At 40.1% G+C, this 144,179-nt stretch overlaps 2 protein-coding genes across 2 annotated transcripts; both read right to left on the bottom strand.

Annotated features, from left to right (window-relative positions):
- Window positions 61,526-115,913, bottom strand: QRFPR (pyroglutamylated RFamide peptide receptor). Its single transcript, XM_005681259.3, has 6 exons — window positions 115,110-115,913; window positions 76,079-76,237; window positions 70,296-70,357; window positions 64,836-65,071; window positions 62,670-62,767; window positions 61,526-61,926 (listed from the first exon to the last, which is right to left on the bottom strand). The coding sequence occupies exons 1-6, from the start codon at window positions 115,447-115,449 to the stop codon at window positions 61,526-61,528; spliced, it is 1,296 nt and encodes a 431-aa protein (XP_005681316.2). The 5' UTR covers window positions 115,450-115,913.
- Window positions 115,463-119,812, bottom strand: LOC108636256 (putative uncharacterized protein encoded by MAPKAPK5-AS1). Its single transcript, XM_018049901.1, has 2 exons — window positions 119,752-119,812; window positions 115,463-115,899 (listed from the first exon to the last, which is right to left on the bottom strand). Exons 1-2 carry the CDS (start codon window positions 119,810-119,812, stop codon window positions 115,463-115,465), a joined length of 498 nt encoding a protein of 165 aa, XP_017905390.1.

The following is a 144,179-nucleotide window of genomic DNA, read 5'->3' as shown; positions in this document are numbered from 1 at the left end:
TCATTTAGTCTTTAATGCAACACTAAAGCAAGAGAATTAGAAGAGTTTATAAAATGCTAAAAAGCAACACATAAAATCCTGTTAGGACAAGCTGGACCTGGCGGGGAATTCTAGCTTTAACAGTGTGAAGTTAAAATGTAGTTTTACTTCAATTCTGGGTTTTCAATTAGTCATGATGTATACAAATGAGTATTTGGGGGAAAACATGCAAAGCAAGGAGTCTGCCTCAAGCAGCTTCTCATCTGAGAGGGTCAGTGCCATCTTCCACCAAGAAAAGATCCTGAACTACATTCACTCTGTTCACTTAGGAGAATTGAAATCATCATTATTATCTGTATACCACTCACCTTTCTCAAGAGGAGAGCATGGCAACCCACTTGAGTGTCCAAGTCTGGAGAATTCCATGCCTGGTGGGCTATAGTGCACGGGGTCGCAGAGTCGGCCACAGCTGAAGTGACTGAGCGTGCACACATGCACCTCTCTCAAACTGCACCGAAGAAATGAGTTTACAATATCATGTTCTAGATTTGATGACAGAGGGAAGAAAAGCATGGGAAGGCTGTTTGCTATTTCTACTTGCATGAAAGAAAAAGCAGGAATTTTCCCTCCTAGAGAAAGAAGGGCTTATAAGACGATGCTGTGTGTATGGCTTTCTCCTTGTTAGTCATGGTTAAGATGGTTCTGAGCTTGTCTTTGGAAAACCACATCATCATTTATTTTTCCCACTCATGTGCTTATCTCCTCACTCCTCGTATTAAAGTTGAAGTCAGGTGTTACGGTGTGGGTGCGCATCTAGGCCCCATGAGGAAGCCAGAAAAAGAGGAAGGGGATGGTCTGTGAACTGGTAGAGAGCCTGGCTGGGCCTGGGTACTGAAAGAGGACCCAGAAGAGACCTGGGTAGTTACTTCCTACTCTTAGAGCAGGATAGTATTTTTAGAAAAATAGAATGATGTATTTTATTTCTGCCTAGGAATCCTGCTCTGCTGAAGCCTGTAGGCTGAATTCTGAGGCTCTGTAGGAAAGGAGAGAACAGACCCCTCCAAGAACAGAAGGTTTCCCATCAAATCAACCTTGCTTCTTAAAGGTGGATTCTTTTTGGCTAGAGCAAGACAATAGCACTGAAGCACAGACTTTATCAAAATGCAAAGAAATATTGTAATTTACTGTAATTTAGTCTAATCCTGGCCTCGTAGAGCTGATCCTCCAGTTTTAAGAAAGGGAATTCTTTACCTGAGAGGAAGAGTGGGAAAGTCTGGCTTATGGGAGAAAGATGAGCAGAGAAGACTAGAAATAGGTAAGGTGACACCCTTTCTAGGTGTCCTGTCTCTGAGCAAAAGCCCTGGATGTAGAAAGCATGCTGAATAATTTAAAGGCAGTGCAACACAAACATGTACACACGTCACCACCACCGACAAGAGCGACAGGAGAGCCTTTGCACCTCTCTTCTTTGAGGGTCCACAGACTGTGGGCATATGGTCTCAGTGGAGGGTCTGTGTCTCCATCTAACTCACGGCATGAATGTGTTCAAGTCACCTTGAGTTTGTAGGTAGGGGTGTGGAGAGCAGGCAATGGTCCTGGTCAACCAGCTCAGGTGAAGGAGCGGTGTCACTGAAGCACAGGAGAAATGCTGGGGGACCTAAGGCCACAAGCTTGTACTCAAGTCGGAGTTATTGCCTGACCCCAGGAAGAGCAATGGAGCCAGTAGTAGTTGAGGTAGGGCTGAGTGAGAAGGGAGGGTCCCTGAGAAAGCTGAGTTCATTGCCTGAAGAATTCAGCTTCATATTCCGATATGTGGCACAGTAATCAGGTAGAAGGGAGACTGTGTGAAAGCTGGAAGAGCTGCAGGCCCTGCTAGGGTCTGTGCCGAGACCCCTTACCACCTCCCTCATCTGCTGCTATAAGGCTATGCAAACTCTCCACTCCCCACTGTACATGGCTGGTGAGTCTGTCTGGTGGAGTCTATCTGTCTAGAGCACTGGGGTGGGGGAGGAGGCAATTTCTGGAAGACAGTTACATTAGAAAATACTTGTATTATTAGATCAAATTTGGTTTTCCAAGTGGGGTTAAATGGTTTTCGCTACAGCTCAGATAAGTAGGAGGTCATGAGAAGGATCAGATGCATTCTGGAAAAGGAAGACTGTATTTTTGTTTGAACATCTGAATTAATCTGCACCTCTGCTACACCCTTGTGGCTCACCTGGTAAAGAATCTGCCTGCACTGTGGGAGACCTGGGTTTGATTCCTGGGTTGGGAAGATCCCCTGGAGAAGGGAAAGGCCACCCACTCTAGTATTCTGGCCTGGAGAATTCCATGGACTGTATAGTCTGCGGGGTCACAAAGAGTCGGACACGACTGAGCGGCTTTCACTTTCACTTTTCTGCTACACATCTCTAAAAATGCCCAGAAGGCTGTTCATGTGATCTCTTAAAGCTACTGACTCTCTGCAAGTAACTGAATTTGCCTCCAAAAATGTCAGCTGGTGGATTGGTGTGCTGACTTTCCTCCAGAGAAGGTAACTTCCCGACTGGCTGCTGTTTGCTTCACATGTTCCAAGCTTCCTTCCCTCTCAGGTGCACCCTGTTGGCAAAGGAGTTAGCTGAATTAAGGAGAAAAGGACTGTTACTAGAACCACTGTTTCTTCAGTTAGAACAGTGCAAAATCTTTAGGAAAAAATCTTTAGCCCCTTATCTGGTGGGAGCTGAACTGACAGCTCTCACTGGTGAGGCTGATCCTACACAGGGGTGAGGCAGGCGTGGAGGGGGCTGGGGGTCTCAGTGGGGCAGGGGTGGGGCAGCCGGGGCAGGTCAGTCCACACTGGCTGGAGCCCGGCCCACCTTCGGGCAACTTGAGGACCCTGACTGATTCCTCCTTTAGTGCCTCATGCTTCCTGCTGCTGCCAATTTTAACTTCTGCAGTGTGGAAATAGAAATTTTGAGAGCCATTCAGATACATTGGCCGGGGTGGGCTTTCCTTTTAGACTTTTATCTAAAAGATTTTGGTTTATTAAGACTCAGCTCCCCCATCAGTTTTTGTTTGACTTTGGCTGGTCAAGCAGTGAAAGAAGGTCAAGGGAATAGACTAAATATAGACTTCCAAGGGCTTCATTTCTGAATTTGGTTTTTACAAAGTATAGAGGGGTTGAGTCATAAAAAAAGCTCACATATTTGGAAAATTATTTGCTGGGAGGACATGCCCCAGTAATTGCTTTGCTTTGTTATCACACTTTATCAGGGCTTGTCGTATGTGTCAAACTGTGTGTGTAAAATTCACAAGCCATTTTCCTTTCCTGTCTTGTCCCAATAGCAAATAACGAGTTCTCCTTTGAATATTTACTGAGCATCCACTATGTTCCAGGGATGTCATAAGTAATGGACTTGCAGAGGTCAGCAAAATCTAGTTCTAGGCTTCAAACAGTTCACAGTCTCATTAAGGAGAAAAATCTTCCAGAATGGAAAATGAATATTGTGCATAACTCATTATAACCAAATGGTGAGACATATGTATGCAATATGGCAGCCTGCAGTGGATGCCATCTGCGTCTGTGAGCCAGAAATTTTCATTCTGAAAAACTACAAAAAGTCCAGAGGCCATATCTGAATCCATGTCATAATCAGTTCAGTTCAGTTCAGTCTCTCAGTCATGTCCGACTCTTTGCAACCCCATGAACCACAGCACTCCAGGCCTCCCTGTCCATCACCAACTCCCGGAGTCTACCCAAACCCATGTCCATTGAGTCGGTGATGCCATCCAACCATCTTATCCTCTGTCATCCCCTTCTCTTCCTGCCCTCAATCTTTCCCAGCATTAGGGTCTTTTCAAATAAGTCAGCTCTTTGCATCAGGTGGCCAAAGTATTGGAGTTTCAGCTTCAACATCAGTCCTACCAATGAACACCCAGGACTGAGCTCCTTTAGGATGGACTGGTTGGATCTCCTTGCAGTCCAAGGGACTCTCAAGAGTCTTCTCCAGCACCACTGTTCAAAAGCATCAATTCTCTGGTGCTCAGCTTTCTTGATAGTCCAACTCTCACATCCATACATGACCATGGAAAAACCATAGCCTTGACTAGATGAAACTTTGTTGACAAAGTAATATCTCTGCTTTTCAATACACTATCTAGGTTGGTCATAACTTTCCTTCCAAGGAGTGTCTCTTAATTTCCTGGCTGCAATCACCATCTGCAGTGATTTTGGAGCTCAAAAAAATAAAGTCAGCCACTGTTTCCATTGTTTCCACACCTATTTGCCATAAAGTGTTGGGACCAGATGCCATGATCTTAGTTTTCTGAATGTCAAGCTTTAAGCCAACTTTTTCTCTCTCCTCTTTCACTTTCATCAAGAGGCTTTTTAGTTCCTCTTCACTTTCTGCCATAAGGGTGGTGTCATCTGCATATCTGAGGTTATTGATATTTCTCCTGGCAATCTTGATTCCAGCTTGTGCTTCTTCCAGCCCAGCGTTTCTCATGATGTACTCAGCAAAGAAGTTAAATAAGCAGGGTGACAATATACAGCCTTGACGTACTCCTTTTCCTATTTGGAACCCTGTCATAATGCCACTCCCCAATTTACCCATACCTGAACAAACCTTTTTGACTAATCCACAAGATATTTTAGATTACACCCAAAAAAGTTGTAGGTGTTGGGGAACAATTTCCTCTAAAATATCATTGGCATAAGAACAATCCAGGTGTCCATGAGGCATGGCCAGAATGACCCTAGTTTTGGTGACAAGTGACATGTATATGCTTCCTTTAAAGCTTCTTCTCAATTTGCTCCTCCTATTCCCCACTGCTGTCTGCCCCTTCCTTCCTATCTGTCCTTATTTTCCATTTTACTGTCCATTTTAATGACATGCTTTCTTCTTCCACTTCCTAAGTTTTCATCTAACTCCATTTTCCAAATTTGGAAGTTCTTTTTTATCTACCTCACTATCTCCCACTTTTGAAATCTCAGATTAATTTTCCCGCTAAGCACTCCTCCCTTAGCCTCCGTCCACTGCCTTGAATAGGGAGTCAGGTGAACAAAGTTTTCATACCAGTTCTGCTGCTGCCTAGCTGTGCAACAGCTTTGGATAACTCCCTAACCTCATGGGGTCTCATTAACTCCATCTGTCAAGGGAGTGACCTGCATCACTGTTCTACAGGCTCTTTTCTAGTACTATGATCTACTATGAAATTTCCTAGAAAGGTCAAGTCTCAGATGCTTTGTTAACGTTTTTATAGCCATCTTCTGAAGTTCCTAAGCCCTTCTTCCTCTCATTGTTTGGGTGAAACTCGCAAACACAGAACTACATGGGTAGCTATGATCCTTTATCTTTTGGGAATGTTGACACCCCGGAGCTAAGAAAGAGGAATGAGAGGTTTCCTAGATATTCTCAGACACATGGACATATTGCATTCCAAAGCCTATGTTTCTTTCACTATCATAGTTACTGCCATTCTCCTTGGCATTTTCATACTTTCAGAAATAACAGGGCCCACCACATGCCAAGAACTATTTACAGATGCGGCCATGCTCTTTCACAGTGGCTTTGAGGAAAGGGCTCAAGTGGCTGTGTCTGCTTGAGAGTTCTTTTCTTCCCAGATTCCTATCTTGGTTTTATCCTGCATTTTGGTCTCATTAAACAAAAGTGCCACCCAGGCCAGGGCTCCTTTGAGGCTCAAACTGTCCCTTTAGATGTATAATCCATAGTAATCCAAGTCAGAGTCTTTCAGTTTAAAAACTGTTTCTGCATATTTGAATGTTGAGTCCATCAACCCAGGGTCTCCTGAGGATCTTCCTGACATCTGACTATTCTGTTTCAACTTCTGCCCACATGGCCCTGCCAGACCTAGCTCATACTCCTGTGATGGTAGATACTCAGATGGGCCTGTGACTGAGGTGAGAACCCTGAAACATCCGGCATAAGCTGAGCCCCAGGTAGGCTCAGATGTTCCAATACAGTCCTGAGGAGTGTCCTCCTAGGTCCTATTGGTAAGTTCACTCACTTCCTCTGAAAGTTTGTCTTCCATAATAGATTGTTCTTGTCCACCTAATGTGAAATGTTATCATCTAACTACTTTTAAAAATCATGTATTTATTTGGCTGTGCCGGGTCCTTGTCGCTGTATGGGCCTTTCTCCAGTTGCAGTGAGCAGGGGCTACTCTAGTTGCGGTGCGTCGGCTTCTCAAGGTGGTAACTTCCCTTGTTGTGGAGGACAAGCTTTAGAGTTTTTGAGCTCCAGCAGTTGTCGTGTGCAGGGTTTGTTGCCCTGTGGGATTTTGCGTCTTCCAGACCAGGGATCAGTCTGTGTCTCCTGCATTGGCATGAGTGCTGCTTAGTCTCTGAGTCACGTCAAATTCTTTGAGACCCCATGAATTATAGCTCACCAGGCTCATTTGCCCACGTGGTTTCCCAGGCAAGAATACTGGAGCAGGTTTCTATTTCCTTCTCCAGGGAATTTTCCTGATCCAGGGACTGAACTTGCATCTCTTGCATTGCAGGTAGATTCTTTACCACTGAGCCACCAGGGAAAGCCACCACCTAACTATTAGCACTATAGTTTGGTCCATCCTTGTATAGGTCTTTGGGATAGTTTGCAATGAAACAAAAGACATTCCATACGTTCCAGTATTTTTGCCAAGCTTTTAGGGGGATTATAGCTAAATTGTCTTATATCCCAGTTAACTGGGGATGAAACTAAGGATAGTCATCAGTCAGAACCACGAAAATGTAACTTGGTTAATAATGAACTGCAACCCATCTTCCCTGATCAAATTTGTTTCATTTGTTTTTACAAAGCTTGCATATCCTCCAAGGGTCACCTAGCCTAAACAGTAAGATGTTTGTCCAAGTTGTTTCCCAGAAATTTGGAGTCACCTGAGTCTAGTTTGAGTTCCAGCCTTTTAAGACTGATTAGCACCACCAACCCTCCCTCTGGGCCAGCATGAGTATCTTTGGTGGCCTTTTGATGGCAGAAGGCCAAAAACTCTACCTTCAGGACATGTTAATATGGCTGCCATTTTCTGAACGTGGGTTTGATGAAGCGGCCTGCAGCTTACTTGCAAGTGCCCAGACAATAATTACTTCACCTTTTCTTGTTTCCAGTCACCTTTCCCCATCCTCTCCACACCCTGGCATTATTCCATGAATATCCCTAGCCCCTTGCCTTCTGAGAGGAAGATTTTGGATTCATTCTCCTGTCTCCTTGCTTGGCTGCCTCATGAATAAACCCCTTCTCTGCTGCCAATCTTGGCATCTCAGGGTTTGGTTTGCTGTGCAATTGGTAAGTAAACCTGGTTTGGTAGTAGGGACAGCCCCAGTTTGTGCCTGTTCTCACTTTGTCTTCATGAATAGAGCCCCCTTTCACTCTCTTAAAGTATCCAAGTTTAATTTGTCCATGCCCCATGGCATGTAGGAGTTCTCCAACCAGGGGTCAATCAAACCCATGGCCCCAGCATTGTAAGCTCAAAGTCCTAACCACTGGACCACCAGAGAAGTCCCCCTAAAGTGTCCCAGTTTAGATAATACAGATACAGTTTTCCTAGTCTGGGCACTGAGTGGGTGTTCTGTACATGTGTGGCTAAAATCCTGACTCCCCATCTCCATGCTGTTGTCAAGTGGCCCACTGAATTACATGCTGAAGCTAAAGAATGACATGGTCACTTGTGTTTCTGCAGCATATCTGACCTACGATAGAAAGAAAATCAATGAAATGGGCCTTGTTAAATTTATTTGATTCTTTACAGTAAAAACAATGGTAGAACTTCCAACAGTATGGAATTAGTTAAAAAGAAGAGACCGGTTGAATCTATTCATGATAAAATTACAAAGAAAGCTTTCAAAGAGAATGCAAGCATGACCTGCTGTGTTTCCCACCCTCCGTCACAATCTCATACACACCCCCACCCAACCCCAGGCAGGTTGTCTATTGATACATTGCGTGCTGATAGATAACTCTCCATGGATTCATGGTCCATAAGTGAGCTGCACATTCATTCAGTCTTGGCATATTTCCACATCATGATGAGGTCAGGAGCCAGTTCCACCTTTGTCAACAAAGCGAGCCATTCCACTAAAAAGAAAAGACCAATTTAAGAATGTTGTTTCAACAAACAATGCATCAAACATTCAGGAGAGGATAGATATTGTTTAACTGAGATAATCGAGTTATCATGTGCAGTTTACTTATGCTTTGGAGAAAGATGGCTTTTAATTAATGTCTCATGTTTTATCTGCAAAAGAGCACATCAATGTCCCGAGAGATACAGCCATATGGATAAAGCACTGCCATCATGTTTATAATGAAAACAATAAAGCTAAAGTTGATCAAGTTTCCTGAATGTAAAAAACATCACACAAAACAGTTTGTGTGCCCTTCTTCAATTAATCCCATAGCAACCTGCATCAGAAGTGCAAGAGGGGACTGCCCTGGTGGCACAGTGGCCAATGCAGGGAACATGGGTTCAATCCCTGGTTCAGGAAGATTCCACGTGCCACAGAACAACTACTGAGGCTGCTTGTTGCAACTCCTGAAGCCCAGGCACCGAGAGCCTGTGCTCCAGGAGAGAAGCCACTGCGATGAGAAACCCACACCGCGATGGAGAGTAGCTCCGGTTCACTGCTGCCAGAGACAGTCTGTGCAGAGCAAACAAAAATAAAAATAAATAAATAAAAGACTTAGACCCCAAAAATAAAATTATTAAAATAAAGTGCTAGAGGGACATTGTATCATCATACTTGTGGGAGGTCTCAATCTATCTACCAGGGATATGTTCTAATGATTTTTTCATGAATTTTCCAGTGATATACTTGAATGAGTCTCTGTTTCAGGGCTGGAAAAATATTCTTATGAATGTGAATGACTGTACATGGAGATTTTAAATTATTTGTATCAGTCAGAAGGTAGATAGATGAAGTAATAATAGGCAGGCTATATTAAAGTCTCTCTAATCTCTGAAAGATAATATCATAAAGTTTGCTAATTAAAATTTTTGTGAATCTTAATCTGATGACTGAAATATTAATCAGAGGAAAATTGTGTGTAGTATTAAATTAGAATTATATGTCAAGGTGTTGTAACCACACGTTCTGGGAAATAAACTCACTCGGAAGGACAATGCAGATAGCAAAGTGCAGTTTATTACACGGGTGGGCCCAGGGCAGAGTCTCCTCTTCGCCAAGGACCCCGACCAGTTTTTGTGAAAACCTTATATACCCCAAGTGTACGTGCCCAAACCCACCTCCCCAAATTCCCTGAAACCAGTCTGAACAAAGGAAAAGAAAGATACAATCAAAGGTAATCAGTGATTCATATACCTTAAGCCAACGTATTTACAGTAGACAATTATCAGTAAGCCTGTGGTCATACCCCACTAAGCATAATAGAATTTGTGATTCTATTCGGCTACGCAGATAATTAGGGTATTCTTCTAGGTGATGGAGAGTCTAGGTATGAGCCCTGGGGTTCTTCCTTCCGTGGGGGGAGGTGGTGGTCTGGTTTTCCAGTTGATATGTCGTTTCCACAGGTACTGGGCATATAGCTCAAAGTCCGCTGTCCGGCCCAAGATGGAGTCCTGCTTTAAAGATGGAGCCTGTTCTGTCTGTTTCCTCCTTCAAAGGTAGGGAACCAGCGTTTAAGAAGGTGAGTGGGTATTACTGGGAACCCTTAGAAAAATCCCTTACATGGGTCTGAGGCCCTCTTGACACTCCAATGTCCAATTTTTCCTTCTAAAATAACAAGTTAGTTTAAGTAGACAATGATTTTTATCTATTATTAAATAAGATGTGCCAAAGGTATGTTTTTCAAGAGCAAGGTTAAACCAAATCAATCTTTTATTACATGTAATTTTATATTTACATATATTTCCCCCCATATAGTCCAAATATGACAAAAAATTGTTTGAATATAATTATGGGTTCGTAATGTAGCAAGTTAATAAAGAGGGTCAGAAGATTATCAGCTCCAACCATTTGCAGGAACAGACCCCAGTTACTCTAACAGTCGATTGGCCTTAGTCTCTGTTAGGGTCAAGGATCCATCCAGATTCACACTGACCGATAAGTGTGAGGGAGGACCCAGAAATGTAAGCATCAAAAAAGAATCATCTCCATTTGTATAGCACTGCATACAAGGGAATAATGTAAAAATAAAAGAGAGCTCAACCTTTTAAAGAGCCCATACTCCTTGGTATCTTTTATTTTCTAATATATAGCAATAAAATAGCCCATAGGATGGAGGCAGCTTAATTTTGGAGCTGCAACAGTGGGCAGCTCCACAGCCCAGACAAAAAGGCAGGACTCTCTTCTTAGCCTAAGAGTCAAGCCCTGGAGATGCAAGGTAGATAATTTAAACTAACACTGTTCTACAATCTGATCACTCCCAATTGTGGGACTAAAGGTTTTCTGTAGCACCTCACATGGGAAGCATCCAATTACAACTCTGTCTTGAAATCCTGTGAATTTTCTCTTCATCTACTCATTCATGGGGCACAGAGATAACCATAGACTCATCTCTCACCAAATCAGGATGGCCCTCTCCCTCCTCTCCACCTTTTGTTCTCTGGGTTCAAGTGACACAGAAGGAATGGACTCAAGAGGATGGATGAAGTCACTTAGAAAATGAAAAACCCCAGCCCATTTTTTTTTTAGTTTTTCTCCTTCACTAAGTTCTAGGTAAAAATCAAAATTAAGGGGAAAATTTAGGGAAATGTTATTAGTTGTCTAAAGCTCTATTCAAATTCAAAGTATAAAAAAGAGTATCATTCCTATTTTAGATATGAGAAATCTGAAGCTTATAGTTAAGTGGACTTGCTAAACCAGACTTTTACCCAAGTCTGCATTTATTCTAAAGTGAGTCCTGCAAAGCACTCAAATTTTTGGCTCTTTCTGGGTACATTTATCACTTCAGACTTGATGGTGATTTTGGTGCAGAGAAAACGTGGCAAATACTCTCTCACTGCCTCATCTACAGAATCAGGATAATTCTCCATGTACAAGCTAAAGGCTGGGATTGGCAAGTCCTTTCCTTGAGCACAAAGGCTAATATCATGAAGGACACCTTTTCCAGCATTTAGCTCCTAGTTGCTAATAATCTAAAAGGCTCACATAATGTAAAACAAATTTATATTAATATATATGACCTAAAGGGTATAAAGAATAAGTAAATCTAGGACTATCATCTCCTGGAATTATAGAAGAGAGGGTGCCTTATAGTGAAGGCATATTCCTGTATGAGATATTCTTGATAGTACAGCTTCATAAAATCTGATGGAAACAAAAGAAAATGAGTCTATTTAAAAATGTATGAGGCTGGTTTAAAATGGGTTCAGGGATTGCACTCTCTTGAATTTTCAGATTTATTCCCCTTTCTGCCTTAGAATTAACATCACTTCAGACAATGTTTGATTGAGGCTCTTCAAGTACAAAGCACATGCAACATTCACATTTCAGCAGAAATTCAGCTCATAGCTAAATAAAGCATTCTGGCTTCAGTCTATAAATAAAGAATGTTTGTGTAGTTCATATGGCTTTGAAGTATCTTAAGTAATAAAAAGTTATAGCTAGAACAGAAGACATGGACTTGATAAGTTAGGAAAGGAAAAGGATTGTATGTGAGCTATAATTTTTGAAAGAAAGAGATAATCTTTTTCATGTTGGAACAAATCTAGAAGATTTTCCTCCCATTTTTGAAAGTAAACAGTAAAATAAACACTTTTCTTGCCACTAGTAATAATAATGTCACAGAGAGAAATGTAGGCACAGATAAATGAAGCTCCTCCTGACTAGTAAGTGGCAGACAGCATTTTGCTGGGTATATTTAGCAAGCATGATCCTTAGGTTCCAGCATTTCATCTTCCATGCAGTGGCCAGACATAGAAATATAGTGCTTAAAAAAATATTCTTAAGTGTGACTTTTCATCATCTTTGAAATACAAAGAACTTAGAATTCTCTGCAATTGGTATTGAAAGCTATGTTACAAAAAAGTTCTTTTTCCAACACAGACGTCATTAGAAACAAATGGTGTAGGAAGCAGAAGAGAACTTGAAATACTACAAAAACACAAAATAAAGTGGAGGATATCAAGAGACATGAGAGAAAGTAGACAGTAGACATAAGCTTTAAGATTAAGATAATCTAGAAGTTGTAGTTAGCAGGTAGCACCTTAAATAAACATGATTAATAATTGCTTATTTTAAATTTATGCATAAAATTAAACAAATTATATTGTTAGAAGCATATTGTTTAGAGTTATAGAATCTTAATAGCAAATAGCTCAACTGTTGTTAAATTTTAACAAAATATATATAAAAATACTTTTTTTTTTTTTACAAAGAAAAAACAAGTTAAAGAACAGAATGTAGAGGGAAACATGGACAACATGGACGAAAAGATGGAGGGTTACAATAGAGAATTAGAATCCATAAAAAAAGAACCCCAGAATTCTAGAAATGCAAACTGCAGAGCAGGCTGAATTAGAAGTCAGTAGTTATATTGTCAAAATTGGTTAACAGAAAACATTCAAGAAGTACAAACAGCAAATAAAGGAAGGAACAAAATAAACCACAGAGGAGATGTAAGATCTGACTAAAATGCCTAACCAGCATGTAACTGGAGTCTCTAAAGGAGAGGAGAAAGATTGAGACTGAAAAACTATTTGAAGAAATTTTGGCTGAAAGCTTTTCAAATCTGATGAAAAATAAATCACAGATTCAACTTCAGTGGACTGCAAGCAAGATATATAACAAAGAAAATTTTAGCTCTTATTATTCTAAAAATTAAGAGAAAAATCTTTAAAACAGAAAAAAACACATCACCTTCATAAAAATAACAGTAAGAAATACCACTGACCAAATCTATATACTAGAAGACATGATTAAAGAACTGAATGTGGAAAACAGCACAAAATGATACCTTCTAATCTAGGATTCTATACAGAGTAAAAATACCCTTCAAAAACTGAGGAAGAAATTTTTCAGATAACCAAAACTGAGAGAATTGTTGCTAGCAGATCTACAATAGAAGAAATACCGAAGACATATTTTCATGTCAAAGGATAGTGTTTCCAGATAATGTTATAGAAGTTCAAGAGTTTATAATTTATGCACAAGGAAAAATGTGACAGCTATGGCAAAAATGATAGTAAGGGGATAAACGGAATTAAACTATTATAATCTCCTTGAAATATTTAGGAAATAGGACAAGTAGGTGGCTTCACTGTTAAAGAATCTGCCTGCCAATGCAGGAGATGTGAGTGCGATTCCTGGGTCAGGAAGACCCCCTGGAGAAGGAGATGGCAACCCACTCCAGTACCTTGCCTGGGAAATTTCATGGAGAGAGGAGCCTGACAGGTTACAGTCCATGGGTCCCAAAGAGTCAGACGTCACTTAGCAACTAAACAGCAACAAAAGTAGACTTACGTTTTGTAATTTTAGGCTAACTTCCAAAACAGTATTACAAAAATGTTTAACAAAAAAAACTAATGAAGAAGATAAAATCTAATAATAAAATAAATTTATTAATATAAAAAGTAGCACCCCTAGTCATAAAGAATAAAATAATCATATGACTCTGACTCTTTTTAAGGACAAAGCTGAAATATTTAAATTCTACTTTGGGTTTTTCATATTATTTTAAAACACTGATAGAAGCAACACTTACCTTATTGCAGTCTTTATCTTCTGTCCCACTCCATATCGGTATGCACACAATCTAGGTCTATGTAAGTTTAAATTATACACTTGTGTGCCTTAGCTTCCACCACTTTCTCAATTCCAATTTTTAACACTAAGATGAATAAGATAAAAGTGCAGCCAGAGACACAAGCTTATTAAGAATCTGGCCAGCACGAAATTTACTATATTTTTTACCAAAATTAATCTTATTCCTCTACTAGATATCAGAAAGTATTTTTCTACTCTTAGCATATTAAAAAGAACTTGAGAGAAATAACAATGTTGATCAAGGGGCCGTTGGAAAAGTCAGAGTAAAAGGATTTAAATTCCAGAGTTTTGAAATCCAAATCTCCACTTCTCACCTTCAGCCCTTCCTTTTATTCATTTCCAAATTTTGTAGTGCAGAGTGGTTTTTTTTTAGTATTGTATCACAAATAATGTGAGTGTAGCCATGCTGCTCCTGGTGTTCACCATCAATTTTCTTATTCCTTTTGTACAGGCCAAGATTTATAAAATTTTTGGAGTGATTTATAGAGCATTTATGAATATAGGTTTTCAAGTATTGCCTTAGAGCTAACCGCATCATAATCTTCATGGGTAGGGTTCACTTCCTACCACACCAATGTATTTGTGCTGTATAAACTATTTTCTTTGAAGCACATAGCAGATCAATGTGTAGGAAAGATGGGAAAGATGGTAGACTTCCCTCAAAAGAGCTGACACAGCGTCATCATTGGGTGGATCTTTACTGAGTGTTTTTATTTTTGATAGGGCTAGCTATCAACCTAAGTATGTTATTAATGTGACTTCATACTTTCACAAATATGTGACTCAAACTTATTTCTAAGTTACTGAGGTTTTCTAGGTATTATTGTTCTTGCACCTATTGTCAAATTTGCTGGAGGATTTCAAGAGTTGAAGGGAAGGCAGTTACATCGTCTGGCTCCCTGAATAGGTCACTGAGCCTCAGAATTTATTTTTATTTGGGCTTTATTACTCACATTCATATTCTACATTATTATTTCTCCCAAAAATAAAGTTTGGAGGGGATAATTTATTCCATAAAGCAAAAGTCAGAAAGAGACCCAATGTTTTGTTACTAAGATAAGAAAGGGCATTTGGACAAGAGGAAGAAAAAGGAGGAGTTTGCATGAAAATGAAGGTATCTCCACTGTCATGTCTTCCTTTTCCAGGCAGCTGTCCTTGCCCACCTTCCCGCAAGCGAAGATGGACTCAAGCAGGGTGGCATGCTTTTATTCCAGCCCAGGTGAGCCCTGAAAGGAGCGAAACAAGACATGAACTGGGCTGTCAAGAGCATCCCTCTGAATTGCACCTTCTCTTTTGCTGACAAACTCAAGCTTGTTTTAACCTTTAATTCCCAGAGCGTAGAGGCACCCCACCAACATCTCAGCACAGATAAAACTCGAAAATACTTAGTTCTGACCCAACTACAAGCCGGAGTTCCAGAGGGATCCTTCAAATTAACCTGTTTCCAGTCCTCTTAAAGGCCAGTTCTTTTGCAGATGACCTGGTGCTGCGCAGCAATGGCGCCACCTACAGAACAATGTGTGAAAAAAAGGACAAAGCATTGAAAATCTCCTTTAGGGCGAGGGAGAGAAATAATGGAGAAGGAAATGGCAACCCACTCCAGTGTTCTTGCCTGAAGAATCCCAGGGACGGGGGAGCCTGGTGGGCTGCCGTCTGTGGGGTCGCACAGAGTAGGACACGACTGAAGCGACGCAGCAGCAGTAGCAGCTGAGGAATAATACAATTTTTGTCAAATGTAGCACTTTACAGTATATTTTACATATGCATTTGGTAGGCTAGTGTTATGGTTACATTTAAAGGGAAGCTCTGTGTTTTTCATCACTGATTATTTTAATATGTGAAAAAGAGGGACACAAAAATTAAAGAAAATAATGAAGTTGGAATGAATATATCACTATCATTTAGGGCATGCAAGCTTGCTAATTCACTTCAGTCGTGTCTGATTCTTTGCAACCCTATGCACTGTAGTCTACCAGGCTCCTCTGTCCATGGGATTCTCCAGGCAAGAATACTGGAGGGGATTGCCATGCCCTCCTCCAGGGGATCTTCCTGACCCAGGGATCAAACTTGTGTCTTTGATGTCTCCTGCATTGGCAGGTGGGTTCTTTATCACTAGCGCCACCTGGCAAGCCATAGTGCATCAGTTTCAGTTTCAGTTCAGTCGCTCAGTCGTGTCTGACTCTTTGTGACCCCATGAACTGCAGCACACCAGGTCTCCCTGTCCATCACCAACTTCTGGAGTTTACCCAAACTCATGTCCGTTGAGTTGGTGATGCCATCCAGCCATCTCATCCTCTGTCGTTCCCTTCTCCTCCCACCCTCAATCTTTCCCAGCATCAGGGTCTTTTCAAATGAGTCAGCTCTTCATATCAGGCGGCCAAAGTATATGGTGCATGGATCATGGTAAATGAAATGAATCTTAAGCCAACAATGATGATGTTGATCTTCTGATTCGTCATCTCCCAGACTGTAACAGAGGAAACAGCTTCTGGTCAGGCCATTTATATCTTCTGAGAGTAATCCCTGCCAAGCCAGCCTACAGCCTCTTCCTCCAGTCCTTTCAAAATTGTTACCTCAAAACTGCTAATTAACTTCTTTTCTACATAGCCCACCAGAGGTGTTCTCTTCCTTCAACCCTAACTCTATGTGATGAGGTACATAGGGGTGAAATAGGTTACTGATGGAAGTGAGGGTGGAGTCAGGGAGCTCAGCTGCAGCTACCACAGAAAACCAAATGCTCCCGTGAGCCAGGTTCCCCACAGAGGCGGCACAAGCAGCAGAAATGGGGTGTCCTCTTTGATCTCATGTATGCTCTTAAATGATTATGACGGGACAGTCAGGAAGGTGATAAATAGGTGTGATTGCTGTCTCTCCCATGTCCCGGGCTGATGAGAGATCATGGTAGAGCCTGACTGTGTCGGTGTGTGGGAAATGCAGTCTTTAGCTTCTAGACTATGGTGTACAGTAAGGTCCATCCATGCCCGTGGGCATACAGGTAGTGAGGGAGTACTGGTCTCACATGCTTTCAGCCTAGAACTTCTTAGGATTGACCAAACTCTTCTTTGTTCTCATTTGACAGGCAGTTTTGTTTAGTAAGGGCAGCTGGTGATGCACCATGTTTTCCAAACTTCGCTCATCCTCGCACCATGCCCAAGCCTAATATTTGTTTAATATTTTTAGAAGTCTTTGAATATTTTAACAGAAGTGTTTTCCTGTGCAAGGATGCCTGAGAAATCACAAGCTTGATATAACCATTATATTTTTCTAGGACACATTGTGATAAACCACCCCAAATTCATTTGTGTGCCACTGCTGAGCACATCTAATGCATGGAAAGAGTGCAGGCTTTGAAGCTAGGTCTGTTCCTGCTCTACTTCTAATAACCTCCCTAAGCTTCCACCTCCGCCTTTCCGGGAGGATCTGGTCAGAACACTTGTAAATACTTGCCAGATCAGTTAGCCACTGGCTCTGGAATTAATACTGCTAGGTATTTTTGAAATTTTTAAAGGTTCTAATATAGTAATTGATCTCTCTGGAAATTAAAAATAGTCAAGTTTTGAGTTATTTAAATATATACTATTGACAGTAACTTTCTATATGATATGCCAGGATTTCACTCAGTAAGAAAGCATGGGGCATAGTTTATAATAAAACCAACATGGTGTCAGCATGCTACTGCTACTGCTGCTAAGTCACGTCAGTTGTGTCCGACTCTGTGTGACCCCATAGACAGCAGCCCACCAGGCTCCCATACCTGGGATTCTCCAGGCAAGAACACTGGAGTGGGTTGCCATTTCCTTCTCCAATGCATGAAAGTGAAAAGTGAAAGTGAAGTCTCTCAATCGTGTCTGACTCTTAGCGACCCCATGGACTGCAGCCCACCAGGCTCCTCCGCCCATGGGATTTTCCAGGCAAGGGTACTGGAGTGGGTCACCAGTGCCTTCTCCAGGTGTCAGCATAAAGCATGTAAAATCACTTTCGTTCATCTTGCTTCATGCTTAAAGCAACTTGTGCATGCTTCTCTATGTACACCAGAGACGGAAAAGAGTTTATAATGAAAAGAGAGAACTGCCAAGACATTTCATTCAAATAAACTTGGACATAGGTGGATTAAGCTAGAGAAAGAACATTTTTTTTTTTTTTTACTAAGAATGCATAATGAATGCAGAGTAGATACCTAGGTAGAATGAAGAGAACAAGCAAAAGAATTTATACAATTGTGTTCTGCCAATCGTACCAGATGTTATTTTTCAAATCCAAGGGCCTTTTATTTCATACCATAATACAAATGAATTTAAGTCAAAAGAGAACAAATAATTGAAAATTACTCTTCATTCAAGGCTCTAGGTTGGCAATTTTCCCCACTGATTTAAGAAAAGATTATAGTTTGTTATTACAGATTTCCTCTTGTCATATTTTTTTTTTCCTTTTCTTTTGGCTTTGAGTAAATATTTGTTTCTCTAGCATTATGCAATCATAGTCACAGACATTTTAAAGGTACATAGATAGTCTTCTTTCAAATACTAGGTACTTTCCATCTCAGAAATGTGTAGAGAGTGAATTGAAGTAAACTTTAATTCAAGAAACAAAATATGCAAACATTAGCAGTTATGTAAAGAGTTACATGAAGAGTACCATAGAAATCCTCTAATATGTGAAAGCAGAAAGAGACAAAGGTACCCCTGGAGAGAGATATTTCCATCTAAAGAGAAAATTACTCTTAAGGTGTGTTTATATTTTTAAGTGGCTCAGGCTGTGACTAAAATAAATTACAGTAAAACCAGTAAGAAACCAAAGTGTGTCCTGGCAGTATCATCTTGAGGATGAATAGGGTGGGCCCAAACCTGGATCCTGCTGGCAAAGATAATCACAGAGGGATTTGACTTTTTGAAGCAGCTCTTGCAGGGGTCCTAAAGCAGAGTTCCTCATTCTCCAATGTTAAACAGAACACGGACATCCATTTTCATGGAATGGATCATGGTGGAAGTGACATGGTCCTGGAGCCAGCCCAGTTCCCTGTCCATCCATGTTGGGTGCCAAATAGCTGACTTTAAAAAAAGATTTGCTTTGCTCAAACACATTAAGCTAGAGTCTATGTGTTATGTATTGGTAACTAAATCCCAACAAATACAGGAAGACAGTGCAATAAGTCAGATTAATAATAGAAAATATAATTATAAAAAGATGTGAGGAAGAATTGTGATTCATTTGCAGAAAATTTAGAATAAGATCAGTAATGATGTACTTTTATATTTCAGTGGATTCTTGCCTATGGCTGAGAAACAAGAAAATGTTAGTGTACTTAGTTCTATAGGTTTATACAGTAGCATGGAAGATGGGATATTACTATGAATTTACAGAAATGAAAAGAATCATAAGGGCATACTATAGAAAGTATATACCTGAAAATCAGCTAACAGTCAGAATTAACAAATTTCTAAAAAGACACAAACTACAGAAACTGACTTCAGAAGAAACAGCATCTGAGCAGACCTATAGTAAGCGAACAGATCAAATTAGTAATCAAAGTCCAGGCACAGATGGCTTCATTGATGAATTCTACTAAACGTTTAAAGAGAAATTAATGTATTTGTTAATGCTCCCCAAAATAAAATAAAAAATAAACAGGAAGAAGAGCAACTTCCCAATACATTTAATGAGGCCATTATTGCCCTGACACCAAAACCAGATAGAAACATACAAGAAAATAAAATTACAGACCAATGTCTCTTATGAATATATATGCAAAAATCATCAATAAAACACTAACAAACTAAAGCATATAAGAATTATTTACTGCTGGAGACCAGCTCCAGCAGCCAGGGAATCAGCCTGAAGGGATGGGCAGTGTCGGCGAGTTACGATGCAGCCTCTCACTTAATTTTCTTGGACGGCATGTTTATTTCAAGCTTTAGATTCTCTTTTATGCTTTGACAAAAGCATTAGGTCAGAAGTTTGACATTTTCAATTTCCCCTCCCCCAGATTTATTGTCTCCATAAATCATTGTTGTCCTTCAAGCAGAGTTTCTGCCTCAGTGGTTCTCTCAGAATTGTGTTTACTTTAACTTGTGATTACATTGTAACTCATGCTTATGTCTAGGCTGCTTACCACAAACCTCAGTTTATTTCTTATCTTTCTAAATCCTGTTTGCTCCTAGTATCCTGAGCTCACTATCTCTTAAAAAGGCCTCTAGCTATTAATATCTCTAAGATTCCTAATCTCTATAAGCTATAGTAAAATATGCTAACATTACAACATTCCTTAAATCTTTAGCTTCTAACTATTTTTAATTATTCCTAAGCCCTAAATTCAGCAAACTCCTTTGCCATAAACATTTCCCTGGCAAATAAGTTTCAGATAACAGTCCTTCCCATGGCCTCAAGCTGCGGCCTACGTGCTCACCCTGGAACACTCTTTTGTAAAGATTCTTGAACAAATGCCAATGATTAACTTTGTGAATTATTCTCTGAGCACAACTGCAGAAGGCTTTGTGCCTTCTCATGCTCCTCTCAAGAACAATAAGCACCTTAATGTTCTTTTCAGTCAACTCAGCCGAGGAAAGGAAAAAGCAAGTCAGAATCATAAGACCTAGCTCCTTCATCCTGGGTCCGTGCCTGTGGGACAAGGAGAGGGAGTTGGGGCCGTGCCTCCATTCTGTCAGTAATGCCTAACGTAGCTCCCAACAATTTACTTATAGCTTAGTGAGATATATTCCAGGAATGCAAGATTAGTTCAACATATGGACATCAATGTACAGCTTCATAAAATTGAAAAAAGGACAAAAACCATATGAATATCTTAAAGATGTTATAAGAATAAAAGAGAACTTATCCAATTTGATAAAGAACATAAATGAAAAACCTATGATTAATATCATACTTCATGATGAAATACTGAAAGCTTTCTCCCCAAATCAGGAACAAGTCAAGATGCCTATTCTTATCATGTCTTTTCAACATTATTCCAGAGATTCTATCCAGGGAAATTAGACAAGAAAAAGAAATAAAAGGCATCTAGATAGGAAAGGAAAAAAGTAAAATTACTTCTATTTCAATCTTATACATAAAATATCCTAGGAATCCACAAAAAATTCTCAAGCTAATAATTCAACAAGATGGCAGGGTTCAAGATCAGTATGCAAAAATCAGTTGAATTTCTATACAGCAGCAATGGCCAATCAGAAAAGAAAATTTTAAAACATTCCATTTATAATCACATCAAAGTGCAAAATACTTGGAAAAACTTAATTTAAAAAGTATAAGTCTAATACACTGAAAACTATAAAACATTGTTTATCAATTAATCTGTTGCTGCTGCTGCTATGAACATTCATGTATAAGTTTTTTAATATATAAAGTAATTTTTTAATTGAAGGATAATTGCTTTACAGAATTTTGTTGTTTTCTGTCCAATCTCAACATGAATCACCCATCAGTTCGTTCAGTCACTTAGTCGTGTCTGAGTCTTTGTGACCCTATGAACCACAGCACACCAGGTCTTCCTGTCCATCACCAACTCCCAGAGTTTATGCAAACCCATGTCCACTGAGTCAGTGATGCCATCCAACCATCTCATCCTCTGTTAGGTCTTGCAAGATTGAACTTTACTAAGAATCTGTTCATTTCTTCTAGGTTATCCATTTTATTGACATATAGTTGTTCATAATAGTCCCTCATAATCCTTTGCATTTCTGCATTGTCTGTTGTAGCCTCTCCTTTTTTATTTCTAATTCTGTTGATTTGATTATTCTCTCTCTCCTCTTTTTTTTCTTAATGAGTCTGGCTAAGAGAGAGAAGAGAGAAGTTGCTCAGTTGTGTCTGACTCTTTGTGACCCTGTGGACTGTATGTAGCCTACCAGGTTTCTAGGTCCATGAGATTTTCCAGGCAAGAGTACTGGGGTGGGAGTCTGGCTAAAGGTTTGTCAATTTTGTTAATCTTCTCAAAGAACCAGCTTTTAGTTTTATTAAAGTTTACTATTGTTTCTTTAATTTCTTTTTCATTTATTTCTGCTCTGATCTTTATGATTTATTTCCATCTGATAATTTTGGGAGTTTTTTGCTCTTTCTTTTTCCAGTTGTTTTAGGTGTAAAGTTAGGTTGTCTAATCAATATTTTTCTTGTTTCTTGAGGTGGGATTGTACTTCTATAAACCCCTCTCAGAACTGCTTTTGTTGCATTCCATAGGTTTTTGAGTTGCGTTTTCATTTTCATTTGGTTTTAAAATTTTTTTGATTTCCTTTTTGATTTCTTGTTGGTTATTTAGAAACGTATTGTTGAATCTCCATGTGTTAGTGTTTTTTATTTTTTTTCTTATAATTGATATCTAGTCTCATAGTGCTGTGGTTAGAGAAGATGCTTGATACGATTTCAATATTCTTAAATTTACTGAGGTTTGATTTGTGACCTAAGATGTTGCCTATCCTGGAGAATATTCCAGTTGCACTTGAGAAGAAGGTGTATTCTGCATTTGGATGGAATGTCCTGAAGATGTCAGTGAGCTCTATCTCATCTAATGTATCGTTGAAGAGTTGTGTTTCCTTACTGTTTTCTGGACGTGAGTCTGAGTGAACTCCGGGAGATGGTGATGAACAGGGAGGCCTGGTGTGCTGTGATTCATGGGGTCGCAAAGAGTCGGACATGACTGAGCGACTGAACTGAACTGAACTAATCTGTCCATTGGTGTTAAAGTCTTCTACTATTATTGTGTTACTGTCAATTTCTCCTTACGTAGTTAGTGTTTGTCTATATATCGAGGTGCTCCTATGTTGGGTTCATAGATATTTACAATTGTTGTGTCTTTCTCTTGGATTGATCCCTTGATCATTATGTATTGTCTTTCCTTATTTCTTGTAATATTCTTTATTTTTAGGTCTATTTTGTCTGATATGAGGTTTGCTACTCCAGCTTTCTTTTGCTTCCCATTTGCATGGAATATATTTTTCCATCTTCTCACTTTCAGTCTATATGTGTCTTTAGGTCTGAAGTGGGTTTCTTGTAGGCAGGATATATATGAGTTTTGTTTTTGTATCCATCCTGCCAGTCTGTGTATTTTGGTTGGAGCATTAAATCCATTTACATTTAAAGTAATTATTGATATATATGTTCTTATTGCCATTTTCTTAATTGTTCAGGGTTTGATTTTGTAGATATTATTCTTCTCTTGTATTTCTTGACTATATAAGTCCTTTTAACATTTATTATAATGCTGGTTTGGTGGTACTGAATTCTCTTAACTTTTGCTTGTCTGAAAAGCTTTTGATTTTTCCATCAATTTTGAATGAGATCCTTGCCAGGTACAGTAATCTTTGTTGTAGATTTTTCCCTTTCAGTACTTAAAAATATCCTGCCATTCTCTTCTGGCCTGCAGAGTTTCTGCTGAAAGATCAGCTGTTAAATGTATGGGATTTCCCTTGCATGTTACTTGTTGCTTTTCCCTTGCTACTTTTAATATTCTTTCTTTGGGTTTAATCTTTGTTAATTTGATTAGTATGTGTCTTGGTGTGTTTCTCCTTTGGTTTATCCTGTATAGGACTCTTTGGCCCTATTGGAGTTGATTGACTATTTCCTTTTCCATGTTGGGGGAATTAACAACTATAATCTCTTCAAAAACTTTCTTATACCTTTTCTGTTCCTCTTCTTCTTCTGGGACCCCTATAATTCAAATGTTGGTGTGTTTGATATTATCCCAGAGGTTTCAGAGACTATCCTCAGTTCTTTACATTCTTTTTACTTTATTCTGCTCTTCAGAAGTTATTTCCACCATTTTATCTTCCAGCTCACTGATTCGTTCTTCTGCTTCAGGTAGTCTGTTACTGATTCCTTCTAGACTATTTTTAATTTCACTAATTTTGTTGTTTGTCTCTGTATATTTATTCTTTAATTCTTCTGGGTCTTTGTTAACTGATTCTTGCAATTCTTCATTCTGTTTTCAAGGCTTTTTAAAAAATCATCTTTGCTATCATTATTCTGAATTCTTTTCCAGGTAGTTTGCCAATTTCCTCTTCATTTATTTGGACTTCTGTGTTTCTAGTTTGTTCCTTCATTTGTGTAGTGTGTCCTCTGTCTTTTCTTTTCTTTTTCTTTCTTTCTGTTTTTTTTTTTTTTTAACTTATTATGTTTGAGGTTTTCTTTTCCCAGGCTTCAAGGTTGAATTCTTTCTTCCTTTTGGTTTCTACCCTCCTAAGGGTGACCCAGTGGTTTGTGTAAGCTTTGTGTAGAGTGAGATTTGTGCTGAGTTTTTGTTCGTTTGTTTGTTTATTTTTCCTCTGATGGGTAAGGCTGAATGAGGTGGTGATCCTGTCTGCTGATGGTTGGGTTTGTACTTTTGTTTTGTTTGTTGTTTGGATGAGGCATCCTGCACAGGGTGCTACTGGTGGTTGGGTGGTGCTGGGGCTTGTGTTAAGTGATTTTCTTTGTGTGAGTTCTCACTATTTGATACTCCCTAGGGACAGTTCTCTGGTAGTCTAGGGTCTTGGACTCAGTGCTCCCTCTCCAAAGGCTCAGGGCTTGATCTCTGAATATGATGGTCAAATGTTTGCCTTGACAGGCTCAGGGCTCCTCTTACGGCTTTATTTGCATGGGGATGTTTTTCTGGGGCGAACATGCTAACAGGAGGTGGTAGGAGTTGTCCTTCAGAAAGAGTTCCTTTTTATCTTGAAACAGCTCTCTAATGTGTGGCTTCAAAATCAGACCCAAGTAATGGCTCCTGAAAGCCTAGACTCACCTCACTGTTATTACTGACCATTCTAGAAGAAAAGAGCCTCTGCCTGTTGCTCTAACAGGTGCAACTGCCCATGTATAAGTTTTTGTTTGAACATATATTTTCCATTCTCTTGGATATGTATTCATAGGATGGAATTGCTGGGTCATAAGGTAACTTTATGTTTAACTTTTTGAAGAACTGCCAAACTATTTCTCCCCATTTTACATTTCCATCATCAAAGTTCCATTCAATGGAATGTTATTTATCCATGAAAAGGAATAAACTAATGTTAATGAGACCACATGATAATCTTCATAAACATTATACTGCATGGAAGAAGCCAGACAGAAATGTCACATGTTATATGACTTCATTTATATGAAATTCCCAGAAAAGACAAAGCTATTGAAACAGAACATTAATTAGGGGTTTCCAGAAACTAGAAAAAAGTTCAAGTGAAGAATGGCTGCTTAACAAGTACAGGATTTCAATTTAGGGTCATGAAAATATTCTGAAACTAGTTAGTGGCAATGATTGTACAACTTTGTGACTATACTGAAAGCTATCAGATTTCATATTTTTAAATGGCAAACTTTATGGCATGTGAAATACATTGCAATAAAAATATTTAGGTCCTCTTTAGAAACAAAGGCAAATACTTTTTGCTAAGCATTAAGAAAAATAGTTTTAAACCAAATCTAACTCTTTATATGCCCTTTTAGAGATATTCTTCCCCTTTTCAGCCAGAAAGGCGTTAAATATTTCAAATTTTTCAGTTCCCAGAAATAATCTTTTGGAATAAGTGAGTTCTTAGAAAAATTCAGAGGTAGAATTCTGAAGAAAAGAAACTAGTATCAGTGGAATAGCCAAGTGCTTTCATATGGATCATAACTTTGGTGTATTCACATAAATGCTTTCTTAATTTTCACAACAGCATGATATACTGCATTTATTTATTTACATATTATATTACCATCATTATATAATTATTTATAAATATTTATCATATTTATTATATTCATTGAGAATATAAGAAAAAGGCTACACAGTAACATACAATCAGGAGATTTAATGAAGTAATCCCAATTGGAAAAGTCTCATTCTTAATTGAAGGTTGGATAATGATTCTTATGAATAAAACATAAAGAAAAAATTCTTCAGAAAAGCCATGAGACAGAATAAATAGGAAAGTAATAGAAATTGCAGGAAGACAGGAATAAAACACATCTGGAGACATTTTTAGGGCATAGAAATTCAATATTTCATAAATCAGCTTCTGACCAAAAGTATTAAGTACTTTTAGAAAATACATCTAGTCATTCAATGCCTTATTCTTTCCATTTATGGTCAATTCTATCACAGGCTTATGCTTGATTGCTATTTATTACCATCTCCAGCATAGCTTCTCTTCTGATTCCAAACCAGCTGGCTTCTTTGTAGCTCTGTATTGTTCTCTTAACTTGCCCATTTTACCTGAAGTTTCTCTCCCTTTCTTACACCAATACCGATTATAAGCTCTCAGGGTGGGCACTTATTTTGTGTTGCATGCCCCATGATTAGCCACCATTGGCACTTAATAAACACATTAAACAAACGGCTACATAAAGGGTAACTCCCCTGCTTTGATAAACTAATGAAAACCCCAACATTATCACAATCACAACACCAAGTACAATTGTGATTTAAATGCACTTGCATTCTACTACTGAGTATACGTGGGTTTATCTATTTACCCTTTCCACCCTACCTTTCCAAATGTGTGGCAATAAAGACCTATCATCTAGAAAAAGTAGTACTTCAGTTTCAGTGGACCAAATAAGAATATCTGGGAATTCCCTGGTGGTGCAATGGTTAGGACTTGTCCCTCTTACTGAGGAGGGCCCCAGTTCTATCTCTGGTCTGGGAACAAAACTCCCACAAGCTGCATGGCAAAAAAAAAAAAAAAAAAAAAAATCCTCTTTCTTTTTGGGTATTGACTTTTATATTCTCAATGATCTGTAAAAGTAAAAACAGTTAGCAGATAAATGACTCTGAACGGCTACTGGAGATTCCTCACATCTCTATTCTTTTTACTAAAATGAAGTTTATAGTCTGCCTCTTTTTTTTGTAATTATGTGCCTACTTTGTCTTTTTTTTTTTTTCAATCATGTTCCTGGAAAAACTGAATAGGCATTTAAATTCAACCTATACAATATGACCAGTTGATGGACATGAACTTGAGCAAACTCTGAGAGAGAGAGGGACAGGGAGACCTGGTGTGTTACAGTTCATGGGATCTTAAACAGTTGGACACAACTTAATGACTGGACAACAACAACAACAAGATACAAATTTCTGTAACAGCAAAATATTAATAAATTATTACTTGCAGAAAGAGTTCCCAGTGACTCAATGTTTAAACTAAATTTCTCACCAACCTGGTAAAAAAGAGACTGTGATGAGATTTAATTTTATTAATTTTTACATGTATTTACTTTTATTTAAAGATGATAGATTAATAACCACATAATCTTGCTGAATCATCATAATTTAACCTCAATCTATAAATAAGAAAGGTGAGAGCCAAAGATATCATGTGACTGACCCACGTCAATTCAGCAAATAAGTGGCAAAGTGGGATTTGAACTCAAGTATATCACATTAGCCCATGTTCCTTCACTATTCCATAGATGACTAACTAGGAAAGAAGCAGGGATGGGGTGCAGGGAAGGTATTTCAGGCCACCATGAATGTTCCTCCTCTGAGATTAAAAGCTTTTTTCCTCCTCTTGGAATGAGCAGAAGACCCCAGGTATTATCAACCCTGGATAAAGTCTTCATGATGATCAGTGAATTAACCAAGACTTCTCCATCCTCCAACTCTTCCTATATACCACCTTTGGCAAGAGAATCTACACTCTGGCCCAGAACTTATATTCATCTTCTACTTTTTTATGTTCAGCTTCTTAGTTTGACTAGCACAGGTTTCATTATTGGAAAATCAGAGACCTCCCACTAAAATTTTCAAGGATTTCATAACCAAGAAACAGAAAATGTTAGGTAAATTGAGAGCTTTACTGCATCAACACTGCAGATGGTGACTTCAGCCATGAAATTAAAAGATACTTGCTCCTTGGAAGAAAAGCAATGACAAACCTAGACAGCATATTAAAAAGCAGAGGCATTACTTTGCTGACAAAGCTCCATCTAGTTAAAGCTATGGTTTTTTCAGTAGTCATGTATGGATGTAAGAGTTTTACCATAAAGAAAGCTGAGCATCAAAGAACTGATGCTTTTGAACTGGGGTGTTTGGACTGCAAGATTAAACCCAGTCAATCCTAAAGGAAATCAGTCCTGAATATTCATTGGAAAGACTGATACTGAAGCTGAAACAGCAATACTTTGGACACCTGATGCAAAGAACTGACTCCTTGGAAAAGACTCTGATTCTGGGAAAGACTGAAGGCAGGAGGAGAAGGGGATGACAGAGGATGAGATGGTTGGATGGCATCACTAACTCAGTGGACAGGAGTTTGAGCAGGCTCCAGGGGATGGTGAAGGACGGGTAAGTCTGCGTGCTGCAGTCCATGGGGTCGCAAAGAGTCAGACACGACTCAGAAACTGAACAGAACTGAACCAAAATTGAGAGCTTATTATAAAGTTCTCAAAAGCAATGATTCAGTATCAGGTTTTATGTACTTGCAATTTTATGTAGAAGAATGCAATTCTCCTACACTGCATTCTTATCTTTAGTAGGGCATTAATATGTATCACATGCATTTTAAAACTGCTACATTTCCTCTGTGCCATATGGATCAGGTTGTTGATAAACACAGAATGAAAATAAACTCATGTGATCTATGCAGGAAAAAAAAGGATGCATATCCATTAAAATAATATTTCATCACTGTGAGGTACAAAGCATTGTGCTTTGTGTATGAAATACATGTGTGTATATGTGTATATATAATATACATGTCCATACATATGTGTGCATGTAATACACACATAGACATATGTGTTTTATATATGTATAAAATGTATATGTGTGTATACATTAAATGTGTATACATATATATTCCCTTGAAAGGAGTCTATAAAATAAGGCATAAATGCAACTCATACAGTACTGAGCATGAAATAATTAAACAGCAATTTCTTAAGCCTTTGGCAAAGAAAATATTTAGTACTTTTATCAATATATTCAACTGGCTTTTTATGATTTCTTGGAAGCTTCCAAAACAACTCAAAATGTCTTAGAGAGGATTTCCATGCTCTTCTCCAGGGTCTTACATCTCATTAAATGATACCACCATCTACCCTTACATTACGTGGGAACCTGAGATCCATCCCCCATACCTACTCCCCATAACCAATGCACCAATAAATCATGTCTATTCAGCCCACAAAGTCTCTCTTCAGTTCTTTAATTCTTCACATCTTTATTTGATGTGTGTCTCTCTTCAATAATGTCTGGCCTCCCCACTGACAGTAAGCTCTACTAATCAGGAACCACATCTTATTTTGCTCACCAGTTTATTCTCAGAATCCAGCAAAATACCTGATGCTGATTATGACCTCACTAGATGTATTGAATAAATTAATAAGTAAACACATAGAAAATATCAAAGCATTAGTAAGTCAGGGATCCATTTTCATTTTGAACTCCAAGCAGTCAGTAATATATTCATTAAATGGTTTTTGAAAATGTATATCTACACAGACACCTTCAAATGGATATTTAAAGCAGCTTTCACCATCCATGGCTTGTATTTTTTCAGTTGTAAGTGACAAAAAAATGCAAGTAGCTTAAGCAAAATTGAATTTATTGAGACATGTATTTGAGCATTCCAGGGGCTGATCTTTCAGTGAGTCTTCATCCAGGTCTAGTTTCTCCTTTTTTTGTTTGTGCCTTCACTTCCTCAGTGAACATTTTATTCTTAAGTCACCATTTATCTTATTCACAGGATGACTGCGCAAGCACTTGTCCTGAATCCAGCAAGAAAGTCAAAGCTTTTTCTGTTTCACAGTCAGTGAAACTTCCAGTCCTAGGACTGACTCTCATTGGCCAGAATGGGACTGTATGCCCATCCCTAAACTCATCATTGTGGTTAACAGTAGTCACAGAACGTTACTGGAGTTGTGAGTAGGAACAGTTCCAGTCAAATACCATAATCTAAGCTGGAGAAAGAGTGATTTGCCAAAGAAAATTTTTTTTGCCATAAAAAAGAATGAATGTTTTCAATATGGCAAAACCTACAAACAATGAATGCCCACCTCAGGGTTTTTATATTTTTCAATTACTGCTGTCATAAGGAAAGAAACATACTGATATCCATAATATTTCTATATTATAGAAATAATTAATATACTCAGGTGGGAGGTGGGAGAGAAAGAACTGTAGCATACACCACAACTCTTCAGCAGTATAGGTGGCAGGGTAGGGCAGGAGTATTAAAATATGGAACTCAGTATTTGGAAAAAATGAAACAAAACAAATCCCGTAAATATGGGCCTCATAATCAGACTGGGAAAGCCCTCATCAGACCCAACCACGAGAACAGAGCACAGGGCAGAGAGTAGGACTCGCCTCTTTATCCCCCACAGGCAGGGTTCCTACTGGCCAACTGAAGATTTAATAACTTACTGGAAAAAAAAAAAAAAGCTCTAATACTTTGGCCAGCTGATGCAGAGCTGACTCATTGGAAAAAAACCCGGATGCTGGGAAAGATTAAGGGCAAGATGATAAGGGGGCGGCGCAGGATGAGGTGGGCAGATGGCATCACTGACTCAATGGACATGAGTTTGAGCAACCTACAGGAGATAGCGAAGGACCGGGAAGCCTGGTGAGCTGCAGCCCACGAGGTCACGAAGAGTTGGACACAACTTAGCGACTGAACCACAGCAACTAAAAAATACTGTCACGTTTACTTACATATTTATGGTCATTTAGGTTCTGGTATCCAGAGTGGGCAAAACCAGGTAAACAACCCACCCGCTCCTTACTTTGACAGAAATCTGTCCATATGTACCCATGTTACAGGAGGATGCAGAAACTAAGTCCTGAGTCAGCAACAGAAGGCAGAGCAGGACAAATTGCCAGATAAATGTGCTACAGGCAAAGATGCTTTTAGAGTTGGGAGAGAAATCAATTCAAGCTGAGCTCTTCGGAAAGAAATACAACCAATTTTGTCCTTCCCGTAATGAAGATGACACAGGAAAAATAAAAATATGTGCTTTCACTTTCTTCTTCCACTGGTAAACAGTTACATGAAGGGACTCAGCCACATATTTTTACTTGTCTCTCTTGTGAAACAGGCATGTACTGATGAAAGGACACGTATGTCATCTATAATCATGGAAGCGCAAAGCTTTAATCAGTTCCCTGGCACTCTTAAGAGGTAACATTTCTTCTACCCAGTTCTGTAAGCCTCAGTGAGATTTCATTCTCAGAAGACCTTATTATGAGCAAGGCCAGAGCCCAAAGGGGAGAAGCATCTTTCCCCGTCTACCCCAAGGCAGGTGGCGAGGGAAAGAGGCTGTCTGGAAGCTCAGCTACATCGAATTGTCAGCTGCAACCCTGATGTCAAACAACCCTAATCTCACCTGTTCTCAAAAATCTGTCTTACCAATGTTTTCTGGGCCACAACTAACACTTCTTAACCGCTAACCTCTAACCTCCTCTTGTATCCACTCTGTACTTGATGACAGAGGGGTAACGTTTCATACCTACTCATTCCTTTATACACCTTTATTAGTTCTCTGCCTCCTTCCTATCTGTTTTCTTCTGCTTTCTCATCATTTTTTCCGTTATTAAAAATAGAACACCTGTTACATTTTCAGGAAAACCCCTCTTAATTTATTGTTCTTTTTGTTCACCTTCTCTGCTGATCTGAATTTCCCAGACAGCGCTATTTACTCTTTGACCTGGTTAGAAAATGTTACTAGATCCTGCTGCCTCTGTTGACCACTAAAACTTGTGAGGCTTTGCTTTAATCTGGCCCACTTTGTCACACAGAAACTCTTTCAATCATTTCCTATTGACACATTCCCCATAGGTGACTGTTCTAGACAATTTCTACACAGTCCATCCATCCAAGCACTATTTGTTACTCATAGTAGAGGCCTTTCCTTTAAAACCATCTTATTAGAATTTCTACAAAGTTCTCCCTCATCAACTGCAGGAACCTAAATTTGCACTTCTTTCCTTATGTACATACAGCGTTCTTTCTTCCCCTGGTCATTCCACCCCACATCTGCTCTAAATACTTCAGATGTGAGCTACCGTTTCTCTCCTGTCTCCTTGATTACTCTAAGACCGTCTACAAATTTCTGTATTAATATTCTATCTCTCATTTAACACATCCTTTGCTATCTAGTGTCTAAACCTCCAGACAGGAATCCTAACTCTTACTGCCGTATCTTACAGTTTACACTTAACTGGGCTGTATCTTAAAGTATAAATTATTTTTTACAGATATAAATATTTTAGTTTTGGCAAATTTTATAAATTATGGTTTTATCACATTCCTGAAAATTTAGAAAATGGCCACTAGTAAAGTTATGAGCATGTACTTATATTCAAGATGATAAGTTAGTTTTTTTTTTCCTTTGAAGACCTAGACTATTTTGTGGACAGAGTCAGCAATAACTAGAATTAACTATCTTGCATATGCAAATTTGGCATATAGAAGTCATTCAGCAAGTAGATATTGGATAGATACATAAATGGATAAGGTAAAAATGTGTGTGGGTTTATCCTCACTGAAAAAAGGAATTCAGCTGACATCATAGTGAGATGGCCAGGTTTGGCTGAGAATAAAAGGAACAACCCAGGATGGCATGTCTCAACTGGGGCACTTATCTGCCCCTGTAGCACATTCTTTCTGCAAACTCACCAACAGGGCAGTATTCAGGTCTTTTAGGTTCTCTGCATATTACTAACCAAAATCTCTGATACTTTAACAGGGAAATAAACTCAAAGGGTAAATTAAGGAGACATCTAAAAAACACAGCTACTATTAGAGGAAGATAATAGACTGAACAATCTATGCAGTAATACAAAATAAATGGAATGAGGAGATCAAGAATTTAAAATACAGCATCGTAAGTATCCTTCAAGAAATGTTAAGGAAGATTTTGGTGACATGAAAAGGAAATCTAGTAGTTGCAATGAAAAGTCAAGTGGATACACTGCAAATAAAAAATATAAAATTTGAAATAAAAGTATTGTAAAGTAGAGTAGATTTAGAGCAAGAATGAATTAAGGAGCAGGAATATTAAGAAACTCTCTGAGAAGGACATCAAGGAAGTTTTAATGATTGAAAAAAATCATTAATTGAAGCTTCAATGATATGGAGAATAGAAGTGTCAAATACATACAGTAGAAATCCCAGATGGAAAAATAAATAGAGGAAAGGAAATACTTGAAGAAATAGTAACTGGAACTTTTCAAAAATATAAATTAGAAACCTCAGACTGAAAGTACTCCAATGGTACAAAACAAACAAACAAACAAACAAACAAACAAAAAACCACATGTAAACACATGATAGTGAAATTTCATAGGATCAAAGGGTTGAAGAACTAGCCTTAAAATACCAAAGAGAAAGAGGGTATGTCAGACTTAATCAGAATTCTGAACAGTCATACTGGAATCAGAGCCAAAACATTATAGGCTTAAATGTATTGACGGAAATGAACTTAGACCTTAGACCTTTTACATCCAGCAAAACACCGTTTAAATATGAAAGTGTGACTATCAAATGTTCAAGGACACATGTACTGGATATCTTGTTTGCCCACTCTGAATCATCTACTCTGCATCACTTTGCCCAATGCTTGGATCAAGGGGCTCCCTAGGCATTTGATTCTGTTGAGAAACAGAGACCACTTATAGATCAAAGAGAGGGAGAATCAGGTCGCTTATAAAGAGTCACAGGACCTCCCATGAGGGCAGCATGGGCTTCATGCTTCTGCCCAAAGTCATAGCTCCAATTCGGTTTTTATTCCCACATAGCTTTCTCCCTCTCTATCTCTCAGTTTCTTCTTTTCCTTCTTTTGCTACTTTTTCTCCCTCCTCTTCTTTGTTTTTCTTTTGCTTCTTGTCATCCCTCCAGGCCCAGGGATGGGAAGAGAGCCTTGCTTTTAGCAGCTGGTACTGCACTAATCCCTCTGTTTTTATGTAGCCCGTTCACTCCTTTGTGAATGGTCCCTTTGTTAATCCCACCTTAAGATACTTGGTTTGAATGTGCCATCTGTCTCCAAATAGCACTCCAAATGATAAATATATGCTCACTGAGGTTGCCATACAAACATCCTTTAGAAAACACTTTTGCAGAAAGTTTTGCAGAAGCTCTTATTAAATATATGGGAAATAAGGATGAGTAAATTATCTGTTTTTAATCTCAGCAATCTATTTCTTAATTTCCCAATGTTTTATTAATCCAATTGTTTTTTTCACAGCATGCTTGTTTTTTATTTTATAAAAGCAATATTTTCTTAAATCTCTATGAGAATAGTAATTAATTAAATTTATGTCCAAGTTCTCTTTTGTTACGTTGTATTTATTTGATTATTCTAGAGTTAGTTTTCTACTTATCTGAACCTTATTCTTTTACTTTTCAGTTTTTTTTAGAATGTTTAACAATCCTTTAAGAATGCAGAAATGTGAACTGACCAAGAGCTCTGTGGAACATGGATGGTAATTGGGTGTGGATTCAGTCATTATGGTTGGCCATTCTAGCATTCCAGAACACTGCAGTTTCTGTCAATATTAACACTAAATGCTGTGGTTCACCTCTAATTTCTCTCAAGAGAAAACCTGTGCATCTGTGCGTGTGTGCGTGTGTGTTTGTGGAGGGAGGAAGTGTCGAGGCTTGAGGGGTAAATAACTTCCTGACTGCAGCCAGGAAATTAAAAGATGCTTACTCCTTGGAAGAAAACTTATGACCAACCTAGATAGCATATTCAAAAGCAGAGACATTACTTTGCCGACTAAGGTCCGTCTAGTCAAGGCTATAGTTTTTCCAGTGGTCATGTATGGATATGAGAGTTGGACTGTGAAGAAGGCTGAGCGCCAAAGAATTGATACTTTTGAACTGTGGTGTTGGAGAAGACTCTTGAGAGCCCCTTGGACAGCAAGGAGATCCAACCAGTCCATTCTGAAGGAGATCAACCCTGGGATTTCTTTGGAAAGAATAATGCTAAAGCTGAAACTCCAGTACTTTGGCCACCTCATGCAAAGAGTTGACTCATTGGAAAAGACTCTGATGCTGGGAGGCATTGAGGGCAGGAGGAGAAGGGGACGACAGAGGATGAGATGGCTGGATGGCATCACGGACTCAATGGAAGTGAGTCTGAGTAAACTCCGGGAGTTGGTGATGGACAGGGAGGCCTGGCGTGCTGTGATTCATGGGGTCGCAAAGTCTCTGACACGACTGAGCGACTGAACTGAACTGAACTGAACTGATGCCCATTCTGTCCATGGTGAGTGCTAGAGTGGACTGGGGTGGCTAACTGTTCTGTAGACAAGCCATCAGTGAATCTGCCCTCTTCACCCATTCTTTCTCTCACTCTCCAATTCAGATACTAGCTAAAATTTCCCGAGTCTCTCGAGGATTCTGCTGAAGAGACTAATTCTTGCTCCTGTGGTCTTCTCCGAGTTTATCCTGATCTTTGACTTCCACTGTTTCTCTTCATACTGATGTTATTGACCCAGGTTCATTTGCTGGATGTGCAGCGAGCCAGACTCCGAGACACTGAGATTTGCAGCAGTGTATGCTTGCGTGCTCAGTTCCTTCACTCATGTCTGACACATTGCGACCCCTGGGATTTCTCAGGCAAGAATCCTGGAGTGGGTTGCCATACCCTCCTCCAGAGGATCTTCTCGACCTAGGGATCAAATCCACTTCTCCTGCTTCGCCTACATTTCAGGCATATTCTTTACCACTGAGCCACCAGGGAAGCCTGAAGTTTGCAGCAGAGAAAGGGTTTATACACAAAGCAGATGAGTGAGGAGACAGGAGAACAACTCTCAAATCTACCTCCCTGAAGGTGAGAGACTTAGAACATTCATGGGTAAAGCTGAGGAGTGAGAAGTGTGGGGAAAGCTGACTAGAAACAAGAAAAAGGAAAGGTGATCATCCTTCTATGCAGGAGCAACTAAGCTAAATGCTTCTCTATAGAGTGCACGTTCAGAAAAATGTCCTGAAGATGGAGTTTTTGGCCCTCTGATGTTAAAAGGTCACCGAGGACACTCACACATGCCCAGATGGAGGGCTAGTGGCCCAGTCTTAAATGGCTGGAGCTCAAACTAGACATAGCTGACTCCAGGTCCCTGGAAAATAAATCAGGCGAACATCTTACTGTTTAGGCTAGGGGGCATTTGGAGGATATGCAAGCTTTATAAAAACATACAGCAAGCTTATCAGGGAAGACAGTTACAGTTTGTTATTAATTAAGCAAGTTACAGTAAATGGATCTAACTGATGACTATTCTTGGCTTCAGCATGATGTTCATAATCAGCAGCCTATTTTTGTTTTCAAGAAATGTGTTGACAATTCTCATTCACAGTGACTATTCTCTTTTTCTTTATTGTTGTGGATTTACACACTTTGTTTTCTTTCATTGTCACTCTGGTAGGATCTTGGGAGAAAAAATAAATATGTTTGGACAGTCTACTATCTTAAGAAATTATTCCTTAATTAGTTTTTAAACCACTAATGTTGGTGGAGTCTAGAGTCTGTCACACTTAAATGCCCACTCCCTACAGAGAATGAACATAAATTGAAGGTTTCTTGGATGCTCTTTTCCCTTGTGATCTCCCCCTTTTAATTGCCTTTGCCAATTCATTAAAAGTTAATTTTAAAAATCGCTTCTTCATATCTATTTTCTAGGTTTCGCCAAGCTAACATCATTTTATAAGCATGTCAGGAGTCAAGAGATCTGGCAGAGTGACCAGAAGCCAAAGGAGTCGGAATAGTAGCATTTCCCCATACCATCTCATGGGGTGCTGCATTCATATAGCAGCATTTTGATCTTATTTTATCTCATTTCTCTCTGATTTTCTTCTTGTGTAGAGAACTCATATTCTTGGTTCTGGAAAATGAGGTTTTGCTGAGCAAGAGGAAAAGGAATTTGAGATCTAAGCTAGTAAAACTCTGTATGTTTTAAAAATATATAGATTCAACTGATTTTTATGACTCTCCCTACCCACCCCACCCCCCATTCTCTAACTTGCCACCCAACTCTTTTAAGCCTCATCTGATTCAGAATAGCAATGCTTTTGCTGATCCCAAATGGAAAGAAGGTGTCTAGGTCTGACACACAGTAAGAGCTCTAAAAATATTTGTTGACTCAATTTTCTGGTGGTGAACAACACTTTTTAATAGGTGGGTCTGTTTTTGTTTCAGCACTTCGAGTCATAGCCTTCAGTGTCAGACTCTTGATCTCTGAAGAAGACTTAGCTTTGGGACCAAGGACCAGGTTTGATCACTCAAGAGCTTTCGTGTGGCAGAGTTTTATTAAGGTATGAAAAGGGAGAGGGAGAGGTTCTGACATGGACATCAGAAGGGGGATGGAAAGTGCTCCCCTCTGCAGTGTTGGCAAGGGAGTTATAGACTTTTTTAATTAGTTATTACAATCAATCAAAAGAATGTCTCAAGGTTGTGAAGACCTTACTACACTCACTCCCATAATTTACATTCTAGTGAAGTCGCTCAGTCGTGTCCGACTCTTTGCAACCCCAGAGATGGTAGCCTACCAGGCTCTTCCGTCCATGGGATTTTCCAGACAAGAGTACTGGAGTGGGTTGCCATTTCCTTCTCCAGAGAATCTCCCCAACCCAGGGATCAAACTCGGGTCTCCACATTGTAGGCAGACGCTTTACCGTCTGAGCCACTAGGGAAGCCTAATTTACATTCTAAGATAACAGGATTAGCCAGAAGGTTTTCAGGAAGGAGAAACTGTCTTCAAGCAGGATACATTGCTGTTATATAATCCTTAGTACAGAGTCTAAACTGAGTTGTTTGCTGTGTAATCAGCAGTTCTGGGCTTAAAGAAAAAAATGTTTTATGTGACTAAGACTAAGGTATGTAGAGAAAAAAAGACGTTTGTCCTTTTCACCTCCTTGAGAATTCCAGACCCTCATCTCTGCTTTGAGAGCCCCAGACCCCTTTCTCCTCCTCAAGGACCCTGGACTTCTTATCAACCTGCCTAGGAATTGACTCTCTCATCCACCCCCCTCCCCCTGCCCCAACCCTTTTCTTTAGGAGAATTACGTTGCCAAGGAAAAGGGGCATTGTTTTCATTCCATAACTACTTCCTGCTGTTGAGGGGCATTGTCCCTAAATTGCTGAGGCCACATATTCTCCTCACCCTCATATAGGGGGTCTCTGATCCAGGGGCCACAAATAATAGTTGGAGGAGTCTGTGGCAGTCGTGGGAGCCTGGACAACCCTTTGTAACTTAAAAGCTTTCAAACAGTTAGAAACAAACCGAGCTACACAGCTTGGAGCAAAGAGTAAAAACAGCACAATTAGAACTGTTACGATTAAGATAGTTTTTCACCATGGGGAGCTAGTTAACATTTCCCAAAGTGAGGTGACTGAGGCTTCAGGAGAATCCATAGCATGAATCATCTTGCTATGTGTTTAGTAAAGTGAGTAACATTAGTACTCCTATCTGGTAGATATGTACAGCATTGGGTATGAATAATAGCACAAGTTCCTTCTTATGTGGCTGTTAGAACATTTAAGGCTAATCTGTTTTGTAAAACCACCCTTCTAATTTGCATTTGTTTACCAGTAAGGGCCTAATTTTGAAAATCTTGTGAAGTCTGATAAGTAAACTTAGAGCATCAACTCGTAGCATAAAGTCTGTAGTTCCCAGAGAGGGAATGAATATTGCTGCCAGATAATCATACCAGTGAAATACAGACCCTGTCCAGTGAGTTTTAAGGTGTGGCAGATTAGCAGGCTTCTCTGAAAGCTCTGGAAATGTGAAGCCATGAGTAAAAGGTAAACCTAGGGGGCATCTCCCTATCCAGGCAGAGGGGAAGCCATGCCCATAGGTAAGAGCCACATTTGGAGCAGACCAGCATGACTGAAGGATCCAGTCCCAATCCAATCAGTGCCTGGCCAGGCAAAAGGAGGACCTGAACTGGGATTGGAAAACACAGGAATGATTACATTGAATATTTCTTGAGGCAAGAACCCCAGTTGTTTCCAATCATTATAATTGTCAGCTAACTTCTGGGTATGGCTCTGTTGTTCCCAGCATATGGGAGCATTAGATAGTAGGCATCCATTTTCAGGAGTTAGCCATATGATCTCATCCCATATCTCATAAACATCAGGCAGGAAACCAGCAGATCTAGACCCATTTACCTTCTTATGTGCAGCAAAACAGTCATTAAACCAAGATAATGTGTATAATCAAAGTTGAAATTCACATTATGTCCATCGTTAAGGTACAAAGTGTTACACCAGTCCTTCTTAGGACTGCTAGATGTCACCAGATTAAAGTGATTTTTGTTGGTGAAGATATTGACAGAGTTGAAGAGGGTCTTTTCCTCAAAGTGGAGGAACCCACCATGGGAAGTCTTCAATTGATGAGGAGAGGGAGAACTCTGCAGACCCAGCAATTATATGATTATGGAATGCAGTGTAAGAATGAGCCCAGGACAAGAAGGCGTTGTCTTGAGGGTCAAACGGCAGGCTCAGGACTTTTGGGGTCAGCAGAAGCAAGCCCACATAGATTCTCAGGGCCAACTCAGTTCCTGGCTCAAACACTAGCTGTTTGACTCAAAGGCTGGGTCAGGAGCTAACCTCCTGGTAATGTCTTTTTGAAAAGGCTGAAAGCTGAGTCACATAGTTAATTCTAAGATTTCAAGGTCTATAACAATGTCTGTGCACAAAACAATCTGTCAGACTGTTCTGGGGGGTTAGTTTGAGCCCTCACTAAAGCTATGGGTAGAACTGTCAACCAATTGTCTTGTGTTTCCTGAGTTAGCTTGCATGGATGTCTTTTCATAACGTCTTTAGCCTTTTCAACTTTTTTTTGAAGATTGGTGTCTCCAGGAACAGTATAAGTGATATTTTATTCCTAGAGCTTTTGACACCCCTTGAGTTACAGCAGCTTTAAAGATGGAGCCATTGTTACTCTGAAATTTAGAGTTTAAGATCCCACTTACATCATGAGAAGTCAGCACAGTAAGATTTTGTCCATTAGCAAACTTATGAGCTTTCAGTTCAGTTCAGTTCAGTTCAGTTCAGTTGCTCAGTCATGTCTGACTCTTTGCGACCCCATGAATCACAGCACGCCAGGCCTCCCTGTCCGTCACCAACTCCCAGAGTTCACTCAGACTCACATCCATCGAGTCAGAGATGCCATCCAGCCATCTCATCCTCTGTCGTCCCCTTCTCCTCCTGCCCCCAATCTCTCCCAGCATCAGAGTCTTTTCCAATGAGTCAACTCTTTGCATGAAGTGGCCAAAGTACTGGAGTTCCAGCTTTAACATCATTCCCTCCAAAGAAATTCCAGGGCTGATCTCCTTCAGAATGGACTGGTTGGATCTCCTTTATGAGCTTTAGACATTAGCAAAACAACAGTAGCAATTACCCTTACGGAAAGTGGCTATAGCCTTTTTTTCAGTAAGGAACCAAACGCGGATCCTGTGGGCAAGCTCAAAGTTGGAGCCCTCAGGAGAGCAGTATGAAGAGCCTTAAAAGTTTTTGAGTCTCTGAGGACCAAACCAGTTTGTTGGTTTGGGCCTGCTGAGTCCCAGTTATAAGTTTATATAAAGGCTGGCAATTTCCCCATAACCTAGAATTCAAATGTGATTCTTGGCCTATAATGCCCAAGAATCCTCTCAATTGTCTTAAAATCATAGAAGGAGGATGATTTAGTATAGGTTTAACTCTAGAAAGCATTCGTCCATTTATCATTTGACATTTTTATACCCAAAATAGCAGTGTTGCATAGACTGTTATAGGGAATTAATAGCCCTTGTTTCTTTAAATCTTCAATGATGGGTTTTAACCCTTCCTTAACCTCAGGTTTTAATGGATACTGCTTTTGATGTGGAAATAGGTGAGAGTCTTTGAGTCTGATAATGACAGGAACAACATTTTGTGCTTGACCCACAGTTTTTCCATCAGCCACACTTTAGGATTTGCATTTTGTTCCATTAGAAAGAGCAAGTTCCATATTCATGAAAACAGAGGCCTGGACCTTGCTCATTATATCCCTCCCCAGAAGGAGTGTGGGAGACTGACAGAATCATAAACTTGTGAGAAAACAGCACAGAGTCCCAGGTGCAGCTTAAAGGATGCCTGAAATAACAGCACTGGGCTCGTCCAGACAGCCCCATTTCAGTAGTGGATTGGGAGGAAAGCAGACCAGGGGCTTTAGTGAGCAGAAAGTTGCCCCAGTGTCCAAAAGAGATCAACGGATTGGCCCCCCAGAGTTATTAATACCTGGGGCTTCTCAGGTGTTATTAGGATGGGAGCTTGTCTGGGGATCCCGAGGCACGTTCAGTCCTAATTGTCCTGAGAGCCTGACCCCTGGGGCCTACACCTCTGGGGGCAGTCTCTCCTCCAGTGAGGTCCTTTATGGAGCTGGGGGTGGCTTAGATGTCAAGGGCAATCCCGCTTGAGGTGCCCCTCCTTTCCGCAGTAATAACAAGTCCGTCTCATTTCGCCTGGGTTTCTCTGAGTATTTTTCCTCAGGCTATTTCAGAACAGATCTAACAGCCATGCTGGGGCTTCAGTCTTTCCCTGGTCTTTTTTGCCTCTGATTTTCCTCCTTGTATTGTCTACCATACTATACCATATGAGCCACTTGCCACAGATTATCTAAAGACTGATTTGGTCCATACATTTGTTTTTGTAACTTATGGCAGATATCTGGAGCTAACTGAGTGAGCTATCTATCTTTTAAGGTTATTTCTCCTCTGAACTTTGGGAACCAACATCAGTAAACTTGTAGAGAGCCTCCTGTATTATCTAGAAATTTACCAGGAGTTTCCTGGTAAATTATGTCAACCAACTTAGCATAGTCTAAAGCCTTAGTGTGCACTTGCTTAAGTCCTTCAAGAATACATCCGGCAGTGTGGCTCTGTTATGGGAACTGCTTGATTCCCAGTCGGGAGGAGGGCTATTTCGTGTTCCCTCTTTCCCCTTGCCCTGTGTTCAAGCCATTCATCTCCAAAAGTAATAGTTACCCCCAAAACTTGAGCTCTTGAGTCAGGAGTCAGCATCTGTCCCAAGACATGCATTATATCTCTTCAAGTAAGCTAAAAGAGTAGTCAGTCCTGTAAAGGCTTCTATGTACCTTTTGGAACCACTTAATAGTCTCAACCACAATTGGTACTGTTTGAATTTCTACCTACGCTGAGGCAACCCCACCCTGATTCTCAGCCTGTTCAGTTGGGAACCCCAGATAAAGGGGCAAAGAACAAGAACAGGAGGCAGCTGAAGGTTTCACACTCAAATCTGTACCCTTAGGACATAAGTCTGGCATGTCTCACAGAGAGATAAACAGCAACACATATGTCACTTCTTCCATTTTCCCTTATTTTCTACAGAACTGATCTAGTTTTTTAGACTAATAATTGAGATCCTTCAACAGGTCAGCGTTCCCCGTCTTCCAAAATATAGCATGGCCATTCTGTATCACAGAAGAAGATCAGGAATGTCTTTTTTTAAATTCTGGGGATCAAACTTGTCCCAGTATTTAAAATACATTGTAAAGGAATGGTTCTGGAAATGCTAGCTCCCCTCTGTAAGAGAGAAAAAAGTGGCATCCACAGCCATGGCTCTTTTCTACTGGAAGCACCCGTCCCTGCTCTAGATGGGAGTGTAGACAGACTTTCCACTGAAGCTTTCCTTCCCTGCTCAGACTTAGTCTGTCCTTTACTGATGCAGGCATCTTACTCATCCCTCCTGGTTCTATCACTGAGGAGAGGTGGAGATACAGCAGGGGTAGACCTAATGGCACCCCAGATTGATTTAGTTCCATACCACAAACACCTTTGTTTGATTTGCCCTTTTCTCTGATACCACCTGAGGTGGAGCAGAGTAGCTTTTCGGCATGTTTCCCAAGCTAGTACTACCAGGGGGAGCATCCATCTTATCTGTGCCCATGCATGTTCCTGAGCACAGTCCTGACTGCAGTAGAAATGGTGAGTTATAAAGAGACAAACAACAGCCAAGATGTCTCTTCTGAGTGTCACCAATCCAGTAAATGTGACCGCAAAAGAGGTGGTGGAGGGTTGGCCAGTGAGGAAAAAGTGATTTTTGTCCTTGAGCTATTAGGGCCAATCCTTCCAGATCATTTCCACAGATTCCACAAAAGGACTATTTCAGGAGTTGAAACAGAAACCACTGGAGAGTTTCCTCTGGTCCACTAAGAGCTAGTGCTACCAAAGGAAGAAGCCTATTGCACTTCCAGTCTGACCAGATCCTGCAACTCCCACTCTGTTCCTCATGGTCACCAGCAGTACTTCTATCCACATAGATAGGAGACACAGCCATGACAAAGACTCAGTTTCAGGCCGCTGGCCCCTGAGACAGGCAGCCAAGACTTCTAGCCTGAGAGACGTTCCTGGAGCTAGCGTTCTGCCTTGCTCTCAAACGTGCTCCTATAACTTTCAGCTCCTAGCAAGGCTAGGCACTTGCACACTTGGGGTCTAAGTAAAAGAACACAGTAACAGCATGGATCACAAGTCCCTTGAAAGTCTATGATTCAACAGATTATCTTAGTAGTTTTAATTCCCCAGGCAACTACAAAATGGTCAAAGAGACCAGGAAAAGGTGACCGAGAAGGGAAAGTTCAGGCCACATGCTTTGCCCATCTCTGGCCGCTCCCCTCGCAGGGACACTGGGTGTCTCTTGGCATTGGCAGGTCAGTATAAAGTCCCGACAAGGCGCCCATTTTGGGGGCTGCCTTCAGTCATTTCAAGGCACTGAGAAACCACACAACGCACTTCGCACGGGGCACATCATCCATTCAAACAAGCACACTGTAGAGTTAGTAAAGTAAAGAAGAAAACGTGTGTATTGAGAAAGCAAAGACGCTATAGCTCTGAGTGTTCTTACCTTGTCCTGAAGATCCTGGACAAGCCCCCGAAATGATAGTTTACAGTCAGCAGTGTCAGATTCTTGATCTCTGAAGATTTAGCTTTGGGACCAGGGACCAGGTTTGATTACTCAAGGACTTTTGTGTAGCAGAGTTTTATTAAAGAGTGAAAGGGAGAAAGAAAGGTTCTGACATGGACATCAGAAGGGGGATGGAGAGTGCCCCCCTCTGTAGTGTTAGTAAGGGAGTTTTATACTTTTTTCATTAGTTATTACAATCAATCAAAAGAATGTCTCATGGTTGTGAAGACCTTACTACACCCACTCCCATAATTTACATTTTAAGATAACAGAATTAGCCAGAAGGTTTTTAGGAAGGAGAAACTGTCTTCAAGCAGGGTACATCTTGTTGCATAATCCTTAGTAGAGTTTAAACTGAGTTGTTTGTTGTGTAATCATCAATTCTGGGCTTAAAGAAAAAAAAAAAACGTTTTATGTGATCAAGACTAAGGAATGTAGAGAAAAAAAAAGACGCTTGTCCTTTTCTCCTCCTTGAGAATTCCAGACCTTTATCTCCGCTTTGAGGGCCCCAGACCTCTTTCTCCTCCTTGGGGACCCCAGACTTCTCATCAACCTGCCTAGGAACTGACTCTCTCACAAGGACTCCTGTATTCCCAATAAAACCTATAAATACTACATTTGAAAGGTAGCTAAACTTCTTGTTTACCTCTACTCATAGTAATAACCTCTCAATATTGTATTTAAATTGCCCGCTAGCCTTACAGATAATTAAATTAAATGACTCCAGGTTGAATTTTAGAGCAGTAAAGCAGAAAAACACATTAAGGCTACTCAATGAGCTGGGAATGTAAAAAGAACTCTTTATGGAATGACAAAGAAAGGAATTTTAGTCTTACAGACTGCATGGGGAGTAGAGAGGGCCAGATTGAGTATTAGGAGGAAATTCCTGAATGTGCACTTTTTTTTTTAGCATTACTTCACCTGCCACACAGGACAATAAACATTCTTTGAAAATATAGGTTTGTGGATGTTACAATTTATCTGGCCATTCCCGTATTGTTAGGCACTAAGGCTTTTTCCTGTCTCTGAACTGTTCTTATTGATAAACACCAGTACATGTCATTTTATTAAATATATTTAAAGGTGTACCTAGAGATTGTCATACAGAGTGAAGTAAGTCAGAAAGAGAAAAACAAATACATATTAACATATATATGTGGAATCTAGAAAAATGGTACAAATGAACCTATTTGCAAAGCAGAAATGGAGACCCACAGAGAGAACAAACATATGGACACCAAGAGGGGAAAGAGGGGTGGGGTGAACTGAGCGATTGGGGTTGGCATCTATACACTACTGTGTATAAAACAGATAAGCAATGAGAACTTACTGTACAGCTCAGGGAGCTCTACTCAATGCTCTGTGGTGACCTAAATGGGAAGGAAATCAAAATAAGAGGGGAAACATGCATACATATAACTGATTCACTTTGCTGTTCAGTAGGAACTAACACAACATTGTAAAGCAGCTATAAAGATTTTCTTTAATGAAAATGAAATTAAAAAAAAATTTTTTTTTGTTTCTCTTTGAAAACTTCCTTGTTGCTACTGGAGATAGAAAGGAACATTTCATAATGATTAAATAGCCAATCATAATGACATATGAATCCTAAATGTCCGTGTACTTGACAACATAACCTAAACCGATTAGCCAAAGCTGGCTAATGTAAAAGAGGAAATAGATAAATATAACACCGGAGTGGTCGAATTTGGGACATCTCTCTCAGTAACTGATACTGTGACAAACAGGAGAACATTCATGTGAGCTAAGGAAGAGACCTTGGTGCAGGACTGTTGAGGGATATGGAAGGTGTGCCTGCCACCTCTTTGTGCCCTCTGGGCACAAAAAATGAACTTGGATCATGATCAATGATCAATGATCTTGGATCCATTAGATCAATTGATCCAGTGATCAATGATCTTGGATGTACTACTTTCCTCTTATTATGCATTGTTTATGGGACTGCCCAATCTATGACTTAGTAGATGAGACTGCCCAGCTCATGATGGGCAGTTTTGGTCACGTGGTGACTGGATGATATGACGCTTGGTCTGGAGTGACATTTTGACGGTGAATAGATGACAGAGCTTTGCTCCAGAAATTCAAGGGTATGCAGCAACTCTTTAACTGCAGTTTGCTAGAGGCTCTACATGACATCTGTATCTCACAAAGATACCTTTCTATGGGATTTTGTGGGGGATATGATCCAGGTGACCACATTTCTCATACTGCAACCTAGGCTATTGGATCTTCTAGGTCATCTGGTCCAAGTGACAGGTCTGCTTGGATGTAACCTAGATCAGTTACAGAGCCCCTTCTGGCTCTGAGACCCACTCAAAATTAGCAATCTACCATATTACCAATAAATGGGTCAAAACTAGAGGAGAATATAATGCCTCTGAAACTTAGGAAAGGTCTCTTAAGTACTGTACTTTGTTAGTGGTAGGATGTTCAAGGTACAAAAACCTATAAATTACTTTGAAAGCTATATCCTAAAACTCCTCAGAACATAAGACACCCTAAAAACTTCACCAAGGTGGCAGCCTTTAAATGTTTTAAAGTTTTATCACTATTATTTTCTTCTCTCTGGAGCACATGGGATTATGGAAGCAGAGTCCTTGCCAATTTTTTCCATATCAGATCTAAGTAATGTGATAAATATAATGGACCAAAATGATCTTCTGAGGAATATCCAGACTGTTAATTTCCTTTTGGATTATATTGTGAATAAGCAGGAAAGGTAACATAATCTTGGTTAATGCAGTGGAATGTACATTATTGTCTATCTCACATGAATGTAAACTGCTGATTCTCCTTATAAGTGGGCACTGAAAACAATGGAAATGGACCAGAGGATGTGATAATCTGCTCTATGAAAGATACTTCACCCAGCACAGCAGCAGCACTTTGGATTATGACCTAAATTTTGTTAACCCACTGTCATTCGTTAAGATCTGACCAGCTTTGGGGGGTTTTCCTGGTAGTCCAGTGGTTAAGAATCTGCCTGCCAGTGCAGCGGACATGGGTTCAGTCCCTGGTTTGGGAAGATTCCATGTGCCACAGAGCAACTGGGCCCATGTGCCACAACTACTGGAGATAGTGTGCCCTAGAGCCTGTGCTCCCCAACCAGAGGCCATGCAATGAGAAACACGAGCACCGCAGTAAGAGATTAGCCCCTGCTCTCCGCACCTATAGAAAGCCTGTGGGCAGCAAGGAAGACCCAGTGCAGCCAAAAATAATTAAATAAATTAGTTAAAAAAATTAAACTAATTAGTTTTAAAGACCAGCTTTTTCAGGGGTCTGATTGGTGAGTTAAATGGGGATATGATGGCTACTTACATGCATCATTTAAACTTTGAGAGTGGCACTAATCTTTGTTCATCCTGGGAAGCATTATTGTTTTTGGTTTACTCTCTTGGTTGCTGGAAGTGGGGAAAGGCAGTTTCAAAAACTTTCCTACTATGGCAAATCTTGTGCTACCAGTCAAGGAACCAATATAAGGATTTGACATTTTTGCATTGCAAAATGAAATTCCCTTATGTATTTTAAAAAATTGAGGTATAATTTTCATACAATAAATTCATTCTTTTAAAGTATACAATTCAAAAAATTTTGACAAATGTATAAAGTCAACAAACCATTATCAGAATCAGGATATGGAACATTTCTATCATTCAAAAACACCCCTCATGACCTTCTCATTCAGTTGTCTAGATTTAGCTAGCCCCTGGGGCTTCCCAGGTGGCATTAGTGGTAAGGAACCTGCCTACCAATGCAGGAGACGTAAAAGATGTGGATTCCATCCTTGGGTTGGGAAGATCCCCTGGAGAAGGGCATGGCAACCCAGGCCAGTATTCTTGCCTGGAGAATCTCCATGGATAGAGGAGCCTGGCAGGCTGCATACAGTCCACAGGGTTGGAAAGAGCTGGATATGACTGAAGCAACTTAGCACACATGCAAATATCCCCTAGCAACCACTTGCTTGTTTTCTATCCCTACCTACTTGCCTTTTCTGGAATCTTACATAAATGGAATCATAGAGTATATATTCCTTGCTGCATCACCTTTTTCATTTAGCAAAATACTTTCGAAATTGATTCTTGTTGTGACATGTATTAATAGTTAACCCTTTTTATTGCTGAGCTATATTCATTGGGATAACATTACCAAAATTTGTTTATTCATTCACTAGTTGACAAATATTGGGGTTGTTTCCAGGTTTTGATTATTTTGAATTAAGTTCCTATGAACACTCCTGCACAGATTTTTTTCAAAATTTAATTTATTTATTTTAATTGGAGGCTTATTACTTTACAATATTGTAGTGGTTTTGCCAAACATTGACATGAATCAGCAATGGGTGTACCTGAGCCCCCCATTCTGAAAGTCCCTTTCATATCCCTCCCCATCCCATCCCTCAGGGTTGTCTGAGTGCACTGGCTTTGAGTGCTCTGTTTCATGCATTGAACTTGGACTGGTTATCTATTTCACATATGGTAATATACGTGTTTCAATGATATTCTCTCAAATCATCTCACCCTCACTTTCTCCTATAGAGTCCAAAAGTCTGTTCTTTATAGTCCAAAAGTCTCTTTTGCTGTCTTGCATATAGGGTCATCATTACCATCTTTCTAAATTCCATATATATGTTTTAATATACTATATTGATGTTTTTCTTTCTGACTTAATTCACTCTGTAGAATAGGCTCCATTTTCATCCACTTCATTAGAACTGATTCAAATGCATTATTTTTAATAGCTGAGTAATATTCCATTGTGTATATGTACCACAGCTTTCTTACCCATTCGTCTGCCAATGGACATCTAGGTTGCTTCCATGTCCTAGCTATTGTAAACAGTGCCGCGATGAACACTGGGGTAAACGTGTCTCTTTCAATTCTGGTTTCCTCGATGTGTATGCCCAGCAGTGGGATTGCTGGGTCATAAGGCAGTTCTATTTCCAGTCTTTTAAAAAATCTCCACACTGTTCTCCATAGTGGCTGTACTAGTTTACATTCCCATCAACAGTGTAAGAGGGTTCCCTTTTCTTCACACCTTCTCCAGTATTTATTGTTTGTAGACTTTTTGATAGCAGCTATTCAGACTGGTGTGAGATGGTACCTCATTGTGGTTTTTATTTGCATTTCTGATAATGAGTGATGTTGAGCATGTTTTCATGTGTTTGTTAGCCATTTGTATGTCTTCTTTGGAGAAATCTCTGTTTAATTCATTGGCCCATTGTTTTGATTGGGTCATTTATTTTTCTGGTATTGAGCTGCAGAAGTTGCTTGTATATTTTTGACATCAATTCTTTGTCAGTTGCTTTTTTTGTTATTATTTTCTCCCATTCTGACAGCTGTCTTTTCACCTTGCATATTGTTTTCTTTTTGTACAAAAGTTTGTAAGTTTAATTAGGTCCTGTTTGTTTATTAGATAGGGAAACAGTGGCTGATTTTATTTTTCTGGGCTCCAAAATCACTGCAGATGGTAATTGCAGCCATGAAATTAAAAGATGCTTACTCCTTGGAAGGAAAGTTATGACCAACCTAGATAGCGTATTAAAAAACAGAGACATTACTTTGTCAACAAAGGTCCTTCTAGTCAAGGCTAGTCTTTTCCAGTGGTCATGTATGGCTGTGAGAGTTGGACTATAAAGAACTCTGAGTGCCAAAGAATTGATATTTTTGAACTGTGGTGTTGGAGAAGACTCTTGAGAGTCCCTTGGACTGCAAGTAGATCCAACCAGTCCATCCTAAAGGAGCTCAGTCCTGGGTGTTCATTGGAAGGACTGATGTTGAAGCTAAAACTCCAATAATTTGGCCACCTGGTGCAAAGAGCTGACTCATTTGAAAAGACCCCAATTTTGGGAAAGATTGAGGGCAGGAGGAGAAGGGGTTGACAGAGGATAAGATGGTTGGAAGGCATCACCAACTCAATGGACATGGGTTTGGGGGAACTCCGGGAGTTGGTGATGGACAGGGAGGCCTGGAGTGCTGCAATTCACAGGGTCGCAAAGAGTTGGACACGACTGACTGGCTGAACTGAACTGACTCTTTATTTTTGCTTTTATTTCCATTACTCTGGGAAGTGAGTCATAGAGGATCCTTCTGTGAATTATGTCAGAGAGTGTTTTGCCTATGTTTTCCTCTAGGACTTTTATAGTTTCTTGTCTTACATTTTGATCTTTAATCTATTTTGAGTTTATTTTTTTGTATGAGCACTGAAGAATTGATGCTTTTGAGCTGTGGTGTTGGAGAAGACTCTTGAGAGTCCCTTGGACTGCAAGGAGATCCAACCAGTCCATTCTGAAGGAGATCAACCCTGGGATTTCTTTGGAAGGAATGTTGCTAAAGCTGAAATTCCAGTACTTTGGCCACCTCATGCGAAGAGTTGACTCATTGGAAAAGACTCTGATGCTGGGAGGGATTGGGGGCAGGAGGAGAAGTGGACGACCGAGGATGAGATGGCTGGATGGCATCACTGACTCGATGGACGTGAGTCTGAGTGAACTCCGGGAGTTGGTGATGGACAGGGAGGCCTGGCGTGCTGTGATTCATGGGGTAGCAAAGAGTTGGACACAACTGAGCGACTGAACTATACTGAACTGATGGTGTTAGAAAGTGTTCTAGTTTCATTCTTTTACAAGTGGTTGACCAGTTTTCCCAGCACAACTTGTTAAAGAGATTGTCTTTTTTCCATTGTATATTCTTGACTCCTTTGTCAAGATAAGGTGTCCATAGGTGTGTGGATTTACCTCTGGGCTTCCCATTTTATTCCACAGATCTATATTTCTGTCTTTGTGCCAGTACCATACTGTCTTGATGACTATAGTATAGACTGAAGTCAGGCAGTTGATTCCTTCAGTTCCATTCTTCTTTCTCAAGATTTATTTGGCCATTTGAGTTTTTTTTTTTTGTATTTCCATACAAATTGTGAATTTATTTTTTCTAGCTCTGTGAAAAATACCGTTAGTAGCTTGATAGGGATTGCATTGAATCTATAGATTGCTGTGGGTAGTATACTCATTTTAACTATATTGATTCTTCCAAACCATGAACATGCTATATTTCTCCATCTATTTGTGTCATCTTTGATTTCTTTCATCAGTGATTTATAGCTTTCTATATATAGGTCTTTTGTTTCTTTAGGTAGATTTATTCCCAAGTATTTTATTCTTTTCATTGCAATGGTGAATGGAATTGTTTCCTTAATTTCTATTTCTGTTTTCTCACTGCTAGTGTATAGGAATGCAAGGGATTTCTCTGTGTTAATTTTATATCCTGCAACTTTTACTATATTCATTAATTAGCTCTAGTAATTTTCTGGTGGTGTCTTTAGGGTTTTCTATGTAGAGAGAGGATCATGTCATCTGCAAACAGTGAGAGTTTTACTTCTTTTCCAGTTTGAATTCCTTTTATTTCTTTTTCTTTTCTGATTGCTGTGGCTAAAAATTCCAAAACTATGTTGAATAGTAGTGGTGAGAGTGGGAACCCTTATCTTGTTCCTGACTTTAGGGGAAATGCTTTCAATTTTTCACCATTGAGTAATGTTTGCTGTGGGTTTATCATATATGGCTTTTATTATGTTGAGGTATGTTCCTTCTATGCCTGCTTTATGGAGGTTTTTTTTTTTTTTTTTAATCATAAATGAATGTTGACTTTTTTCAAAGGCTTTCTCTGCATCTATTAAGATAATCATATGGTTTTTATCTTTCCGTTAGTTAATTTGGTGTATCATATTGATTGATTTGCAAATATTGAAGAATCCTTGCATCCCTGGGATAAAGCCCACATGGTCATGATGTATGATCGTTTAAACATGTTGTTGGATTGTGTTTGCTAGAATTTTGTTGAGGATTTTTTCATCTATGCTCATCAGTGATATTGGCCTGTAGTTTTCTTTTTTGTGGCATCTTTGTCTGGTTTTGGTTGGTGTTAGGATGATGGTGGCCTCAGAGAATGAGTTTGACAGTTTTACCTTCCTCTACAATTTTCTGGAAGACTTTGAGTAGGATAGGAAGGATAGTATGAGAGCTCTTCTCTAAATTTTTAGTAGAATTCATCTGTGAAGCCATCTGGTCCTGGGCTTTTGTTTGTTCGAAGATTTTTTATTACAACTTTGATTTCCATGCTTGTGATGGGTCTGTTAAGATTTTCTATTTCTTCCTGGTTCAGATTTGGAAGGTTCTACTTTTCTAAGAATTCGTCAATTTCTTCCAAGTTGTCCATTTTATCGTCATATTGTTGCTTATAGGGAGAAAGAAATGGTAACCCTCTCTGGTACTCTTGCCTGGAAAATCTCATGGATGGAGGAGCCTGATAGACTGCAGTCCATGGGGTCGCGAAGAGTCGGACACGACTGAGAGACTTCACTTTCACTTTTTACTTTCACCCATTGGAGAAGGAAATGTCAACCCACTCCAGTGTTCTTGCCTGGAGAATCCCAAGGACAGCAGAGCCTGGTGGGCTGCCGTCTATGGGGTCGCACAGAGTTGGACACAACTGAAGTGACTTAGCAGCATCAACAGCGGTTGGTTATAGTAGTCTCTTATGATCCTTTGAATTTCTGTATTGTCTGTTGTGATTTCTCCATTTTCATTTCTAATTTTTTTGATTTGATTCTTCTCACTTTTTCCCTTGATGAGTCTGGCTAATGGTTTGTCTAAAATAAATTTATCTTCTCAAACAACCAGCTTTTACTTTTGTTGATTTTTGCTATAGTCTCCTTTGTTTCTTTTTCATTTATTTCTGCTGTAATTTTTATGATTTCTTTCCTTCTACTAACCCTGGAGTTCTTCATTTCTTCTTTTACTAGTTGCTTTAGGTGTAAAGTTGGGTTATTTATTTGATTTTTCTCTTGTTTCTTGAGGTAAGCTTGTATGGCTATGAACCATCCCCTTAGCATTGCTTTTACTGAATCCCATAGGTTTGGGGTTGTTGTGTTTTCATTTTCATTCATTTCTATGCAAATTTTCTTTTTTTATTTCTCCTGTGATTTGTTGGTTATTCAGAAGCATGTTGTTTAGCCTCCATAAGTTTGTATTTTTAATAGTTTTTTTTCCCCCTGTAGTTGACATCTAATCTTACCACACTGTGATCAGAAAAGACGCTTGAAATGATTTCAATTTTTTTTGAATTTACCAAGACTAGATTTATGGCGCAGGATGTGATCTACCCTGGAGAATGTTCTGTGTGCACTTGAGAAAAAGATGAAATTCATTGTTTTGTGGTGAAATGTTCTATAGATATCAATTAGGTCTAACTGGTCCATTGTGTTTCCTTGCTAATTTTCTGTTTGGTTGATTTATCCATAAAAGTGTGAGAGGGGTGTTAAAGTCTCTCACTATTATTATGTTACTGTTAATTTCTCCTTTCATACTTGTTAGTATTTGCCTTACATATTGTGGTGCTCCTATGCTGGATGCATATATGTTTATAATTGTTATATCTTCTTCCTGGATTGATCCTTTGATCATTATGTAGTGTCCTTCTTTGTCTCTTTCCAAGGCCTTTATTTCAAAGTCTATTTTATCTGATATGAGTATTGCTATTCCTGCTTTCTTTTGGTCTCCTTTTGCATGAAATATCCTTTTCCAGTCTCTCACTTTCAGCCCGTATATGTCCCTTATTTTGAGGTGGGTCTCTTGTAGACAACATATACAGAGGTCTTGTTTTTTTATCCATTCAGTCAGTCTTTGTCTTTTGGCTGGGGCATTCAGCCCATTTACATTTAAGGTAATTATTGATAAGTATGATCCTGTTGCCATTTACTTTATTGTTTTGGGTTCTAGTTTATACACCCTTTCTGTATTTCCTGTCTAGAGAATATCCTTTAGCATTTGTTGGAGAGCTTGTTTGGCGGTGCTGAATTCTCTCAGCTTTTGCTTGTCTGTAAAGCTTTTTATTTCTCCTTCATATTTGAATGAGATCCTTGCTGGGTACAGTAATCTGTGCTGTAGGTTATTTTCTTTCATCACTTTAAGTATGTCCTGCCATGCCCTCCTGGGCTGAAGAGTTTCTTTTGAAAGATCAGCTGTTATCCTTATGTGAATCCCCTTGTGTGTTTTTCCCTTGCTGCTTTTAATATTTGTTCTCTGTGTTTGATCTTTGTTAATTTGATTAATATATGTCTTGGGGTGTTTCCCCTTGGTTTATCCTGTTTGGGACTCTGGTTTTCTTGGACTTGCGTGGCTATTTCCTTCCCCATTTTAGGGCAGTTTTCAACTATCATCTCCTCAAATATTTTCTCATGCCTTTTCTTTTTGTCTTCTTCTTCTGGGACTCCTATGATTCGAATGTTGGGGCATTTAACATTGTCCCAGAGGTCTCTGAGGTTGTCTTCATTTCTTCTAATTATTTTTTCCTCTCTGCTTCATTTATTTCCACCATTCTATTTTCCACATCACTTATCTTCTGCCTCAGCTATTTTACTGTTGGTTCCCTCCAGAGTGCTTTTGATCTCAGATATTGCATTATTCATTATTGATTGACTCTCTTATTTCTTCTATGTCCTTGTTAAACATTTCTTGCATCTTCTCAATCCTTGTCTCTAGTCTACTTACCTGTAACTCCATTTGTTTTCAAAATTTTGGATCATCTTGACTATCATCCTTCTGAATTTTTTTTCAGGTAGACTCCCTGTTTTCTCCTCTTTTGTTTGGTTTGGTGGACATATATCATGTTCCTTTTCCTGCTGACTATTTCTCTGCCTTTTCATTTTGTTTAGATTGCTGCATTTGAGGTGCCTTTCTGTAGGCTGAATGTTTGTGGTTCCTCTTTTTTGTGGAGGTTGCTTCCTGTGGGTGGGGTTGGATTAATGACTTCTCAAGGTTTTCTGGTTAGGGAAGCGTGCATCTGTGTTCTGGTGGGTGGAGCTGGATCTCTCCTCTCTGGAGTGCAATGAATGTCCAGTAGTGAGTTTTGGGGTAGATTTAAGGGCCTAGATCTGATAGATAGAGTGCCTGATGAACTATGGAATGAGGTTCCTGACATTGTACAAGAGACAGGGATCAAGACCATCCCCATCGAAAAGAAATGCAAAAAAAGCAAAATGGCTCTCTGGGGAGGCCTTACAAATAGCTGTGAAAACAAGAGAGGCAAAAAGCAAAGGAGAAAAGGAAAGATATAAGCAGCTGAATGCAGAATTCCAAAGAATAGCAAGAAGAGACAGGAAAGCCTTCTTCAGCAATCAATACAAAGAAATAGAGGAAAACAACAGAATGGGAAAGACTAGAGATCTCTTCAAAAAAATTAGAGATACCAAGGGAACATTTCATGCACAGATGGGCTCGATAAAGGACAGAAATGGTCTGGACCTAACAGAAGCAGAAGATATCAAGAAGAGGTGGCAAGAGTGGCAAGAATACACAGAAAAACTGTACAAAAAAGATCTTCACGACCTGGATAATCACAATGTTGTGATCACTCATCTAGAGCCAGACATCCTGGAATGTGAAGTAAAGTGGGCCTTAGAAAGCATCACTACGAACAAAGCTAGTGGAAGTGATGGCATTCCAGTTGAGCTATTTCAAATCCTGAAAGATGATGCTGTGAAAGTGTTGCACTCAATATGCCAGCAAATTTGGAAAACTCAGCAGTGGCCACAGGGTTGGAAAAGGTCAGTTTTCATTCCAGTCTCAAAGAAAGGCAATGCCAAAGAATGCTCAAACTACCACACAATTGCACTCATCTCACATGCTAGTAAAGTAATGCTCAAAATTCTCCAAGCCAGGCTTCAGCAATACGTGAACCATGAACTTCCTGATGTTCAAGCTGGTTTTAGAAAAGTCAGAGGAACCAGAGATCAAATTGTCAACATCTGCCGGATCATCGAAAAAGCAAGAGAGTTCCAGAAAAACATCTATTTCTGCTTTCTTGACTATGCCAAAGCCTTTGACTGTGTGGATCACAATAAACTGTGGAAAATTCTGAAAGAGATGGGAATACCAGACCACCTGACCTGCCTCTTGAGAAATCTGTATGCAGGTCAGGAAGCAGCAGTTAGTACTGGACATGGAACAACAGACTGGTTCCAAATAGGAAAACGGCTAAGGTCTGTCTAGTCAAGGCTTTGGTTTTTCCAGCAGACATGTCTGGATGTGAGAGTTGGACTGTGAAGAAGGCTGAGCACCGAAGAATTGATGGTTTTGAACTGTGGTGTTGGAGAAGACTCTTGAGAGTCCCTTGGACTGCAAGGAGATCCAACCAGTCCATTCTGAAGGAGATCAGCCCTGGGATTTCTTTGGAAAGAATGATGCTAAAGCTGAAACTCCAGTACTTTGGCCACCTCATGCGAAGAGTTGACTCATTGGAAAAGACTCTGATGCTGGGAGGGATTGGGGGCAGGAGGAGAAGGGGACGACAGAAGATGAGATGGCTGGATGGCATCACTGAGTCAATGGATGGGAGTCTGAGTGAACTTTAGGCCTGGGCGTGCTGTGATTCATAGGGTTGCAAAGAGTCAGACAGGACTGAGGGACTGAACTGAACTGATGGATTTGGCATGACTTTGGGAAGCCTGTATATTAATGCTTATGGCTATGTTCCCAAATTGCTGGAGAATTAGTGTGGTATGTCTTTCTCTGGAACTTGTTGGCTCTTGGGTGGAGCTTGGTTTCAGTGTAGGTGTGGAGGCTTTTGGATGAGCTCTTGTTGATTAATGTTCCCTGGAGTCAGGAGTTTTCTGGTGTTCTCAAGTTTTAGATGTAAGTATCTTGCCTCTGGCTTTCAGCCTTATTCTTACAGTAGCCTCAAGACTTTTCCATCCATACAGCACAGATGATAAAACATCTATGTTAATGGTGAAAAGATTCTCCACAGTGAGGGACACCTGGAGAGGTTCACAGAGTTACATGGAGAAGAGAAGATGGAGGAGAGAGATAGAAGTGACCAGGTGGAGAAGAGGAGGAGTCAAAAGAGGAGAGATCAATCTAGCCAGTAGTCAGTTCCCCAAGTATTCTCCACAGCCCAGAACAACCAGAGTGATTCACAGAATTACATAGAGAAGAGTAGGGGGAGAGAGAAGATTGAGGTGACCTGGGGAGAAAAGGGAGAGTCAAAAGGGGAGAGAGCAATCAAGCCAGTATTCACACCCCTAAGCAAAAATGGGTACTGAAGATTAGATTCTTAAAGGTACAAGATTTATAACGAATACCAAAAAGCAAAAATTAAAAATCTAGAGTAGAGGTTAGACTCTCAAAAATACAATATTAAGACTAGAAAATGAAATCAATCACAAAAATCATAAAAAATATAAAATTTGCATTAAAAATAGGATCTCTTTTTTTGTAAGATAATAGTAGGTTATAAAAATGAAAATTAAAGGACTAATAAAAAACTTAAAAAAATGATAATAGTAAAAATATATCTAGGAAATTCCCTGGAGCTGTTGAGGGCAGTATGGTCAGTTCAGTTTCAGATAGTTCCTTGCTCCAGCTTATACTTGTACTGTGACTGCAGCCATGAAATTAAAAGACGATTACTCCTTGGAAGAAAAGTTATGACCAACCTAGACAGCATATTCAAAAGCAGAGATATTACTTTGCCGACTAAGGTCCATCTAGTCAAGGCTATGGTTTTTCCAGTAGTCATATATGGATGTGAGAGTTGGACTGTGAAGAAGGCTGAGCACCGAAGAATTGATGCATTTGAACTGTGGTGTTGGAGAAGACTCTTGAGAGTCCCTCGGACAGCAAGGAGATCCAACCAGTCCATTCTGAAGGAGATCAGCCCTGGGATTTCTTTGGAAGGAATGATGCTAAAGCTGAAACTCCAGTACTTTGGCCACCTCATGTGAAGAGTTGACTCATTGGCAAAGACTCTGATGCTGGGAGGGATTGGGGGCAGGAGGAGAAGGGGACGACAGAGGATGATATGGCTGGATGGCATCACTGACTCAATGGACATGAGTCTGAGTGAACTCCAGGAGTTGGTGATGGACAGGGAGGCCTGGCGTGCTGCGATTCATGGGGTCACAAAGAATCGGTCACGACTGAGCACTGAACTGAACTGATACTTTTTCTCAAGCTCTATAGGCCCTTTCCAATGCTAAGTGAATGTTAATCACAGGGTTTTAATCTGTTGCACCTGTCACTTCCAGAGCAGTTCCCTCTTTTTTGTTTATTTTGGCTTCTACTGTTCGCAAGTCTCTTCAGTGTCTAATTTCCACGCTGACACAAGGGGGCAAAGGTGGTCACTTATTTAGGCTCACTTGTTCAGTTCTGTTGTAAGGAGGGAGGAACACTGCAAACACATATCACTGGTGTGTGCAGAGAGTGCTTGCATTGTATATGCACCACACTGGGCTTGTCCCAGTTCATGGCAGCGTGTACTTTCCTGGTCTACACTGCTCAAGCTCCAGGTTGCTGAAGCCTGCTCTGCAGGGGTGCTCTCCAAATCAGGCCCTGCGTTTCATGCACTTCCCAGGTCTACGCTGCTCAGGTTCAGCTTCTCAGGTACTCCACAAAGGCACAGACATGGCTGGGCCTGTGTTTTGTGCCCTACCCAGTTCGGAGCAGCTCAGGCAACCAGGTGTTTGGCAAGTGCAACTTCCCAGGTGGGCTGTGAGTCTTAATCACCACCTCACCCTGGCCACTTGGTTTCGTGGGTGCACCGTGAGAGTGCCGTCTCAGGTGCCGTGTGTCTCCTCTGGGGAGCTGATCTAAGGCTGCAACCCTCCTGGCAGATGTCAACTGTCTAGGATTCCAGGAAGACATGGTTAGCAACTGGGAGCCTGCTCACAGTTTGGTGGAGGATGCCAGTCTCTGGGGTCTAAATTGCCCCTTGCTTTCCAGCTCTGGCTGTTGCTCACCTGCCTCTCTGCCCGCGGTGGGGGGATGGGCTGGTCTGCAGCCGGCTAGCGCTCCTTTGGTGTTTGTGCAATCCTTTGTTTTTGTGAGTGGACCAGTCTGCGCCTTAGGTTAGAGCTTTTCGTGGGAAAGTCCTCTCTCTGTCTCTCTTTTTTTTCTCTCTCTGGCTATCCCACAGTTTGGGTTTCTGTCTCACGTTAGCTCCCTCAGATTGTCCTCAGGGCATTCTGGCCCGGTCCTTACCCTAAGCAATGCAGCCTGCGCCTCCCTGTCCAGCCCCCGCTCGCTGGTGGTGGATGAGAGTGTCTGGGCTACTTCTCCACTGGGAGTTGTGGTTAGGCGCATATTCTGTGGGTTTCTTTCTTTCTTTTTTCCCCTCCCAGTTGTGTTGCCTTCTGAGATTCCAAAACTCTGCACAGGCCTGCCAGTGAGAGGGTTTCCTGCTGTTCGGAAACTTCTCCTCCGTCACGACTCCCTCCCCAGGACGGGTCTCCTTCCCTGACTCTTTTGTCTCTCTTTTTGTCTTTTCTATTTTGCCCTACCTCCTTTTGAAGAGAATGGGCTGCCTTTCCGTGTGCCTGGTGTCCTCCGCCAGAGTCCAGAAGTTGTTTTGTAGAAGTTTCTCAGCATTCACATGATCTTCTGATGAATTTGTGGGGGAGAAAGTGGTCCCCCCATCCTATTCCTCTGCCGTCTTAGGACCAGCTCCCAGAATTTTGTTTTTGATGGAGTTCATTTTATCAGTTCTTTCTTTTAGCCTTTCTCCTTTTAGTGCTCTATTTATGAAATTCTGACTTTCCCTAATCTAGGTTGTAAAGATTATCTTTTATATTTTATTCTAGTATTATAGACTTAGCTTCTATATTTAAGTATATCGTGCATTATGATTTAATTTTTATGTGTGATATAAAGATCAAGGTCCTATTTTTGGTACTTGGGTATTCAGTTGGTTTGGAAGCATTTGTTTGAAAGATTGTCGTCTCCCTTTTTAATTATGTTGCCACATTGGTCAATACACAGAGCTCTTTCTGGCACAGTGTTCCAGAGTGAAACAAAAGACTTAAGCATCTGAACAGGGGTACAGATCTTTTCACTGATTTCATAGACATTTTACCCAAAGACTAGTAAATGGAAGAATAGTTTTCTTTACCCCTCCTTAACCATGGGCTTCCCAAGTGGCTCAGTGGTAAAGAATCACTGAGCAACCAGACTTTGTGTGGCTGCCATTTCTCTCTTACTTACCAGCTCTTTCTCTTCATCATGGTGATTAATAATCAACCTTTGGGAATTGGGCTTCCCTGCTGGCCCAGATGGTAAAGAATCTGCCTGCCAATACAGGAGACACAGGTTCAATCCCCGGGTCAAGAAGATTCCCCTGGAGATGGGAATGGCAACCCAGTCCAGTATTCTTGCCTAGGAAATCCCACAGACAGAGGAGCCTGGCAGGCCTCAGTCATTGGGGTCCAAAGGAATTGATATGACTTAGCAATTAAATAACAACAGTCTTGATAATTAAACGGTCAGGAATAGTATTATTTGTTCTTCATTGACATATTAGGAGCATGTGTAACATCACATTTAGGAAAAGCCATATGGATATTGGCCAAACAGCTATAACCAAAAGTCAGTGAATATGATTTATTTTTGATGGCATAATGATAATCACTGTTTTGCTACAGGGTAACTATGGAAAACAGGAGAATAGCATACATAAATAACCCATGGTGAGGCCATTTTAACACAACCAAATCATCAGTTTTCCCTCTTGACTATTAATTTTCTTCTGTCATATTAACATTTCCCTCGGTGCCACACACTGTTTCGTATTTTTTTTTAACCATGCTCACATTAACATACATATAAAATTAAATGTCTGTATCTTGAAAGATATCAGTGGCCTGCATTCATTGGTTCCCAAACCTGAAAGTTCTACAAGTGAAATACCTTAAGAATTTTTGAGCTTCCCTTCCTTTCTAATACCTGGCTGGAAGAAGAAGTGTTGGAGGCAGAAGAAACACATTGGCCATGAGGTTGTGACTAATGGGCTTTGGGAAGCTCAGATAATGAAGGGGAAGCAACAGAGTATGGGGAGGATGACCACTGGAACCATGGCATTTGGGAGCAAGAGGAAAAGACAAAAGGAGAGGGGTTGCGTTCAAGGGAGAATTAGGTCAGGAATATAGGTGAGGAACTCTATTGTTCTTCCTGACCCAGCTCTCTTGGGGGTCAGTTTGGGGCATGATAAAATGTCGTGGACTTGCAGCTGATTCTCACCAACTACACCTAAAAGCCCTTAAACATGAGAAAAAGTCTTTCATCCCACTAGTGAAAATAAAAGTTTTAAAAATATAAATATTTGATATAGCTAGATTGGCCTAAATATATTATGTGCTTAGTCACTCAGTTGTGTCCAATTCTTTGTGACCCTATGAGCTGGAGTCCACTAGACTTCTCTGCCCATGGGATTTTCCTGGCAAGAATACTGGAGGGGCTTGCCTTTTTCTTCTCAAAATATATTATAGTCAACTTATGAATGAGGATCCCAGGAATATTCTTCTTTTGATGAAAGAAACTAGCTACAAAACAGGGACATGTGAAAAGTTGAATAGGGTTGAGGTCAAGTCTCAGAAAGGAAAAGAGAACAGATATGGGGCGGGGCGGTACCGAGACATGAAGAACTACAATAATGCTTCAGAACTTGGGTGCTTCAGAATGCAAAGTGCATTCCCACTGCGATCTCATTTTGTTCTGGCAGCAACTTCCTGGAGTTGGAGGAACCACCCCAGTTTATGCAAGAAGGAAAGGAGACTTCAGGAAGTTGAGTGGCTGGTCAGTCATTACAACCACGGTGACGGGTGAGAAGCTGAAACCCAGGCATCTGCCTCGAAACCTACGCTGTCACTCTGCTGTGTCTTCACTGTCTTTGGCTTGACGATTATTGGACAGACTTCATTTGCAAGAGACTATCACCAACCTTCAATCATACACTAAAAATTACATTATAGTGTTCAATGATTAAACGTAAGAAAAACAATACAAGGGTTAAGCTATATCATCCAACTTAGCAATAGATGGAAAGCCACATTACACTGAATGTGTAAAAAGCAAGTCTTTAACTTTTGCTCAAAATAATTTTCAGATTCAGCTATGAATAGCATGAATTATGAAGACAGTTATAATTAATGCCCACTGCCTAGACCAGAATTCTCAGAAAGTTCAGAATTGAAGAGGGTAAGGTGTCGTTTGAGATGTTTCTTCTCTTCAGGTTGTTCAAACAACTTGACTTCAATGTTGCCATCACTGAAGGCTTCTGCTTTGGTCTCCTCAACTGGGTTCTCTTTCCGGGAAAATATTGCTTTCTTCTGCATCATTGTAATCCCTGAATTTCCATGCCTTCGTGCTGGGGATAAGGTTTCTTTTACAATGCAATAACAAACTGCAGATAAAAAATTCTTTTTGAAGTTTTCATTCATAAATGCATAAACAATTGGATTACAGATGGAATTGGAGAATCCAATTACTTGCACTATAGCAAAAATCATCTTGATTGTAACATCATCATATTCCTTCTCAAAGTTGCCTGAAATAAAAAAGTAATGCTTTAGAATGGATATTTGTTTGAATGAACATAAGACAACATTTTTGTTTATCTTCCATCTTTATGAAACAGTTACACTTGTACAACTATGTAAAATTCTCTGTGAAAAATTCTCTAAGACTTTGGGGAGAGCCATCTGATGTCTGAAGGAGACCCACTTTTGTGATGTGTCCTCCTTGCTAGAGAATCTAGGCTTACCAGCCCAGCGCATGTTAAAGGGCTTATTGCATTTCAACATGATTTCAAGCTCCACATAAACTGGAAGATTCAGTCACCCTTCAAATGTCCACTTGTCTTATAGAAACACGAACATCTGAGAACCATGTTAAGGTTCAGATTATCAGAGATGATATATTAAGGGTCTAGCTGAAATCCTAGGTGTTATTAAATTCATGTGGCTCAAGTGAGGGTTCCAAATAGGGAACGCTCACAGGATGTCACACCTCTCCCAGGGTTTAAATGGCTTAGGGAGACCAGACGGCATAGCATGGGAGATGCATCTCAAACATTTTTCTTCATCTTCTATAATTACTAAAGCTTTGATAATACTCATATATAATTACCCATCACATAATGATCTGGTTATCTTGAAAACTTGAAAGAAACCTAGTAAATGTTTGCGATTTGATTACCCAAGTGAATGGCTAAACATTTCAATGATTCACTGTCCATTGTAGCAGGGAATGAACCAGAGCTTCCGTCAAATGAGAAGGACAGTCACTCACTGTATTCCATCATCATGTGAACAATGTGGAAAGGTGCCCAGCACACGGCAAAGAGAGACACCACTGTCACCATCATAACAACAGCTCGCTTCTTCTTCCTGGGTCCACAAGGATACACTGTATCAGTTAACTTTCCCTTGGCAGATGTGTCAAGTCTAGACCTCTCAGTGATAATTTTCACATGTAAATGAAGCTCGTGCATGCTCAGTCTCTTCAGTTGTGTCTGACTCCTTGTGACCCTAAGGACTGTAGCCCGCCAGGCTCCTCTGTCCATGGGATTCTGCAGGCAAGAATGCTGGAGTGGGTTATCATGCCCTTCTTCAGGGCATCTTCCCGACCTAGGGATCAAACCTCTCTCTCTTGTATCTCCTGTATTGCAGGTGAATTCTCTACCACTGAGCCATGAGGGAAGCCTCTAATGAAGCTCATGACAGGCTAACTGTGAACGGTTTATCGTCTTTCCCCATTGTTATTACCCTCATCCCTATATTTCTCATATTACAAATATCCTTAAGATACGTGCTCGTTATGAGCCTAGCAGCATGCTACATGCTTGGCACAGATTAATCTTCCTGACAAGCCATTGGACAGATGCAGGAACTGAGGCACAGAGGAGGTTAAGTAACTTGCAAAGTCAGATGGCTTTGCAGATCAGAAAGTTGAGAATTTAAACTATAAAGTTTAGTTTGGATTTAAACATAGGCAGTCTAACTTCAGTGCCAAAACTCTTATTCATTTTATATCGAAGAACACTCATGCCTGTGATAGAAAAATATGGGAAGTCCTGAGGACAGAATTAAAATGTAATCTTAATGTAACCAGGGATTCAGTTTTCTCTATTAGTCACGTAAAGGAGATTAACGTCTGCAAAAGATCTGCACATTTTCAAATTTTAACGAGTCGCATTCATCATTATCTCAACGTGTTAGCCTTTTCTTCGGAGGAAAAGAGAGAGCTAAATCAGCAATAAGTCCCAAGATGCTGAACAGTCTAGTACCCTGTTCATGGAGCCGAAGTACGTCTTTATACAAATTGGGCACTAGAGGTCGCTGCACACTTGAAATGATAAACTTCGTCCACCCCTAGACTTTTAAGCTGGTGTCATGCAGTGTAGGTTATAAAATAAACCAAATGGCCCACAAGTACCATAGCAGTAACTGTGTTTTTAAATTTCTGTTAGTCCATATGATCAGAAAGTAAAGCCCTTAGGTAAAAATAAAATATAAAATAATAATTAAAAATAAATACCATACTCTCACTTCCAAAGAACTTTCATACGTATCATCTCAGTCTTTTTAGCATCATTCTTTGGGTGTGTATGTGTGCATTAGTTGCTCAATCGCGTCGACTCTTTGCGACCCCATGGACTGTAGCCTGCCAGGCTCTTCTGTCCATGAGATTCTCCAGGCAAGAATACTGGAGTGGGTTGCCATTCCCTTCCCTAGGGATCTTCCCAACCCAGGGATTGAACCCAAGTCTCCCGCATTGCAGGCAGATTCTTTACCAACTGAGCCAGCCATCAGGGAAGCCCCAAAATAAAATATAAGAAAACAATTTAAAATAAATAACATACTCTGGTTTCCAGAGTATTTTTATACATATCATCTCACATCGTTTAGCATCATTCCTTGTGTAGGAGGAAGTATGGATGGATATTTTGATGCTTTCTGGTTGGAGAAGGAAATGGCAACCCACTCCGGTACTCTTGCCTGGAAACTCTCATGGATGGAGGAGCCTGGTGGGCTACCATCTATGGGGTCGCACAGAGTCAGGCACGACTGAAGCGACTTAGCAGCAGCAGCAGCAGTACATATGAGGAAAGTTGGGGGCTTGGGAGTAAGGAGATTTATCCACATCAAGTGGCTGGGAAGCAGCAGAAAGAGGAGAAAGTCACAGCAATTTGTATCAACGTGCAGATGAAACTATAACAATTAAAAAAAATTCAGGCAACTATCTGTAACAGTGACCTTCCCCTCTGACTTGGGAGCTGGCGATCTTGCTGTTTCTTTCTGTCATATGTAAAATCAAAAGTTCAAAGTCAGCGCATGTGCTCAACATAAATTACCAGTGATACTTTGATTACATTACCCAGGCATCTGAAATCTCTGGCTACTGTCTCTAAAACAGGTGAATGTTTTAAACAGGTGAATGTTCCATGCAACACACCTGGCTATTTTTGACATTTCTTTTCCATGAATAGTTCGAAGCACAGAGCCATCTCCAACTCTTTTCTTTATCCAAAGTTCATAGCCAATCTTACTGTACAGGATAAGCATCACCATGAGAGGCAGGAGGAAGAGGATGACAAGGATGAAGGTGGTGTAGATTTTCTGGTGCACAGGGCTGCTCCACTCTTCCAAGCAGCACACATGTTCTTTCTCATATAAGAAGTCATACTTAATCTTTAAAACAAGTGTAATTCAGTTAGAAGAGCCAGAGGCAACATCAAAGCACGCAAAGCAACCAAGACTATTGCTAGGCAGGCTTCTGACAATGTTCACTGTGGGTGGATATTTCAAATGAGATACAATTTTGCTGCTTCTTTTGTTGTGAAGTGTGTTTTCTCGCCTTCACTGCTTAGATTCTTGACAGTTTGATATTTTCTTTTCTATTTTAAATGGAATCGAGGTCCATAGCCTGTTCATTAAAAAAAAATCTTTTCCACCTTTTTACATGATAGTCCAGGAAATGGCAACCCACTCCAGTGTTCTTGCCTGGAGAATCCCAGGGACGGAGGAGCCTGGTGGGCTGCTGTCTATGGGGTCACACAGAGTCGGACATGACTGACACGACTTAGCAGCAGCAGCAGCATTAAATTTTCAGTTGAGTGAAAGAAAGAACACTAGAATGACCAAAGTATGCAAGAAAAAAATAGTTTATTTTAGCATGCCAGCTAGTTATGCTGCATGTGTGCTCCATCATTTAGACCCAGCCGACTCTTTGCGACCCCCCCCGGTGGACTGTAGCCCACCAGGATCCTGTGTTTATGGGATTTCTCAGGCAAGAGTCTTGGAGTGGGTTGCCATTTCCTTCTCTAGGGGATCTTTCCAACCCAGGGATCAAACCCTGTCTCTTGCATCTCCTGCACTGGCAGGCAGATACTTTACCACTGAGCCACATGGGAAAGCAACCAGCTAGTTTGCTGGTACATGAGTTTACTTCCTCAATTGTTGATGAGATCAGTTTTGACAAGGCATCAGACTTCTTCCAGTTGAACAAGTACCGACAGTCTGCATTTTGTTTCTGAACTGGAAATCTGTATTTCGCTACTGCTGTTTCAGATGGTAGTGATCGTGCTGTTCGCAAAGATTTTAGAGAGGAAACTTGTAGCTTTTAGATTTTGAGATGAATGAGAAATTAGGATTCGAACTATTGCCAGTGTACTAATATTCAGACCCAACTATAAGCCTTTGAGGTATATATTATACAGAAAGGCAATTTCTATTTATAAATACTATTTCTAAGAGACTGACTTATGAGTTCAAAAATTAATAAAAACAATTAGAATTTGTTGCTGTTGTTTAGTCGCTCAGTCACGTCCAACTCTTTTGCCACCCCATGTACTATGGCCTGCCAGGCTCCTCTGTCCATGGGATTTCCCAGGCAAGAATACTGTACTGGAGTGGGTTGCCATTTCCTTCTCCAGGGGATTTTCTTGATCCAGGGATCAAACTCGTGTCTCCTGCATTGGCAAGTGGATTGCTTACAACCAAGCCACCAGGGAAACCATAGAAAATGCTAATATGAGAAAAACTAAACATTTAAAGTACATTCAAAAGTCATATATCTGGATAGTAGGAATTAAAGTTAGAGAACTGATCAAAATTCTTATCATCTGAGTCACTCTGGAGCTTTACAGATGAGGAATACTTAAGCCTTAACACATATTTCTGCCTCCATTCCCAGAGTATTATCACCAGTCTTCAAAGTCAACTGAATGGTGGTGGGGGCAGGATGGGGGGAGGTGGGAAGCTTTCTGGTATTGTTATCAAAAGTATGACAATTCAAGTTTTGATCTAGATATTATTTTTCAAATGTAATGAGGAATGAAAGAATTAAACAATAACTGCAAGGTCTGTACTCCCTGGGAAGAGGATATGAAGGTGAAACTTATTCTGACTCATGAAAGCATAGCCCACAGTGGGGGTCACATGCTGATGCATTCTAAAGCACAAGGAGAGGCTGCCAGCCTCTGAACTCTGCACGTTCCCCTGGGGACAAGCAGAGACCTTCCGAGGGTGTGCTCAGATGGTTTCATGGGAACCAATTTCAGACCTTCTATGTCCAAACTCACAATTCTCCAAAAATCTCACTGCCTAAGAGAATGTGTGGGGTGGGGTTGAAGTGTCATGTATTCCAGTTCCTTTTTCATAATCCTCCTTCTTTCAATCTTCACAAGTCCTATCTCTCACCCAACTGCAATCTCACTATGGACCACCAAAATAAGAGGTGGTCCAAACTATGGATGTCAGTGAAGCTCCCGTGATGCAAGGCACCATAAATCCAGGACAGGGTTTTGTGCCTTTCCCTGTATTAAATGGATTTCTATTCAGGGGAAACGACATTAGGAAAAAAAAAAGGTGTTTTGACAGGTGATGAGATGTTGTGAATTCCCATTATCCGCATAGTAAAGGGGAGAAGTGATGATAACTTTAACTTGACCACCCTGTTGCTTCCAGCCCCTGGAAGCTGTCAGATACATCACTCCTGGGAGAGAGGGCAGTAGGAGGAAAGCAAAGAGAACATCAGTGCAAATGCCGACATCACTGGTGCTTCATTTCAGCCGGAGGAGCAATTAAACCGTCTTGCATGCTTGCAGTCTTGCTAATAAATTTAGGAGTGAGAAGGTGGCCGTGGGAGAGCATATTAATACATTTACTTGACTTGAAAAATGAAATCATACTTGACAGAAAGCAAATCTGATTTGGCTGGTCCATCTGACAGAGAGAACTGGTTTTGCCAATTAGATTTAATTAATTTTCTACAAATTAAATGAGTTATATTTTAAAATATATTTAGAGCATATGATAAAATAATTTTATTTTTTAAAATGGACACATCTCCTTGTGTTCTATGAGCCAGAATTAGACTCCCTATGGGAACTGGGTTGGGTTATTTTTAAAGGTATGGGCTTCCTGCTGGAGATAAGGGCAGCCTCAGAGAAAGGAGTTGGCCATGTCCAACTGTGTGTGGAAGCTTAAAGAAGGGAGTAGCCATTGGAAGCCCCAGGGATATTATTTGCGAGGAACCCATGAAATCAAGAATCAGTCATGAGAAACAGTAATATGCAGAATAAAGGGATCAAAGCTCCTCTCCATACCCTAGGATTCTAGGCCTAAAATGGCTCAAACTGGGGAAAGGAAGACATCTCAAGTTTATTTGAAAGTATGGACTTGAGGGATTGTGGCACTGGACTGGATATTTTGATAAGGGAACTAATAATATTCAGTGACCAGTTACTGTTCTTGTGACTGAAAGTGACCAGAGGTATTTTATTCTCTGAATGACCACAAGAGTTCCAGGACCCATTCAAGGCTTCATCCATCACATTTTTAGAGGTGGTAAGAGACAGAATAAAACTGCCTTCTGTTGTTACCTGTGCAGTCAAGCTCATTTATATACAGGTTGCATCGAACATCAAAGTGAAAAGTGAAAGTGTCAGTCGCTCAGTCGTATCCGACTCTATGCGATCCCATGGACTGTAGCCTGCCAGTCTCCTCTGTTCATGGAATTCTCCAGGCAAGAATACTGGAGTGGGTAGCTATTCCCTTCTCCATGGGATCTTCCCAATACAGGAATCAAACTTGAGTCTCCTGCACTGCAGGCAGGTTCTTTACCACCTGAGCCATGAGGGAAGCCCTAAGTCACGTGTTACAATGCACTCTTGCCTGAGGGCTCATTTGATATCCTTGCCAGGGGAACACTGAATATCCAGCAGTTTCTGTTTACCTACACTAATTTAAAAAGGTACAAAATATAAGTAATTTAAAAAATTATCTTAGAGGCCATGTGAGCAACCCCCCTAGTGTCTTTGAAGACCACTGTCTACACTAGCCCTCCCAGGGAGGACACATCCAACTAGGCCCCAGTAAAGAGACCAGGTCACCAAAAATGGTGCAGTGTTTTCTTCACCGTGAATCACCACTGCAGGCTGGGCCCAGCTGACAGAGGTGTGAGGGGAACAGAAAGGTTTATCTTTATTATAAAGACACACACAGACACCACCTATAGAAAGTTATTAAGAATCAAAGATTTAAGATCATTCTCAGGTCACAAATTAATGGCTTACATGTTCCAGTTCAACTATTTGTCAGTGACTAAGAGGCAGTGGAAGTGCTTATGAAGGAGAATCAACCAATAAGTAGATAAATGGTTAACATTAGAAATGCAATTCAAGACTACAATGAGGTACCATTTCACACCAGTCAGAATGGCTGAGATCCAAAAGTCTGCAAGCAATAAATGCTGGAGAGGGTGTGGAGAAAAGGGAACCCTCCTACACTGTTGGTGGGAATGCAAACTAGTATAGACACTATGGAGAACAGTGTGGAGATTCCTTAAACAACTGCAAATAGAACTGCCTTATGACCCAGCAACCCCACTGCTGGGCATACACACCAAAGAAACCAGAATTGAAAGAGACACGTGTACCCCAATGTTCATCGCAGCACTGTTTATAATAGCCAGGACATGGAAGCAACCCAGATGTCCATCAGCAGATGAATGGATAAGAAAGCTGTGGTACATATACACAATGGAGTATTACTCAGCCATTAAAAAGAATACATTTGAATCAGTTCTAATGAGGTGGTTGAAACTGGAGCCTGTTATACATAGTGAAGTAAGCCGGAAAGAAAAACACCAATACAGTATACTAACGCATATATATGGAATTTAGAAAGATGGTAATGATAACCCTGTATGAGAGACAGCAAAAGAAACACAGATGTATAGAACAGTCTTTTGGACTCTGTGGGAGAGGGCGAGGGTGGGATGATTTGGGAGAATGGCATTGAAACATGTATAATATCATATATGAAATGAATTGCCAATCCAGGTTCAATGAATGATACTGGATGCTTGGGGCTGGTGCAGTGGGACGATCCAGAGGGATGGTACGGGGAAGGAAGAGGGAGGGGGGTTCAGGATGGGGAACACGTGTATACCTGTGGCGGATTCACGTTGATGTATGGCAAAACCAATACAATATTGTAAAGTAATTAACCTCCAATTAAAATAAATAAATTTATATTTTTTATAAAAAAGAACTTAAAAAAAAAAAAAAAGAAAAATCTAGAGCGAGCATCAAACTCTTACGATGAAACAAGACACTGAACACCACCAGGAAAGGCATGTTTCTGCTGGCAGGCAAATGTAGAAAGTGACCCTGGAACATTTTATTTTAAGCATTAAAGTCTTAACAATATAAGTTCAAGGAAGAGCTGAAAAAAGCAGAGAAAACTATCTTGAAGCAAATTATTTTATTCCACTTGAAAAACCTCCAGTGAAAAAATTGAGATCACACAAATTCGCTGTGATGTGCTTGCAGGGAGGAGAATGATCGCAAGTAAGAGGGGTGGAAAAACATTCCAACAGTGTGAGTACCAATCCCAGCCCCCAGTCTACCTCAAGTCGTTGCACATGCCACATGGGCGCTCCCACGATGACAGCCACCAGCCAGACCAGCCCTGCAAAACGTTAAGATCATTAGAATGCAACTCAGCAAAGCAAAATCCACCTGCACTTAATTCTCTAACCATAAAGACTCCTTATGTTCAAGGGACAGCATAATTTTTTCCCTGGCGCAGGGCAATGTTCTCCTCACATTTTCCACTCTACTCTCCAAATCCTCACTGGAGCATAAAGAACAGACTTTTGGACACATTGGGAGAAGGAGATGGAGGGATGATTTGCGAGAATAGCCAGTGGGAGTTTGATATATGCATGACACAGGGAACCCAACCTGGAGGGAAGGAGCGGGGCGGGAGGTGAAAGGGGGGTTCAGGAGGGAGGGGACACGTGTATGCCTATGGCCAATCCATGCTGATGTGCGGCAAAAACCATCATAATATAAATTATCCTCCAATTAAAAGTAATTAAGTAACTAATTTAAAGAATAAAAAGCTGTTGCTGGATAAAGCTCAAATTCCTTAAAAGGGTCCCGGAGGTTCTCTACAATGTTGCCTGCCTCTCTGTGTCCTGTGACATTTCTGTCCACTTTCTTCACGCCCGAGTCCTTTCATGAGGAATTTACAGAATTGGTCTCAGCTCCCATTTCCCTTGGCAGGAACAGATTGGGCACCTACTGTTTGTTTGTTTGTTGAATGGATGAATAACATAAACATGATAGAGTGAATCCTCTAGAGCTTCTTAAAGTTGAAATTATATTTATTTTAGGCATAATTATATGAGCATTATTTTCTTGTTTACAAAACAAACATGTATAACAAAAAACCAGAGTACTTCTTCCAAATTTCCCGTTTTCCATGAGTTTGTTGAGGGGATTACTTCAATGATGCATTCCTTAGCAAAGAACAAAAGAGAATCTTAACGTACCAGGGCAAGGCCAGAACCAAGAGCACGGTTTTTGAAGAAAGTTTCCCAGCTCAAACTCTGCTTGCTCTTTCTGTATTGAGTGGGGGCATTTAAAAAAAACACTGCATTGCTGTAGATCTCAAGGAACTGAGACCCACTTAAACTGTGATTGGAATTTATTATAAAGATACACACGGACTGACACCACCTACAGAAAGTTATCAAGAATCAGTGATTCCAGGTTGCCCTCAGGCTCACAAATCATTGTCTCTATTTCTGTCCCCCACTCTCTCTTCATTGCAACACACAGCCATTCTGTCTTAGTCCAATCATTATTTTATTATGTTAGCTCGTATCCAATCATTTTTCCAGTCTTTAGTAGAAATTCTGGAGGCATTGAGCCTACCTGGCTTAGCTCATTACCAGTTCTCTTGACTCCACTGTCTACTCAGGGATAGAAGGGCAATAACTGGTATAATCTACGCAAGTAAGCCTAGCAGGTTCTGCCAGCTGAGGAATGGGAGTGGGGGATTCATCTAGAGGGCGGACTCAGTGAGGGGGCGGACCCAGTGAGGGGGCGGACCCAGTGAGAGGACAAGGCTGGTTTCCCGAGTGACAGAGACAGAGGAAGACGTCAGTCAGCGCTGCAGGAAAGCCTCCTGGGGAGATGAATCTTCTTGATTTAAACGTTTTCTGTCTCCTATGACTTTTTTGAGTAGGAACTGACTTGGCTGCCTATTATCAACTTTGCCTACAAATGTCAAAACTCTCTTTCCTTCTCTGTCTTTTTAAAAATAACTTCCGCCCTCCAAGTATTTCTTTCCTAACCCTCTTTCCCCACCCACATGCTGTTTTCAGATGTTCTGATGGTGGAAACATGTCAATTATTAAAAGCCAAGAGGTCTTTGAATTCTTTTTCAGGGAGAATGTGACATAAATTTGAAAATAACTAACAATTTTTCCCTCTATGGGCTTATCTATTCAGTTCAAACTATTTCAAAGACTTTAGTGTAGCAAAACCTTCAGGAGTTCTTTCTGTAACTCTACTATCCCATGCTGGCTAAATTCTTACAGCAGAAATAAATGTTTACTCATTCCTCTCAAGTGAGATATTAGTAAAAATTGCTGTCTTTGATTATCATATTAGTTGTTCTGAAACCTCTGGTTATTCAGCTATAGTGCATTCAAATCACTGAGAACCACACTGAAGTTTTAAATGGCTCAATTATAATTACCAAATAAAGAAATTTTTCCATTTCACTGTGCTACGCTTTAGGACATTGCTTTTGGTTTACATACATCACAGGATACACGGTGATTCAGAAATGGTTACAGCAAGCTGGGGATTCAGGAGTGCCTGAAGCACAATTAGGATGTGAATGAAATCCATCTTTGTCAGGCTTCTCCAGCACTCGGGACCCAGTGTCCTCACAGGTCCTGCCGCCTTCTGCTGCTGTGTACTCCACTCTGAGACCCGTCTAGGCAGCACCTGTGTTCCCCACTCTTCTAAACACACCTTCCTGGCCTCTGTCAAAAACTACCTGTTAACACATTAAAAAGATCATACACCATGACCAAGTGGGCTTTAGCCCAGGGATGCAAGGATTCTTCAATATCCGCAAATCAATCAATGTAATTCACCACATTAACAAATTGAAAAATAAAAACCATATGATTATCTCAATAGATGCAGAGAAGGCCTTTGACAAAATTCAACATCCATTTATGATAAAAACTCTCCAGAAAGCAGGAATAGAAGGAACATACCTCAACATAATAAAAGCTATATATGACAAACCCACAGCAAACATTATTCTCAATGTTGAAAAATTGAAAGCATTTCCCCTAAAGTCAGGAACAAGACAAGGGTGCCCACTTTCACCGCTACTATTCAACATAGTTCTGGAAGTTTTGGCCACAGCAATCAGAGCAGAAAAAGAAATCAAAGGAATCCAAATTGGAAAAGAAGAAGTCAAACTCTCACTGTTTGCAGATGACATGATCCTCTACATAGAAAACCCTAAAGACTCCACCAGAAAATTACTAGAGCTAATCAATGAATATAGTAAAGTTGCAGGATATAAAATCGACACACAGAAATCCCTTGCATTCCTATACACGAATAATGAGAAAGTAGAAAAAGAAATTAAAGAAACAATTCTATTCACCATTGCAACGAAAAGAATAAAATACTTAGGAATATATCTACCTAAAGAAACTAAAGACCTATATATAGAAAACTATAAAACACTGATGAAAGAAATCAAAGAGGACACTAATAGATGGAGAAATATACCATGTTCATGGATCAGAAGAATCAATATAGTGAAAATGAGTATACTACCCAAAGCAATTTTACAAATTCAATGCAATCCCTATCAAGCTACCAGCAATATTTTTCACAGAACTAGAACAAATAATTTCAAGATTTGTATGGAAATACAAAAAACCTCGAACTGCCAAAGCAATCTTGAGAAATAAGAATGGAACTGGAGGAATCAACTTGCCTGACTTCAGGCTCTACTACAAAGCCACAGTCATCAAAACAGTATGGTACTGGCACAAAGACAGACATATAGATCAATGGAACAAAATAGAAAGCCCAGAGATAAATCCACACACATATGGACACCTTATCTTTGACAAAGGAGGCAAGAATATACAATGGAGTAAAGACAATCTCTTTAACAAGTGGTGCTGGGAAAACTGGTCAACCACTTGTAAAAGAATGAAACTAGATCACTTTCTAACACCGCACACAAAAATAAACTCAAAATGGATTAAAGATCTAAATGTAAGACCAGAAACTATAAAACTCCTAGAGGAGAACATAGGCAAAACACTCTCCGACATAAATCACAGCAGGATCCTCTATGATCCACCTCCCAGAATTCTGGAAATAAAAGCAAAAATAAACAAATGGATCTAATTAAAATTAAAAGCTTCTGCACAACAAAGGAAACTATAAGCAAGGTGAAAAGACAGCCTTCTGAATGGGAGAAAATAATAGCAAATGAAGCAACTGACAAACAACTAATCTCAAAAATATACAAGCAACTTCTGCAGCTCAATTCCAGAAAAATAAACGACCCAATCAAAAAATGGGCCAAAGAACTAAATAGACATTTCTCCAAAGAAGACATACAGATGGCTAACAAATACATGAAAAGATGCTCAACATCACTCATTATTAGAGAAATGCAAATCAAAACCACAATGTGGTACCACTTCACACCAGTCAGAATGTCTGTGATCCAAAAATCTGCAAGCAATAAATGCTGGAGAGGGTGTGGAGAAAAGGGAACCCTCCTACACTGTTGGTGGGAATGCAAACTAGTACAGCCACTATGGAGAACAGTGTGGAGATTCCTTAAAAAATTGCAAATAGAACTGCCTTATGACCCAGCAATCCCACTGCTGGGCATACACACTGAGGAAACCAGAATTGAAAGAGACACATGTACCCCAATGTTCATCGCAGCACTGTTTATAATAGCCAGGACATGGAAACAACCTAGATGCCCATCAGCAGATGAATGGATAAGAAAGCTGTGGTACATATACACAATGGAGTATTACTCAGCCATTAAAAAGAATTCATTTGAATCAGTTCTGATGAGATGGATGAAACTGGAACCGATTATACAGAGTGAAGTAAGCCAGAAAGAAAAACACCAATACAGTATACTAACACATATATATGGAATTTAGAAAGATGGCAATGATGACCCTGTATGCAAGACAGGAAAAAAGACACAGATGTGTATAACGGACTTTTGGACTCAGAGGGAGAGGGAGAGGGTGGGATGATTTGGGAGAATGGCATTGAAACATATATACTATCATGTAAGAATCGAATCTCCAGTCTATGTCTGACGCAGGATACAGCATGCTTGGGGCTGGTGCATGGGGATGACCCAGAGAGATGTTATGGGGAGGGAGGTGGGAGGGGGCTTCATGTTTGGGAACGCATGTAAGAATTCAAGATTTTAAAATTAAAAAAAAAAATAAAGTGGAAGAGAATGAGAAAAACAAAAACAAAAACAAAAACAAAAACTACCTGTTGAAATCTACTTGCTTCTTACCTCAGGATGACAGCTGACTAATCTAATGAATATTAATATGGAGATGACACTGACCGATTTTAGATCAGCTGTGTGCCTGTGTGCGTTAAGTCGTTTCAGTCATATCCCACTCTTTGCAACCCTATGGATGGTCGCCCACCAGGCTCCTCTGTCCATGGGATTCTCCAGGTGAGAACACTGGAGTGGGTTGATGTGCTCTCCTCCAGGGTATTTTCCTGACCCAGGGATTGAACCCGCATCTCTTATGCCTACCTGCACTAGTAGGTGGGTTCTTTACCACTGCTGCTGCTGCTGCTAAGTCGCTTCAGTCGTGTCCGACTCTGCGCGACCCCACAGACGGCAGCCCACCAGGCTCCCCCCGTCCCTGGGATTCTCCAGGCAAGAACACTGGAGTGGGTTGCCATTTCCTTCTCCAATGCATGAAAGTAAAAAATGAAAGTGAAGTCGCTCATTCGTGTCCAACTCTTAGCGACCCCATGGACTGCAGCCTACCAGGCTCCTCCGTCCATGGATTCTCCAGGCAAGAGTACTAGCACCACCTTAAAAAGTTAGGAACAGCAACTCAGGGAAATCTGAGAGGAGAGATTTTCAGTGCTGAGCTAAGCCTCAAGAAGAGAGGGGAGGGGAGCAGTAAGTTCGGAGATGACTGAAACCGTGAAATGACACCCCAATGCCTACAAGACAGACAGGAGTTTCCTCCTCTAGTTCATAAACATGGTTCACGTTACAGAAATTCTCTTTGTTCTGTAATGAAGCACAGCTTTAATGCTGCCAGGGGCATGTCCTCACCCAGCATTGTGAAAGCCCTTCGGTTGGTGTACTGCCACTTCATTTTAAAAGGATGCACCAGCCCCTGGTGTCTCTCCACAGCAATGCAGGTCATCGTGAGGATTTCTGTCACGACAGCGGTGGACTGGACAAATGGCACCATCTTGCAAATGAAGGCACCTGCAGCAAGGAACCAGGACAAGTTAAGCGGCAACAGGAATAGAAGTGTTATCTCTCTTTGTCATTATCACAGTGAATTCATTCTGAGCCTCTGTTTAAAAGTTTTATGACTATAATTACACAGTAGATACAAAATAATTGCGAAAGTTTGTACTGGATGATATTTTCTTTCCTTAAGTGGATTTCAAGTTACTAAATGATGTGTAATTATGTATAGTGGGGTGATGAAAGGACAAGTAAATATCTGGCCATTGACAATAAGCAGAAGAAAATCAGTGTGACCCTTCCTTGAGAAAAAGCAAAGTTGGTATTAACTGGTTTCTTGGGGTCTAAACCACAAAGTGGTTCTTGATTCTTTCTTCCTTTTTGGTTCCCTGTCAAATCATAACAAAGGGAGAATTTTCACCAAAGTCTCTCTGATTTCTTCTTTTATCTTTTACTGTCCTTTGACCTCCTGTCCAAGACTTAATATGCAGATTATACCATTATGCTCTTCACTGATTTCACATTCTCTAATGCAAAGGTCTCCAAGTCTGCGAGCATACTTCATTTGATATACATAATATTTTAAATAAAAATATCTGGATGCATTGCCCACATTTATAAATTTCTTACACTGTGTGTCCAGCCCCCTCACCACTGGTATTTGTAAGATACAGTCTGACATTTCTGCTCTTGAATCCACCCTGCTCATCAATACCAAATTAATTACTTTGAACTATCTGAAAGGCAGAAGCTCAGGGAGTATAAAAAGTTGGAAGAGACTTCAGTCCACTTGCTCAAACCAGAGTTCTTCTTTTCACCTCCTCTCCCAAATGCTCTGCCTGGCTCTGCTTAGAGACCTAAGGAAGCCCTCCTCGCTGGCACATCCTCACTTCAGGTCTTCACATATCTTTTCCTTCTGCTTGGAATGTTCTTCCCCAGGAGATTATTCCTCACACCTTTCACCGAAGTCTTTGCTCAGATGTCACCCTCTCAATGAGGCTGACCTACTTGGATAAACCTGTTGTCACGACAGCATGTCCCTTGCCACCTCCTCTCATTCTACACTTTCCCCATAACTCTTCCAATTCCAACGTGCTATGTAATTTACTGACTTGCTTTATTGTTTATTGAAAGTTTCCCCAGCCCTGTGCATGCATGCTTAGTTGCTTCAGTTCATGTCCGACTCTTTGTGACCCTATGGACCTTAACCCACCAGGCTCCTCTGTCCATGGGATTCTCCAGGCAAGAATACTGGAGTGGGTTGCCGTGCCCTCCTCCAGGGGACCTTCCTGACCCTGTGTCTTCTCCTCCTCCTGTGTCTCCTGCATTGGCAAGTGGGTTCTTTACTACTAGTGGCACCTGGGAGAACCTTCCCCACCTGTACTAGGATGCAAACACTCTGAGAGTAAGGGTTTTTGTCTCTTTTTGCACTGACATGTTCTAAGCACTGAGAATGGTACACAGAAGGCTCTCAACTGACATTCACTGAGCTAAAGAGGATGAGTGACTAGCAAGCTCTTAACCTTGTTAAACTGACATCATTCAACTTTGGAGAGGCTCTCGCTGGGAAAAGGATCTTTCAATAATTTCATCCACTTCTTTAATTTTTCTTTCTGAGAGTTTTAGAATTAACCAACTACCTTTCCCAAAGAGCAACTCTTCATATATATAAGAGATACTTTTATGTCACACTTAAACATCTTTTCCAGTTGCCCCAGCTACTCCTCATGACATGCTCTTCAGATCTTTCAACTCCCTGGACACCTTCCATTGAACTTTCTCAGTTTGTGACTACGTGGCCCAAAAGGGAACCCGCCATGCTCAGGATGTGGTCTGGACAAGGCAGAAACTGTAGGGCTGTCCTGCTTCCCTGGGTCTGAACATCTTCTTCTGTGCATGTAACTGAAATACACATCAGCTAGAATTTTCAAATGGTTGGTGTCTGTTGAACTTGAAGTCAATTTGAAATTAATTGGGTCCATTTAACAGAAAATTTCTGTTAACTTAAGATTTCCTTAATTTCCATCCTGTGATTTAGTTTAAAAAAAAAAAAAAGGCCTAATATCGCTAGAGATACTTCCATTCTAATCCTTTTTGGAAGCTCCACGTGGCAACCTAAGAGCCTGTCCCACACACTCCCAATCTCTGTTCCAGATCCTCAAATTCCAACCCTGTTCAAAGTTAAGGCCCTTCCTTTCCAGCAAGATAGTTTTGAGTTAAATGCAGTAATTTATCAATACTTTCAGTACCCATATATTTCACTGCTTGAACACTGACCATATTGTGAATGAAATAGCTTACCTCAAATCCTGTTTTGGATGTGACATTTGAAAAAATGAATACATGACCAAATTATTCATCTGGGTATTTCTCCTTTTTTTTTTTGAAAATTTGATCAGAATTTCCTTGATTCTTTCAGCCAAATTGATTCTTTCAGAACAAAAGTTGGACAAACTAAAGCTAAAGAAATACCAGAAGAGACTTCCCATGAAATGGACATGGATCCATTATCAATACATTTTAGGTATAACTACCCAAACAAAAATGATTGTTGTAGTGTTATCTCATTGTAATGCTTCCATCCTAAATCTACTCAACACGTCCATCACAATGGTATGGAAAATTGGTCAGCTAATTGCCTGATACTAGGATACACTCTGATCTTGATTCATCTAACCTATTAGTTCAGTTCAGTTCTGTCGCTCAGTCGGCTATTCTAAACTTCCATTTCATGCTTTTTGTAAAAAAGAATTAATAATACCTATGTGTTACAGGACCAATGTTTCTACTTCATAAAATGACATAAATATCCAATAAAAGAATAAATGGCAGCCCGATTAAAAGAATACTGGTAAATTCAGTACACGTGGAACTGATAGATTCTTTGTGGCTAAATGTCCCATTAAAGAACATATACTTCAATAGTCTATTTTGCAGATAAATATATTGCAGCTCAAAGGAGTTGTGATTTGCTCATGTCCAGAAAGCTGTTTATTGACAAAATGAAGGCATGAATCCAGGTCGTCTCTCTCCAGCTCTTTCCACTATGTCGTCTTCACTTATCTGAACACATCCATGTTATATGGCTGTTTTCTTGTCTACATGCTCAAAATTCATCTGTTTAATGATCCACTTGAAAATTTTGTACCAAGAGGAGTTCTGTAATCTGTCATTGTAACGGTTTTATGAATCTAGATAGCATTTGCCCAACTCATTACTTCTGAAATTTCTCCAATCAACTTTCTAAGAAATTACTGAGAAGTTTTTTTGATCACACCTCCAACTGTCTTCAGTGTTGTGGCATATAATTTATCTGCATGGAAGATATGAGTTGCTTTAAAAATAGGTAGATGCTTTTGAACTGTGGTGTTGGAGAAGACTGTTGAGAATCCCTTGGACTGCAAGGAGATCCAACCAGTCCATCCTAAAGGAGATCAGTCCTAGGTGTTCTTTGGAAGGACTGATGCTAAGGCTGAAATTCCAATATTTTGGCCACCTCATGCAAAGAGCTGACTCATTGGAAAAGACCCTGATGCTGGCAGAGATTGTGGGCAGGAGGAGAAGGGGATGACAGAAGATGAGATGGCTGGATGGCATCACCGACTCGATGTTCTGAGATGCTCTTTTGCTATTTATTCACTTATACTGGATCTTTATTTTAGTTCTAGTCATTTTTGTTTTGCCCTTTTTAATTTGAAGGTCACTTTTCAAGATCTAGAAGACTGAAGCAAAAACAGGCATTGAAGAGCTTGGTTTTATCCCTCTGCCTTTCATTAAATTTCTATCAATGACCTTCCCTTTTGTTTTTAGCTCCTTGTTCTAATGATGAATGTTTCTGATGACTCTACAGTCAGCCTGATCTACACTGCAGCCTTCCCAATGTGAACTAAATAGGTCTGGTATTCTGTGAGAATGCGTCCCTTATGACATTTCTTCCCACAAATGGCAATTTTAAACTGGGATAATAACCCTAGAATTTCCTATAGAGGGCATTGTTTTCTTGGGATGTCCTTCCCTCTTCTTCTTAAGGGATTATCTGACGTTACTATAAGAGCTATGTTTCTTAGAGCTTGCCTGAATGGCTACTTCTCTTATTTTTTAAATGTGAATTATGACTATATTTATTTATTTAGCTATGTCTTGTGGCTTGTGTCCAGTTCTAACTGTTGCTTCCTGACCTGCATACAGGTTTCTCAAGAAGGAGGTCAGGTGGTCTGGTATTCCCATCTCTTTCAGAATTTTCCATAGTTTATTGTGATCCACACAGTCAAAGGCTTTGGCATAGTCAGTAATGCAGAAATAACAACAGACTGGTTCCAAATAGGAAAAGGAGTACATCAAGGCTGTATATGGTCACTCTGCTTATTTAACTTATATGCAGAGTACATTATGAGAAACGCTGGGATGGAGGAAGCACAAGCTGGAATTAAGATTGTCAGGAGAAATATCAATAACCTCGGATATGCAGATGACACCACCCTTATGGCAGAAAGTGAAGAAGAACTAAAAAGCCTCTTGATGAAAGTGAAAGAGGAGAGTGAAAAAGTTGGCTGAAAGCTCAACATTCAGAAAACTAAGATCATGACATCTGGACCCATCACTTCATGGCAAATAGATGGGGAAACAATGGGAACAGTGGCTAACTTTATCTTTCTGGGCTCCAAAATCACTGCAGATGGTGACTGCAGCCATGAAATTAAAAGATGCTTACTCCTTGGAAGGAAAGTTATGACAAACTTAGACAGCATATTCAAAAGCAGAGACATTACTTCATCAACAAAGGTCCATCTAGTCAAGGCTATGGTTTTTCCTGTGGTCATGTATGGATGTGAGAGTTGGACTATAAAGAAAGCTGGGCACTGAAGAATTGATGGTTTTGAACTGTGGTGTTGGAGAAGACTCTTGAGAATCCCTTAGACTGCAAGGAGATCCAACCAGTCCATCCTAAAGGAGATCAGTCTTGGGTGTTCATTGGAAGGACTGATGCTGAGGCTGAAATTCCAATATTTCGGCCACCTCGTGTGAAGAGCTGACTCATTTGAAAAGACCCTGATGCTGGGAAAGATTGAGGACAGGAGGAGAAGGGGATGACAGAGGATGAGATGGTTGGATGGCATCACCGACTCAATGGACACGCGTTTGGGTGGACTCCAGGAGCTGGTGATGGACAGAGAGGCCTGGTGTGCTGCAGTTCATGGGGTCGCAGAGTTGGACACGACTGAGTGACTGAACTGGACTGTGGCTTGTGGGTCAGTTTCCAGACCAGGGATCAAAACCTGGGTCCTGACAGTGAAAGTTCTAAGTACAAACCTCTAGACTGCCAAGAAATTCTCTATTTTTCACATTTTGATGGTTTGCCATCTACCTTCACTTTCTGATAGAAGCACCATTTCCTCTGGTGCATGAACTCTCCTCTATGCAGGAAGGTTAGGGAAGAGGCCCTACTAGAGAAGACAAGGCAAACACAGGATGGAGTCTCTCAAAGAATCTATCGGCTCCAAATGTGCCAAATTTATCTCAGTTTTTTTAACTTGCTGAGAGAGTGCAGTGAAGATGAAAGGGAGATTTGAAGTGGTGGGCCCTGTGCTCACCAGATCATGAGCATGAACAGAACACTGTTTAGTTGTGGCTGCTCACCTCTGTGCACCCTTGGTCCCTGCCTGTTGCAGGTCCTTCCTACAGATTCATGATCTTGTGAGCCTCCAACATCTTTCTGGTATATCCCCTTCTCTTAAGCTACTTAGCTATCAACTGCAGACCAAGTAAACCTTTTTTGGCTACTTCTCTTTCGTCACTTTTTCTCTGGAAGGTAGATTTCCTAAAATGTAGAATACTCCAGTTAGCACTCCTCCTCTGTGCATTGCTAAGGCTTATATAACAGTTCAAATCCTACTATTATAGTTTGCTTCCATTGTTGTTCTATTTCTACTACATCAAATTCTTTCCCAAGAATTTACAATAATTCTCCTTTGCCTACTGGATTAGGAACAAATGCTTTGATTAAATATTTATTTCCTTCTTTATTTATTGCCTTTTTCCTGGTGGATCCCACCTGCAATGCGGGAGTCCTGGGTTCAGTCCCTGGGTTGAAAAGATCCCCTGGAGGAGGGCATGGCAACTCACTCCAGTGTTCTTGCCTGGAGAATCCCCATGGCCAGAAGAGCCTGGTGGGCTACAGTCCATGGGGCCGCAAAGAGCTGGACATGACTGAGCGACTAAGCACAGAAAACCTTCTTTTTACCACCTTTTTATACAACTTAATTTTCCAGAAAATGAACTCTTTGCTCTGCATATGAATGATATCCACTCTTCTACCTACCCATACTGGTCCTCACCTCCTATTGTATGCAGTGTAGGTCTCAGTGATTCGAATCAAAACAAGATCTCATTATTTCTAAAAATGATACTTGGAAATTGAAAACAACTTGGCCAGTATTAGTGACTTTAAAAAGGATCCAAGTGGAAAGGACAGAGTGAAAAACAACCAGAGTTTTCATACTTAGAAAAGATTAAAAACATTCCTTTATTAATTCAGAAAATGGTAGAATGAGCTATGATTGCAAGAAATGATGATAACTATGATGATGTCTATGAATAATTTGTTCCAAGGTTGGTAATAAACAAAATGAATAGATATTTGCAGTTTTAAAGGAAAGATTACTTTATAGAACCACTATTTGAAACAATAGTCTAACAAACTACAAAACAATCTGGGATTTAATTTCTTGTACAAAAAAATTAAGCCATATTCAAACAATTGATGCATCCTGTCCCATTATGGCTGTTAGTTTCTAGTTTTTTTTCTACAGCATTTCTTAAGCAGCTGCTGCTGCTGCTGCTAAGTCGCTTCAGTCGTGTCCGACTCTGTGCGACCCCATAGACTGCAGCCCACCAGGTTCTCTGGCTCCCAGCGAAGGGGAAGGCTCAGAGGAGGCAGAAGGCACCTTGACTCCTGCAGAATAGAGGGGCAAGGAGAAAAGTCTTACAGTTCCCAGGTGCCAAGAAGAGAGAGTCTCTATTGAGAGACACTGGGAGGAAACTGACAGCAAGGGAGATAAGCCACTTTATTTTATTTTTTTTTCCAGAATTCTTGTTATACTTAGGGAAGGAGACAGAAGGCCCCCAGCTGGCTCTGAGAGGAAGCATGTCCATTTGGGATGCTATAAGAACATCCCATGGATGGGATGACTTATAAAGACAGAGATTTACTTCTCACAGCTGTGGAGGTTGGAAGCCTGAGGTCAAAGTGAACAAGCATGGTTCAGGGAGGACCCTTCAGGGTTGCAGACCTCACACAGTGTCCTCACCTGGCAGAAAGGGCCAGAGAGCTCCATGGGATCTCTCTTACAAGAGCACAAATCCTATTCATGAGGGCTCTGCTCTTCTGACCTCTTATTTCTTCTTTCTTTTTATTAATTGAAAATGTCATGAGATAATTGTAGAGTCACATGCAGTTGTAAGAAGTAAGAGAGACCCCTTGTACACTTTGCCCAGTTTTCCCCAATGGTAACATGTTGTAAAACTACACAAATATCACAACCAAGACATTGACATTAATATAATCCACTGATCTTATTCAGATTTTGTCTGTACTCATTTGTGGCCTATGGATTTTTATTAATAGGTTCATGTATCTGCCACCACGGTTAAGATACTGAATAGTTCCTCCCGTTGCCCTTTTATAATCACACTCATGTTCCTCCTGTCTCTGCCCCTCCCTGTCCCTAACCACTGGCAACTATTAGTCTGTTTTCCACTCCTAAAACTTTTCATTTCAAAAATATTATATAAATATAGTAACATAGCAAATAACATTTTGGGATTGGGTTTTTTCTTTTAGCACAAACCCCTGAACACACATCCAAGTTGCTGCATTTATCAACAGTTGGTTCCTCTGTATGCTAATCCTCCACAGAATATTTGTGCTACAGTTTGCTTAATTCATCCACTGAGGATCATCTGGGGTATTCCCGTTTTTGACTATTACAAAAAAGCAGTTATGAATATTCATGCAAAAGTTTTGGTATGAACAAAACTTCATTTTTTGGGGATAAATACCCAAGAGTTTAATTCTCTGATGGCATGGTAATTGCATATTTAATTTCATAATAAATCGCAAAATTACTTTCCAGAATGGCTGTGTCATTTGACATTCCTGCTGGCAATGTATATATAAGGGATTCAGTTTCTCCATATCCTTGCCAACAGTCAATGTTGTCACTATATTTTATTTTAGCCATTGTGTGTATTGATATTATTTCAATTCTCAATTCCCTGATTTTTATAAGGCTGAACATCTTTTCACGTATTCATTTGCCACCTGTATATCCTCTCTGATGAAATTTCTCATGTGTTTTGCCCATTTTCTGATTACACTGTCTTTTCACTGCTGAATTTTGAGAGTTCTTTATATATTCTAGATACGAGTATTTTGTAAGATATACATTTTGTACATATTCTTTCTCCATCTGTAGCTTGTCCTTCCATCTTCCCACATGGACTTTAACAGAAGTATTTAATTTTGATGAGGTCCAAATTATCAGTTTTTCCTTTTACGCACTGAGCTTTTGGTGTCGGTTAAGAATCCCAAGAATTCCGTGCTCACCCGTGATCATTTTCTATGGTTTTCCCCAAAGTTTCATAGCCTTACATTTACGTTTAGGTCTATCACACATTTTGAGTAGGCTTTTGTATAAAGGGTCAGATTTAAGATGAGTAGTTTTTGTTTGTTTCGTTGGTTCATTTTTGCCTACAAATGTCAACTGCTCCAGCACTGTTTGTGAAACAGGCATTCCTTCCTCCATTGAGTCACACCTTTGTTAAAAATCAGTTGAGCATATTTGTGTAGGTCTATTTCTAAGTTCTCCGTTCTGCTCCATTCATGTGTGTTTATCCCTCTGCCAATACCACACTGTTTTGATTACTTTATCTGCATAAAAAGTTTGACAACAGGCAGAGGAATTCCTCCCACTTCATTCTTCTTTGTCAAGATTATTTTAGCTCTTCTAGTCTCTGTGCCTATTATAAATTTCTGAACAAACGCATCTATGTTTTAAAAAAAATCCTTGCTAAGATTTTGATAGGAATTACTTTAAACCTACGATCACTTTTGGGAAAACAGACATCATTAATATGTTGAGTATTCTAAACCATTAACACAGTATGTATACCATTTATTTATGTATTCTTTGATTTTCTTCCCCTGCATTTTGTCATTTTCAGGTACATAGAATGGAAAACTGTGCTGTGTTTACTGTATACCTAAGTATTTAATTTTCTTGGAGTAGTTGGAAGCAGTGTGGTATTTTTCATTTCATTTCCTGCATTTTACTTGTTAATATAGAAATGCCATTGAGTTTTGTGTGTTGATCTTGTATACTTTGACATTGCTGAATTCCCTTAATTCTCAGAGATTTTGGTAGATTCCCTGGGATTTTCTATGCCAAAAATAATCTCATCTGCAAATACAGGCAGTTTTATATTTCATTTCCAAACTTAAAAATGTCTTTCATTTTTTTTTTGTTTTTGCCTCCCTGCAGTGGCTTGAACTTCAAGCACTATATTACATAAGAGTGGTGAGTAAAAGTCTACAAGCAATAAATGCTGGAGAGGGTGTGGAGAAAAGCGAACCCTCTTACACTGTTGGTGGGAATGCAAACTAGTACAGCCACTATGGAGAACAGTGTGGAGAGTCCTTAAAAAACTGCAAATAGAACTGCCTTATGACCCAGCAATCCCACTGCTGGGCATACACACTGAAGAAACCAGAATTGAAAGAGACACGTGTACCCCGATGTTCATCGCAGCACTGTTTATAATAGCCAGGACATAGAAGCAACCTAGATGTCCATCAGCAGATGAATGGATAAGAAAGCTGTGGTACATATACACAATGGAGTATTACTCAGCCATTAAAAAGAATACATTTGAATCAGTTCTAATGAGGTGGATGAAACTGAAGCCTATTCTATAGAGTGAAGTAAGCCAGAAAGAAAAACACCAATACAGTATACTAACACATATATATGGAATTTAGAAAGGTGGTAATGATGACCCTGTATGTGAAACAGCAAAAGAGACACAGATGTATAGAACAGTCTTTTGGACTCTATGGGAGAGGGCGAGGGTGGGATGATTTGGGAGAAGGGCATTAAAACATGTATATTATTATATGTGAAACGAATCGCGAGTCCAGGTTCAATGCATGAGGGATGGGATGGGGGGGAGGTGGGAAGGGGGTTCGGGATGAGGAACACATGTACACGCATGGCTGGTTCATGTCAATGTATGGCAAAAACCACTACAATACTGTAAAGGAATTAGCCTCCAATTAAAATAAATAAATTAAAAAAAAAGAGTGGTGAGTATAGACATCCTTTCTCTGTTCCAAGTCTAAGGAAAAAAACCTGTCTTTCATTATTACATGTGATGTTAGCTGTAGGTTTTCATAGATGTTCTTTATAAAGCTGAGAGTCTTTCTGTTATTAACCTGCTGAAAACTTTTATCTAAATGTATGTTGGATTTTGTCAAATGTTTTTGGTGTGTCATTTGCTATGCTTCTATGACTTTTCTTCTTTAGCTTGTTGATATGGTGGATTGCATTGATTTTTGAATGCTGAGTCACACTTTCAGACCTGGGATAAATCCCACTTGATCATGTGTATAATCTTTATTATACACTGTTGGAGTCTGTCTGCTGATATATTGAGCATTTTTATGTTTAAGTTTGTGAGAGACACTGGTTTGCAGTTTTGTTTTTATTGTACTGTCTTTGTCTAGTTTATTTACCAGACGAAAAAATGCCTCAGAAAATGGTTTAGGAAATGTTCTTTCCTATTCTATTTTCAGGAAGAGTTTGTGTAAAAGTAGTAATTCTTCTTTGTATATTTCGCAGAATTCTCCAGTGAAACCATCTGGGCCGGGAGATTTTTTTGGGGGTAAGGGCAGCTGTGTGGGTGCAAACTAACTGTGTCTCTTCCTTTTAAGAATATCTTTTTAGTCAAAGAATTATGAGCAAATGTTTCTAAATCAAAAGGGCTACAATAAAAAAGAATGGGTCTCTCCCACCCTCACTCACCTGATGTCTTACTTCCAACATCTGCTTGTTTTGCAGTCTTCTGTCAGGCGCCTTGACATCTCTAAGCTAACTGCTTTTGGTTTTTGATTTACTGATTTTAGATGGTCTGTACTGACTTTCTTCTAGGAAAGATGGGTTTTTAGTTCACTTTAATCACCTCCTAGGTCTGCTTCTCCTTTTAGTTTTCTTATAGTTAAAACACTTTCTTCAATAATTTCTTTGAAAAGATTTTGAGAAGTGTGCTTCCTAAATTCAAGTATGTGTTTTCCCCTATTTTTGACTCATGAAGTAATATACTTAACATGCTATTCCTTGGTTTCTCAGCTTCCAACAGTTTATCTCACCCCACACTTTGTAAGATGATAATACCTCACCTCCTCTCATCACCTCCTTCCTCCTTTTCTTCCTCTCTTCTGCCTTATAACTTCTATCAGCCATACCTTTACATGTACTTTATCGAGACTAATAGCTTTTCATTCTGTTTCATAGCCATGTTAAGTCTTCTGCACTTGGCCCACTTTTTAATTATGAAAGATTAAAACTATAAACAGCATTTTCATCAGTATGACTACTTAAATATTTTAAGTACAAAGCCAGTAGGTATGCTCTAAATACATTTTTCATTCTCTGATTTTATAGTCATGATCCTTGTGAATTTACTTACTGCCCTAAAGTATGTCATAATTTAATGTGTTTTTGATCAAGGCTATGCTCTTTCGTAGAGCATTATTTCATTTTTCCTAGAGTTTTCTTTTTTTCCTTGCATTTCTTTTTTTCTTTTTTTTCTACTTTGAAGAAGAAACATGTACCTTCTTCAGCACGGTACAGTAGTTTAGAGTATGAGCTCTGGAATTAGGGGCTTCTCTTGTTGAGCTGGTGAAGAATCTGCCTGCAATGTGGGAGAAGAAGAAGTCAAGTCGCTCAGTCGTGTTTGACTCTGCAACCCCATGGACTGTAGCCCACCAGGCTCCTCTATCCATGGAATTTTCCAGGCAAGAGTGCTGGAGTGGGTTGCCATTTCCTTCTGGGTTCAATCCCTGGGTTGGGAAGATCCATCGGAGAAGAGAAAGGCTACCCACTCCAGCATTCTGGCCTGGAGAATTTCATGGACTGTATGTTCCATGGGGTTGCAAAGAGTCGGACACGACTGTCACTTTTCACTCTTTCATTTTCACTTCACCTTCTGGAATTAGACTGCCTGGCGTTGAATCTTGAGTTAATCAGTAGTTAACTGTGTGTCCGTCACTTCCCTGGTGGTTCAGACAGTAAAGAATCTGCCTACAATGTGGAAGACCTGGGTTCAAGCCCTGAGTTGGGAAGATTCCCCTGGAGAAGGAAATGGCAACCCACTCCAGTATTCTTGCCTGGAGAATCCCATGGACAGAGGAGCCTGGTGGGCTACAGTCCACGGGGTGGCAAAGAGTCGGACACGACTGAGCGACTTCACTTACTTTCACTTTCACTTTCTTTCACTTTCACTTTAATTGTGTGTCCAAATCTTTGAGACTCCACGGACTGTAGCCCACCAGGCTCCTCTGTCCATGGGATTCTCCAGGCAAGAATACTTTAGAGGGTTGCCATTCCCTTCTCTAGGGGATCTTTCCAACCCAGGGATCGAACCCAAGCTCCTGCATGGCAGGCAGATTCTTTACCATTTGAGCCACCAGGGAAACCCCAAAGACATGACCTTTCTTCATTGTGTCTTGGATTTTCTTATCTATAAAATGCAAATGATGAAACACTACTTGTTTCAGAGGACTCTTAGAGGATTAAGTGAAATCATATATACAGTGTGTTTAAAATAATCTCTAGCACCAGTGGAATAGCATTCATGAGTGTTAGCTACATTGATTGTTGTCATCATCATCATCATCATCATTTTTACTATTACACCTCAACTTTTCACATAGTATATTCACTACCTGGAATCAATTCTAGCATTTTTTTTTCTTTTTCTTTCTTTTTATAAAGATGTTATTGGCACACAGTTGATTTACAATGTTATGTTAGTTTCAGGTAAGATTCTCTTCCTTATAGGATATTAGAGTAGTAAGTAGAATTCTCTCTGCTATACAGTAGGTCCTTATTTGTTATCTATTTTTCTAACATTTTTTCTTTTAAAACTTTCCCCTAGAACACTATTGATTTCCAATTTTGATGACTGCAGCTCTTTATTTATTTAAGATTGTTCTACAGCCATAATTTTGAAATTCATTTAGAATGGATACCTTCTCCACTGTTCCTTTTATTTCATTGCTACTTAATTCTTGCATATCATCTTCATTTTGCATGAATTTTTTTCACATAACTTCTTCAAAATAATGAGTTTAAAGTAAGTTCTTGCTTATCAGAAAGTGGCTATAATCTGACTTAAGTTCAATATCATCTTCCTTTGGAATCTTGAAAATCTTGCTTTATTGATCTCTAACATCCACTTTTGGTGTTAACATATTTATACCATCAGACTGACTTTTTCTCCCTTATGAGTACCCTGGTTACTATTTGGAAGCTTTTATTGATCTCTTTGTAATCGGATTCTGAAATGTTATGGGGATATGTGTTGAAGCATGGCCCATTTATTCTTCTGCTCTTTGTGTGCTTTTTGAATTTGGAGACTTTTGACTCCATTATCTCTGTGTTTTATCTCTGTTTTGTTCATTTTGGGGGGGGCGTTGAAACTCTTATTAATCAGATTTTAGAATTCCTAGGTATATCCCCCATGTTGAATATCTTTTGTTTATACATATTTTTTACCTTATAAATTCTCTTTGTCCTTTTGGTCCGCATTATAAAAATTTTCTTGTCTTTATCTTCCAATTCTTACATATAAATTCAATAATCATATTTTCACTTTTAAGAGCTTTTCTTATTCTCAAATTGTTTCTTTTCAGAAATGCTTGTTCTTGAATTATGAAGTCAATATCTTCTTAAATAAAGACACCTCCCACTTATCATCAGTAACTCATTCATGAAAATGATACATTCTGTGTGAAAATGTGCACTCGGAGCCTACTCCCTATTAATTAGAATTCCAAATTAAACTTTCAACAGAATTCCTTAAGTGTAACTAAAGCATGCAAAAGTGCTGAAAATATTGCTTCCAACTGCAAAAGCAATTAGAATGTTCTTATCTAATTGTCTGTGTGCATGTTGTTCTGTATGCAGCATTTTCATGGTACATCATGAATATTTTTTTCCAACAAGTTATAGCAACCAGCACACAGAAATTAATGAATATGTGAGAAAAATTCAGGTATAATTTGCAACAAAACAGGACAATGGGATGACCTGTTACCCATGAAGAAAGGAACAGACTGGAAATTTGAAGAAAGTTGACAAGCGAGGAGGGTTGCTGTGTAATCATTGTCATTGGTTGTGGAGAATGATATCATGGGTAAGTTGGGGTGCAAAGGTGCAATTTCAAGCAAACTATAAAATTCAGAAGCTGTCAGTTTTTTTTTTTTTTTTTTAAATATCACCTCTGTGCTCAGGTGAAGACTCCTGAATGAATCTTCAAGGGGAGATAGGTGATATTTTAGGATGAAAAATTTCAGAATAAAGCTTTACTTACTCTCCTCTAGTCTTATTGCATGATGCTATAAGAAATATCTGGCAGCCAAGTTCAAAGATAATGATTATCAGTGTATTTGCAGAATCCACAAATAATTTTTAGCAAGCAGTATCTAGTGGTTTAATTGAATACCTTCTGGTTACAACTGTGATTAAACTTTTCAGACTAATATTCTGAACAACTTCAGTACTTGTTAATTTCTCATCATGCAATTAAAGAATTCAATCTCTTTTCCAGTGACCTCTTTGCAAAGTGAGTCTCCTTTTCAAAACTAATGATTGCAAAGAACGGCTCAGTCGCAAAGAATGTGTGATGTGCTTCGTTGCTAGATCGTGTCTGACTCTTTGTGACCCCATGGACTAGCCTGCCAGGCTTCTCTATCCATGGGGATTCTCTAGACAAGAATATTGGAGTGGGTTGCCATGCCCTCCTTCAGGGAATCTTCCCAACCCAGAGATTGAACCCAGTCTCCTGTACTGCAGGCAGATTCTTTACCAGCTGAGCCACCAGGGAAGCCCAAGAGTACTGAAATGGGTAGCCTATCCCTTCTCCAGGGGAACTTACCACTCCAGGAATTGACCTGGGGTCTTTTGCATTGCAGGTGGATTCTTTACCAGCTGAGCTACCTAGGAAGTCATGAGAATGCGTGAAATGGTGTGGTTTCTTTTATTAATGTCAGCAACATTCTGTACACACATCCCTTTGTGGACACTAGGCATGCTGTTCAAAATATCTGCGATTTTGATGTTCTGCTGCTGCTGCTAAGTTGCATCAGTCATGTCCAACTCTGTGTGACCCCATAGATGGCAGTCCACCAGGCTCCCCCATCCCTGGGATTCTCCAGGCAAGAACACTGGAGTGGGCTGCCATTTCCTTCTCCAATGCATGAAAGTGAAAAGTGAAAGTGAAGTCACTCAGTTGTGTCCGACTCTTAGTGATTCCATGGACTGCAGCCCACCAAGTTCCTCAGTCCATGGGATTTTCCAGGCAAGAGTACTGGAGTGGGTGCCATTGCCTTGTCTTATTCCCTTTTATTCTGCAAACTTTCTTCAACTGCCTAACAATCCTTGGTTGCCTTTACACATTTAAGAATGGAGCAACATGAAGGACTTCTGGCTTCTCTGTGTGCATGAGCTGGAGTTGTCCTCAGAAAGACTTTGATTTAGGATGAATGGGCTTCCTCTAGAGGTCATACAAATTGCAGGACTCTGAGGCTTTTCCCTGTGGAGCCAAGTTGGTACTAGTTCTGTAGTCCTGCTCAGAGTGCTTCCTTCAATTATTCTAGACGAAGAAACTTCTGCGTGTATATTTGTGTTAGAAAAAACAAGTAGACCGAAGTAAAATTATATCTCTTCTGGTAGTTTTTTTTTTTTTTTGCAGATGTTTTTCTTTTCTTTTTTAATTTTTATTTTCACTTTATTTTACTTTACAATACTTTACTTTTATTTGCATTACTCTAATAGGTACAAATGCTATTTTTAAAAAGTAACTGAATTGGCTTTTTACTTTCCATTAATGGCAATGGTCAGATTTTCAAATAATAGAATAAAATAAGCCCAGGTTAAACATCAGAGTAATAAAACAGAAAGCAGAAACAATGTGGCTTCATTATGCTAAAATGTTAAAATAACTTACTATCAAACAATGAAGGAAGGATTTTTCTTTCTTTCCTTTCCTTTCCTTTCCTTTTTTTATTTTTATTTTTTTGTATATGAGGAAAGAAATACAGAAACCCAGGTTAGGTATTAGGGAAAAAATTCTTGAATGTGAAGGTTATCATGCAAAAAAAGTGCATTATAAAGTGTTCATCCAAGGAAAGCTTAATAAAAATATTAAACATTCATGTAATTTATGTACTCAGTTGATCACCAAACATAAAACAATGTCAAATTAATTTAACGTAATGCAAAAAACAGCTGTATGAGTAAATAATTTTTGTGTCAATATCATGTAAATTATTAAGCCATCTTTCAATGGATGATTTAAAATGAAAACTAACTGAAATCAAGCAGTAAGCAAGTGATATATACATTTAGACATACACATACACACACATACACTCAAACACTGGAGTTTCTGTTTTGCTAAAAATATATTCAGGGGAAAACTAAAGTGTAACACACTAAAACTTCTCATTATAATTACCTCTGGATTTGAAATACATAAATTTTATTTTCTTTATATTTCTGCATGCATTTTGTTTGTTCTGTATGTTAATTAGGATGTTTTGGAATGCAAATAAAAGAAAATTCATCTCAACTGGCTGAAACAATAAGGGAGATGTACTACTTCACATGAAAGCGATTCCAAAGGTAGAGCAATAATGGGGCAGTAAATTCTATAGCTGAATGATCTCACCATAGACTGGCATTCTCTCCTTTGGATTACTTCATCCTCCTTAGCATGGCTCTGCTTTTGTTCTTAGCATGCTACCTTTGTGCGAATAAGATGACTACACTATCTCTAAGCACTGCCACTCAAACAATATTCAAAAGCCAAGAGAGGAAAGAAAAATATATGCTTTTCTCAAACTCTTTATGAAAGTGAGGAAAATCTTAGACTACCCCCCAGCCCCCCCCATGGCCAAAATGGGTTGTATGCCCATTTTATAACTCATCATGGACAAGGGGAATGAAATTTAAAATACTGACCTAAATTAATGAAATCCAATCCTAGAGCTGAGAAGGATCCTAAACATCCCTGTCCCATGTCCATCCAATACCTAACATACCAGGTTTCTGCTTGGAAGGAATAACACTCAATAATACCTAAATAAATAGAATTATCCTATATGCAAAGGGTGATATTATTAATTCTCTATTGCTGGTACAACAAATTATCACAGTCTTAGTGGTTTAAAAGAACACACATTTATACCTTACAGTTCTGGAAGTCAGGTGTTTAAATGGGTGTGCAGGGTTGCATTCCTTCTGAAGGCTCTAGAAAAGAATTTGTTTCCTCACCTTTTCCAGTTTCTAGAGATTGCCTACATTCCTTGACTCAAAGTTCTGCATTATTCTGGCCTGTGACACAGTTGCCGCATCTCCTTCTCTGCTTCTGACACTCCTGACTATACATACCCTTGTGATTAAGAAAGTCCAGCCAGATAATACAGGATGATCTCCCCAGCTCCGGATCCTCAGCTGGGGCACATCAGCAAAATCCCCTTTGCCAAGTAAAGTAACATAATCACAGTCTGTAAGGATTAGGACATAGACATCTTTGAAGGACCACTATTCTGTTTTATCACATAGAATTAACACGACTTAATATTGCACAGTGACTTATCATAAAAATGCCAATTATCTCCAAAATGACACATAAATTGAATACAATACCAATCAAAATTCCAGGAGAACAGACATTTTTGTGGGGCTTCCCAGGTAGCACTAGTGGTAAAGAATCTGCCTACTAAGGCAGAAGACATAAGAGATACAGGTTCGATCCCTGGGTCAGGAAGATCCCTTGGAGGAGGGCACAGCAACCCACTCCAGTATTCTTGCCTGGAGAATCCTATGGACAGAGGAGCCTGGTGAGCTATGATCCACAGGGTTGCAAAGAGTTGGACACAACTGAAGCGACTTAGTACACACAAACTTATATTTAAACGCTTATGGAAAAATAAAGGTTCCTACACAGCTAAATCAGCGCTGAAAGAGAAGGTCAAACAAATGAGGGGCTTTCCAAATACAATATTTAGATATCCTAAAAAGCCTTTTCAATAAACACTATAGCACTGGTGTGGGCTTAGACACTAAACAACGTTCAAAATAGAAAGAAAAGAAAATGGGAAGTGGACTTATAATTTTTCTTTTTTCCCCCAGTTTCATTGAGATAAAATTGACATATAACCTCGCATTAGTTTAAGGTGTAAAACATGACTTGAAACAAGTATATATTACAAAATGATTACTGCAATCAATATAGTTAACATCTATCACCTCACAAGGACCTGCTGTATAGCACATGGAAGTCTAGTCAATACTCTGTGATACTTTATGTGTCAACTTGAATGACCATGGGTGCCCAGATGTCTGGTTAAACATTACTTTTGGGTGTGTCTGGGTGTGTTATACATTACTTGAGGGTGTTTCCAGAGGTGATTATTATTTGAACTGATGAACTGAGTAAAGCAGATGGCCCTTCCCAGTGTGGTTGGGCATATCTGTCTTTTGAGGGCCTAAATAGACAAAAGGCTGGAGGAAGGTTGAATTTTTTTTTCTGCCTGACTGCTTGAGCTGAGAAACTGCTCTTCTGTCCTCAAGACCCCTGGTTCTCAGGCCTTCAGATTCAGACTGAAATCTGCAACGTTGCTTCTGTGGCCCTCTGGCTTTTGAACTACCAGCACCACACGCTTTCTTGGTCTCTGACTTATAGACAACAGACTGCTGGACTTCTCAGCCTGCATAACTGTGTGTCAATTCTTCACAATAGATCATACATACACACATGTACTATTGGTTCCGTTTCCCAGCAGAACCCTGGCTAACATGCTTGTCTTTCAACTCTTTCCCTACCCTGCTCTCATTGACTTCTGCAGTTCCGCAACATCATGAAAGTCTATCTCTGCTCGCCTCTGCTCTCTCTTTTCTTTGCCCCTGTTTAATGCCTTCTGGGCTTCCTAGGTGATGCTAGTGGTAAGAACACGCCTGTCAGTGCAGGAGACACAGGTTTGATCCCTGGGTCAAGATGATCCCCTGGAGGAGGGCATGGCAACCCACTACAGTAATCTTGCCTGGTAAATTCCATGGACAGAGGAGCCTGGCAGGCTACAGTCCATGGGGTCACAAACAGATGGACACAACTGAGCGACTGAGCACACACAGACACACACGTACACACACACCGTATTTTTGTTTTTCTAGGAACAGCTCTGATTTTACTGCAGTAATAAAAATAGTCAGAGAGCTAGGTGGCCTGAGGCAAAAAACCATGTAAGATAGCCATTTTTCCATGTAGCCACCACTTGTATCTTTTGGCATAATCTCATTTCAATCTCATCTCATCTCTTTGCCTTTGTCACGGTCTATTCCACACTTGTTTTCTCTTTAGAAGAAAAGCTAGGACAAACCTAGACAGTGTACTAAAAAGCAGAGACATCACTTTGCCAACAAAGGTCCGTATAGTCTAAGCTCTGTTTTTTCCAGTAGTCATGTATGGATGTGAGAGTTGGACCATAAAGAAGGCTGAGCACCAAAGAATTGACACTTTTAAACTGTGCTGTTGGAGAAGATTCTTGAGAGTCTTTATCTCCTTGGACTGCAAGGAGATAAAACCAGCCACTCCTAAAGGAAATCAGTCCTGAATATTCATTGGAAGAACTGATGGTGAAGCTGAAGCTCCAATATTTTGGCCACCTGATGCGAAGAACTGAGTCATTGGAAAAAGACCCTGATGCTGGGAAAGATTGAAGGCCAGAGAAGGGGACAAGAGAGGATGAGATGGTTGGATGGCATCAGTGACTCGATGGACGTGAGTTTGAGCAAGCTCCAGGAGATGGTGAAGGACAGGGAAGCCTGGTGTGCTGCAGTCCATGGGGTTGCCAAGAGTTGGGCACGACTGAGCAACTGAACAACAATTCCACACTCACACATTCCAAGATGAATACAAACTTCTACTTTGTTAGCAACCCAAATCAATCAATTTTTAAAAATTAACTGTGTTTCATAGAAATTGCATCACCAATTCCTCCAGTTTAATAATTCAATTCTGAGAGTTGGCTGACAGAGTATTGTCACGTGTAGCGATGGAACATAACCATGACGCTGCTGAGTTCTGATGGGTTTGGTTTGCTTGTGGGAAACTGTACTTGCTCTAACTTGCTCTCCTTTACAGTAGCAGTTTTGACCATGACCTACAATAGGAAATATCTTTACATTAGTCACACAGACGTGAAATTTCTTACTACATGTGTGTATACATATATGATTATACTTATACATACACAAACAACCGAAATTTTACTATGTAAATGCTCTTTGAAATTCTCTATTCTATTTCAGCTTTTTTCAAAAATTGCTAATCCTGATGCACAAATGACTAATTAACAGGTTTCAACTTCTGGTTTGAAATTCACTGCTCCAGAAGAGATGTCTCTGCTTCAGAATAAAGTTCAAACTCCTTCGTATAGCACTAGAAGGCTCTTCATGATTTTCTTTTCCTCTCCAGCTTCATCTCTCACCACTTTCTCTTTGCATGCTAAACTTCAAGAATACAGACTACTCACATTTTCCAGGAAAATTGCTCTTTCCTCAAAATCTTATACAACATAAATTGTATACCGTTCACCCTTGTATTTGAGTTCAGTATAATGACTAGCATAAACTAGGGATTCAAAAAATATTAGGTGAATCAGTAAGTGAATGAATAAATGAACCAAGGAAAAATTATATAAAAATCTATTCAAATAATGTACTTTGACAATAACATTCCACAGATTTTACTCTGCAAATGCAGGTTTAGGCTACAGAAAGGCGAAAAAGCACTCAATAACCCAGAGATTTACTAAGGAAAATTATAATTTCTGGAAACTAGAGTGAACAGTTTCATAAAAGCTTATCTACTTTGAGGAAATTTCCCCCCATTTAATTTGCTTCAGGTGGATTTTGGCCATCAACAAATCAGACAGACAAATAAAATTGACTGTGTATTAAATTCCACACAACCTTGGTATAATGATGACTTGGAAAAATGAGCTGTAATAGCATAAGTCCTGGTTACTATAGTAACTGCTTCTGTGGTATAATAGACAATCAAAGAGAAATATTTAGCCTGTCTATTTGCTAATGAAAAATGCTTAGTGGTGGCCTATTACCATCAGGGAAAATAATCTGTCCCAAAGTGAAATGCAGGAATGGTGCATTAGAGATCAATAGTGTATTTGAGACCTATGGGTCTCAAACTTCCTTGTGAATTTGGATCTTGTTAAAATGCACATTCTGATTCACTAGGTCTGGAACAGAATCTAGACTGCATTTCTAAGAAGATTTCAGGTGATACGATGCTACAGGTCTATTGCCCAGACTCTAAATAGAAAGTTCAGTTCAGTTCAGTCACTCAGTCATGTCCTACTCTTTGTGACCCCATGGACTGCAGCACACCAGGCCTCCCTGTCCGTTACCAACTCCTGGAGTTTACCCAAACTCATGTTCACTGAGTTGGTGATGCCATCCAACCATCTCATCCTCTGTCATCCCCTTCTCCTGCCCTCAATCTTTCCCAGCATCAGGGTCTTTTCAAATGAGTCAGGTCTTCACATCAGGTGGCCAAAGTATTGGAGCTTCAGCTTCACCATCAGTGCTTCCAATGAATATTCAGGACTGATTTCCTTTAGGATGGACTGGCTGGATCTCCTTGCAGTCCAAGGGACTCTCAAGAGTCCTCCAACACCACAGTTCAAAAGCATCAATCCTTCGGCGCTCAGCTTTCCTTATGGTCCAACTCTCATATCCATATATGACCACTGGAAAAAGCATAGCCTTGACTAGACGGACCTTTGTTGGCAAAGCAATGTCTCTGCTTTTTAGTATGCTGTCAAGGTTGGTCATAACTTTTTTCCCAAGGAGTAACAGTCTTAATTTCATGGCTGCAGTCAACATATGCAGTGGTTTTGGAGCCCCCCAAAACAAAGTCTATCACTGTTTCCACTGTTTCCCCATTTATTTGCCATGAAGTGATGGGACCAGATGCCATGATCTTAGTTTTCTGAATGTTGAGCTTTAAGCCCAACAAGCAAGGAAAGCATTATTTAAGCCCAAATAACAAGAAAAGCACATAATTTTTATTTTACTATTTTTTGCAGACATCTATGTTTAATGTCTACATTTTAAAAGTGGCCAGTTTGAGAAACAAAATTACAACTACAAAAGCCTCGCATTGGCATTACTGACCTGAAATACTAGCGTTTCTAATGCAACAGTGTTTGTAAGACTATGGGATCATTGTGTATGAAGCATTCATGAAAAGTACACAGTTTATTGAAGAAGTTCTCTTTTGATCCTAGGCAGCATTACTTCCCATTTCAAATATTTGTGTTACCAAGGTAACTGGGCCACAAGCAGGTCCTACGACCACTTGACCTAATGGCTTGTGCTGGAGGAACTGTTTCAGCCAAAGAGCAGCCCTTCCTCCCTCCACAGAATTTCAAATTAAAAGGAACCAGTATTATTCTTCCCAGAATAAGATATCTTCCAGTTATCAGTGAAGCAGCCATTTTTCATTGACATCAGAAACTTCAGTTGTTGTCAATTCTCTACATTGCTACTACATAGAACTGAAACATCTTGAAAAGATACATAAAAGTCACATGGAACCCAAACAGCTCACTATACTATTTTGGCTCATATTCCTCTAACTTAACTTTTTTTTTTCCTGTTAGATTTCCTTCAAGTTTTTAATGGAAGATAATCAAAGCCCAGTTTCATACAGTCAGCTTCCCATGTGTCAGTAACATCTATAAGTCGAGAGTTTTTGACAATAATAGAAAAATGCAGGTGTAGTTTTCCCCCAGTTCCTTTCCTTGATTAAAGATTTTTTTGTTTTGTTTTGTTTTTACTATATACCTTTTTCCAAGGAGAGAAAAAATGGGGAATACATATAGAGATGCTTTAACTAAAGAGAAAGTCTTTCTCTGGAATGTTTACTACAATAAAGACTATTTAAAGAGAAGTCTGTCAAGGATAAAAAGCAAATCCAATTTAGATAACTCACCAAGGTTTATACTTATCCCATGAAATTCCCATCATAATTATTGAAATAACTCTGCAAATTATCACAGAGAACAGTTCTTCCAAAGACTTGAGAATTTCATAGACAAATTTAAAGGAAAGAAATTAGTCAATTAACCTCTTTGAAGTCCACACAAGCCTAGTGTACTCTGCAGTCTCCAGGAATTTCCCAAGGAAGGAGCCCAAACTACATCCTGCTTTAGGTGTCAATCTTGCCACAGCATGGCACTACCCTTTCTCTCCAAGTCTGCCGAAGGAGATGCCCTGTGTGGGTCTCATGACCTTGCCCCTTCTCCCACAGCCCTTTACTGGCTGGATATTGGGCCCAATGTCAAAGCATATTGTGCTCCAAATCAAAGTTTCTCTTGGGCTAAGACGTAGTAAATTAAATAAAGATACAGTGTCAAATGAAGACAGAAGATACACAGAAAAGACATAAGCAAGAGTGGAGACCACAGGGTTTTGAGGAAATAGAAAACCTAAAGATGAATAAATAGAATAGGATGAGTTTTCCTAGCTTTGTTCTCTGTTCAACACTTCACTCCTTAACTAAGGAAAATATTTGCTAGATATTTCCCTCTAGAGGCCATTTTATTAACCAGATTGTGTGGGGTAAGTGGGGGGGGGGTGTAGATATTAGGATGGGCTATTTGCGTGAATAAGACTGAGATTTAAAGGGTAGAGAGAGGAAACGGGAGAAGGGACAGAGGAAAAGGAAGAGGTGGAGAGAGAGAGAAGAAAAAAAAAAGAACAGGAATAGGAGCACAGCGAAGAAAGAAGAAAAGAGAAAAGACTGACCAGGCCGGAGAAAGGAAAGGACCTAAAGAGCAAGAATGTCCACAGTATAGGTGGAACATACTCAAGATAAGTGGAACGTAATCAAGGGAGCTTCTCTTGGGGAGGGATGGGGAGTGGAGCACAAAGGAGTTGAGGAGTCTAGAGGTCCAGGATTACCAAGGAGGAGGGCAAGAGTCAGTGGGAGGGCTTTGCATTAATACAACATGGCAACATTGTGTCTGAAGTACAGATGGCCTGAAAAGACACCTGAGACTTGCAGGTTGAGAAGAGTCTGGTGGGACATGACAAATTGTGACAGAAAACACCTGAGTGGAAGAGAAGAAAGGGGTTTTAAGAAATAACCTTGTGAAAAGTGAGCTAAAACCTTAAAATATTTTGAAGTATACAAGTAAAATTTTAAATTATTTTATGTGAGTGTTGGTTACTGGACTATGTTTCTTAGAATGTGATGCAGTACCTAGCCTGGGCTACCTAGAACACCAGGATTTATTCAGGCTACCAAGAGTAAAGCAGAAGGCAGAAGATATGAGACAGTAGAAAGACTTAATAAACCAAAGATTAAACACTGTGGTAGTAAAAAGCAATCAGATTTAAACAGCAGGCCTTTCAATTGCTGAAGGGAAGCAAAGTCACATTTGTGGCTAAGCTCTGGAGATTCATGACTTCTCATGGGGTGTTCCATACAGCTGCCTCTTTGGGTCCAATTTCAGTTTCCATGAAATCTACCTGTCACCATCCTTAAATTCAACACAGAAGCCCTTTTCCTTTATTGCTGAAAAACAGCCTCAGCAAAACTCCAATTATTTGAGGTAAACTGAATCTTTGCTCATTGCGACCGAAAAACCAAAAGTCAATGCAATCTCATTCTTCTGCACATCACAAAAATAAATACAACTTATTCCTTAAAAGACTCAAACATCAGTGCAATGATAGATAAGATTATATAAATTCATTAAAAATGTTTATTGATAACCTCTTACATGATATCAAGAACCTTCTATTGCTGGGCAACAAACTAAGCGCTGGATAAACAAGACAGATGAAATTTTTGGCCTTATGTAACTTACATTCTAGTGAAAGCATTAGTCGCTCAGTAGTGTCTGATTCTTTGCGACTCCATGGTTCCACTGTGCACAGAATTTTCTAGGAAAGAATACTGGAGTGGGTTGTCATGCCCTCCTCCAGGGGATCTTCTGGATCCAGGGATTGAATTCAGGTCTCCTGTATTGTAGGTGGATTCCTCACTGTCTGAACCACCAGGGGAGCCCATTCTAGTGAAAGACACCAAATACACACACACACACACACACACACACACACACACACACACGTATGTATGCTTGCTTGCTAAGTCGCTTCAGTCATGTCTGACTCTTGCGACCCTATGGACTGTAGCCCATACCTGGCTCCTCTGTCCATAGGATTCTTTAGGCAGAGTGGGTTTGCCATGCCCTCCTCCAGGGGATCTTCCTGATGCAGGTATCAAACCTGTGTCTCTTATGTCTCTTGCATTGGCAGCTGGGTTTTTGACCACTAGCACCACCTGGAAGCATATATATATATATATATATATATATATATATATATACATCTCATACAGAAGAAGTGAAGTTGCTCAGTCGTGTCCGACTCTTTGCGACCCCATGGACTGTAGCCTACAAGGCTCCTCTGTCCATGGAATTTTCCAGGCCAGAGTACTGGAGTGGGTTGCCATTTCCTTCTCCAGGAGATCTTCCCGACCCAGGGATCGAACCCGGGTCTCCCGCATTGCAGGCAGACGCTTTACCGTCTAAGCCACCAGGGCTTATATCTATCTATCTATATATATATATACTCAAATAAATTGTGTCTTCAAAATCATAAAGTTTAGATATGTTATTTCTCCAACACTGAAAATCTAATTTGAATAATGTGCTGGCTGAATTTACCAGCTCTTTTAGCATCCTGCAGGCACAGTGTGAAGATCTACATTTTAAACTTAATGATTCTATTATAGGTAATGTGAAATTTTCAACAGGATCTACATCTTACTCAAAGTGTTATTTTATTTCATTAAGACTCACTTACTTTGCTTAGCACTAGATCAGTGCTAATTTCTAAGCCTCCATCACTGTTCTTGCAAAGAAAGTAAAACTGTTCTCTTAAAATGAATTTACTACTATTCCTTTCTCAGAGTCCACTTAAGACAATCCCTGCTTGGATCAGTTTCATATTGATACTAACACTACAGTTTGATCCAATAAAATTCCTCCTCATAAAAAGAAGTCCTTTAGTATCTGTGGATATCACAGGAAAGTTTTAAAAAGCCAAGCATGGGGTTTCATCTGTAGATTAACCTGACAATTCCTTCTGTATCTCAATTAGTATGGACTCTGTGTGTGTATTAGTAGTCCAATTATTAGTGGACTGGTGGGAAGAGCTACTGAGTGTCATTTTGCAGGAGTTTAAGCATGAGTTTTCATGAACATGAGTTTGAGCAAGCTCCAGGAGATGGTAAGGGACAGGGAAGCCTGGTATACTGTAGTCCATGGGGTCGCAAAGAGTGGGACATGACTGAGCAACTGAACAACAACTTCTCATCAAGGTTCCTGAGGAAAGTTCAGTTCAGTTCAGTCACTCAGTTGTGTCCGACTCTTTGCGACCCCATGAATTGCAGCACACCAGGCCTCCCTGTATATCACCAACTCCCAGAGTTCACTCAGACTCATGTCCATCGAGTCAGTGATGCCATCCAGCCATCTCATCCTCTGTCATCCCCTTCTCCTCCTGCCCCGAATCCCTCCCAGCATCAGAGTCTTTTCCAATGGGTCAGCTCTTCACATGAGGTGGCCAAAGTACTGGAGTTTCAGCGTTAGCATCATTCCTTCCAAAGAAATCCCAGGGCTGATCTCCTTCAGAATGGACTGGTTGGATCTCCTTGCAGTCCAAGGGACTCTCAAGTCTTCTCCAACACCGCAGTTCAAAAGCATCAATTCTTCGGCACTCAGCCTTCTTCACAGTCCAACTCTCACGTCCATACATGACCACTGGAAAAACCATAGCCTTGACTAGACGGACCTTAGTTGGCAAAGTAATGTCTCTGCTTTTGAATATGCTATCTAGGTCGGTCACACTTTTCTTCCAAGGAGTAAGCATCTTTTAATTTCATGGCTGCAGTCACCATCTGCAGTGATTTTGGAGACCCCAAAAATAAAGTCTGACACTGCTTCCCCATCTATTTCCCATGAAGTGATGGAACCGGATGCCATGATCTTCGTTTTCTGAATGTTGAGCTTTAAGCCAACTTTTTCACTCTCCTCTTTCACTTTCATCAAGAGGCTTTTGAGTTCCTCTTCACTTCTGCCATAAGGGTGGTGTCATCTGCATATCTGAAGTTATTGATATTTCTCCCGGCAATCTTGATTCCAGCTTGTGTTTCTTCCAGTCCAGCGTTTCTCATGATGTACTCTGCATATAAGTTAAATAAAAGATGATGGCAATTGTTTCATTTCAGGAGATGTGTCCTCCAGGTCCCAAAACAGTATCTGACGTCTAGGGGGTCAAACTGTGTAGGCCAATACCATAGGCAAATGGTGCAGAAGCAGATGATGAAGAATAACGCATTGTAGAAACTGTGCCTCTTCCCGTAGAGCCACCATGTTAAAACCTCAACACTGAAGCAGATACCTTCAGATCCTGGAACCATCAATTCCTACCTATATGAGTTTGGGAATTTATTTAATGTGATGATGACTAATTGTAAAGAAAATAAAAAAATAAAAAGCTACAGATTTCTTCCATGACTCTCTGCAACTCCCTGCACCCACCCTTAGCAATGTGACTATGCCACTTCCCTTATCAAGTCGAGAGATCTCTGTTTCTCCATTCTTTGAATCTAGGCGGTGCTGTGACTTGCTTTATCATAGAAGTGACATCTGCACAACTTCCAGTCCTGGTCTCAAGGAGTCTTCAAGCTTCTGCTCTCACTCTCCTAAAACGTGATGCTTCTGCACAAGGAATCCTGGGTTATCCTACTGGATAAGGAAACTGCATGGCCAGAGATGACCTGTCTCACTGAGGTCATCTAAACAGTGAGCCTCCATTAGGCTACTAGAGGACTGGAGTCTTATGAGTGACCCTAGTCACTCATAAGTGTGCTCAGTCTCTCAGTCATATCTGACACTCTGACCCCATGGACTGTAGCCCACCAGGCTCCTCTGTCCATGGGATTTCCCAGGCCAGAATAATGGAGTGGGTTGCCATTTCCTACTCCAGGGGATCTTCCCCACCCAGGGATCAAACCCATCTCTTGCATTTCCTGCATTGGCAGGAGGATTATTTACCACTAGTGCGGCCTGAAAAGCCCAGGTGAGACTAGCAAAAAATTGCCCAGCGAGCCAGGCTAAAAATACCAACCCACTGAATCATGAGCAAATAAACAGAGTGTTTGTTAATCCACCAGTGTGAGTAGTTATGCAGAACAGATAAATGATACATAGCACCATCTCTTTGTCCCTTCATTTTCTCCCGTGTAAAATGGGGACAATAATAGACTTGCACATGAAGTGAAGTAAAGTCACTCAGTCGTGTCCGACTCTTTGCGACCCCATGAACTGTAGCCTATCAGGCTCCTCCATCCATGAGATTTTCCAGGCAAGAGTGCTGGAGTGGATTGCCATTTCCTTCTCCAACGGATCTTCCCAACCCAGGAATCGAACCCGGGTCTCCCGCATTGCAGGCAGATGCTTTACCGCTGAGCCACCAGGGAAGCCAAAGCTCTATATTAAGAGTTTGGTATTCATTTCAGTAATATTCTCTCTTCTCTACAGAGCCGATGAGATTCTAGCATCCAGAATTGCCCGTGTTAAGTTGCTTCACTCGTGTCCGACTCTGCGACCCGAGGGACTGTAGCCTGCCATGCTTCTCTGTCCATGGGATGCTCTAGGCAAGAATACTGGAGTGGGTTGCCACACCCTCCTTCAGGGGATTTTCCTGACCCAGGGATTAAACCTGCATCTCTTATATCTCCTGCATTGGCAGGTGGGTTCTTTACCACTAGTGTTACCTGGGAAGCCCCAGAATTGCCCAGATCCCAGCAAATCTCACATGCCAGCAAGAGAGAGTAAAGGACAGCAGTCATGAAACTGATGTCAATGCTTCACCACAACCAAGACTCTGGTCATGTCCCTGTCAAGTTGAGGTGCCTGATGTGCCTTTTCATGCCATCAGCTGGGCAGCAGGGATGTTCACAAGGTACTGGCAGCATAGATTCATAATCAAGGGAGGTTCAGTTGGGGTGGGGTGGGGAGGGTGGCACAGAGGAGTTGAGGGACCTTAAGACTCTGCATTATAAGAGGGGGCATGATTCAGTGGGACAGCTTGGCACTGACTCGGGCATGGCAACACTGTGCCTGCAGCTTGGAGTGGCCTGGAAAGAGGCAGAAGCCTTGCAAGGAATTACAAAATTCTGTACCAGCCCCAACACATTTTTTACCACTTAATTCTCCTCTAGGGATATATTAAATATAATTGCTTCTGAGACAAAAGAAATCAAGCACTCTTTTATTTTTATTTATTTAAAATGATTAGGTTGAATTTTTATAATAGTCTGCATGTGGAAGTGAATATCTTCAAGATTTTAATAACAAAAATATCAGTGGGCCAGATTATTTGTAGTTGTTTTGTATATATACATTATCATATGTATCTGAGATATTAGTAACATGGTACATACAGCGTTTTAATTCTATCATCCTTATTGATTATAAAACCATTCTACACACAAATGCACCAAACATTTTAAAGAATGTATTGGAGACACTGGCTTATATCATTATATAAAATTCATGTGTACACTATATTTTGACTTTTGTATATACCACAGTGTCTGTGTGGTGTGGCGCTCAGTCGCTCAGTCATGTCTGACTCTTTGTGACCCTATGGACTGTAACCCGCCAGGTTCCTCTGTCTGTGGAATTTTCCAGGCAAGAGTACTGGAGAGGGTTGCCACTTCCTTCTCCAGGTGATCTTCCTGACCCAGGGATTGAAACCGTGTCTCTTGCGCCTCCTGCACTGGCAGGTGGACTCCTTACCACTGTGCCACCTGGGACGCCCACACTACAGTGTGCTGTTGCTGCTGCTAAGTCGCTCAGTCGTGTCCGACTCTTTGAGACCCCATGAATCGCAGCACGCCAGGCCTCCCTGTCCATCACCATCTCCCGGAGTTCACTCAGACTCACGTCCATCGAGTCCGTGATGCCATCCAGCCATCTCATCCTCTGTCGTCCCCTTCTCCTCCTGCCCCCAATCCCTCCCAGCATCAGAGTCTTTTCCAATGAATCAACTCTTCGCATGAGGTGGCCGAAGTACTGAAGTTTCAGCTTTAGCATCATTCCTTCCAAAGAACACCCAGGGCTGATCTCCTTCAGAATGGACTGGTTGATCTCCTTGCAATCCAAGGGACTCTCAAGAGTCTTCTCCAACACCACAGTTCAAAAGCATCAATACTTCGGTGCTCAGGTTTCTTCACAGTCCAACTCTCACATCCATACATGACCACTGGAAAAACCATAGCTACTTGCAAACAAGAATCCTAATAAACCAACCACTTGTCAAAGAACATGCTGAGCTATGTTCCAGAAAAGCAAACTATAAGAAGATTCTTTTTTTTTTTTTAATTTTTATTTTTACTTTATTTTACTTTACAATACTGTATTGGTTTTGCCATACATTGACATGAATCCACCACGGGTGTACATGCATTCCTAAACATGAACCCCCCTCCCACCTCCCTCCCCATAACATCTCTCTGGGTCATCCCCGTGCACCAGCCCCAAGCATGCTGTATCCTGCATCAGACATAGACTGGCGATTCGATTCTAAGATTCTTTTTATTCTATGTGAACAATAAAGTTTTTCAAACTTTCCGATTGTTAAATCCTTTCCTTATTTTAACTGTAAAATGTTTTTGTCTTAAGTAGAGAGAATATTTTATACAAATCCCATTGCTGTTACTGCCAATCTAACCATCTGAGAAAATTTAGTGATTTTCTGACCCCTGGCATCTTTCCTTCTCAAAGTGTGCACATAACTGATTCCAGGAAAGATCACCCAGAGGCCAGCCCCATGGCACAATTTTTATTTTATTTCCAAACTGCTGTTGCTGTTGGGCCTCCCTTTGATTTATTTCTTTTATACTTTAATGAGACTATTCTTCATCAATAACTTTCATCATCCCTCTGAAAAGATTTTTTAAACACCCATAATACTGCTGATTTTACATCAATTTCACCATATTTAAATTTCCCCTGGGACTCTGAAGTTTCTGAACTGTTCTAGAACAAATTATTATAATAAGTACAAGTGATATTTTCTAACCACTAATCAATCAATTAAAAAAACAATAATATAGACCTGAAGAAGTTCAATCTAATCTCTCTGCTCTGAATTGGCCCAAAGAATTAAGATCTTATCATCAAATAAAATTTTCACAACTTTTTTAAATAACCCACTTCACAATTCATCAGCTCAAAATCTCTAAAAATTCACCTAAATTTGTCATGCTGTGTTCAGTGAGGGCTCTTTCTTTTTCTCCCTTCCTCCCTCCGATCCTCCTTTCAGTAAAACTGTTCTTTTTCATATGAAATCTTATGCAAAACCCTATCTATTAAAAAGAAAGAAAGGAGTTGTTCTGATGAAGCTTGAGAGCTTTACTTCATCTGTCACAAGTCACCTACCCCCACCAGCCACTATGGCTTGGATGTGCTAGTTTAGTATTAGAGCTCTATTCTCCAGATGAGAGAAAACTTCTTCTAACCTTTGCATAGCTTAGATCCCAACTTTTTTTTTAAAATCATTTTTTACTTCTTTTCAAATCCATTGGGAAAGACTCCAAAAAAAGTTAAGGGCATCAGTATAGATGAAATTGGCTGTGTACAATAAAAGAACTGCCTCAGAGTTCCATGTTGGACTCAATTTTATGCAACCTGCTTCTGTATTTTCTGAGCATTCTGACTCCAACTACTATTTTAAAAAAATATAATAGCTACAATATATTACACTGGTACATGTGACTGGTATCATGCTATTTAAGCACTTTACATACATTCTTTTTTTTAACCTTTATAACAGTCCAAGTGTTGGTGCATTTATCCTACATCAGTGGTTCTCAACCTTGGTTATAAATTACAATATTTTTCATCAGGAAACTTGAGAATCGGATACCCTGGGATCACACTGATACTCAGGGATCAATTAAATAAGAATCTCTAGGGGAAAAGCATCAGGCATCGTTTTCAAAACTTCCCAGGTGATTCATGTGTTTTTCCAAGACTGAGAGCCACTGCTCTAAGAGGAATTCTGATGTTTTACGTTTTATCACCCAAGCTGGAAGTCCTCAAGTGTAGACAAGGATATACGCTTCCCTCACTGATGCAGCCATCACCTAGGATATTTTTGGAATTCCTTTTTATAGAAGAGCTTTTACTTAATTTTCTAACAACCATTAGAAAATTCTTTTCATTGCCCTAAGCAGGATTGCAGGGAGAGCCACGGAGCTCTCTGTACACCCAGGGAGACCATCCTTGCCCCTGGCTGTGACTACAAGCACAGCAGGATTAAAGTGGGCACAGAGCCCTGCCAACAAGGGACCACTCCACCCTCTCCCCAAACACTCGCCATCTCACCTTATTAATGTTGAGAGCCATAAAGAAGCCTAGAATAAGAACTGACTTTCTACCTCCAATAAAGACCAAAGATCTTGCCTGCCTCAACTAAGGCATGGTGAAGCCAAATAAACAGATAAAATAACCACCTGGGCCTCAAGTTCACATGTACCTCAGTCACTGTGAAGCCCATTCTCTTTGACCATCCCTCGCTCCTGGTCCCAATCCAGGTTCATCCCAATGACTCAAGCCCCTGCCACCCAACACTTGCACTGTGCTTTCTCCACTATGCACTCTGGAACCCTGACATCAACAAAATTCTCTGCATTCTCCATCTTTTCTTTGAATGCTTCCTTCCCCTTCTAGCTCTAACTGATACCTGGCTATTCCACCAGGGCACAGCTTTCTCAACACTTACAATATCCTAATAAACAGAGCAGATACCTAGGAAATGCTGAATACAAGAATGACTCATAGTACTATTAATAATAACTTAGACCCTGAGCAGAGGGACAAAGTAGGGTGAAAGAATGTCAGAGGCTGATAAGATATTCACGTGTCAGTCCAGTTCAGTTCAGTTGCTCAGCCGTGTCCGACTCTTTGCAACCCCATGAATGGCAGGCCTTACTGTCCATCACCAACTCCCAGAGTTCACTCGAACTCACGTCCATTGAGTCGGTGATGCCATCCAGCCATCTAATTCTCGGTCATCCCCTTCTCCTCCTGCCCCTAATCCCTCCCAGCATCAGAGTCTTTCCAATGAGTTAACTCTTCGCAAGAGGTGGCCAAAGTACTAGAGGTTCAGCTTCAGCATCAGTCCTTCCAATGAACACCCAGGACTGATTTCCTTTAGAATGGACTGGTTGGATCTGCTTGCAGTCCAAGGGACTCTCAAGAGTATTGTCCAGCACCACAGTTCAAAAGCATCAATTCTTCGGTGCTCAGGTTTCTTCACAGTCCAACTCTCCCATCCATACGTGACCACTGGAAAAACCATAGCCTTGACTAGGCAGACCTCTGTTGGCAAAGGAATGTCTCTGCTTTTGAATATGCTGTCTAGGTTGGTCATAACTTTTCTTCCAAGGAGTAAGCGTCTTTTAATTTCATGGCTGCAATCACCATCTGCAGTGATTTTGGAGCCCCCCCAAATAAAGTCTGCCACTGTTTCCACTGTTTCCCCATCTAGTTCCCATGAAGTGATGGGACCAGATGCCATGATCTTAGTTTTCTGAATGTTGAGCTTTAAGCCAACTTTTTCACTCTCCTCTTTCACTTTCATCAAGAGGCTTTTTAGTTCCTCTTCATTTTCTGCCATAAGGGTGGTGTCATCTGTATATCTGAGGTTATTGATATTTCTCCCGGCAATCTTGATTCCAGCTTGTGTTTCTTCCAGTCCAGCGTTTCTCATGATGTACACTGCATATAAGTTACATAAGCAGGGTGACAATATACAGCCTTGACATACTCCTTTTCCTATTTGGAACCAGTCTGTTGTTCCATGTCCAGTTCTAACTGTTGCTTCCTGACCTGCATATAGGTTTCTCAAGAGGCAGGTCAGGTGGTCTGGTATTCCCATCTCTTTCAGAATTTTCCACAGTTTATTGTGATCCACACAGTTAAACACTTTGGCATAGTTAATAAAGCAGAAATAGATGACTTGACTTCCCTGGTGGCTCAGATGGTAAAGCATCTGTCTACAATGTGGGAGACCTGGGTTCAATCCCTGGGTTGGGAAGATCTCCTGGTGAAGGGAATGTCAACCCACTCCAGTATTTTTGCCCCCGCTCCCCAAAAAAGGGGCTCAAAGAATATTCATGTGTAAATGTCTTCAAACTGAGTGAGGAACTATGGCCTAAGGTAATGATTAGATATTGATTTCAGAATCATCAGGAAAGTAAAGAAGAGTCCTGGCTGTAGCCTCAATGCAGAAATGAATGAGGAAAGAAAAAAAGACTGCATACTAGGCTTCAGTGGATATGCACGCAAAAAAATAAGGGTAAGTGAGAATCATTCAAAGGGAAAGCATAAAGAAAGAGACAGAGACATAAAGGCGACAAAGACAGAAGGAAAAGGGAAGTTTATGGGGAAGCTAGAGAAGAGAGCAAAGTGTCCCAGAGCATTACTCAGAAGCCCGATTTATTACACTGATTTTAGCTGGAAAAAAAGTTGAACAGGCTCAGTCAGTGAATGTGGAGGCACATGTAGATATTGTAAAGAAAGATAAAAGGAAGAGGAGGAAAGAGACAAAATGAAGAAGAGTAGGCTACAGACAAGGATAGGTAAATTCCCTGGCCCCAGGAACACAGTGGGCAAGCTCACTGCTGGAGTCTAACCAAATAAATCAGAGTAGATCAGAGACAGAACTTTCAAGGCCCTACTGTTAATTGCTATGGTAATAACACAACCCCATCCTTGTATCAGTGATCAAAGAAAAGTTAGGAGCAAATGTTATTTATTATTTGGGGGGAAGAGAATCCTCATTCCATGCGGGAAGCAGTTCTGGGGAGAAGCCTGGGAACAAGTCAATCGACAGGTCAAAGACAGTTGATATCAGGATGGTAAGACACAGGATATAAACAGGATTGTACATCAGCTTGCCACAATGCTGGGCAACACCTAGATGCTGAGGATCAGTTGTATCTCATAACTAAACCAACTGTTTATGGCTACACTTTGTCTTACTGTCATGGATGTGCCATCACTGGGCAAAAGGAAACTCAATCCCTCTGCTCAGGGGTATGCTGGAAAACAAGTGTCTGGGTTTTTTTAAAGGACAAATATATAGCTAACAATTTCCATGATTCAAATACTCCTGCCATGACCAGTGTCAAGGCAACAGCATCATGTCCTGCAGCAGGGAGGGGGTAGAGACGCACACAGTGGCTCTAAGTCAGTACTCCAGAGCGTCAGATGCAACCAGTCTGGACGGGGGCTGGCCCGGCTCAGCTTTCACACTCCCTCAGGAGATTCTCTGTGCCGCCAGGTCTGAGAACCATTACCTAAAGCGGTGTTTCTCAAACTTTCATGTGTGCGTGAATCACTTGAGGATCTTATCAAAGCACAGGCTTTAACTCAGAAGTTGCTCTTGGTCCCAAGCAAGGGAGAGAGTAGGCTAAAAGAAGAAACACAAGTCATTCCCAACCGTTCTGTTCTCAGAAATGTCTGAGAGGCTTTGTAGAGAAGTCACAAACTGGAGGCCCGTGTTGCTGTTGCTCAGTACCTCGGTCACGTCTGACTTTTTGCAATCCCGTGGGCTTCATCATACCAGGCTTCACTGTCCTTCACTATCGTCCGGAGTTTGTTCAAACTCATGTCCATTGAGTCAATGACGCCATCCAACCATCTCATCCTCTATCACCCCCTTCTCCTCCTGCTCTCAACCTTGCCCAGCATCAGGATCTTTTCCAATGAGTCGGCTCTTCACATCAGGTGATATGTGGCCAAACCCACAGAGAGGTTTGCTTTCACCCAACTACATTTTATTTTTCAAATCTGAATTAATGCCAACAGCATAAAAATCTGTATTTCCGGATTCTCTGAAATGCCTTCCTTAAATAATATTCTTGGACTACATCACTTCCTTTCTTTTCTCCACACTTTGAAGCCCTGTTCCTAAAATGCATTCCATCCTTCTTTATTTTCTGGAAACAGTCTGAATTACCCTTCAAGATTTTTGCCTTGATGAAACCTTCCTGACTTTTCCATGCTGCAGGGCTAAATAAATTCTCTCTTACCATACCTACCTTTTGCCCAGCTTAGGTTATTTCCTATTCTCTGAGGCCCATAGAGCCACATGTGGGCTTTATTCATTTTTGTATTCTCATAGTAAAATGCTTTGCCAGCAAAGGAGATCCTCAATAGCTTTATAAAGTAAAAAACTGTGAACTGATTTCAACTGTTAGATTACATTCCCTTTAACTCTCTTTTTGTAATTCATCAGGGGAGTTTTGCCATTATTATCCTATCCTGTGAAGTACACGTTAATCATCCTTGTACTACTATGTCCAGTTGGCCTACAAGCTTTTTTTTTTTTTTTAATTTTGGTGTTTCTTATTCAATTTATAAGAACATTTATTCTATAAATCTGGTTCCAGATGAACATAGATCATCTTTAAACACGTCTTCATAGAATTAATTCCTTACATATTCATGGAATGGCAAATTTTTTCAAAGTACTTTTTATAATACACTTTACCCTCACACTAACTCTGAAATATATGTAAGCAATGTAGTATACTCTTTCAGCATTTGAAGTTAAAGTGAAATGTTCACCATGAACTAGGAAAACAGAAAGTTCAAAAAAATCTGCAATGCCCACCTAAATCCTCAGGAGGGAAGGTCCATTAGGTACTCTTCCCTAGGCATCATTCTCCAATGATAGGGGCTAAAGATTTGCCCCATTCCACTTTCAAGCTTCTAGAATCCCTAATACTTAATTGAACTGAGGTCCAGACATGTTGCATTAACCTGCATTAATGCCAGAGTAGTAATCCAAGTCTTCTGATTCCCAGTGTAAGAACCCACCTTGCTTAATTACATTCAACTTTATAAATGCTGCTATCATCATCCAGCAATACAAACATGCTTCACAAATCTGTCTTCACAAACATTTAGAAATGAAAACTCCTGTGCCTTTTTCTCAATAAAAAAAAAAAAAAGCTAGATGTGACGGTTAAAAGTTTTTCCATTAATGCTTTGGAGTTAGTTACAATGGGCAACTTTAAAATACCCAAGTATAATGATTTAAATCAGAGTGCATAAGAAAGTCAGTAATCCAGAAATCAATTTATGACACTGCGTTATGTGTCACTTTTAAGCCAATGCTGTGTACTCTAATGTTGGATGCGTTTGGAGAAATACATGAATCATAGATGAGATGGGAAACAAAGATTTTAGCATCCTGATCCACTAACAATAAATACAGTACAAATTAATGAAAAACAAAAAACAATACCAGAGACTTAAATTGAGGATCTCAAGTTGGAAATAAACACTCGCCATAAGAATAAAAGGGATTAGCTCAGGAATAGGTGGAAACAGCAGAGCTTCTCCCTGTTCTCCCTATATTTCCAACCATTTTTTAGAATTTTGATGTGGTCACAAGAGTACAGCCACCCATGAAAATACAGGTACAACTAATGCTTCCTCCTCAGGGCACTCCATAAGCATTGGTGAAAATACAACCCACTACTATTTAGGATTACAAACCACATGCTCTAGCTATGTGTCTTTGGAAAGACTGGATCATTTGAGGGGAGTTCGCTGTCTATTTTTCCCCACATACTACTCTCAACAATGGTTCCAAATGGTTCTCTTCCATTTCTGCTCTCCTAAGGAAGAGAAATTAATCTCTTCTCTTTCAGGGGGACTATGTTTTCTGTATTCCTTCTCCAAGTATGTCTCTGTCTATGTTTTCTTTTTTTTTAAGAGGACTAGTTTTTTTTTTTTTTTTTCTGCTAATGCATTAGGTTTGTTTTAAAGTTTTAAGCCCATAAATATACTTGCACTACAAATACCTGTATAGGCAAACTGGGGAGTGAGGCTGGAGATTAGAGGAATGAGATGTTGGGGCTTTTATTATTTGAAAGTATCTCACTTTTATTAAACAAAATAGGGAAAAGTTCTGATAATTATGGAAAGTGTGTGTTTGTTGCTCAGTCCTGTCCGACTCTTTGAGACCCCATGGCTCCTCTGTCCATGGAATTCTCCAGGCAAGAATATTGAAGTGGGTTGCCATTCCCTTCTCCAGGGGCTCTTACTCACCCAGGGAACTATGGAAAAGGAAGCTGAAATAACTGATGTGACTTCCCACCCCGCTGCCCTGAGCCTCTCCTAAGTGTTTCCTAACTTGAGTTTCTAAGCGACAGGAAGAAAAAGGGTGGAACGGAAACAAAAGCAGCCAAAACTTATCTCCAAGTGAGAGCAGGTAAGAAAGTTCCGAGAAAGGGCGCTGGATTCATTTGGTAGAGGGGGAAAAAAAAGTAAGAAAGTCAAAAGCACAGAGTGTGTGTTGCGGTGGGGAATTCCCTGGAAGGCTGGGGATTAGGGGAGAAGGAAAGGGAGAGAACTCACCCCCCAGCCAGTTGTCGGAGATGTTCTGGAGCATAGTGACCGGGATGCAGAAGAAGGCGATGAGCAGGTCGCTGAGCGCCAGGGAGCAGATGAAGATGTTGGTGACAGTGCGCATGGCCTTGCTGCGGGTCACCACGTAGACCACCAACGCGTTGCCAAAGAGTGCCAGGGCGAAGATGAGCACGCCGGTGAGCACGAAGGCCAGCTTGGCGCGCCCGGGCAGCTCTGGGGTGTAGACGAGCGGCCTCAGCCCATAGAGCGAGATGAACTGCTCCCGCGTCAGGTTGTGGTCCCGCAGCAGCCGGGAGAACTGCTCCGGAGTGATGTTGAGCGACTGCATGCTGCGTGCGCCCCTAGCGCCATCCACCTCCGGGGCCCGGACTCCCGCGCAGCGGGGCGCGGGCTCCTGGAGGACCGGCCGGCGGCCGCCTCCCGCCCCTGGAGGCCTCGGCAGCCTCTGCTCTGCGCTCCGGCGCGCGGGAGGGCTCCCGCCAGCAGCGCGAGAGGTTCGGGGGAGGGAAAACAGTGCAGGGCTTTAACTCATAATCGAGAGCCAAAGCGAGGGAGATTATCCCATTGACCAAAAATGTTGCTAGTTCAAAGTTCTGCTCTTCTCCGAGGCCAGGCGCTGTGGCCGTCCGGAATGCCGGAGCGGCAGTCCCCACGCCTTTCACTCGCCGGCCACGCGGTGAGGACGCTGCACCGGCTCCGGAGCGGCCGAGGGCGGGGCGGGAGCTCGGCTGCGCGCCGCTCACTCCCAGCTTCAGCTCGGGGACCCCGCCTCCGCACCCTCCAGGCGGGAGTGGGAAACTCCTCCCTGCTCCCCAGTCTCTGGCACGTAGACCCTGTCTGGTGCCCCAGGTCCTGCGTCTGGGTAAAACTGAGGACTGTGGTTTTCCACAGTCTCACGGTTTCTCCTCTTATAATAGGGCTACAGCCAGCCAAGGCAAAATGAGATTTATTTTTAATTATTCTCCTGTGTTAAAAAATAATTACAAGCTCCTAGGAAATCACACAGATAGTACAGAGAGGTCTCCTGTATCCTGCACCTGGTTTCTCCAATTGATTACATCTTGTTTAACTATCAGTTCAGTTCAGTTCAGTCGCTCAGTCGTGTCCGACTTGTTGCGACCCCATGAATTGCAGCAGGCCAGGCCTCCCTGTCCATCACCAACTCCCGGAGTTCACTCAGACTCGGGTCCATCAAGTCCGTGATGCCATCCAGCCATCTCATCCTCTGTCGTCCCTTCTCCTCCTGCCCCCAATCCCTCCCAGCATCAGAGTCTTTTCCAATGAGTCAACTCTTCGTATGAGGTGGCCAAAGTTCTGGAGTTTCAGCCTTAGCATCATTCCTTCCAAAGAAATCCCAGGGCTGATCTCCTTCAGAATGGACTGGTTGGATCTCCTTGCAGTCCCAGGGACTCTCAAGAGTCTTCTCCAACACCACAGTTCAAAAGCATCAATTCTTCAGCACTCAGCATTCTTCACAGTCCAACTCTCACATCCATACATGACCACTGGAAAAACCATAGCCTTGACTAGACGGACTTTAGTTGGCAAGGTAATGTCTCTGCTTTTGAATATGCTATCTAGGTTGGTCATAATTTTTCTTCCTATAGTACAATACAAAACCAGGAATCTGATATGTGTGTGATATATTGTGTGTGTAGGTCTGTGTCATTTTATACCAAGTGTAGATGCCTGTAACCACCACCAAAACCAAGATAGAAAACTCTTCTAAAAAAACAAAACAAAACAAAAAACAAACAAACAAAAAAGAAAACTCTTCTCTCACCACAAAGATTTCCATAAAGCTATCCCTTTATGGTCACACCCAGTACTCCCCCTACCTCTAACCCCTGCTGATCACTAATTATTCTCTGGCTCTGTATTTTGGCAGGTTGTATAAAAAATCACACAGTATATAATCTTTTGATATTGATTTTTCTCCCCACTCAGCATAATGCTCTTAAAATTCATCCAAGTTGTTAGGTGTATAGGTAGTTGCATTTTTACTGCTGAGCATATATCACAGTTTAACCAGTCACCCATAATAAGATATTTTGGTTGTTTCCAGTTTGGGGCTATTACAAATAAAGCTGCTATGAAGAGCCAGGTACAGATTTTTGTGTGTATATTTTCATTTCTTTGAGAAATGACAAAATGTTTGCTTGTCCATTCTGGGCTTTCCTGGTGGCTCAAATGGTAAAGAATTTGCATGCAATGCAGGAGACCCAGGTTCAATCCCTGGGTCAGGAAAATCGCCTGGAAGAGGGAATGGCAACCCACTCCAGTATTTTGGCCTGGAGAATTCCATGGACAGAGGAGCCTGGCGGGCTACAGTCCATGGGGTTGCAGAGTCATACACAACTGAGTGACTAACACTTCTCTTCACTTTGCTTGTCCAGTCTATGGTTTGTATATTTAGGTTTTTAAGAAATTGCCAAGGAGTACATCAAGGCTGTATATAGTCACCCTGCTTCTTTAACTTATATGCAGAATACATCATATGAAATATCCGGCTGGACGAATCACAAGCTAGAATCAAGATTGGCGGGAGAAATATCAATAACCTCAGATATGCAAATGATACCACCCATATGGCAAAAAACGAAGTAGAACTAAAGAGCCTCTTCATGAAAGTGAAAGACGAGAGTGAAAAAGTTGGCTTAAAACTAAACAACATTCAGAAAACTAAGATCATGGCATCCGGTCCCATCACTCCATGGTAAATAGATGGGGAAACAGTGGAAACAGTGGCTGACTTTATTTTCTTGGGCTCCATTATCACTGTGGATAGTGCCTGCAGCCATGAAATTAAGATGCTTGCTCCTTGACACCCTAGACAGCATATTATAAAGCAGAGACATTACCTTGCCAAAGGTTCTCTAGTCAAAGTTATGTTTTTTCCAGTAGTCATGTACAGATGTGAAAGCTGGACAATAAAAAAGGCTGAGCCCCAAGGAATTGATGCCTTCAAACTGTGGTGCTGGAGAAGACTCTTGAGACTCCCTTGGACAGCAAGGAGATCAAACCAGTCAATCCTAAAGGAAGTCAGTCCTGAATACTCATTGGAAGGACTGATGCTAAAGCTGAAGCTCCAATACGTGGGCCACCTGATGCAAAGAACTGACTCATTGGAAAAAACTCTGATGCTAGGAAAGACTGAAGGCAGGAAGAGAAGGGGATGACAGAGGATGAGATGGTTGGATGGCATCACTGAGTTGATGGACATGAGTTTGAGCAAGCTCCTGGAGTTGGTGATGGACAGGAAAGCCTGGCGTGCTGCAAAGTCCAGGCCTTCCCATGCTGGTTGCAAAGTCAGACACAGCTAAGAGACTGAGCAACAACAAGAAATTGTCAAACTACTTTTTGGAATGGCTGTACATTTTAACTTTCCAACATCTACATATTAGAATTTCAGTTTCTCCACATCCTTGGTGTTGTCTCATTACTTTTATTTTAGCTGTTTTAATAAGTGTTCAGTGACATCTCATTGAGTCTTAATTTGCATTCTTCTAATAGCAAATGATATTGAATATCTTCTCATGTGTTTATTTGCCATCCCAGTATCTTCTTCAGTGAAATGTCTTTTAAAATATATTTACCCATTTTCTAATTGAACTGTTTGGCCTATTTGCTGTTGAGTTTAGAAGGTACACTTTGTATAAAGTGAAAGTAAAGTGAAATCGCTCAGTTGTGTCCAACTCTTTGCAACCCCATGGACTGTAGCCCACCACGCTCCTCCATCCATGGAATTTTCTAAGCAAGAGTACTAGAGTGCTAGATGCTAATTCTTTGTCAAATAAGTGGCTTGTAAATCTTCCCTTCTGTTTATACCCTGTTGTTTATCCCCTTTACAGAGTCTCTCATGGATCAAAATTTTCATTTTTAAATTTTTTATTGGAGTACAGTTGCTTTACAATAGTCTGTTAGTTTCTGCTGTACAATGAAGTGAATTGGCTCTATGTGTACATATATACCTTCCTTCTCAAAGGTTTTAATTTTGATCAGGTCCCATTTATCCTTTTATAATTTTATTAATTATACTTTTGACGTCCAGTCTGAGAACTCTTCACCAGATTCCCTGTCCCTAGGCTTTTCTCCTGTGTCCTTTTCTAAGAGTTCTGTGGTTTTACATCTGACATTTTGAGCTCTCTATTCTGTTCCACTGACTGAAGTGTCTCTTTGTCCTCTAATCCCTCACAGTTGTGAATACTGCAGCTATGTAAGTCTTGAAACCAAGTAGAGTGATTTCTGCCACTTTCTTCTTCTTTAAAAAAAGAATTTTAGATATTCTAGGGCCTGTGCCTATTTGTATAAATATTATATTTGTGTGTCTCTACAAAATGTCTTTCTAGGATTTTGATAGGAATTGAGATCTCTGCTATGAATAAATCTGTGAACAGAGTAGGTCTCATTGTATATTTAGGTCTTCTTTGATTTCTTTCATCAGCATTTTGCAGTTTTCAGCATATAAGGCCTGCATAATATTTTGTTAGATTTGCACTTAAGCTATTTTTTAAGCATCTGTGCATGGTATTGTAGTTCTAATTTTCAGTTCCATGTGTTCATTACTAGTACATGGAAATGCAATTATTTCATATGTTGATCTTGAAACCTATGATGCTGCTGAATTTACTTGTTAGTTTTAGGCGGTTTGTTGTTGTTGATTTCTTGAGATTTTCTACATTGACAATCATGTCATTTGAAAAGAGAGAGTCATACAAAGTGAAGTCAGTTAGGAAGAGAATAAAAAATATAGTATATTAATGCATATAGGTGGAATCTAGAAAAATGGTATTTGTGAAGTTGCTCAGTCATGTCCAACTCTTTGCGACCACATAGAGTGTAGCCTACCAGGTTCCACCACCCATGGGATTTTCCAGGCAAGAATACTGGAGTGGGTTGCCATTTCCTTCTCCAGGAGATCTTCCCTCCCCAGGGATTGAACCCGGGTCTCCTGCATTGTAGGCAGATGCTTTACCATCTGAGCCACCAGGGAAGGCTTAAGAAAAATGGTATAGATGATCTATTTGCAAAGCAAAAATAGAGACACAAATGCAGAGCATTAGTCACAATAGGCAAAAAGTGGAAACAACCCAAGTGTCTATCAATGGATATATATATAAACAAAATGTGGTATTATACGTGTATATGTGTATATATACATATATGTGTGTGTGTATGTGTGTGTGTGTGTGTGTGTGTGTGTGTGTGTGTATAATGGGATATTATTCAGCCTTAAAAGAAAAGGAAATCCTGACATGTGCTACAACATGAATTAACCTTGGGACATTATGCTAAGTGAAATAAACCAGTCACAAAAAGACAAATGCTGTATGGTTCCACTTATCTGAGGTACTTAGGGTAGTCAAATTCATTGAGATAGAAAGTAGAATGGTGGCTGCCAGGTGTTAAGAGTTGGAGCAGATGGAGAGTTGTTGGGGTATATCAAGCATCTCAGTCTTGCAAACTGTAAAGAGTTCTAGAGATTGGTTGCACAATGATGTGGATATACTACACTACTAAACTGCACACTTACAAATGGTTAAGATAGTAAATTTTATGGTTTGTGTATTTAACCAGTATTTTTTTTCTTTCTTTTTTAAATATAAATTTATTAGTTTTAATTGGAAGCTGATTACTTTATAATATTGTATTGGTTTTGCCATATATCAACATGAATCCACCACAGGTGTACACGTAATCCCCATCCTGAACCCCCCTCCCAACTCCCTCTGCAAACCATCCCTCTGGGTCATCCCAGTGCACCAGCCCCGAGCATCCTGCATCATGCATCATGCATCGAGTATTTTTTTAAAGGGAGCGAAAGCATTAATAATAGCATCATTTGAACTACACGTTGCATTATTTTATTTTTACAACAACTGTGTGAGGCAGTGCTTTTATTATTCTCATTTTATAAATGAAAAAGGGAGGCATTGACAATATTATGAAACTCACTCAAGTTCACACAGCTCAAAACTGTTAGTTTCTAAAGAATTCCAGGAAGAAAGGTTCTTAAGCCCATACTGTCTTTACAATCCAGCAAAAATCTATTAAACATACCAGGACAAAACAAAAAGAAGGAGAGGCAGGGGATATAGGCATGGAGTTGGTAATGAAAGACAAGCAGGCACTTATACCAGTGAATCTAGATAAGAAGCTACAGCAACTGAGTAGAATATTTAGCTACCAGCTTCCTGAAGGGAAGGGAGTAGGGAGGAAGGACTCCCCTCTCCTTCCTGCAGAAGGGAGTCATCTTCATTACTCAAAAGAGAAAAGAAGCATACTTGTATGTCAGAAGAGACCAGGCTTTTTCTGACTCTGAACTGCAGCAGGAATTGACCATACCAGCCTTTATAGAAAAACGTGAAAGTACATGCTGATGTGTCTTCAGCGGTAGTGGGCATTCGGCATGTCACCATTCATAGGACAAACGATGCTGGCTGAAGGCATAACTCGAGTCATAACCCCTAAAATGAGGTGTATGGAAAGCCAGAGTAATAAAATGCAGGCATGCTGCTTTCCGGCGATTTGGCTGGGTAGGAGAAAGCTTAGGAAATGCGTTACTATTCACGTCTCATAAACTACCAGCCCTGAATATCAATTGTATTTGTCAGGCTTTGGACAGGAGCTGCATATAGGAAATGGCTCTAAACTGAGATAAACGAGGTAATTTCTGCTGTTGATTGAAAAGTGACCCATGTGCTCTGGACACAGCATATTTACTAGTTAGTGGGTTTGTTAGGAAAGTTAAGGGATCAGCTGCACTGTCCTACTGTTCAAGTGGACCCCTCTGATTCTGCATGCCGTCAGCAACAGACTGTAGAGCTGGAAAGCATGTTTGTTGTTGTTCAGTCCCTAAGTCATGTTTGCCATCCCATGGACTGCAGCACACCAGGCTTCTCTGTCCTTTACTATCTCCCGGAGTTTGCTCAGATTCATGTCCATTAACGCAGTGATGCCATCCAACCATCTCATCCTCTGTTGTCCCCTCTCCTCCTGCCTTCGATCTTTCCCAGCATCAGGATCTTTTCCAAAGAGTCAGTTCTTTGCATTAAGTGGTCAAAGTATTGGAGTTTCAGCTTAAGCATCAGTACTTCCAATAAATATTCAGGACTAACTTCCTTTAGGATTGACTGGTTTGATCTTGCTGTCCAAGGGACTCTCAAGGGTCTTCTCCAAAACCACAGTTTGAAAGCATCAATTCTTTGGCGCTCAGACTTCTTTATGGTCCAACTCACACATCTGTACATGACTACTGGAAAAAAAACCATAGCTTTGACTATACGGAACTTTGTCAGCAAAGTGATGTCTCTTCTTTTTAATACACTGTCTATGAGGAGGACTAACTTAACCCATGGGGCTGAAGAACTGCCACTGAGAATCTTTAGAAAATAAAAAAAAAAAAAAAACAATAAAAATAGTGTGGACTAGACGTGGATAAATTCTCCATTTCCCCAAGAAGGAAAACAGCGATTTTTAAACCATAAATTTTAGGCAAGTTCCAGTAAAATTATAGGGTAATTTAATAAAAGGAAGGAGATTGTCAACACAGGTTTTTTTTTATTAAGAACAAGGTTTGTCAAAGTACTGCATTTTATTAGGTGCTACTAGAGTAGCAGTTGCTAGACACAACTTTATTTTCTTATCACTGCAGATGGTGATTGCAGCCATGAAATTGAAAGACACTTGCTCCTTGGAAGAAAACTATGACAAACGTAGAGAGCATATTAAAAAGCAGAGACATTACTTTGCCAACAAAGGTCCATACAATCAAAGCTGTGGTTTTTCGAGTGGTCATGTACGGATGTGAGAGTTGGACAGTAAAGAAAGCTGAGTGCTGAAGAATTATGCTTTTGAACTGTGGTGCTGGAGAAGACCCTTGAGAGTCCCTTGGACTGCAAGGAAATCCAACCAGTCCATCCTAAAGGAAATCAACACTAACTATTCATTGGAAGGGCTGATACTGAAGCTGAATCTCCAATACTTTGGTCACTGGATATGAAGAACTGACTCATTGGAAAAGACCCTGATGCTGGGAAAGGTTGAAGGCAGGGAGAGAAGGGGATGACAGAGGATGAAATGGTTGAATGGCATCACTGACTCAATGGACATGAGTTTGGGCAAGCTCTGGGAGTTGGTGATGGACAGGGAAGCCTGGCGTGTTCCATGGGATCGCAAAGAGTTGGACACGGTGAGTGAACTGAGACTAGCAGTAGAACACTGTGGTCAGGGGCGACCCTTCTCATCCCTCAATCCCAGCTCTGTCACTCGCTACCTGCAGAACCCAGCTGAACCTGTTAGTCTGTCTAAGCCTCAGCTTCCTTATTCATAACCGGGGGATATAATACCTACTTAATGGTTCTATTGTGAGCAATAAGCCAAATAGTTTACATAAATTGTTTAGTACAGTGCCTAACAAAAAAGTGGCTGATAAACATTAGTCATCATGATTTTCTTCTGTCAAAATACAAAAGCAAGCATAGGTTCAAAATAATGTTATGAGTTTAAGATTTGAAACCCTCAGAAATTGTTTTCATTTTTATTAAAAATGTTCTCTTTGTCCCTATATGTAGTCACTGGAGAGTAACTTTCCCTATTTCACAGCCACCTAAGGTTCATTTTTTCAAATACAAATGTCATTTACCGACTTGACTAATAAGAGAATACAGGCATGGGCTACACTGTTGGCTCAGATGGTAAAGAATTTGTGAGGATTGCAGGAAACCCAGATTTGATCCCTGGGTCAGGAAAGTGCCCTGGAGAAGGGAATGGCAATCCACTCCAGTATTCTTGTCTGGAGAATTCCATGGACAGAGGAGCCTGGCGGTCTATAGTCCATGATGTTACAAAGAGTCGGACATGACTGAGTGACTAACACACACACACATATTGAACATAAGAATGTAGCCAAACGTTAGAAAGCTCTCAGTGTCCTTCAAGGGGACTTAGACGCTTAAGTTTTAACCTCCCTAAGGTTTAGCTGACTTGTCTCCAAGTTACTTTTAATGAGACTAAGGTTTTACACAACATATTGCTGAAAGAATAAGGTATGATTCAATTTAATATATGCAATAGTGTGTGGGCATAGTAAATGAGAGATGATAAAGGGTTAACAGTGATGGTATAAGCACAGATGTTATTTAGATTATTTTGATTGGAAGTATTTTCTGTTTTTTCTACAATTAGTGTATATAAAAATGGGAGAAATATTTTGAATTTTAATATGGTGATGAGGAATGTCAAAATCTAAAATTTTTATAATTGGATGAGAACATGCTTGGAATGTGTTTTTTTCAAATTTTCTAGCCAGTTTGGCTTAGTGGATATAAATCATAGCTTCCAGGCTTAGGACAAAGTTGTAAACATATTTCAGAATATCCATTTATTTATTCATCAAGCACACATTATCCCCAAGATATGCTACATGCTATGTTATATATGAGGAGTAAAATTATAAGTTAGATAGAGATTAATTCTTGGTGGCGGAGCTTCTTGCCCTTCCTGGAAAAGAACTGAAGCCTAAATTTTCCTGTCAGAAGTTCTCATGTTTGAAAGCAGATTAGAATCATCCGAGGAGCCTTTCATAGTGCCAATGCCGGGCCCCACCTGCAGAGACTGTAGTTTAATTGAAGGGACTCAGGTAACTCTAATATGCAGCCAGAGCTTGAGGAATGGGTATTGAAACTGACGACTGAGGGATATGAGGAGGGACGTGCAGAGACAGAGAGAAGGAGGAGTCTGGGTGGAGGCTGGTCAGTGATGGATGCAGATGAGGGATGCAGAGGGCATGGAAAACATGATGCCCTGTGAAGCCCCCTGAAGCTGCTACACACCTGCTTACAGGTTTGCCCCGGGTACATGTGCTTTTTAAATGTTTTGTGAAAAATGACCTGGCCCCTTTAAATAAAGGGAAATCTGTGCCAGCCATCTTGAGACAGGTGGGGACAACTGCTAGAAGCTGGTGACACAGTCCAGTAAAAACAAAATTCTGTGTGCACATGAATAATTTATCATAACCCCCAGCTCCCATGGAGAGAAAGCTGCCACACTTCAGTTCAAACGGCACGTGGGGTGGGTCAGGCTAGAAAAGGCCAATAAGCGGAGACTCCACAGAACCCCAAGGGCAGAGGAGGTCACTGGGACAAGTCTCCACAGGCGTTGACAGTAAAGCAGAGATCATCCAGGGAGACTGGCACATGGATTCCCAGAGGCCTGGCAGAGTCATAAGGTCGCAACAGCAGACCGTGGGCGTCAGTGAGATCTGTCAGCATGTGGCCAGCCCAGGCTGGGGCTGATGTTTGGGGCTTAGACTACAGATGCCAGAGGGAAGAAAGGGAGTAAGAAAGGGAGGTTATCTCAGGTCAGGGCCAGCCTCCGAGGCTGGAATGTGAGTGTGGAGAAGAGAAAAGTAGAGACATAACGCTGAGGGTGGACTAAAAGGCAGATGATAATCAACAGCTATGTATGTGCCCACTTTAAGAGGGACTCAGCACAGTTTCAGAGGTCTGGTTCAGGGGCCCCGTCAGGCTTAGCTGGCAGCAGCTGCAGGACCTCCATGGCCTCTGTGAGCAAACCTCACGGGCCACCGTGAAGCAGAGTGACCCGAGGAGAAGGGAGCAGCCAGAGGGCCCCTTTCCTGGGGCCTGAGGCTGGAGGAGCCTCTCTTTCCTGCAGGCTGCTTGGCAGAGAAAGGGAAGTGCTGCCTGGAGCCGTCGGGCCCCAGAGCTGCTTGCTTTTGTGCTGAACTTGGGTGTCAGAAACTCTGAGAGGGGGTAAACCAGGAATGTCGGGAAGGCAGTTATCAGGGGTAAGTATGCCTGCAGCACAGGAGAGGGCTCCCAGGGAGGACTTTTAAGTCTTCTGGGATGATGGTACTTCAGGTAAGAACAAAAGAGGAGTGCTTGTTCACTTGTTTGGGGAGAGGAGAGTCACTTTATTTTTTTCCCTACTGCATTGCCTAGATGGGGAAACCAAGGTCTGGGGACAGTGGAGGAGGGTCTCATCTAGGCCTGGAACCCTGCTGCGTGCACATTCACATGCGTTATATTTATCCCCATTTTGTAGAGGAGAAAACTGAGGCTCAGAGAGGTGAAGGAGCCCAGATAGCCAATGGCAGAGCTGGGATTTGACTCCAGACCTGTCTTAACTGCAAGGCCCATTCTTTCTTTCATTTTATAATTGATATGTTTTCAACTAAAAAGGTAAAAGGTTCAGAACTTTTTAAAGAGAATGAAAGGGAAGACAACTACATGAAGATTTTCATAGGAACGTGCATTGTCAATGTTAACAAATAGTTTTAAGCTAATGTTCCTGGTACACGATATATGGCTTAATTTGTTATATAACATTCCAACAGAGGTTTGTCTGAGTAAAATAATTAAAAATAGATCAAGCAGTTACTAATAAGAACTGGTATTTAAGAGGTTTTCTTGGGCTTCCCTGGTGGCTCAGATGGTAAAGCGTCTGTCTGCAAGGCAGGAGACCTGGGTTTGATCCCTGGGTCGGGAAGATCCCCTGGAGAAGGAAATGGCAACCCACTCCAGTACTCTTGCCTGGAAAATTTCATGGACAGAGGAGCCTGGTAGGCTACAGTCCACGGGGTCGCAAAGAGTCGAACACGACTGAGCAACTTCATTTTCACTTTCTTTCTTTCTTTCTTTGTTATCAATGTATTTCTTTATATAAAGAACTTTTAGTGTGCCTCTGAGTGCATCCTGACATCACCGCTGTAACTACTGTTAAATGTTTGTTTTCAAACTCTATTTAAAAACATAAACATTTAACAGACAGAATAATGGTTACGAGCCAAACTAATGGAATAAAAATTATGACTCTGCTACTTACAATGTGAGTTACTTTGGACAAGTCTTTTAATTTCTGTCTCTTTTTTCCATCGACTGTAACATGGAGATAATAATACCATAGGGTTGTAATGAAGATTAGGTGTGTTTATATTCATAAAGGTTTACAACAGTGCCCAGCACATTAGCAGGCACAATATCCCAGTCTTTGCTATTAGTATAAATCTAATTAAGTAATATAAAAATTTTAAAATTTTCCTTTATGTCAGTAGTTTCCAAACTTAGCTACGTGTTGGAATCTCCTGGGGCACTTGAAAATGTATGACACCTGGACCCCACCCCAAGTTACTAATGTAACTAATTTGAATGCCAATTGGGCTTCTGAGAGTGTGGAAGCTCCCTACATGGTTGTAATGGATAAGCAAGTATGAAAATCACTAATGTCAATAATGACTCTCTTGCTTTAATTAAGGGCTTCCCTGGTGGCTCAGAGGTTAAAGTGTCTGCCTCCAATGCGGGAGACCCGGGTTCGATCCCTGGGTCGGGAGTTTCCTTTAACTAAGTAGGTCATTTTATAATAAATGAGTCTAATGACAGCTAACCAAACTATAGATTAAAACCAACTGAAAAGAATCAGCTTTGTGACCCAATTTGGGAGGTACTTGTGTTGAGTTTATAATGCTTGTTTCTGAATTCTAATACTATGAGAAACACTAAAAAAATTGTGAAAAACAATAAATAATTGCCAAATCGATGGAGCAAGTGATCATTTTGAGCTTTATCAAGGGAGCCGCAAGGGCAGGGGGAAGGACTCTGTCTTCAGAATGGTGTGTGTACTCATGCAGAGATTGTGCTCAGAAGCTTTTTATCATTCCTGTGGGTTTGTTTATGATAATAGTGACACACACTTGCTGATGTTCCCAGGATAGTCTAACCCATGTGCTACTGGTTTAAGCAGAGACTCTCCCTCAGGACAATTTCTGGGCATTTCTACAAAAATAGTAACTGATGCTACATTTTCCAGGAAATGACAGCCTACCGCAGAATGGGAAATCAGTTTTTATTTTAGAGTCTGAGTAGCAAATAGTTCTTTTGGCCAAAAGGATATTAAAGTGTTTGGGCCACCTGTTAGCAAGACAGAGTCCCATGACTGCAGAGAGACCACAGCCACAACTGAATTTGTGGGTATTCAGATTAGAGAGTCTGGGAGCTGCAAAATTCCTGAGGCTGGTAAGCAAGTCAGGGAGGCAAAATTTTGCTCAGTGTTTTGGAAGGAAGCAACATTTTTGAACAAATTGATTGCATGCTCCTTAAAGACCAAATCTGGAACAATGAACAGAGGTATAGATGTTTTCTATGATTTCTATTAGGAACTCTGAAGTGCATAGGCTGTAGAGGAAGAGTCCTTAGCTGCATTAGTCAAAGACAATGGCCACTTTTTGAGTGAGGAGACAGAAGCCATTCACAACTACCGTATAACTTTCTTATATAGTCCTTGTATGCTGTGTTGTTGTTCACTAAATTGTGTCCAACTCTTTGAGACCCATAAACTGCAGCATGCCAAGCTTCCCCGTCTTTTACTATCTCCTTGAGTTTGCTCAGACTCATACCCATTGAGTCGCTGAGGCCATCCAATCATCTCATCCTCTTGCCCTCAATCTTTCCCATCATCAGGGTCTTTTCCAATGAGTCGGCTGTTTGCATCAGGTGGCCCGAGTACTGCAGCTTCAGCTTGAGCATCAGTCCTTCCAATGAATATCCAGCATTGATTCCCTTTAGAGTTGACTGGTTAAATGTGTATAATTCCCATCACAGAATAAATTTATAGTCAGTCTCAGCAAGCTGATGTGAGAGGCAGAAAAGCATAGCACAGCACGACTGATTCAGACTCACCGGGTTTGAATCCTGGCTCTGTCAAGTACTCACTGGGAAAACTTGGGCAGTTTCTTCATCTATAAAACAGAGTCCATAAAAGTACATTCTCTCAAAAAGCTGTTATGAAGATTAAAGGAATGTATATTTGTAAACCACCTAGAAGAATGCCTTAACACTGCTATAGAAATTCACACTGCTGCAGAAATGCTTCTGACTTAAGTAAATCTTCAGTGAGCCTCAGATCAGAAATTTCCTCCTGACTTTGTGTGTAGGCATGTTCCTGGATGAGGTGTGTATCTGATGATTAAAGTCCCAACTCTGGCATTTGGAAGTGAAGGAAATAAGATAAGGTGCATTTCTTTCAGAAACATGTTTTATCAAGATTATCTGTACCTGAAAGAGGACGCTGTTATAATTTGCATTCAGAGGATATCAGGATGACAGACATGATTGCAATTAGAATCTGTGGGTGTCCTTTGTCTATTACTTTCCTATCAGGAAGTAGGATGTAAATCAACTTCCTTGGATGAGGAACAGCACATGAGATTCATCCATTAGTCCTCAAAACTCTGTCCAGTGTTTTATTTATCTGTTTTTTTTAATGTTTATTTTTCAGCTATTTTACAGTCTGGAGAAGAGACATGAAATTGCAGAAGGCTGTGCTTCTCAGATTTTCTGGGATTGGCAATGCTCAGGGCAGTGACAACTTTTCAATTATGGTTCTTGGTGAGGGTCAGCCACCAGGAAACACAGTCCTAAGGGGCCAGTATTTCTATATCACATGGAAGCTGGAGCCTAAAATCTTAGTATATGCAGCGTGGACTCAGAGGAGCTATCATATGACATCCTGCCCCAAAGTGCTCTGGCTAACTGGTTACAAACTTTATCTCTGATGGGCCAGTTACTCTCTCACCAGGTTTAGTGGCAAAACACTGTTGACCTCAGCCATTTTCTCCATGCTGCCATCATGGCAGGAGGATGGCTGTCACTAGCTCCTCTGGCCTTACCTGCCTGGAGAAGTAAGAGGATGAATACAGGACAGGACCACACATTCTGAGTGGCAGAAACACCTGACACCCTCCCACTCGGGATTTTAAGTTTTCATCTTTTTTAATGCATACAAGTGTCATAAAGGGCTTCTCTTGTAGTTAGTCAGTAAAGAATCTGCTTGCAATGCAGGAGACCTGGGTTCAGTCCCTGAGTTGGGAAGATCCCCTGGGGAAGGAAATGGCTGCCCACTCCAGCATTCTTGCCTGGAGAATCCCAAGGACAGAGGAGCCTGGTTGACTACAGTACATGGGGTTGTAAGAATTGGATACGACTTAGTGCCTAAACCACCACTACCCAGGATTTCTAGGGATCTTTCCAGAAGAGCATTTGGCCCAGAGTGCTATTGCTTCAGACTGTACCTTCTTAGACTTGCAGGGTAGATTTGTGTTAAAATACTTAGACTATGAAGGTTTTATTAAAGCGGCTCAAAATTTACCTTATTTTGTTTGAAAAAAACAGCCCAGAGTGAATTATCAACTCTGAACTGTTTTGGGTACCTTTGGGTAGCTTTCAAGGCAATGATGCCAACAAACCTACTGGGTTTATCGCAAAGCGGACTGAAAATTTATGGAATCCAGCCTGTTGGAGGCTGTGCTACTTAGATTGCCTAACCTATCTCATTAAATATGATTTTCTAGACCCCAAGTTTCCCTTCTTAATCATTATCCATTGTCCGTTTTCTTGCCTGTGGTAATAATTACTGGGCTCCTATACCACTGGAAGTGCAGCAGAAAGCATGCAGCACATTCTGTTTTGTCTTATGCTCCTAGCCTTGTTTCTTTATCCCAAGCAAACCCTCATCATCATAAATTTACACATTCCTATTCTTCCTTAGAGAATGGTATGGATTTCTGTTGTTAAAATAATACAGTGGGAAAATAATTACAATAGGACATATTTTTCCCCATTTTTATACAATTTTTCAAGGTCACACTCCATTTACAGTTATTATAAGATATTGACTATATCCCCCATGTAGTGGTCTGCCTTCCTTCCAACAGTTTATAGCCCCACTCCCCACTCCTGTTTTGCCCCTCCCCCTGTTCTCCCCCCTGGTGACTGCTAATCTGCTCTCTACATCTGTGAGTCTGATTCTTTTCTGTTATACTCACTAGTTATAATTTTCAGATTCCACATGTAAGTGGTATACAGGATTTGTCTTCTTCATATTTGTGTGACTTATTTCACTTAGCATAGTCCTCCTCAAGTCCATCCATGTTGCTGCAAATGCCAAATTTCATCCTCTTTTTATGCCTGAGTAATATATTATATATATATGTACCACATCTTTAAAAAGTCTTTTTTCTTGTAGTAGAGTCTGAGTGAACTCTGGGAGTTGGTGATGGACAGGGAGGCCTGGTGTGCTGCGATTCATGGGGTCGCAAAGTGTCGGACACGACTGAGCGACTGAACTGATAGTCACTTTACAATGTTGTGTTAGTTTCTGCTGTACAGCAAAGTGAATCAGCTCTCTCTATATCCCCTCTTTGGGGGATTTCCTTCCCATTTACTTCACCACAGAACATTGAGTAGAGTTTCCTCTACTCCACAGCATGTTCTCGTTGGTTATCTCTTTTACGATAGTAGTGTATGTATGTCAATCCCAATCTCCCAAGTCATCTCACCCTCCCTTTCCCTTTGGTATCCATCCGTAAGTTTGTTCTCTATGTCTGTATCTTTATTTCTGCTTTGCAGATGAGTTTGTCTGTACCATTTTTCTAGATTCCACATTTAAGTGATACTACATGATACTTGTTTTTCTCTTTTTGACTTAATTCCATATGACAGTCTCTAGGTCTATGTGTTTGCAAATGATGCAATTTCTTCCCTTTTATGGCTGAGTAATATTCCACTGTGGGGCTTCCCAGGTGGTCAGTGGTAAAGAACCAGCACGTAATGCAGGAGCTGTGGTTTGATCCTTAGGTCAGGAAGATTCCCTGGAGGAGGGCATGGCAACTCAGTCCAGTATTCTTGTCTGGGAAATCCCATGAACTGAGGAGCCTAAAGGACTACAGCCCATTGGGTTGCAAAAGAGTTGGACGTGACTTAACAACCAAGCACCACCACCACCACCGGTATTCCATTGTATATATATATACTACCAGATCTTCTTTATCTATTCATCTGTTGATGGACATTTAAGTAGCTTTTATATCTTGGCAATTGTAAATAATACTGCTATGAACATGGTGTGCATACAGTATAGCAAGTTTTTAATCCTGATTTTGTATTTTACTTTTACAAAGTAGCTGATATTATCAAATGTTAAGTATTTAAAAATACATTGCATAAATCCTAGAAGTTAATAACTCCATACAATTTTGCACATATGTATAGTTGAAATATACATCCATAACTTTAAATTTTGAAATGTATTTTCTCAAAGGGTATTTTGGAGCACATTGATCAAACACTACTCTCATCTTTAGAATTTACGGAAGTTTCTAGCATCTACATTATCTATCATATAGTTCTTTATATTGTTTGGATTGCTTTCGTTTAGACTGTTATTTTTGTCTTCATGTCTACCCTGTAAGGAAGCAGTCAAGAATTCTCTGCTAATGCATAGCCATTAAGGCTACAAAGTCCCATTGCCTACCTTTGAATCTCAGCTGTCATTTACTTGCTGTGAAATTTGAGCATGCTGTTTCATTTTTCTGACCCTCTCTCTCTCTCTCTCCATCACAGAATGGAAATGTAACAGTATTTACCTCATAGCCTTTTGAACTATTTAATATAAAGTCTTTGTTCAGTTCCTGACACCTGATAAACAATCAACAAATGTTAGCTATTAGTTAAAATTATGGAAAATTAGTGTCCCGGGTAGCTCAGTTGGTAAAGAATCCACGTACAATGAGACCCTGGTTCAATTCCTGGGTTGGGAAGATCCCCTGGAGAAGGAAATGGTAACCCACATCAATGTTCTTGCCTGGAGAATCCCATGGACACAGGAGCCTGGAGGGCTACAGTCCACAGGGTCGCAAGAGTAGGACACGACTTGGCAACTAAACCACCACCACTGTAGTGTTTTCCACAGTGGCTGCAGCAGTTTACTTTCCCACCAACAGTTCATGAGGGTTCCCTTTTCTCCACAGCCTCACCAACATCTGTTATTTATGTTCTTTTTGATGATCGTTTTCTGACAGATATGAGGTGATATTTCACTGTGATTTTCATTTTCATTTCCCTGATGATTAATGGTATTGAGCATCTTTTCATATGCCAGTTGACCATCTGGATGTCCTTTTTGGAAAAACGTCTATTCATTTCTCTGCTCATTTTTAATCAGATTGTTTATTTCTTTCACATTGATTTGTCTTATCAGTCATATGGGTCATATCATCAGCAAATATTTTCTCCATTCAGTATATTGTCTTTCATTTTACCAGTAGTTTCCTTTGCTGTGCTAACGCTTTTCATTTTAATTACTTCCCATTTATTTACTTCTGATTTTAGAGACAGGTCCAAAAAAATATTGCTATAATTTATGACAGAGTGTACTGCCTATAATTTCCCCCTAGAAGTTATATAGCTTTTTGTTTTACACTTAGGTCTTTCATCCATAATGAGATTATTATTTTTTTTTTGCATGATTTTAGAGGATGTTTTAATTTACTTGATTACATGTATCTGTCCAATTTTCTGAGCAATACTTATTGAAGTGACTATCTTCACGGTTTATTCTTGACTTCTTTGTCATAGGTTAATTGAGCATAAATTAATTGACCATAAGTGTGTGGGTTTATTTCTGTGCTCATATGTTCCATTGACCTGCATGTCTGTTTTTATGCCATTACCATACTGTTTTAAGGTAAGATATACCCATCTGAATGCAGAGTTCCAAAGAGTAGCAAGGAGAGATAAGAAAGCCTTCCTCAGTGATCAATGCAAAGAAATAGAGGAAAACAATAGAATGGGAAAGACTAGAGATCTCTTTGGGAAAATTAGAGATACTAAAGGAACATTTCATGCAGAGATGGGCTCAATAAAGGACAGAAATGGTATGGAGCTGACAGAAGCCAAAGATATTAAGAAGAGGTGGCAAGAATATACAGAATAACTGTCCAAAAAAGATTTTCATGACACAGATAGCCATGGTGTGATCACTCAGAGTCAGACGTGTGGAAATGTGAAGTCAAGTGGGCCTTAGGAAGCATCACTACAAACAAAGCTAGTGGAGTTTCATCCATCTCATCAGAACTGATTCAAATGAATTCTTTTTAACGGCTGAGTAGTACTCCCATTGTGTATATGTACCACAGCTTTCTTATCCATTCATCTGCTGATGGACATCTAGGTTGTTTCCATGTCCTGGCTATTATAAACAGTGCTGCAATGAACATTGGGGTACATGTGTCTCTTTCAATTCTGGTTTCCTCGGTGTGTATGCCCAGCAGTGGGATTGCTGGGTCATAAGGTAGTTCTATTTGCAATTTTTTAAGGAATCTCCACACTGTTCTCCATAGTGGCTGTACTAGTTTACATTCCCACCAACAGTGCAGGAGGGTTCCCTCTTCTCCACACCCTCTCCAGCATTTATTGCTTGCAGATTTTTGGATCGCAGCCATTCTGACTGGTGTGAAGTGGTACCTCATTATGGTTTTGATTTGCATTTCTCTAATAATGAGTGATGTTGAGCATCTTTTCATGTATTTGTTAGCCATCCGTATGTCTTCTCTGGAGAAATGTCTATTTAGTTCTTTGGCCCATTTTTTGATTGGGTCGTTTATTTTTCTGGAATTGAGCTGCATAAGTTGCTTGTATATTTTTGAGATTAGTTGTTTGTCAGTTGCTTCATTTGCTATTATTTTCTCCCATTCAGAAGGCTGTCTTTTCACCTTGCTTATAGTTTCCTTTGTTGTGCAGAAGCTTTTAATTTTAATTAGATCCCATTTGTTTATTTTTGCTTTTATTTCCAGCATTCTGGGAGGTGGATCATAGAGGATCCTGCTGTGATTTATGTCTGAGAGTGTTTTGCCTATGTTCTCCTCTAGGAGTTTTATAGTTTCTGGTCTTACATTTAGATCTTTAATCCATTTTGAGTTTATTTTTGTGTGCGGTGTTAGAAAGTGATCTAGTTTCATTCTTTTACAAGTGGTTGACCAGTTTTCCCAGCACCACTTGTTAAAGAGATTGTCTTTACTCCACTGTATATTCTTGCCTCCTTTGTCAAAGATAAGGTGTCCATATGTGTGTGGATTTATCTCTGGACTTTCTATTTTGTTCCATTGATCTATATGTCTGTCTTTGTGCCAGTACCATACTGTTTTGATGACTGTGGCTTTGTAGTAGAGCCTGAAGTCAGGCAAGTTGATTCCTCCAGTTCCATTCTTATTTCTCAAGATTGCTTTGCCGATTATACAGAGTGAAGTAAGCCAGAAAGAAAAACACCAATACAGTATACTAACACATATATATGGAATTTAGAAAGATGGCAATGACGACCCTGTATGCAAGACAGGAAAAAAGACACAGCTGTGTATAACGGACTTTTGGACTCAGAGGGAGAGGGAGAGGGTGGGATGATTTGGGAGAATGGCATTCTAACATGTATACTATCATGTAAGAATGGAATCGCCAGTCTATGTCAGACGCAGGATACAGCATGCTTGGGGCTGGTGCATGGGGATGACCCAGAGAGATGTTATGGGGAGGGAGGTGGGAGGGGGGTTCATGTTTGGGAACGCATGTAAGAATTACAGATTTTAAAATTAAAAAAATAAAAAAACTAAAATAAATAAATAATTAATTAATTAAAAAAAAAAAAAAAAAAAAAAAAGCTAGTGGAGGTGATGGAATTCCAGTTGAGCTATTTCAAATCCTGAAAGAGGATGCTGTGAAAGTGCTGCACTCAACATGCCAGCAAATTTGAACAATGCAGCAGTGGCCACAGGACTGGAAAAGGTCAGTCTTCATTCCAATCCTCAAGAAAATACAATGCCAGAGAATGCTCAAACTACCGCACAATTGCACTCATCTCACACACTAGCAAAGTAATGCTCAAAATACTCCAAGCCAGGCTTCAACAGAATGTGAGCTGTGAACTTCTGGATGTTCAAGCTGGATTTACAAAAGGCAGAGGAACCAGAAATCAAATTGCTAACATCTGCTGGATCATTGAAAAAGCAAGGGAACATCTACTTCTGCTTTATTGACTATGCCAAAGCTTTTGACTGTGTGGATCACACAAACTGTGGAAAATTCTTCAAGAAATGGGAATACCAGACCATCTGACCTGCCTCCTGAGAAATCTATGTGCAAGTCAAGAAGCAACAGTTAGAACTGGATATGGAACAACAGACTGGTTCCAAATCAGGAAAGGAGTACATAAAGGCTGTGTATTGTCACCCTTCTTATTTAACTTACATGCAGAGTACATCATGAGAAACACTGGGCTGGATGAAGCAAATGATGGAATCAAGATTGCGGGGAAATATCAATAACCTCAGATATGCTGATGACACCACCCTTATGGCAAAAAGTGAAGAAGAACTAAAGAGCCTCTTGATGAAAGTGAAAGAGGAGAGTGAAAATGTTGGCTTAAAGCTTAACATTCAGAAAACTAAGATCATAGCATCCAGTCCCATCACTTCATGGGAAATAGGTGGGGAAACAGTGAAAAGAGCTACAGACTATTTTCTTGGGCTGCAAAATCACTGCAGATGGTGCCTACAGCCATGAAATTAAAAGATGCTTGTTCCTTGGCAGAAAAGCTATGAACGACCTAGACAGCATATTCAAAAGCAGAGACATTACTTTGCCAACAAATGTCTGTCTAGTTAAAGATATGGTTTTTCCAGTAGTCATGTATGGATGTGAGAGTTAGCATATAAAGAAAGCTGAGTGCCAAAGAATTGATGGTTTTGAACTGTGGTGTTGGAGAAGACTCTTGAGAGTCCCTTGGACTTCAAGGAGACCCAACCAGTCCATCCTAAGGGAAATCAGTCCTGAATATTGATTGGAAGTAGTGATGCTAAAGCTGAAACTCCAATACTTTGGCCACATGATGTGAAGAACTGACTCATTGAAAAAGACCCTGATGCTGGGAAAGATTAAAAATGGGAGAAGAAGGATGAATTGATTAGATGAGATTGCTGGATGGCATGTCCAACTCGATGGACATGAGTTTGAGCAAGCTCCGAAAGTTGGTGATGGACAGGGAGGCTTGGTGTGCTGTAGTCCATGGGGTCTCAAAGAGTTGGACATGACTGAACAACTGAACTGAATTGATGATACAGTTCAGTTCAGTTCAGTTCAGTCGCTCAGTCGTGTCTGACTCTTTGTGAACCCATGAATTGCAGCACGCCAGGCCTCCCTGTCCATCACCAACTCAGACTCACGTCCATCGAGTCCATGATGCCATCCAGCCATCTCATCCTCTGTCGTCCCCTTCTCCTCCTGCCCCCAATCCCTCCCAGCATCAAAGTCTTTTCCAGTGAGTCAACTCTTCGCATGAGGTGGCCAAAGTACTGAAGTTTCAGCTTTAGCATCATTCCTTCCAAAGAACACCCAGGGCTGATCTCCTTCAGAATGGACTGGTTGGATCTCCTTGCAGTCCAAGGGACCCTCAAGAGTCTTCTCCAACACCACAGTTCAAAAGCATCAATTCTTTGGCGCTCAGCCTTGATGATTATGATTACTATAATAGTATATAGTACAGTCTGAAGTCATAGAACATGATTCCTCCAGCTCTGTTCTTCTTTCTCAAGATTGTTTTGTATATTCAGAATCTTTTGTGCTTCCATACAAATTGTAAAATTATTTGTTCCAGTTCTGTGAAATATGCCATTGATATGCTGATTGTTATTGCTTAGTTGCTAAGTTGTGTCCGACTCTTTTCTGCAACTGCATGGACTGCAGCCCATTAGGCTCCTTTCTCCATGGGGTTTCCCAGGCAAGAATACTGGAGTGGGTTGTTGTATCCTTCTCCAGGGGATCTTCCCAACAGAGGGATCGGCCCCACATCTCCTCCATTAGTAGGAGGATTCTTTACCATTGAGCCACCAGAGAAGCCCAGTATCTTGCTAGGGATTGCATACTGTCTTTAGATTGCCATGGGTTGTACGATCATTTTAGCAATACTGATTATTCCAACCCAAGAACATGATATATCTTTCCATCTGTTTGTATTATCTTCAGTTCATTTCATCAGTATCATAGTTTTCTGAGTACATGTCTTTTGCCTCCATAGGCAGGCTTATTTCTAGTTATTTTATTTTGAATGCAATGGTGAATGGGATTATGCCCTTAATTTCTCTTTCTGGTAGTTTATTGTTAATGGGCAGAGATGCAACAGATTGCTGTCTATTAATTTTGTATCCTGCAACTTAACTCACTGATGAGCTTTAACAGGTTTATAGTGGCATCTTTAGCATTTTTTATGTACAGTATCATGCCATCTGCAAATAGTAACAGTTTTACTTCTTTCCAATTTGGATTTCTTTTATTTCTTTTTGTTGTCCCAATTCTGTGTCTAGGGCTTTCAATACTATGTTGAAGAAAAGTATCAGGAGTGGACATTCTTGCCTTGTTTGCTTGTTCTTGACTTTAGAAGAAATAATTTTACCTTTTCACCACTGAGCATGATGTTAGCTATGGATCTATCATAGATGGTCTCTATTATGTTGAGGTGGGTTCCTTCTATGCCCACATTCAGGAAAGTTTTTATTATTATAATAAGAGATGAACTTTTGTGAAAAGATTTTTCTGCCTCTGTTGAGATGATCCTGTGGTTTTCATTCTTTGGTTTGTTAATGTGTATCACATTGATTTGTGGGTATTGAAAAATCTTTGTTTCTCTGTTAATTCCATTTAATCATGGTGAATGATCCTTTTAATATACTGTTGTATTCAGTTTGTTAATATTTTATTGGGGATGTTCTTCAGCAATATTGGCCTGTAATTTGCTTTTTTGGTGATATCTTTGATTTTTGTATCATATTGATGCTGGCCTCATAGAATGAGTTTGGAAGTGTTTCATCCTCTGCAGCGTTTTAGAATACTTTGAGAAAGATATCAGGGGGCTTCTCTGATAGCTCAGTTGGTAAAGAACCTGCCTGCAATGCAGGAGACCCTGGTTTGATTCCTGGGTTGGGAAGATTCCCTGTAGAAGGGAAAGGCTACCCACTCCAGTATTCTGGCCTGGAGAATTCCATGGACTCTATAGTCCATGGGGTTGCAAAGAATTGGGCACGACCCAGTGACTTTCATTTTCACTTAAGAAAGATAGGTGTTTGGTAGAATTCAACTGTGAAGCACCTATTGCTAGACTTTTATTTGTTGGGAGTTTTAAAATTACTGATCCATTTTTTTCAACTTTTTGTTTTATATTGGAGTATAATTGATTAACAATGTGTTAGTTTCAGGTGTACAACACAGTGGTTCAGCTATAGGTATACATGTATTTATTCTTTTTCAAATTCTTTTCCCACTTAGATTGTTACAGAATAGTGAGTAGAGTTCCCTATGCTATATAACAGGTCCTTGTTGGTTATCCGTTTTAAATATAGTAGTGTGTACATGCCAATTCCAGGCTCCCTAACTATCCCTCACCCCCACTAGTACCCCCAGTAACCATAAGTTCATTTTCTAATTTTGTGAGTCTATTTTGTAAGTAAGTTCTTTTGTATATGTTTTGTATGTGAGCAATATCATATGATATTTCTGTTTCTTTGTCTGACTTATTTATACTTCACTCAGTATGACAATCTCTAACTCCATCTAGAGATGGCCCTGTGGATGTTGCTGCAGATATTATTATTTATTTCTTTTAAATGACTGAGTAAGATCATTTAGCCAGATTTATCAAGAAAAAAAAAAAGGGAGAGGGCCCAAATCAATAAAGTTAGAAATAAAAATGAAGTTACAACTGATACCACAGATACACAAATAAGAGACCACTATGAACAAATATATGCCAAAAAACAGACAAGCTAGGAAAATGGACAAGTTCTTAGCAGGGTACAATTTCCCAAGCACCATTATATTGATTCCATTTTAGTACTGGTAGTTTGTTCATATTTTCTGTTTCTTCTTGGTTCAGTCTTGCTTAGAAAACTGTACCTTTCTAAGAATTTGTCCACTTATCCTAGGCTGTCTATTTTATTGTATATAGTTGTTCACAGTAGTGTTTCTTATATATCTGTAATGCCAGTTGTAACTTCTCCTTTTTCATTGGTTTGGGCCCTTTCCCTTTTTTTCTTGATGAGTTTGGCTAAAGTTTTATCAATTTTACCTTTTCAAAGACCAGTTTTTAGGTTCATTGACTTTTTTTTTCTATTGTTTATCCGTCTTCATTTCATTTATTTTTGCTCTGATCTTTATGATTTCTTTCCTTCTGCTAATTCGGATTTTATTTGTTCTTCTTTCACTAGTTCCTCTAAATGTAAAATTAGTTTATTTGAGATTTTTCTTGTTTTATAAGAAAACATTTTATTACTTAAACGTCCCTCTTGGAACTATTTTTGCTGCATCCCATAAGTTTTGGATCATCATGCTTTTATTTTCATTTTCTCTAAGTATTTTTTTTTAATGTCCTCTTTTGATTTCTTCAGTGAACCATTGGTTGTTTAGTAGCATATTGTTCAGCCTCCACATGCTTGTGATTTTTGCAGTATTTTTCTTGTAGTTGATTTTTAGTCTCATCATATTGTGTTCAGAAAAGATGCTTGATATGATTTCAGTCTTCTTATATTTATTGAGACTTGTTTTGTGGCCTAGATGTGATCTATCTGGGAGAATGTTCTGTGTACACTTGAATAGAATGTACATTCTGTTGCTTTCAGATGTCATGTTCTATACACATCCATTAATTGGATCTGGTCCAATGTGCCATTTGAGGCCAGGGTTTCCTTGTTGATTTTCTGTCTGGATGCTACTTCCATTGATGTAAGTGGGATGTTTAAGTCCCTTAACATTTATTGTGTTACTGTCCCTTTATGTCCTTTAATGTTTGCTTTATGTATTTAGATGATACTATGTTGGGTGCATATATATTTACAATTATTACATCTTCTTAGATTTATCCCTTGATCTTTATTACATAGTGTTGTATTTCATCTGTTCTAACAGTGTTTGAAAAGGTCTATTTTGTCTTATATAAGTATTGCTACCTTGAGATTTCCATTTTCATGGAATATTTTTTTAATCTCTTCATTTTCAGTCTGTGTGTGTCTTTAGATCCGAATGAGTTCTTGTGGGCAGCATGTGTGTGTGTGTGTGTGGGCAGCATGGTATATATATATCTTATTTTGTGTCTATTTAGCCACTTATCTTTTGATTAGAGGATTTAGGTAATTACTGATATGTGGTTCACATTGTCGTCATGTTCATTGTCTTGCAGTTACTTTTATAGGTCTTTTTCCCCCTTTTCTTCTGTTGTGACTGTCTTTAGCGTAATGTTTAGATTCCTTTTTCTTTGTAATATGTACCTGTTATAAATTTTATATCTAATTGCTTTATGTATCACTTAATTGCTTCTGTGGTTATGAATGATTATACTTATTTTGTTTTTTTAACTTTCCTTCTAACTTTGTGTATGGATAACTTCCCAACTTTATATTTTCCTTTACTGATAGGCTTTTTCCTTTTACAATTTTAATATTTCTAATTGTGACCTTTCTTGCTTAGAGAAGTTCCTTTAATATTTCTTATAAAGCTAATTTGGTGGTGCTAAATTCTTTTAGCTTTTGCTTCTCTGTAAAACTTTTTGATTTTTCCATCAAATCTGAATGAATGACTCACTAGATAGAGTATTAGTTGTAGGTTTTTTCCCCTTTAAGCACTTTAAGTATATAGTGACACTCCCTTTTGGCCTGCAGAGTTTCTGCTGAAAAGTCAATTTACAGCATTTTAGGGGTTCCCTTGTATTTTAATCATTATTTCTTCCTTGCAGTCTTTAGTATTCTCTTTTTGTCTTTATTTATTTTGGTTATTTTTATTACACTGTGTGTTTGTGTGTTCCTCTATGAGTTTATCCTGTATGGACTCTCTTTGCACTTCCTGGACATGGAGGATTGTTTCGTTTCCCTTCCCAGGTTAGGGAAATTTTCAGCTATGATGTCTTCAAACATGTTCCTGGCCCCTTTTCCTCTCTTTTCTCCTTCTGAGACCCCTAAAATGCTAATATTAGTGTTCTTGTTTTCCCAGAGGTTTCATACACTGTCCACGTTTTAAAGATTCTTTTCTTTTCTGTTTAGAATCAGTGATTTCCACTCCTCCCTCTTTCAGCTCACCAATTCATTCCCCTGTGTCATTTAGCCTACTGCAGATCCCTTCTAGATGTGTTTTTATTTCAGTTATTATATTCGTCTGTTTGGTTGTTTTTTATATTCTATAACTAACTCTTGCATTCATTATTCTCCTTAATTATTTGATCATCTTTATGATTATTACCCTAAACTCTTTCTCATGTAGATTGTCCAACTCCACTTCACTTAGTTCTTCATAATTTTATCTGTTCTTTCATCGAGAGCATTTGCTCTCCAACCTCCTCATTGCCCCTAAAAGATCTCCCTTTCAGGCAAAGGACATACCAGATATGTTAGATTAAACTTATTTATATTCAACTGCTGTCTAAAATGTTTTCTGGTTGAAATTCATTCTAAACACATAACACATTTCTAATTTGGGAAGGTAATTTTGAATAACTTCATAAGCACAAGGAGAATAAAGACAACATAGGAACTGGAGAGTTTTCAAACATTTCCAATGTTTTCTATACTTATAAGCAGCCTCAGAGAGACTACTTCTATTGGTCTTGAAAGGTATGTGAAAGAATGAAAAGGACTTCAGAGTTTATTTGCAAATAAGCAGGGTAAAACTTCTGAACCCAGCAAGAATTTCCACCTTAGGGTGAGAGGAAGAATTATGAGTCTTCTAGCAAAACAGAAACATCCAGTTCTACCTGATTTCATGTCTTGGTCCTGCTCACTCCTGAACCCAGCAAGAATTTCCACCTTAGGGTAAGAGGAAGAATTATGTCTTCTAGCAAAACAGAAACATCCAATTCTACCTATTTTCATGTCTTGATCCTGCTCACTCCTTTGCAATCCCATCCACATATGTTTTCTTTTTAATTGGATTTTAAAGAACACCTGTGTTAAGTTCTTTGGAACAACATTTCCTGTTTCCATTTATGATCCCTCTGGAATTTAAGTTCCTTTAGTTGAAAATTCCCATAGCCTTATTTTCAAGATAGGAAAAATGATGTGCCAGAATCAGCCAGTCTGCTTGGTAATGAATACTACTTATAAACAATGTATACAGCCATTTGCACGCTCTGCTGAATAGGACATAGCTTTCCTCTATCAGAAAAGCCAAATTGCCTTTACAATTTTTTTTAAATAAATAAATTTAAATTAAAAAAAATAAAAAATAATAATAATTTATGAAATAAAAACCTTTCTTAACTTAGGGTCCGTGAGCCAAACTGAAGAAATTCTTACAGTATTCAGAAATTAGAGGACATAAAGGCTGTATCTTTACTTTCACTACCCTTTACGAAAATGGAGCAACTTATAATAGTACCTGTGTGCTTGTCATCAACAGACATCACAGATGTTATACTAAATATAATTGTTAGATAGCTCAAAAATATCACTTACGCCTATTACTTCTTCAAAATTATGATCATCCTCAGACTCACTGCTAGATCTTATTATTTAACATGTTAATAAAGAAGCTCAAATTTTTCAAAATGTTAATAAATGTATTTTAATATGTAAAAAAATTTTAAATTTTTATTGTGGTAGTTATTTCACAATGTTGTGTTAGTTTCTGCTGTACAACAAAGAGAATCAGCTATAGGTATACATATAATCCCATCCCTCTTGGACTTCCCTCCCACCACCTTTCAGTACTATCTGTCTAGGTCATCACAGAGCACCAAGCTGAACTCTCTGCACTATACAATAGGTTCCCACTAGTTATCTGTCTTACACGTGGCAGATGCACATGTCATCCCCAACCTCTCAATTCATCCCACCCAACTCCCCCACTATCCACACATCCATTCCCTACACCTACGGCTCTATTCCTGCCCTGAAAATAGGTTCATCTGTATCATTTTCCTAGATTCCATATATACATGTATTAATATTCAGTATGTGTTTCTCTCTTTCTGACTTGCTCTGTATGACAGACTCTAGGTCCACCCAAGTCTCTGGAAATGACCCAATTTCATACCTTTATATTCTGTTGTATACTTGTACCATATCTTCTTTGTCCATTCATCAGTTTTGTAAACAAATAAACAAACAACTTCAGGCTGTAAAGTTTACATCTGCCTTGACTTTCAAGCTGTAGCTAGCAAATCATGATGGTGGAATGGGAA

This window comes from Capra hircus, chromosome 6 (assembly GCF_001704415.2).
Source record: "Capra hircus breed San Clemente chromosome 6, ASM170441v1, whole genome shotgun sequence".
NCBI classification, from domain to species: Eukaryota; Metazoa; Chordata; class Mammalia; order Artiodactyla; family Bovidae; genus Capra; species Capra hircus.
This window is presented reverse-complemented; position numbering and strand designations above follow the sequence as displayed.

Bases quoted from the DNA above. Each gene is read 5' to 3' on its own strand.
- LOC108636256 (XM_018049901.1), bottom strand. From the start codon at position 119,812: ATGATTGTCAATGTAGAAAATCTCAAGAAATCAACAACAACAAACCGC. The intron at 115,900-119,751 runs GTAAATTCAGCA...TCCCGCCTGGAG, and splicing joins AAACCGCCTAAAACTAACAA to GGTGCGGAGGCGGGGTCCCC.
- QRFPR (XM_005681259.3), bottom strand. From the start codon at position 115,449: ATGCAGTCGCTCAACATCACTCCGGAGCAGTTCTCCCGGCTGCTGCGG. The intron at 76,238-115,109 runs GTGAGTTCTCTC...TCCTTGCTGCAG, and splicing joins CTCCGACAACTGGCTGGGGG to GTGCCTTCATTTGCAAGATG. The intron at 65,072-70,295 runs GTAGACTGGGGG...CTTGTTTTAAAG, and splicing joins GGCATGTGCAACGACTTGAG to ATTAAGTATGACTTCTTATA.